General features: G+C 40.7%; 2 protein-coding genes and 1 pseudogene across 14 annotated transcripts; 2 read left to right on the top strand and 1 right to left on the bottom strand.

Annotated features, from left to right (window-relative positions):
- The first annotated feature begins 1,109 nt into the window (after positions 1-1,109).
- Synj1 (synaptojanin 1) lies at positions 1,110-96,050 on the top strand. Of its 12 annotated transcripts, none has more exons than XM_045149342.1 (33): positions 1,170-1,222; positions 2,235-2,380; positions 23,317-23,403; positions 25,863-26,130; positions 28,006-28,231; positions 29,273-29,356; positions 33,286-33,347; positions 35,654-35,750; positions 36,826-36,995; positions 38,421-38,502; positions 43,042-43,194; positions 45,887-46,043; positions 48,220-48,243; positions 51,578-51,769; positions 53,159-53,243; positions 54,692-54,832; positions 55,101-55,293; positions 55,966-56,124; positions 57,723-57,879; positions 58,414-58,531; positions 58,631-58,846; positions 62,734-62,812; positions 68,559-68,721; positions 74,729-74,938; positions 75,655-75,798; positions 76,393-76,431; positions 79,001-79,048; positions 80,334-80,372; positions 80,512-80,582; positions 85,410-85,518; positions 85,758-85,975; positions 91,336-91,359; positions 93,067-93,200. In XM_045149342.1, the coding sequence occupies exons 2-32, from the start codon at positions 2,257-2,259 to the stop codon at positions 91,354-91,356; spliced, it is 3,936 nt and encodes a 1,311-aa protein (XP_045005277.1). In that variant the 5' UTR covers positions 1,170-1,222; positions 2,235-2,256; the 3' UTR covers positions 91,357-91,359; positions 93,067-93,200. The 12 variants fall into 12 exon arrangements, with proteins under 12 accessions (XP_045005267.1, XP_045005277.1, XP_045005276.1 ...); XM_045149341.1 differs by having other exon boundaries at positions 45,878-46,043; positions 91,339-91,359; XM_045149340.1 differs by having other exon boundaries at positions 45,878-46,043.
- Positions 96,051-97,605: 1,555 nt separating this feature from the next.
- LOC123461191 lies at positions 97,606-97,705 on the bottom strand (annotated as a pseudogene).
- Positions 97,706-102,450: 4,745 nt separating this feature from the next.
- Cfap298 (cilia and flagella associated protein 298) lies at positions 102,451-112,702 on the top strand. Of its 2 annotated transcripts, XM_004654441.2 has the most exons (7): positions 102,451-102,706; positions 105,396-105,563; positions 108,448-108,515; positions 110,392-110,550; positions 111,314-111,445; positions 112,087-112,182; positions 112,417-112,702. In XM_004654441.2, exons 1-7 carry the CDS (start codon positions 102,568-102,570, stop codon positions 112,525-112,527), a joined length of 873 nt encoding a protein of 290 aa, XP_004654498.2. In that variant the 5' UTR covers positions 102,451-102,567; the 3' UTR covers positions 112,528-112,702. The 2 variants fall into 2 exon arrangements, with proteins under 2 accessions (XP_004654498.2, XP_045005899.1); XM_045149964.1 differs by lacking the exons at positions 102,451-102,706; positions 108,448-108,515 and having other exon boundaries at positions 105,486-105,563.
- Positions 112,703-115,678: the final 2,976 nt, after the last annotated feature.

Here is a 115,678-nt window from a genome sequence, read left to right as displayed (position 1 = left end):
TAGTAGATAAATGGGTTGTTATTAGCTTAATACCGAGGCTAGTGTAGCCACAAGAAAATGTAAGTTTTTCTAAGGAGACTATAGAGAACAAGTCTTAGAAAATCCACGCAAATTTCTCCTTGATTTGGAGATCGATCTTTTCTACCGTTTGTTTCTGCTTTAGCATCCCGAAACCAGCCAGGGTGGGTTTAGTTCTCTAAAATGGAGAAATATTAAATCACATGGTAGCTTGAAAGGGAAATGGTTCTATGCCACACGCCCAACTTAAATTGTGCTTTTACTGCAAAAAATAAAAGTAACAAGGAAGGGGGAAGATGTTTTAAAAAAAAAAAAAAGCAACGCCAAGTGGAAAACTTCGGATTGTTGAGGCTTTAATTCCTTGCTGCCTTGTCGGCCTCCTCTTTCTTGCTTCTCATACGTTAATCCTATTAAGTGGCAACAGAACAGTCTTGTGGGAGACAAGTCACAGCCTGATGTGTTGACAAATGGGGATGAAATCCGACCAAAGGCGGTTCGATGCCAATTTTAATAAGCGTCCCACGGTCGCCTGGAGCCACTCGTCGTTCAGTGACAGCCATGTTTTGGAGGCGATGTCCCCACTCTCCATCCACCCCTCACGCATACACGCCGTTGGGCTGTCTTTCCTGGCATCTCCCGCGAGCTCCCGGAAGAACAGAATTCGTCTCCTCTTCCCTTCCTTTCCTCAGCTACCTGCCCGGGGCGCCGCGAGCGCGGCTCGCGGGAAGACACCATGGACAGCTCTCCAGGCGCCACCGGAGCCCTCCCCATCCCCACCCCGTCGCCCGTCTGGCCGGCGGAGGCGGCAGGAGGGGGTGGTCCTGCAGCCCAGCTTGAGCACGAATCAGGCACTTTCCCTCCCCGGAGCCTACGCGAGGACACCGGGATCCTCCGTCTCCCGGCATCCCCGGCGGCGGGACCCGTTGCGGGTCCAGGGTGGGGGCGGAGGACCGCGCGGCGCCGGCGAGCGCGAGAGCCGGAGGTCGCCGCGGACAGGTGCGAGACCGCAGGAAGGGCGCGAGGGGCGTGGCCTCTACAAGCCCCGCCCACACACCGTAAGCCCCGCCCTTTCCGCCCCCGGCCTGGGCGCAATGCGGAAGACTTGGGCCTGCTGGAGCGGAAGTGACGCTTCCGGCGGCTGTGGCGGCGGCGGCGGCGGCGGCTGCGGCTGCGGGAGAAGGAGGAGGAGGAGTCGGAGGAAGAGGTGAGCCAGCTGGCGGCGGCGGCGGCGGCGGCGGCCAGGGGTGAGGAGAGCGTGCAGCGGCCGCTGGCCAGACCCACGGGCTAGCTTGGGCACACTCTTCCCCCGACGTGGTGTCCGCCGCAGCGGCCGCGTCGGCGTGAGCGGTGAGGGGTGCCGGGGCCAGGGGGAGGCTGCGGTGACAGCGGCTGTCAGCGGGCGGGAAAGGCACCCCGGCCGTGTGTGAGCTGCGGCCACCTCTCCCGGCGCATCATGGTGGCGTCGGGCTGCCCGGAGCCTCGCTGCCCTCCCTTCCTCCCCCCCTCCCCTCCCCCGGGAAGGAAGGAGCCGCGGTCCCCGGCGCCCCGCTGCCCGGGGACACCCTCCTCCTCCCGCGCCAACCGCGCTCGGATCCGTGCGCCGAGTCGTGACTTCCCCGGGGACGCGGGCGGCCGCACGCGAGGACCGGGCTCCGCTGGCCGCCCTGCCAGCCCGGCGGTGACCTGGGTCGCCTCCCCTCGCCCTTCTCCGGCGGGGTGCCGTAGATAATCCTCTCCCTCCTCCGGCCCCCCTAAGGAGCTTTGAACCTGTCTTGTTAACCTTGCTTTTTCCGCCCAAGGATCAGCCCGAAGTTTCCCAGTGGGTTCCCTTACCAACATAGTGACAAATCTCGAAGCAGGAAACCCATAAACAAACCCTGGCCGAAAATATGCTCTACATTTTTCTTTTTTCCTGTGGGTAAACATAAATTAAACGGGAAGCTCCTCTTAACCAATCTGGGGCTAACAGTGCTTTAAAGAAAAAAAAAAACCAACCTTGCCCTGCCTTGCTTTCAGAATTGGTCTCTCTCCCTTTTGCTTTTTTAGTAAAATTTAGTGATGACTTGTCTTTTGGAATAAACCATGCCCCCGGGCTCCTTTTTTTTTTTTTTTCCGCCCCCACCCCCATCAAAACCTGGCTGGGAGGGACTTCTGGATGCCTTACTGCAGAAGGAAACCCCGGCTTCATTTGCCTTGCTTTACTCTGCTTTTCACAGGGCTTCCTCGGAAGAAAGGAGAATGGCGTTCAGCAAAGGATTTCGGATCTACCACAAATTAGATCCCCCACCTTTCAGCCTCATAGTGGAAACCAGGCATAAGGAAGAATGTCTCATGTTCGAGTCCGGGGCGGTGGCGGTGCTCTGTAAGTCATGAGTTACAGCCCATTTGGTTATAAGATCCCTGTTTTGGTTTGTAACTCCCAGATTCAGCAGTTTTGCTTTATTTTTCGTTTGAAGAAAAAAACAAAACCTCACTCTAACAACCCTCTTAGTGAATTTTGTCTGGCAAGTTATGTTTTTTATTTCATTTTAATTAACTTTTCTTAAATTCTGGTAGAATTTTGTTGGCTTCAGGGAGGTCGAGGTTTTATTTTTCTTGTGTTCCCCTGCTGCTTCTGTCATTTTCTATAGAAATATTGTTGCAGTTTGTTATATCATTTATGCCTTGTGTGACATTTTGCTGTAATGCACAGAAAATTTGAGTTATAGCAGTGATGCTATCTAGTATTGGAGTATCTTACATTGAATCCTTATATTTCTACCCTCCCTTTCTTCCCTTTTTCCTTCCTTTGTTTGCTGGATGGAGGTCAAACCCAAGGCCTCAAGCATACTAGACAGGTGCTCTACCATGATGAGTTTCTCCAGCCAGTGCCTTTATATTTTATTCAGAGGATTGCATACAGCTTCTAGAACTTCTTGTGACATGTGTGATCGATTTCATATTATTTAAAAATTACTTTGATTTTAAAGAAAGGGATTCACTTACTGTACCACAAAAATATATATTGGTAAGCTTTGGGTCATATCATGACAGATGAATGAAAAGAAAAAGACTTAATTTGAACATTATGTTTCATTCTTAGTGTAAGATTGGGGCAGATAACCCTAGTTTGGGGAGGTTTCAAATAGGATAGTGTTTTTATGTTTTTACTTTATGTATTTGCAAGCAGAGAGAGACAGAGAATGGGCCCACCAGAACCTCTAGCTGCTGCAAACAAATCCCAGGTACATGAGCCACTTTGTGCATATAGCTTTTTGTGGTTACTGGTGAATTGAACTTAGGTCCTTAAGTTTTGCAGGCAAGAGCCTAGTTAACTGAGCCACCTCTTCAGCCTGGATAGTGCTTTTTGCAGGTTTTTTTTTTTGTTTTTTTTTCCTGTGATTAAGGTTTATTCTCTGTGATATTTTTGCACAGTTTATTTACTGATCATGTTTTATGAGTTAAAAATAATGTTTATAAAGCATGTTTATAGATCTAAGCTTAAATATTTTAAGTATTAAACTTTCTCCAATAGGAGCACAAGATCTGTGCCTATAAACTACTGATGTTGGGCTGGAGGGATGGCTTAGTGGTTAAGGCATTTGGCTGCAAAGCCAAAGGACCTAGGTTCCATTGCTCAGGACCCACATAAGTGAAATGCACAAGGTGAAACATATGTCTGGAGTTTGCTTGCAGCAGCTGAAGACCCTGGTGTGCCCATTCTTTCTCTTTCTCTTTTTTTTTTTTTTTTAAGTTTTTAATTTTTTTTAACATTTTCCATGATTATAAAAAAAAAAATCCCATGGTAATTCCCTCCCCTTTCTCTTTCTCTTTCTATCTGCCTCTTATTCTCTTTCAAATGAATAAAGCAAATAAACATTTTAAAACTACTAATGTTAAATAAAGTGTTTACCTAGATAAAACAATAAAATTTTTTCCTCTTGGAAAATGGTAGTGACATAAAAATCTTAAGCAAATAACAGTACAGGTGTATATATTTGGTGCATATAGTAACATGGTTTGAAGGGAGTAGATACCTTGTTTAAAAAAAGTCTAAATAATATTCATTATGAACTTAATTACTTCAGATTGTTTTCTCTGTTTTTAAGAAACTGAAGTTAAAAGGTGGGTGTGGTGGTACATGCTTTTAATACCAGCACTCGAGAGGTAGAAGTAGGGGAATTGCTGTGAGTTCAAGGCCAGCCTGAGACTACGGAGTGAATTCCATGATAGCCTGGGCTAGAGTGAGACCCTACCTCAAAAAAGAAAAGGAAAAAAAAGAAAAGAAAAGAAACAAAACTTTATTAGTCTACATAGCATATGTTCTCACAATATTTCTCGTATTAACAAATAGCTAAATAACAATATGAGGCTAGCAAGGTGGCTTAGTATGTAAAATGTTTCCAGCTGCTTATGTTTTGGTTGGTGTGATTTATTAATGTAGTCTAAACTACAGTAATTTTTTTATTGTGTTTACTCATAATGGGAAGTCATTTTATAGATATACTTTGCATTGCCTGTAGTTTTTAGCATTATTGCTATACATTCCTCCAAGGTTAGGAAGCCTAAGAATAACTTCTCTTCTAAAACTTCCAAGTCGTCTTTTTATAATGTCTTCATTAGAATGTCTTAATTGTGCATAGTATATTTGGTCACATTCTTCGTCCTTCCCTCCCACTAACCCCTTTCTCCCCCGTGTTTTCCTGTCTACTTTCATGTCCTTTTTACTTTTTTTTTTTTTTTTTTTTGTGACCCAGTGAGTCTCTTTACTGTTGTTTACAGGAGCATGGGCTCCTTTCCAGTACTACATTGCTGAAGAAAGTGTCTCTTACTTCCTCCTCAACCACTAACTATATAAATTCTCAAAGAGGGGTAAGGACCGAATGCCCTTTCCACTTCCATGTCTGGGGCTTGACAGGCCCAATCTTGTGCAGGTATTCAAAGCTACTGAGTACTGACGCGTACAACCACAAGGTCATGTCTGCAAGACATTGTTTCACCCTGTTCTCTCCCTTCTTCTGGCTTTTATGTTCTTTATGTCCCTTTCTTTTTTTTTTCGATGGTGTACCCTGAGCCTTGGGGGACATAATATAGATGCCCTGTTTGGGGTTAAACATTCAGTAGTATTCATTCTTAGCATTTTGACAAACTTGAGTCTTTCCAGCAGTCTTGTTATATGCCAAATGATGATTTAAAAGTCTTCAAAACATCCCCTCTAGCATTGTTATTCATTATCTTAACCCTAGCAGCACATTATAATCACTTGGGTATATTACTTTTCCTACTCCGGGTACAAAATACCTGACAAGAAGCAATTTAAGGGAGGAAAGGTTTATTTTAGCTTAAAGTTCAAGGTTTATAGTTCACCATGGCAGGGAAGACATGGATGGCATTAGGAGCATGAAGCAGCTGGTTACATTCTTTGTGCAGTGAGAAAACAGAGCAGTGTATGCTAATGCTCAGCTAGCCTTCTTTTGATCCAGTCTAGGACCCAAACCTGGAATGGTGCCACCCAGTTAACCTAATCTTGAAAATCCCTCACAGACATTCCTAGAGGCTAACCAATCTAGATAATTCCTCACTGGCATGCCTTATCCTGTCAAGCTGACAATTACAAGAAGGTTTACAAGTACTGGTACTGGGTTCCAGCCCCCAAGAAAGTCTGATAGAATGTAATGATAATTTCTGAGCAAAGGTTGTGTAAGCCTTTTTATGATAGATTATCAAACCACTTTCTTTGGCATATAGATTTTATATTAAATGCCTGCTAGTGCTGTGATTATCTGTTAGGAAGCTGATCAGTTTCTTGAAGCCCTTAGGCCGAATCAAAAACAAATCCTGTCATGGCATTTGCAGTAGTTTCCATATCACATGGAATTGTGTTTTGGTTTGTGTCTGTACAGTGTTCCTTGAAGAAAAGGCCTGTGTCTTAGTAATATTTGTATCCCTAATGCTGAGCACAGTATTTTACGCATGTTTGAAGGACAGACAGTTGTTAAATGAATGATATTAGGGGTTACTAACCTGGATTTAAAGTAGACAAACACGCAGTTATTGTCTGTTTGAAAATGAGGTATTTTTTTTCTTTCTTTTTTGCCATTGCTAGGGATTAAACCCAGGGATTCACCCATGCACACAAGCACTCTTATAACTGAGCTATATCCCCAGCCCAGTTTCCTTTTATTTTTAATTGATGTGTAATAATTGTGTGGGGTACAATGTGGTATTTCCATACATGTATACAATGAGTTAGGATCAAATCAAAGTAGTTAAGCTTATCCACAGCCTCAAACAGTTATTGTTTCTTTATTATGACATATTCAAAATTATTTTCTGCAGTCAGGATTATTCAGTAGAGCACCAGAACCTACTTCCTAAGTTTTAATCCCTTGACTAACCTCTCTGCCAGCCCTATATCAGTCCCATCCTCTTTAGCCTTTGGTATGTATTTCTCTATTATCTACATTCATGCGATTGATCTTTTTAGACTTCACACAGTGAGATCATGCAGCATTTGTCATTCTGTGCTTTGCTTGTTTCTCTTCCTAGAGTCTTCTCCAGGTCTGTCCATGTTGTTGAAAATGAGCGCCTGTCTTCTTTTGTGGAACAGTGGTATTCCATTATGTATTTATGTCATAGATTATCTTTCTTTCCTATAAAATTTATTTTTCTGCTTTAAAGAATTACATCAAGAATAGTGGTATGTGGGGGGAAAAGGATAGTTGTATGTGCCTGTAGTTTCATCTACTTGAGAAGCTGAAATGGGAGGATTACTTGAGCTTAGAAGTTCAAGACAAACCTGGGAAAATTAGGGAGATTCTGTGGGGTGGGTATATGCTTTTTTGTTGTTTATTTTTCCTTTTTTGAAATGCCAACTAAAATTATCTATGATTATTTATTCTACAAATATTACAAAAATTACTGTTTCTTAAATGGAAAATTACTCTTGATTTCTTCTGTTATTGTTATTTTTAAACTCCTTTGAAACATTCTTATCCTTAAGTAATAATTTATATATATTTTAGTGGTGTGCCCATTTTTTAAAATTATTAGTCCAGCAAATGTTCAGTTACACTGAAATGTAAGGTCTATGGAGCAGTGGTTCAGTGTAGTGGCTAGACTGTATGAATATAAGATATTCATATATATAAGAACAAGTGAGACAGTTGTCAGTAAATTAAAACAGTGTGTGGCTTTTTCTCAGAAATGATATTACTAAGAGATAAAAGGAGGGCTAGAGAGATGGCTTAGTGGTTAAGCGCTTGCCTGTGAAGCCTAAGGACCCCGGTTCAAGGCTCGATTCCCCAGGACCCATGTTAGCCAGATGCACAAGGGGGTGCACAAGTCTGGAATTCATTTGCAGTGGTTGGAGGCCCTGACGCGCCCATTCTCTCCCTCCCTCCCTCCCTCCCTCCCTCCCTCCCTCCCTCCCTCTCTCTCTCTCTCTCTCTCTCTCTGCCTCTTTCTCTTGTCTGTCACTCTCAAATAAATAAATAAATTAAAATAACAATAACAAAAAAGAGATAAAGGGAGATCTCGTCTTGGCTTTTTGTATGATTCAGTGTTCCTAGTACAAAAAAAAGAAAAGACCTTCATGGAAGGACAAGCTGTCAGATAGATGTACATGCTTTTTGCATTCACACCCAGCTTATGCGTCAGAATGTAAACCACTTCACAACTCTATCTTCAGAGGCAGATGAAGGAAAGAGAAGGTCAGTGTATGGGGACTGAAGGATGATTCCGAAAACACGAGTTTTGGTTCTCCTGACTAAAAGAGAGGGGATTTGGTTTAGTGGTGGAGTGCTAACCCTAGTATGTGTGAAGCCTTGAGTTCAGTTCCCAGCGTTGCAGAGCACCCTCAGAAGACTGGAGATGTAGCTCTGTTGGCGTTTACTTAGCCTGTGCTAAGCCAAACCCAGTGGGTACTATGGTGCATGCCTGTAATCACAGCACTAGGGAGGTAGAGGCAGGAGGATCAGACTCAGCTATGTAGTGAGTTTGAGAACATAAATGAGATCTTATCTCAAAAACAAAGAAGACCCCCACCAAGATAAGCAAAAATACATGAAAAACCCTAAGTTGAAAGCTGATGCTATGTACTGCTGACTCTTTGGGTGGGGGGCGGTATGCATGTATGTGTGCAGAGGCCAGAGGGTGTTGCCGGTCAGTCCTCTGTCCTCTCTTTCATCGAAGCAGGGTCTCTTATTGAACCTGGAAGCCATTGCATTTGAGTCAGACTTATCCAAACTCCAGTCCTGTCTCTGTACCTGTCAGCCCTGGGGTTACAGTCATGCAAGGCCATGCTGATCTTTTATGTGGGTATTGGGGGGCAAGCTCAGATAAAGGAAACTTAAAGTGCCTACAGAGGTTCCTTTTATCTTGGGCTGGAAGTGTACCCTCAAACAAACAAGCAGTTACACTGTTTGGGTCTACCAGTGAGTAAACAGAACCCTGAGCACAGCAAGTACTGTTCCAGTTGAGCCACCTCCTCACCTCGAAATTGCTAATGCTTAAAATTAAAGCTTTTGTTCCTCTTGATATAAAATGCTAGTATAGTATAAGATTAAATTGGCTTTTTCTTTTCTAGTGGCAAGATTTTCAGCCTCAGTAACATAATAAGTAGTCAATTCAGGACTCAACTCTTTATTGACACCAAAGCCTTGTCACTTAATTCTGGGTCTGGCTTTACTCCAGGATGTTTGTCTGATTTTCTTGGTCTACCTAATTTCTTGTGTTAAGTGATTATGATTCATAATGCTGAGTATATCCTGGAGCTCTTCATAGAATGTGAAATACCCAGTATAAGGGGGTAATGATAATAAAAGAAATTATTCTCATTTACTAGAATTTACTCTGCCAATCACAGTATTAAGCCAGAGGTTGTAAACTTCATTGTTTCATGGTGCCTTAGTGTCTCATTAAGTTTTTCACAGCACTCTTAGGCCATATGCAATAGCTGATAGTTCTGTTTATTAAATACTGAGATCCAAACATTAAAATAGTTAGCTTGTATGTTTGAGAAAGTATTTTACTCTAATCTAGGCTGTCCTTGAACTCATGGCAGTCATCATGCCCAGCCAGACAATAAATATGTAAGTTTCAGTAATTTTTGCTGGTGTTGAGGAAGATAAGACAAATTCATGAAAAATAACTTCTTTCCTTCATTAAAGAACCATGGTTACTTACTAGTGTTGAATACTGAATGGCTTTGCACACTTTGGACACTTTGGAATCGGGTGGAAGGCTTCTGCCCTCATTTCCTGTCCCACATTGATTTTTGAGTGGTATTTGCTTTTTACCACAGCAGCCATCAAGAGTCTCGCTTCATCAAAGCAATGCACTGTAGTCTTAGGTTAAAGCTAATAGTTTGGCTGGCATTCAACATATGGGAATCTCAGTGTTTTCTTCAACTTAAAACACCCTTGCATCTGTTCGCGGCTTTTCCCTGAGGACATCTTAGCAATACTGGTTAGGAAATGTGATAGCCATGTGCTTTATTTCAGTCATTTCTGTGGCTTACACTTTTCCCAAAGATTAAATTTGCCAATGACATGGTTCTGCTTTTTGATTTTTTTACTGTACTTATTTGTGCCATTGTAGAGGTGGTGGCTATTATTTTTGTGATTAGGTAATTAGCAAAAAGAAAAGCAAACTAATAGAAAAGTTTACAGTTAAAAGTGTTGGGCTTGGAGAGATGGCTTAGTGGTTAAGTGCTTGCCTATGAAGCCTAAGGATCCTGGTTTGAGGCTTAATTCCCCAGGACCCATGTAAGCCAGATCCACAAGGGGGGCGCATGCATCTGGAGTTCGTTTGCAGTGACTGCAGGCCCTGGGGTGCCCATTCTCCTCTCTCTGCCTGCCTCTTTCTCTGTCTGTCACTCTCAAATAAATAAACAAAAATAAAAATAAATTGTAAAAAATGAAAAGGGTTTGTAATGAGAGAATTATTAAACTTGTGTTTTTGCCTATAAACTATTAGCATATTAGCATGTTAAAGTATGATTTAACTTTGAAGTAAAGTCGTTAAGGACAAAGTTTGTGTGTTTTGTTTTTGGTTGAGCCAAATGTCAAAGTTGTAGAATTTTTGACAAGCTGTGTGCATAGTATTTTTTTATTTAAATTGACAAATACTATCAGTCAGCATGATTGATCTTTTGATGAGTTGCAGAATATCTCATTTAAAAAAAGCACAAGTTGAGGTAAGAAGTGAATTTATAGCTGACTTTTTTAAAGCACAAAATGATTCGATTTACATTTGTTATATTCCCTTATGCAGAGATTCTGAACATTCATTTTCTTTTTGTAAATAATTTTAGAATGGATATACTTAATAGAAAGTAAACTGTAACTTAAATAGCAACTCAAGAAAGAAAAAAAAAAGTCTTAGCTGTTCCAGTCTGAACCAATCGTAGGAAGGATCTAGGGACAACCAGTCGTTCCAAAGTGCATTTATATGATCTCAGCTCTGTCAGATATTCTGTGGTATATGAAATGAAAGTAGCCCAGAACTATCAACAGGATTTTTGCCTCTGACTATAATGGAATAGGAGGAGCTAAATTTTGCTCCCGCCTTAAAATAACAACAAAGTAAACAAAATATATAAAATAATTTTCAGAGCTGGATGTGGTAGCACACACCTTTGATCCCAGCACTCAGAAGGCAGAGGTAGGAGATTTCTATGAGTTCAAGGCCACCCTGAAACGACATAGTAATTTCCAGGTCAGCCTGGGCTAGAGTGAGACCCTACCTCAGAAAACCAAAAACTAAAATTGAAAAAAAAAAAAGTATAATGATTTTCAGACACAAAAATAAGGCTGCTCAAGATTCTGCTTTTTGTGAGAAGGAAAGCAAATGAGGTAGGTATTGCAATTGCCCCCTTACAGCCTGGAGAATTTCTAGGCCACAGCAGCAGAGGACAAACACAAAACATCCCCATGTCCTCTGAGGTGGGAAGACAGGAAGGAGTGAAAAAGGTATAATAGGCTAACAAAATTGGTTAGCCTTGTAGATAGAGTACCAAAATGGATATTGCTTTAAAAACTGCATACTTTGGGCTGGAGAGATGGCTTAGCGGTTAAGCGCTTGCCTGTGAAGCCTAAGGACCCTGGTTCGAGGCTCAATTCCCCAGGTCCCACGTTAGCCAGATGCACAAGGGGGCGCATGTGTCTGGAGTTCGCTTGCAGTGGCCGGAAGCCCTGGCGCGCCCATTCTCTCTCTCTCCCTCTATCTGTCTTTCGCTCTGTGTCTGTCACTCTCGAATAAATAAATAATGGACAAAAAATATTTTTTAAAAAAACTGCATACTTTGATTTACTTATTTGAATTTTAAATGTTATTAGTAAGGATTTGTTCTTTTAGTTTGTTTTAAGACAGGCTGCCTTGGGCTGGAGAGATGGCTTAGCAGTTAGGTGCTTGCCTGTGAAGCCTAAGGATCCCGGTTCGAGGCTCAACTCCCCAGGACCCACATTAGCCAGATGCACAAGGTGGTGCATGCATCTGGAGTTTGTTTGCAGTGGCTGGAGGCCCTGGCGTGCCCATTCTCTCTCTGTGTCTGCCTCTTTCTCTCTCTGTCTGTCACTCTCAAATAAATAAATAATAATAAGCAAAAAAAAAAAAAACAAAACACAAAGACAGGCTACCTTACACTGGAGCTCATGCTGGTATGGTCTGCTACTCACTGTATAGTTCTGGATGACCTCATTTATGGCAGATCTTCTTCCTCAGCCTCCTGAATACTGAGATTATAGACGTAAGCTACCACACCTGACTTATGTTTTATTGTTTGGTAGCTAAAATAGAGATAGACTGAGTCAGTGAAAAGAAAAATATATTACCAAATAATTAGTAATTATTGGTATTTCTGCATATTATTATACCCTAAGTAACTGTTCTTTATCATACTCATCTTCTGTAACTTTACATATGAAGTATGTTCAAATATAAAATAGCTCCTAGCAGTACATACTACAAGTGTTGTTTTATTCTGTTATTTTAGTACTGTAGTGTTGCTATAGCCATGAATGTCTTACTGAAATATAGATAAGTCTATTTTCATTTTCTGTGAGCTGTATGTGGGTTAGAGATAGGACGAATCAAATAATTAAGTAGATTTCCAGCTGGCTTTTCATTAGTGCTCATTATTGCTGTCCTTGCCACAATTGAAGACACGTCTTTAGCCTGTCTTGTTTAGTGGTTCTCTTGGGAATGTGGAAGAAAGTAGAGTTGTGAGGTTTGTAGTTGCTGCTACTACACAGTGTGGGATTGATACAGAGCTGAATAAAACAATTACATAGGATGTCACAGTTTGGACGCCAGCTTTTCTATACTGAGAGAATAGATTAGAACCCACACTATGAAAATTCACTTTCACTTGCTTTTAATTGAATTTGTTCCTGAACAACTTGCTATGGCTCTAAGAATGGCATGCTATTTGAATTAGGCAGATCATTGGCAAAAGAAGATAAAAATTGCTATAATTGTCTAAGTTTCTTAGTAACCCAAACTACTTGGTGGCTAAACAGTAAGGATTAGAATAGATACTAACTATTTTGGTGGTCATGTTGAGTACTTCAGACCTTGCTCCAGCTCCGGACTCAACTCCCTCATGTCATTGAGAATCCATGTAGTGACTACACCACATTGGCTGAACTTGTTCCAGTAAATCCACTGTCATCCTTGTCAGGGATCATGACAGTTGCCTTCTTAATAGTCTTCCTGCTTCTCCTTGGCTTGCCCCCCTTTGGTCTTTTAAAAATACTTTTTGATATTATTCTCCTGCTTTATCCTTTAGTGGTTGGCTGTTGGACTTAACACTTAAAAATGCTCATAATAAAATCAAGTCCTTGCCATCCTCTTCAGTTTTATACCAATTTTCTCTTGGTTTCTATGCTCTAGTGACATGGCCCGCTATATACCATATTCTTTATAGTTTCAGTCTTTGCGTATGTTGTTCCTTCTGATAAATTTTTACTTTTTATAATCAGCTTATCAGCACAGTAGAAAGATGTGAATTGTAAAAGTTCCTTTTACTAGTACAAGGTTGAGCAATAGAACATCTTTACTAGCTCTTCAGCAAATTCCCTTTTGCTCCTTCCCACTTATCTCCATCAGGGCCTGCAAAGATAATCATGGTTCTAGCTTACATCACAGATGTTTTATTTGTTTTTCACTTTAACAGAAATGATTCATTTAACATGTATTCTTTTGTGTTCAGTTTCTTTGACTCGGTGTTATATATGGGAGCATCCACAGCGTAGTACACCCTGCTGTTGTCACCATGCAGTATTCTGTTGTATAAATGGGTCTAGTATATGGCTATTCTCTTGACATGTGCTTTATTTCCAGTTTTTGCTATTGTGAAACCTCTAATATGGCTTTTGGAGTACATATACATATTTTGGTTGGGAATATACTTAGGAATGGACTCACTGAGTCATAGGATATGTGTATGCTGCCTAGAACATTTTTGTTTTGTTTAGTTTTCTCAAGGTAGGGTCTCACTCTAGCCCAGGCTGACCTGGAATTCTGTTGTCCCAAGCTGACTCACACTTACAGCAATCCTCCTACCTCTCTCTCCCAGGTGCTGGAATTAAATTTGTGTACAACCAGTGCCAGCTTGCCTAGAACATTTTTGTCTCCTCTCTTCCTTTGGCTAGTTTCTTATTTATTAACTGGGTTTCGGTGTAAAGGTCACACAGTGTCATTCTTACCCTACCTTGTGTCCTCCCCAGTAGACCTTAAATCAGGTCTTCCTGTTGCACCTAATAGAACTCCGTAATTGTTGGTTTCGTGGTACTAATGATTAAACCCAGGGCCATGTGCCTCTACCACTGAGTTCCATCCTCAGCACTTTTAATTTTGTTTTATCTTGAGGCATGATCTTGCTGATTTCCTACATGGGCTTTGAACTTTCCGTCTTCCTGCTTTAGTTTTCCACCAGCAAGTGCCCAGCTGTTTGCTATAAATTTAGTATTTGCTTGATTATATAACCTTCCTATTAGATTCCTAAGAAAGTTTCAGCAACCTCTAGAGCCTTGCCAGGGTCCTTGTAAGTAGGCATTCACTTAATACATGCCAAGTGAATAAAAATTTGTTTTGCCTGAAGTCTTGCTAAGATTGGGATGTATAGTTTATAAAAGAACAGTAATTGGATAGTTTAATGTCTTTCATCTGGAGGTTTTAATTTTTTAATTATATAAGAAAAATATTTCCCTTCTAAAATAAATATATGCATGATGAAATGGAATGAGGCTTTCCTGCTAGCCAGTTACATGATCTTGGGTGAATAACTTAATCGCTAGTCTTTTTCTTCTGAAAATGAGAAGCTTGGACTACATGATCTCTAGCATCCTCTGCATTGGAGGTTCTATACCAAAGTGCTGTTTGCTTGCAAATAAGCTGACCACAAATTGCCATGCATGCAACCACAGGCAAATTGTGATTCTAGGAACAGCATTCTAATTTGCAATCTTGCCCCACCCTTTTCTTTTTCTCTCTCTCAAAACAGAATCTTGATATACAGCCCAGTATGAGCTATGTGGCTTGGAACTTCCTGTGTAGCCCAGGCTGGCCTCTGCCTTATAGTCCTCCTGCTTCAAACTCCAAAATGCTGAACTGCAGGCACACACTATCACATCCTTTACTGGCTAATGACAGTGTGTACCTTGGTCTTCTGGGTCCATTAGGAAAACACAATCTAATCTCAGGTTGGAAGGTTTTGAGCAGCAGCAGAATGTGGACATTGGATGGTAGGGACTTCACTTAGTGGCTTTAGTGTGAATTCATATAACTCATCAGAAGTTAGGGAAACTTTAATTTAGGGAAAATTTAAATTTAATCCTTAAAATGCCTTTCAAGTTAAATACAGGAAACATTTAAGTCATCTGTTGGTATTTGGTAGTACATCAATTTTGTTACTTCTGTTTTTAGATGGTAGATATGAGATTTGTGTAAAAACTGTTCTGTTTAATAACCTTTTCTTGAGGTTAAGACTCATTAAATAAAAATGGGCATATATGATTGGTTTTATCTGAATTTATGTACTCTGATTTTTACTGCCTCATTATTTGCCTTAAAATTCTAATTTGAAAGCCAAGTGTGATGGTACACACCTTTAATCCAAGCACTCAGGAGGCTGAGATAGGAGGATCATTGTGAGTTCAAGGCCAGCCTGAGACTACATAGTGAATTCCAGGTGAGTGTGGGCTAGAGTCAGACCCTACCTTGAAAAGTCAAAAAAAAAAAAAAAAAATCTCATTTGAGAATAGAGGGCAGGCATAACAACAGCAGTGTTTAGTGATGCCAGTCATGTCATGTGGAGTAAGGAAGCCACTGTGGGGGGGGGGGGGAAGAGGTGTGTCCTTGTCCTGTATGTGATAGAGAGCCTTTGAAATGTTCAATTTTGATAGAGAACAATATATTTATACTCCCAGAGGGTTTCTCTTGTTTTGGGGTATTTGCTTGGTCCTTTTATTTTGAGCAGGGTCTAGCTTAGGCTGACCTGGAACTCACTGTGTAGTCTCAAACTCATAGCAATCCTCCTGCCTCAGCCACCTGAATGCTGCGAGTATAAGTGTGTGCCACCACAGCTGGCTTGTTACTTTTTTTTTTTTAATTTTTTTTGTTCATTATTTATTTATTTGAGAGTGACAGAGAGAGAAAGAGACAGAGAGAGAGAGAGGTTGAGAACGGGTACGCCAGGGCTTCCAGCCACTGCAGATGAATTCCAGATGTGTGCGCCCCCTTGTACATCTGGCTAGTGTGGGTCCTGGGGAACTGAGCCTTGAACCGGGGTCCTTAGGCTTCACAGGCAAGCGCTTAACTGCTAAGCCATCTCTCCAGCCCTACTTTGTTTTTTGACACAAGGTCTTGCTGTGTAGTTCTGACTGGCCTGCAACTCCTGTTAGCTCAGGCTGGTCTTCAACTCACAGCACTCTTGCTTCTACTCTCTGAATGCTGGTTTTAGTGGCATGAGCCACCATACTTGGCATTTAAAACAGTTTTTATGTGTATTTGTGTGTGGTGTGTAGGCACATGTATGGGTGAGCATGCTACATGTTTGTGCATGTGTGTGGCTACTAGAAGTCAACATTAGCATCTTCCTCAGTTGCTTCCCACCTTGTTTGTTATGACTAGGTCTCACTGAACCCAGAGCTCACTGATTTAGCTAGTCAAGCTAGCCATCTGGTACCAAGGATCTACATCTTTCTCCAACTCCCCAAGTGCTGGTTTTAAAGGTGTACACTGCCATATGTGGCATTTACATGGGTGCTGATAATCCAAACTCAGGCCCTTACTCTTTAGTAACAAGCACTTTACCAACTAATAGCCCACTAATTTTAATTTTTTTATGTTGCTGTATGTTTTCTGTATTCTCTATGATGCTCCTCTTCCTCTTTCTCATGAGTACTGGAATTAAAGGCTTGTGCTACCACGCCCAGCTGTTTTCTGTATTCTATAGGTAGACCATCTCTATAGCACCTAGTTTTGCTAACTTTCTGTAGTTCAAATAAAAACAGCTACAGAGCCGGGCGTGGTGGTGCATGCCTTTAATCCCAGCACTTGGGAGGCAGAGGTAGGAGGATTGCCGTGAGTTCAAGACCACCGTGAGACTCCATAGTGAATTCCAGGTCAGCCTGGACTAGAGTGAGACCCTACCTCAAAAAAAATAAAGAGAGAGAGAGCTAGCTACAGGTTAGGCCTACATTTAGCCAACAGTTTGTTCAGATCAGAGAACTTGGAAAATATGTAAAGCCAAAATAATGAATGAGTTATCTGAATTAAGTTGTAGGATATTACTACCACATGGGTTCCGTCCATGTATTTTAATGTTTTTCTTAACTTCCATTGTAGAATTGCCACACCCTTTCCTTTCCCTATTTGTTTGTTTTATATTTGCTCTTTGGTGAATATTTGGAAAGAGAAGCTATGAGACCATTCTAACAGTTGTAGTGCTTACTGCTTACAAGCTACACAAGTCCAAATGTGTGTGGAACTTTAGTTTATGCCCTTGGTTTAGGGCAGTTGGAGGAAAGTACTTACCTGATCTTTTTGAATTATAGTAGCTTCTGCCTGTCTTATTGACTAGCCAGAGTTATGTCATCTTCTCTCCTTTCTGAATTTATCAACTATGCTAAAGAATATTGTTAGAATAAAATTTTGGTAACATTTTTATTTGGAGAAGTAGCAAATATAAATCATTATAGAGAGCATATGTGATTACAAGATATCTGTTATCAGGTATATTCATGGACATTTATATCTTTTTACCTTAATCAGTTTTTTAAATGCTGCCCTTTTCTTCGTTATTTTGAAATAAATTTTAGACATAAATATTTCAGCATGAATTTCTCAAAGATAACGGCTGTTTTTTTTTTTTTTGTTTTTTTTTTGGTTTTTCAAGGTAGGGTCTCACTCTGGACCAGGCTGACCTGGAACTCACTATGTAGTCTCAGGGTGGCCTCGAACTCATGACGATCCTCCTACCTCTGCCTCCCAAGTGTTGGGTTTATATGCGTGCGCCAAACGGCTGGTTTATGTTGTTGGCATTTCTGAGACAAAGTCCCTCTAGTCTTAAACTTTCCATGATCCTCCAGCCTCTACTTCCCAAGGGTTTGAATTGCAGACATGCGTCTTCATGTCCTCATCATCACGACATCGGAAAGTTAACAATAGTTTTAAAATAAATATGTACTCAATGTTCAGTCGCCCTAGGAACTCATAAATACTTCATAAGAATAAATGTTTATGACACATATCTTGTTTAAGTTCTATTCTGTGCCCTTATTTCTGTTACATGTTCTCTAGCAATAGAATTAGAAGACTTTTCAGAAGATGAGTGCTAAAAATATAAGGTTGTTTGGTTGTTTGTTTGATTTGAGGTAGGGTCTCGCTCTAGCCCAGGCTGAGCTATATAGTCTCTGGGTGGCCTCAAATTGAAGGTGATCCTCCTACTTTTGCCTCCCAGTGCTGGGATTAAAGGTGTGCGCCACCATGCCCAGCCTAATTTAGGAGCATATGTAAAATATAGATATAAAAGCAATAAAATAAAATACAGCTTGAGTTATGACTGATGCTTAAGATAATGTTCTTCGGAAATACATATAGTCACGATTAAAGACTAAGAAATATTGAACACCTGGACGGAAAATAGAGCTGCATATGAAGTGTGAAGGTGTCGATCTCTTTAAAATAAGCATCATAGAATTTAGGTACTATTTCTCCTGGGTATGATAGCAGTCACGCAGTAGAAGCTGAGACTCCTCTTAGCGTATGTGTTTAAACACTTGAGTTTCAGAGGCACAGGTTTCTTTCTTTACCTTGGCTGAACTACTGAAATCTTGATCGGCTCACAGTTACTCCTAAAACAATGGCTGTCTTGGACATTCATACCTATTTGGGGTTTAGAAATCAGTGACTTGTAAAAAGAAAGGCTTGTTTTTCTTAGCATCTTGTTTGTTTAGTAATCACCATGAATAGGAGGGTTTAAAAATACTGACTTCTTCACAAAAGACAATTTATTCCTCCCATTGAAAGCACAATGGATACCATGAAAGATTGCACCAGAGGAAAGTGGCCTCAATTTTACCTCCTGAACTTTGATTTCCTCTCATTCTTTCAGTTTGTTTCCTCTGAGCTCTAATCATACCCGGCTAGTTCACAAACTCTGCTAGTTTAAACTTTGTTTGGCGGTCATTTCACAATTCTGTGTACCACATCCCCACCTTCTTAGTCCACCCTCTCTTACCTTGCTTGAACACACTTGAAAATTCCTAGACCTCAGTAGCAGGAATTATTAAGTAGGGACTTTACTAATGAGGGCATTGGAATTATTTATTGGAAGGTAAGCTTTGTAAAATATGTTATTTTAACTTTGCTTGTTTTTTGTTTTTTTTTTTTTTGAGGTAGGGTCTCACTGTAGCCCAGGCTGATCTGGAATTTACTATATAGTCTCAGGGTGGCCTCGAACTCACGGTGATCCTCCTACCTCTGCCTCCAGAGGGCTAGGATTAAAGGTGTGCGCCACCACACCTGGCTTAAAATATGTTGTTTTAAAGTTAGCAAATCATGTTCTTTTGTGCCATAAGCTCTCAGTTTGTGGTTTGCATTGCCTATTAAGTGGATGGCTAATGTATAGCTGCAGTATTCAGTGTCTGCTGGGTGGTGTCATGCCAAGGTATGACGAAATGTAGCCCAGCTTCTACTATGGTTGGTATACAAGTGACTTCAGTATAAAATCAGAGAGAGATTTATTTTCAGCCAGAGTGCTTCAGACAAAACTCCAGAAAGTAGCATTTTGTTTAGATTTAAAGGATAGTAATATCCTTTTTTTTTAAAAAGCAACACAAAGATGACTAAAGATTATTCCAGATGGAAAGAACACTGTGAGCAGAAGAGAAGAAAATGTACAACAAGTAGACAACAAATTATTCGTTTGGGCTGAAGCACAATGTGCAAGAGAAAATTAGTAAGGGAAAAAGATGAGGCAGGATTGCATATTTACATAGTATAGGCTTTTTTATTTTAGAGTCTTTTTAGATTCTCAAGTTACTTTCTGGAATGGAATTGTCAGAGAAGTCGGATAATGATTAGGTTTATCCTTAAAAAAATTGTCTGTTAGGGGGGTGTGGATGGATGTACCAAGGCCTATTGACACTGAAGATAAATGCCAGAAAGCTTATTCACATATCTTCTATTTTGTATATTTAGAGTCTCATAAAATAAAGAAATACATTCTGTATTTACAAAAAGTCTGGAGGCTAGGGAAATGGCTCAGTGGTTAAAGGCACTTGCTTGCAAAACCTTCTGGTCTGGGTTCAGTTCTCCAGTACCTACATAAAGCCAGATGCACAAACTGGCACTGGCCTTGGGTTGGATGTTCATTTGTAGCAGCACCCTGGGGTGCCTATTCTCTCCCTCTCTCTTTCTCCTTTTTCTTTCTCTCTGTTCTCTCTTAAATAAATGAAAATATGTTTATTTTTTTTTCAGGTGGGGGGTCTCACTCTAGCCCATACTGACCTGGAATTCACTATGTAGACTCAGGGTGGCCTTGAAGTCACAGCGATCCTCCTACCTCTGCCTCCCGAGTGCTGGGATTAGAAGCATGTGCCACTAGGCTCAACTAATAAAGATATTTAAAAAAAAAATTTAAGTACTGATGTGGGGCTGGACGGAAGGCTTAGCAGTTAAGGCATTTGCCTGTGAAGCCAAAGGACACAAGTTCAATTCCCCAGGACCCATGTAAGCCAGATGTACAAGTTGGTACAAGCATCTGGAGCTTGTTTGTGACAGTTGAAGGCCCTGGTACACCCATTCTATCTGTGTATTGTCTTTCTCACTCTCAAATAAATAAAATAAAAAACATTTTTTAACAAAAGTATAACTGTGGTGTCTCATACCTGTAATCATAGTATTCAGTTGGCTGAGGCAGGAGAATTATGAGTTTGAGGCTAGCATGGGCTATGGGACTTTGCCTCTAGGCAAATACATAATAAATTAATAGATAGAAAGCAGGACATGATGGCACATGCCTGTAATCCCCAAACTTGGGAGGTTGGAGCAGGAGGATGGTGAGTTTAGAGTCAGTCTGGGCTAAATGTGGAATTCTGTCTCTAGGGGGTGAGAAAATGTATGGTGAGAAAATAATAATGGTATTTTTAGGATTTATGTTATTAATTCCTTTTAGAAATAAATGTTTCTTAAGCATAAAAAAATATAATGCAAACAACTTTTTTTTCTGAATAATTTGAAAGTAGGTTGCTGACATGGTGCTGTGTCATTCCCAAATTCTTCTTATATATTTCCTAGAAAATCATTTTTCATAACTGTGATATAGCCATCATAAAATTAATACTAATTATTACTAATTCCCACTTCATTCAAGTTATGTCAGTTATCCCAACAGTGTCTTTTATAATGCAAATACGCAGTTTAGATTTGTGCATTTTGTTTAATCGTCCTGCTTGATCTTAAATCTGGAAACATTCTGTAGTCTTCGACACTTAGGGCTTGCAGAAGTCTGAAGATGAAGGGCTAGTTCAGCTATGTCTGTTAAAATGTCACTCATTTTGGGCCATGTAGTGGCTCTCAGGCTTTTGTCATCCCACCTTTAGTACAGATATTATTGACGTGGTGCTGTGATTTTTCCAGTAAGGTGACTTGGATTTAAATGGTCTCAGTACTGTTGGTGTTCACTGAGAGTAATGTGATGGTCTACCAGACATGGTACAGACTTTTCCTCCATTATAATTAAGTGTTTTGAGGTACTTTTAGACACTTTCCTTGTTGAACTACCAGCTCATGAACCTATTCAGGGAATAGTAACACACTGTTACTTATTCATGCTTATATTATCCTAGATTTTTTTTTCTTTAAATGCTTTCTTGAGCATTAAGATTATAGGCAGGTCACTACACTCACCTGACATTTATGTGGGTGCTGGAGATCCTGCTTTGTCCCCTGAGCCTTTTCTCCAATCCAGCTTCTCTCTTGTTAGCTGCTGATATTTAACCCAGTGATGTTGCTGACATGATATACTGACTGAACATATCAGAGAATGTGACATTATTAGCTATTTGAATGAATCATCTAGTCTTAGCCTCTGCTGCCAACGAGCCAGGTACAGGATGCAGAGAAGGTGGCATACAAGTAGGTGGTCTTAAGAGGTGAGCATACTCAGAAGTAGCTGATTTCTAGAACTCTGGACAAGAGCTTTAAGGCAAAGGAAGAAGTTCCTGATGCTTTGTTTCAAAATGGGCCATGGCATCTTAACAACGTGTTTTCATTTACACATGTGTGTGTGTGTGTGTGTGTGTATATGTATGTATGTATGTATATAGTTTTTAAAATTTTTCTAACGTAGGGTCTCACTTTAGCCCAGGCTGACCTAGATTTCAGTATGTGATCTCATGGTGGCCTGGAACTCACAATGATAGTCTTACCTCTGCCTCTCTAATGCTGGGATTAAAATGTGCCACCATCCCAACTGATTAAAAAACATATTAGAGCCAGGCGTGGTGGCGCATGCCTTTAATCCCAGCACTCGGGAGGCAGAGGTAGGAGGATCGCCATGAGTTCAAGGCCACCCTGAGACTACAGAGTTAATTCCAGGTCAGCCTGGACCAGAGTGAGACCCTACTTCGAAAAACAAAACAAAACAAAACAAAAATATATATATATATTAGAGTGTTTAGAGTGTTTATATGAATGCACTAGGGCTTCTTGTTGCTGCAAACAAACTCCAGATGCATGTGCCACTTTGTGCATTGTTTACATGGAGTTCTGGGGACTCAAACCTGGCCCGACAGGCTTTGGAAGCAAAATCCTCCTCTGCTACGCCAGCCCTCCAGCCTCGTTTACATGGTCTTCTAATGCAGAACATATGAGTTTTGCCAAAGATTGTGTGATCCTATATTGTAGATAAATGTGGTGAGGGAAAAGGGAAAAGTGAACAGGATAAGAAGTAAATAAAAAGTGAACTAGTGAGCCAAGAAGCAAATTGAGGATGAAGTAAGGAGTAGGAGAAAGAGAGCAGTGGTGAGAGAGAGAAGCTGGGAAAGTCAAGGAAGGAATAAGGAGAGGACCACACCTTTCAAATTGTATCCTTCAAAAGGGTTTATATGAAATTTCTCATTGGAATACCAGATGTGACTTACATCTGTGGTTCTTTGCTACATTTTTTGTTGTTTTTGTTTTTTGTTTTTCAAGGTAGGATCTTGCTGTAGCCTAGGCTGACCTGGAATTCACTATGTAGTCTCAGGGTAGCCTTGAACTCACAGCAATCCTCCTACCTCTGCCTCCCGCGTGCTGTGATTAAAGGCATGTGCCACCATGCCTGGCTTCTTTGCTACATTTTTTAATGTGTATTTGCTCAAGTGTTAGGAGGAAGATTTTCCTTTAAAGTTTCATACGTACTTTTTGCTGTTGCTATTTTTGTCTTTCAGTGGAATAACCATAGCAAACTGCCCTAGGGAAATTATTCTGCAAATTATACTCATTATAAGGATCGAAGACTTCCCCATTTCTGTACTAAACTTTGCCTGTAGCTCACATCTCATAAATGTTTTGTCAGCTTTCTATGTTCATGCACTATTCTAAGTGTCAAGGATAAAATGAGGAAGGATACAGTTCAGAGCAGTGAGAGGAGATGGGTTACTAGATTGTGCTGTAATTATTTAACTCTTTGGGGAGAATACTCATGTTACTAGTTTTAGTCTTAAGAATCTTCATATTTAGAAATTTCAGCTGAAATTCTGGTTTTATAGCTAAATAGAATCTGATGTTTCCAGTCTGTTTCAGTCTAAAACTTTGCTTTCTTTACAGCATCTGCAGAAAAAGAAGCAATTAAAGGCACGTACACCAAAGTATTGGATGCCTATGGACTCTTAGGGGTTTTAAGATTAAATCTTGGTAAGTTTGTTATTTGGCATAATTAGTCCACTTTTTCTTTTCTGTTTTTATAATTCTAAAGATTTGAGAGAGCCATGTACATACATATCATTTCAGACTCCCTCTTTAAGCTTTTTTTTTTTTTTTGGTTTTTCAAGGTAGGGTCTCATTCTAGCCCAGGCTGACCTGGAATTCACTATGTAGTCTCAGGGTGGCCTTGAACTCACAGTGATCCTCCTACCTCTGCCTCCCGAGTGCTGGGATTAAAGGTGTGCGCCACCACACCTGGCTGTCTTTAAGCTTTTAAGTATGGCATATCTTTAATTTAAACATGCCTTGGGCTCATATTTTTTGGTAATGGTTATTACCAAAGAAAAGGCATGCAACATTTCCAAAGCTCTTGCGATTTTTAAGTTCAAGAGACAATGTCCTATTCAACTGCATTAACAGATATGAGCATTATGGCCTTTCCTCACTTCATTCAGTGCATCTAGGAAAAGGTGCCCTCATGTTCTGGAACCACTCCTGAGTTTCCTGGTTTCTAGTGGAAGAAGCATCTGGTTTAGATTCAGAAGACATCCGCCTGAGCCTATGTCTGACACTTCGTGTTACCATGTACTTTAGAGTAACCTTTGTGACGTACCAGTTCATATATTAAGGGTATATGACTAGACGTGTGAACTAGACTGGTACCCTACCCTGTTCTGTTACTAGTGTGTGTAGAAAGTGAGCTTGTATTCTCATGCATACCTAATGCATGGTTTCTCTCTTTGATAAAGTCTAGCTGTGAAATAAAAAAAATAAAAAAAAAGAATAAGCCTAAAGGGTGAATTTAATGATGTGGTTTGTGGCTTTCCATCCCTGTATGGGAACCTTTTCTTGCCGAGCTGCCGGCAGTCCATGGAGTCCGCCTTGAGCAGCACTGCTCTGTCAGTGGACATTTGTCATCTGTTATGGATCTGTCATGTGCAGAGACCCCTGGATGCCTTAGTAAGGTTGTCTTAAGTAATTCTGATAAATACTTCTAATTTTAGATTTTTTTCTTTAATCCCTTTTTATAAGGGATTGCATTACAAATTGGTCAAGTTAGCATGCTTAAATGAGTCTGTCTTATAAGGGATTCAAGATTCAGGGCCCCTTAGTTAGCTATGAAGGAGCCTGTGTTTGAAGCATACTATTGCTGACTCCAAGCTCATACTACTTTCATAGGACTTTTGCTGAAATTATATGTACAAATGTCTTTGAGCTGGGCATGGTGTTGCGTGCCTATAATCCCACTGTTCAGGAGGTAAAGTCAGGAGGATTAATTTGAGACCAGCCTGAGCCACATAGTGAGTCTGGGTCCCTCACTCCACATGCCAAACAACAACCACCACAAAGGCCTATGGAAATTCTGTGAACCAAATTACTTTATAAATTTTTACCTGAGACTTTACCCCTATCTCATCACTTTAGCTCACATTTGTATGCTGTTTATTTTTTAAAACATTACCATTTACAAAGAACTTCAACATTCATTATCTTTTTAGTTTTTACATTCATTATCTTACTTTAGTTTCCTATTATAAGAGAAAGTAATGAAGGCAACACAATTTTTGATACTTTTTTTTGTTGTTGTTTTTCATTCCTTGATCTCTTTTTGTTGTTTTAGTGTCCATGCCTTTGTTTGTAAGTCCCCTTTCTTCCCTTTCCTTGTCGTCCTTTTCCTCCCTTCTTGTCTTTCCTTGTCTAACCTTCCCTTGTCTTTCCATGCTTTCCCTTCACTTGCTCTCTATTCCTCTGTCATACTTTCCCTTGTCTTTCCTTCTTGGTAAATTTTTATGATCTCAGGATGGTATAGGAATAATTTTATAAATACGGCTTTATCTTACCACTGTTGCAATGCTTATTACACTAAATGTATTTAAGTAAGCATGCATTTTATTCCCAAATTAACGTCATTCTACTTGTGAGTTTAAACATGCCTTTGGTAAGTTGAAAATTGTTACAGTGGTCAGGCATGGTGGTACACATCTGTAATCCCAGCACTTGGCAGGCTAAGGCAGGAGGATTGGGAGGTTAAAGCTGGCCTGGGCAGCATAGCAAGACTTTGTTTCAAGCAAGTAAACAAACAAAGAAAAGAAAAAATCAGAGCATCAGATCTAGAATGTGAAAACACAGGACTGGAGAGATGGCTTAGCGGTTAAGCGCTTGCCTGTGAAGCCTAAGGACCCCGGTTCGAGGCTCGATTCCCCAGGTCCCACGTTAGCCAGATGCACAAGGGGGCGCACGCGTCTGGAGTTCGTTTGCAGAGGCTGGAAGCCCTGGCGTGCCCATTCTCTCTCTTTCCCTCTATCTGTCTTTCTCTTTGTGTCTGTCGCTCTCAAATAAATAAATAAATAATTTAAAAAAATGTGAAAACACAGAAGAAAATAAGAAGAAACTTTAAATAGCTTGGAACTATTAGAATATCTTATTCAATAATTCTTTGTTTTTTGCAGGTGATACCATGTTACATTACCTGGTCCTAGTCACTGGATGTATGTCTGTTGGAAAAATTCAAGAATCTGAAGTTTTCCGAGTTACCTCCACTGAGTTTATATCACTTCGAATTGATGCTTCAGATGAGGACCGCATTTCAGAAGTACGCAAAGTTTTGAATTCAGGAAACTTTTATTTTGCATGGTCTGCATCTGGAGTGAGTTTAGATCTGAGTCTTAATGCACATCGTAGCATGCAAGAACACACAACTGATAATAGATTTTTCTGGTGAGTCTGTGTTATACTTTCCCTTACTAATCATGTGCTGTGGGGTAGCTGAGTGATGTGGGTGTCATATGCTCAGCAGTTGCTGTTTCCGGAGATGAGAAGAGATGCACATTGCTGATCACATGCTCCCCTCTCGCTACTCCGGGGTCCTCAGCAGAGCTTGGCAGATTGCTCCTGTCAATTTGGTGAAGCTGGCATGTGACATAAAACTCATTTGCTCTTCCTGATCTGGACTGACTGACTTTTAGAAATGTGCTTAAACTATTTAAATTTAAGAATTATTTCTAATGAAATGGTATTATCCATTTATTGCTCATAGTTTTGAGATCTTGTTTCTGGCATTATCGTTCTGAGCCAACATTTCTTTATTATTTTATTATTTTTAATTTTAAGAGTATAAGTAGGTGATCCCTTTTTCCTTTCTTTACAGAGTGGTGGGGGTTGCTGGGAATTGAATGTAGGACCTTGTGCATGCTAGGTAGATGAGGTCCTCTCCCCTGAGCAAGGGTGGGGTCAGCCTGGTAGGGCTTCAGTTTTCCATTGATGTTTAGTCATAGTGACTCTAAACATTTTTGTCTTTTATCTCTTTCTTTTTAAAAAATATTTTACTTATTTGGTTAGTTGAGAGAGAGAGAGAGAAAGAAAGAGGCAGATAAAGATAGATAGATCGATAGATCGATAGATCGATAGATAGGTAGATAGAAAGAAAGAAGGAAAGAAAGAAAGAAAGAAAGAAAGAAAGAGAGAGAGGGTGCACCAGGGCCTCTAAGCACTGCAAATGAAATCCAGACACATGCAACACTTTGTGCTTCTGGTTTCACGTGTGTACTAGGGAATCAAACCTGGACCAGCAGGTTTTGCAAGCAAACAATTTTAACCATAGTCTGAGCCATATCTCTAGATCAAGAGCTTTTTAAAAAAATTATTTGTTTGTTTATTTATTTGAAGAGAGTGAAAGAGACAGAGAGAGAATGGGTGTGCCAGGGACCCCAGGCACTGCAAATGAACTCCAGACGCATGTGCCACCTTGTGCATCTGGCTTATGTGGGTCCTAAGGAATTGAACTTGGGCCCTTTGGCTCTGCAGGCAAGCACTTTAACCTATCTCTCCATCCCAGCTTTTATTTTTAAATTTTATTTTACTTTTTTTATTTGAGAGAGAGAGGCAGATGGAGAGAGAAAGAGAATGAGCACAACAGGGGAATACAAACCTGGGTCCTTAGACTCTGCAGACAGCATCTTAACCACAAAGTCATCTCTTCAGCTCTTATATCTTTCTTAATTATTTGACTGCTGTGTATTTATTTGTTGAAAACATTTTTCTCTGCAAACGTTTGTAAACGAAGTGCCATCTGTTACCTGCAATACTACAGTATCTGGATGAGCCTGAGTGAACAACTTACCTAATACGAGTGAGGCTCTAGGTTCTATTTCCAGAATTAATTGGTCAGGAAAAGTATTTGCAGAGATAGAAGTCCCTATGACTACACTGTCTTAATTGGTCATTGCTACACATGCCTGGCTATTTGAATAACTTAAAATACAGCCTTATAAAAATCAAATCTTAAATATTTTTAAAGTGCTATGTATATATGTAATCCTGTTTGGAATAAGTTAGGTTTTAAAAATGTAACAGAAATGGGGCACAGATACTAAAATCACAAAAATACAATTGTTTGATACCAACTCTAGATCACATGACCAAGGATCTCCACTTAATTTTATAACCTTATATTTAGCATAGTAAGTGTAAATGAGTTGCCTTATTTGGGAGGTGTTTTAATGATAAATTAATGGTCTTGGAGCACAGTTTTAAAATTTATACATTGTTGTTTTATACCCAAAAACCTAATGCAGTTCTTTCTTTTCCCCTTAGGAATCAGTCTTTGCATTTGCATCTTAAGCACTATGGTGTGAATTGTGATGACTGGTTGTTACGCCTCATGTGTGGGGGAGTAGAGATCAGAACAATTTATGCTGCTCATAAACAGGCAAAGGCCTGCCTTATTTCAAGACTAAGCTGTGAAAGAGCTGGGACCAGATTTAACGTCCGGGGAACAAATGATGATGGTCATGTTGCCAACTTTGTAGAAACAGAACAGGTATCTCATATTTAATACTAGCATAACAGATTTTTGCTTGACTTGGAACACATTTTGGCATCTATAATGCCCCCTTACAATGTCTTTGGCTATTGATTTGTCCTAAGAAAGTCTTCCCTAAGAGACTTCATTTAGGTACGGCTCTCCATGTAGGTAAAAGGATAGTAAATGATTAATGTGACATAGTACTGTTCATTTGATACTGAATTTCAAATTTTTATTTATAGAGTTAAGCAACTCTAAATTGTATTTTATGTGAAATTAGACCCAGTTTTTAAAAAACTTTTTCTTTTTATTGATTTGAGAGCGACAGAGAGAGAGAGAGAATGGGCATGCCAGGGCCACCAGCCCCTGCAAACAAACTCAGATGCGTGCGCCCCCTTGTGCATCTGGCTAACATGTGTCCTGGGGAAACGAGCCTCAAACTGGGGTCCTTAGGCTTCACAGGCAAGCGCTTAACCGCTAAGCCACCTCTCCAGCCCTAAACCCAATTTTTAATTGTAGATATGTGTACTACCTAAAAATTTTTAAATTATGATATTTTAGCTATGAGAGTATATAATTGTAAAAATTCAGTAATAACCCAGCTCAGATCTTCAAATTAGGTTTTAAGAAATATAAAATCTGCCGGGTGTGGTGGCGCACGCCTTTAATCCCAGCACTTGGGAGGCAGAGGTAGGAGGATCGCCATGAGTTCGAGGCCACCCTGAGACTGCATAGTAAATTCCAGGTCAGCCTGAGCTGGAGTGAGACCCTACCTTGAAAAAAAAAGAAAAAAGAAATATAAAATCTAAGAAAGCACGTTAAATGAAATTATGGTATGTGTATAAAATATTGAAATTTAAAAAAGAGTTTTTTTAAAGCTATGATTTTTGTGCTTACATTATTACTTGAGTGTTTTATTTTGAATATTGCAATTAAAATGTTCAATTTACATACGAGAGACAGGTCATAATATATGACTGCTGTGCAACAGACTTTTGAGACTTTGCTTTTCTAGTAAAGTGGTGGCACATGTTTTCTTTGGAATTTCTCTTGCAGGTTGTATACTTAGACGACTGTGTTTCTTCCTTCATACAAATTCGAGGATCTGTTCCATTGTTCTGGGAGCAACCAGGGTTGCAGGTATGTGTTTGACATTGGTTTTTATTTTTTCCTTTGAAACTTCATATTCTCAGGCTCAGGAGGTGGCCCAGTGGGTCAAGAGCTTGCTGTGTAACCATCAGGACCTGAGCTTGGATTTCTAGCACCAACATAAAACTTGCAGGCACTGGGCCCTCCATAGGCAGCACTGGGGAGGGAGACAAGGAGGGCTCTGGGAGTCTGCTAAGCTAGCCAGTGTAGCCAAATGGTTAGTTAGGTGGGCTCTGTCTCTAAAACAGGGTAGAAAGCGATTGCAGAAGACATCCAGTGTTGACCTTTGGCCTTCATGAACTCTCACATGTATGAATACTTATGTATGTGTGCACACACATGCAGACCATCACGCATATGCAAACAAGGAAAATATATTTTCTAAATTTTCAAAATTGTTCTTTAATCCATTGATCATTGTATTCTATAATGTAAAATTTCTAGATTAACAAATGAGGGTCTAAGAAGAGTTATATTTTACATTTTTTTTTCAAGGTAGCGTCCTGCTCTAACCCAGGCTGACCTGGAATTCACTGTGTAGTCTCAGGGTGGTCTTGAACTTATAGCAATCCTCCTACTTGTGCTTCACCAGTGCCCAGCTATAATTTACATATTTTAATGCTTTTCAAAATGTGTGTTAAGTCAGTTTTGTGTTACCATAATGGAATACAGATGAGGCATCATTATAAAGAAAAGAGGCTTATTTGGGCTCTAATTCTGGTGACTAAAAGATTGCCCAAGACTGGACAATCCCATAGGTTTAGCCTCTAGTGCGGGAATAATGTTGGACATATTACAGTGAGAGTGTGGAACGAAAGCATCACATTGTGAAACAGAAAGCCAGAGATTCCAGTGTCAGGCTCAGGTTTGTATAACCACCAGAAAACCAGCATTCTCTACTGAGGGCAGCTCTCCCAATCATTTGATGACTTCCCATAAGGTCCTACCTCTGGTTTTTCAAGGTAGAGTCTCACTCTAGCTCAGACTGACCTGTAATTCACTATGTAGTTTCAGGGTAGACTCTAACTCATGGCAGTCTTTGCTTCCTGAGTGTTGGGATCAAAAGTGTGCGTCACCATGTCTGGCTTAACTGTATTTTTTATATAAGTGCCTAATCTTTATAAAATGTATTAAATATACAAGGTTATAGTAGTGTATTGTACCCAGTAGTGTAATATTTTATTTTTATTGAGAAGCCTTAGGCCTTAAAGTATAAATCATATTCATTTAGGCTTCTGAGTATGCATAATCAGATATGTACTCAGCCTATGATATTGAGAAAAGGGACAGAATCTTCCTTTTAAGTTTACTGCTGGATCTCACATTCTAGGTATCTACATATCACTTGAATTTTTTCAGTGACTCAGTTTATTCAAGACAGGTCAAGAATTAACATTAACTTGTAGTGCTTTGCTAAAATTCTCCAGTTCTTGTTAAGACTAGCCTGACTGCTTATGGGTTTATCTTAGGCATATAGAGTAGCTTAAGTAGTAACATCTTTTTCTGACTCTTAAAAAGAATTGCACCTCAATCTTGGTTCTCTTAAGCTTTTGATGATCACTGATGGATACTTGAAGTATTTGTGGTAAAGAAATGACTTAAGTCCTATTTGATGGTAGAAGAACACTTTTGTTTGGAGTTAGAGTAGCGTAAGGTTCTGGTAGTCTTTTTCTGAGCCCTATGTTATACTGCTTTTTTTACTCTGAAGTTCAGAATTACAGTGTTGCATTATTTAAAGTTGGCTTCTGAGTTGTTAAACTAAGGGTACTACTTAGATTGAAATTTCTTCTTCTTCTCTTATATGCTTCAGCCTTACTACACAGAATCTAGCTGGCTAATGTCACATAATTATGGGCTGCAAAGTACAGTTTTTGAGGTAGTCCAAGAATCCTGCTGAATCATCGCTGAGCCTATCTGATGTTGACTTGGGTTGGGCTAAGGGGTTAGTCAGTGTCTTTTTTTTTTAATATTTAAATTTTTATTAACATTTTCCATGATTATAAAAAAAATATATCCCATGGTAATTCCCTCCCTCCCCCCTGACACTTTCCCCTTTGAAATTCCATTCTCCATCATATTACCTCCCCATCTCAATAGTCAGTGTCTTTTATGATTACTTAGCTTACTAGTTTTTAAATCTAGCCTTCTTTTGACTAAAAATGGATTGGTTTTAGTTTTAATTGTGTTTTCTTGAGACAAGTTCTTGCTCTGTAGCTCTGGCTAGCCTGATACTCACTATGTAGTCCACATTGGCCTTGAACTCATGGCAGTTCTCCTGCCTCAACCTCCGGAGCGTTAGGATTTACAGGTGTGTGCCTTGGTGCCCAGCTAATGGACTCTTTTCATGAGTATGTTTAATACCAAAGCATTCCCCCCACATTCTGAAAGAGTAGTTAAAAGGGATAAAAACGTGTAATTGATTTTTAAAAAACTAGAAAAATAGATAATAGATATTTTAAAACAACTGTATCAAGGATTAATTATTCAGTAGAAGGCATTCTGACTCAGGTGGTTGTAAATGGTTATTACATGTCTTATGTATTCTCGGGACTAGAATTTTTTAGGGGATCCTGTTTGTTGAGACAGGGTCTTGCTATGTAGCACAGGCTGGCCTTGAGCTTGCAGTCCTCCTGTGTTTACCTCCCAAGTGCTAGGATTACATCTATGCAACATCATGCCTGGCTTATTTAAGGAAATCCTTGAAGTTCATGTTACCTAGTAAGATGCTACACTTCAGAAGTCATGGACAGAATCCTTGACTTGCTTCTTTGTGATTAATCCCCACTGTGGTTATTTCATCAAAAGATTAAAGGAATCACCTGGAGTGATTTTAAGATGAAGACTAAATTAACTAAATCCCTGGGAATAGGATCAGGAATTTATATTTTAAACCAAGTTCCCTCCCACTCAAGGCCAAAAAACTCTGTTGTGCAAGGTCTTGTTCTAACTAATGGTCTAAAATCAGTAAGGTGGCCCTGTGACATTGAGCCCCAGTATTTTCCTAGGTATTGAAACTGTCCATTTTGTTTTATTCCCACTCATTTCAGTTAAGGTTTTTACAATTTCTTCTGGGCTTGAAGATGCTCAGATTTCTAACTGGTCTCATTACTTGACATCCTGCTTCCTGATGGCTTTCGGACAGTTGTTTCCACTTTTATGTAATATACTAGGTTTGCCAGAAGTAGCTGGGGCTGATATCCCCATAATCATGTTACTCTGCTGTGGTGGTTTGACTCAGGTATTACCCATAAACTTAGGTGTTTGGAATGCTGAGTTCCCAGCTGATGGATAATCGGGAATAAACACCTCCTGGAGGCAGTGTATTGTTGGGGTGGACTTATACGTATTATAACCAGTTTCCCCATGCCAGTGTTTGGCATACTTTCCTGTTCCTGTTGTCTACCTTATGTGGGCCAGGGGTTGATGGTCCACCCTCTGCTCATGTCGTCATTTTTCCTGCTATCATGGAGCTTCCCCTCAAGTCTGTAAGCCAAAATAAATGCCTTTTTCCCCACAAGTTGCTCTTGGTCAAGTGTTTTCTGGCAGCAATGTGAACCTGACTACAACATCTACATAGTCACCTTCATGCATTGCTATTTTCTAACAGGAGTCCTCTACTTCCACAGTTAAAATGCATTATCCTTCATCTTCTTGAGTGGATTATAGTCACTTGCCCACAGTTGTCATTCCATTTATTACTTGAATTTCTTTAGTGTCAGCTGCTTTGTACTGGGTACTATGTATGAGAGATTCAAAGAGTGGAGGGCACTTCACACGGAATTGGCAGTCTGCTGGGGGCTAAGGCCTTTATGAAACTGATGTCAGTATGGATTCCTTTGAGGCATTATACAATTGTTATGAGGTGCTGCACAAGTAAGAATGGTTTGTAGGTATAATCAAATTTATTTGCCTTTTCCAAGGTGGGATCTCATCGTGTCCGTATGTCAAGGGGATTTGAAGCCAATGCACCTGCTTTTGACAGGTAAAACTGAATCCTGTTGTATAATGATGTGGATTTTGGTGTTGCTGAGCAATGAGACTGATTATATTTGTTGATTCACTTTAGCCTTTCTTAGCTCTAAGTAAAATTTGTTCTAGCTCTTAGTTCAGTTGGAAGACCTTGATGCCTGGTGCTAGACCATGGGGGGGGGGTGTCATAGTGCTAGAAGTGTGTTCATAATCTCTTGACACTAAGTTCTCCTGAGCACTGAGTTCAGTACGGCAGGTAATAACCCCATGCTACTGAGCACGGAACTGTCACCAGTACCAATTCAGATATGCTGTAAGGACCACATGCATTCTGGATTTCAAAGACTTGCTGCAAAAAAGGGGAAGGGACTGGAGGGATGCTTAGTGGTTAAGGTGCTTGCCTGCAAAGCCAAAGGACCTAGGTTTGATCCCCCAGAAACCATGTTAGCCAGATGCACAATGTGGCACATGCATCTGGAGTTCCTTTGCAGTGGCTAGAGGTCCTGGCGCGCCCATTCATTCATTCATTCTCTCTCTCTCCCCACCTTTTTCTCTGTCAAATAAATTTTTCTGTAAAAAAGGAAGAACATTTAAAAAATCTAAAATATTCTTTATTGTTTAAATGTTGAAATTATGTTTTGGATGTAAGCCTGATAAAAAGTATTTAATTTTCTGCTTTTTACTTTTTTAAAGGTATCTTGAAAAATTACAAATGATGCTTATGTTGTGTTTCCTTTGTATGGCATTGCTTTATACAGTAATCCCTTTCTCCTTGTAGAACACACTTCAGACATCCCTTACTGGATGGATGCCGCAATACAAGTATATGCTGTAATATATATTTACACACACAGGTTTTTTTGTTTTTGTTTTTGTTTTTTTGAGATGGGGTTTTATGTAGCCCTTGGCAACCTGCCTTCACCTTACAAGTGCTGCATCACCACAGGTGTGCATCACCACACTCCTCTTATAGAATGGTTTTGCTTAAGCATATATAGCTGTGTTAAAGTTTGTTTGTTTGGCTTTGGTTTTTTAAGGTAGATTCTAGCTCTAGCCCAGGCTGACCTGGAATTCACTATGTGGTCTCAGGGTGGCCTCAAACTCACAGTGATCCTCCTATCTCTGCCTTCCATGTGCTGGAGTTAATGGCATGCGCCACCATGCCTGGCTTGGTTTTTATTTAATTTTTTTGAGTCAGGGTCTCACTCTGGCCTAGGCTGACCTGGAATTCACTATGTAATGTTAAGGTGGCCTTGAACTTACAGGGACCCACCTACCTCTGCCTCCTGAATGCTGGGATTAAAGGTGTGCACCACCATGCCTGGTTTATGTTGAGGATTTTATAAATTAGACACATGAAGAGAGTAGCAAGAAGAACTAACAACAAATAAGAATTTCAACAGAACTTAGATGAATGTGGCCTCTGTCAAAAGAATCAAGACAAATGTTAGTGTTTTGGGATGATGATTGATCTCAGGTAACTGAGACTGTGAAAGTGAAACCGTAGATAAGGCGAGAACTACACAATAGCCTCTATGAATGTTGGAAACTAGAGGGAGAGGAAAAATGACTCTAGCTTACTTTTCAAAGGCTGGAACTAGTAAGAAGGCTCTTCGGAACACTCCTGGAGTGTATGAGGGCCTTAAATGGGACTGCAGCTCTGCCCCCTCCACTCTTGCTGCCTTGCAGCCTTCCAAGCAGATGACCTGTGCTTTGCTGTGTCTGGTGTCAGCCTCAGAGTAGAAAGCTAGAGCTGAGTTACTCCAGAGCTTCAGTCTGGGTGGGAAGTCTTGGTATCCCTAAGCCAGAAAGACAATTGTATTAACAGAATTTTAAGTTCAGATGTTTGAGATCGTGTAGAATGGATTGCATGCAACTTGACCAATTCTATGAGTTTAAAATACTGCCAACTATGTTTAAAAACGAAATCTTGCTGGGCATGGTGGCGCATGCCTTTAATTCCAGCACTTGGGAGGCAGAAGTAGGAGGATCGTTGTAGTTCAAGGCCTCCCTGAGACTACATACTGAGTTCTAGATCAGCCTGAGCTAGAGCGAGACTCTACCTTGAAAAAAAAAATAGATGAATTCCTAGCCAGGCATGGTTGATGCATGCCTTTAATCCTAGCACTCAGGAAGCAGAGGTAGGAGGATTGCTGTGAGTTTGAGGCCAGCCTGGGTCTGTAGAGTAAGTTCCAGGTCAACCTGGGCTGCAGTGAAACCTTATCTCAAAAAAAAAAAAAAAAAAAAGCTTATTTACAGAAAAAAAAATGAGGCTTATCTTTGACATACTTACTTTTGTTTCCTATCTTTTGTTGACAGGCATTTTAGAACACTTAAGGATTTATATGGTAAACAGATCATAGTAAATTTGCTTGGATCTAAGGAAGGTGAACATATGCTAAGTAAGGCTTTCCAGGTGAGTATAGTTGTTTCATCATCTTTTCTGGCCCATGATCATCTAGATTGACACTAAAAAAACACATAAAATAATCAGATCCTTCCAGGAAGTGAATTCCATTTAAGGAAAGGTTGTGCACTTGGTGGAACCTTGAACTCTGTGAGGCTCTCAAGAACCAGTGTAAGCTGGAGCTGCTACAGTTACAATGATGGAGAGCTTCAGGGCAGTTTACATCGTTGACATCTTGTAGAGACAGAAAACTCCCCTCCCTTCCCCAACTGTTCTCTCATCATAGGGAAATATGAGGCCATTTCCCGCTTCATTGCCTTGCCTGCTTCCTGGCAGCCACAGTGGGTGTCTCACGCCTATGCACTAGTCAGCAGTGCCATTTTTGTACATGGAAGACCATTCCTTCCTGTACTAATGAGTCAGAATCAGGACTTTCAAGTAAGAAGAACCAAAGGAAAGCCCAACTTCTAAAGAAAAAGGGCATTAATAAATATTTACTCCACCAATGATAGGTAGATGAGAATAAATTACGGTGTTATGTAACAGGTGTTCTAAAATTCATTCTCATTTTAAATATAAGAATAACCTAATAACTTAGCTTTTCTTAGCCTTGTAAAATAAATATTGTTCATGTACAGATTATGCTTTTGGGAGTGACATTTTATTGGTAGACTTTAAATATATATGTATATATTGAATGAAAGCATAAAAAAGGAATCTTTGATACACTTTGTTAAAAAATCAGATGCCTTATCTTGGGATTCTTTAGTAGATTTAAATAGTTATGAGATATGTGCTACAAAAATAAAATGCTGGTAATTAGAAACTTTCATTTTCTAAGTAAAAGTAAAATACTAGGTTCCTCTGGTGCTAAATTAAATCACTGTCTCTCAGAGGTACTATATAAGGCTTTAGAGAATAAATATTATATATCAACAAATAATTTTTCATTTTACTGGTGGGTGGGTTTAGTGAAATTTCAATTGACTATGCTGAGGTTGTAATTTACTTGTATTTGCATTCATAATGCTGTTGATCTCATGTTTAATTGACATTTATTTGAATAATTGCTTTTTACTTTCAGAGTCATCTGAAAGCTTCTGAGCATGCTTCTGATATCCACATGGTGAATTTTGACTACCATCAGATGGTTAAAGGAGGAAAGGCAGAAAAACTGCATAGTATTCTTAAACCTCAAGTCCAGAAGTTTTTAGATTATGGATTTTTTTATTTCAATGGAAATGAAGTTCAAAGGTTCATATTTCTATTTCTCTCCCTCTCTCTCTCTCTATCTCTGTGTGTGTGTGTGTGTGTGTGTGTGTGAGAGAGAGAGAGAGAGAGAGAGAGAGAGAGAGAGTGTGTTTGTTCATATGTGTGGGTGTACGTGTTATACATGGAATGCAGATGCATGTGGAGGCCAGAGGTTGATGTTGGTATCTTCCTCAGTTGCTGTCCACCTTAAATTTTTGAGACAAGTCTGTTGTTGAACCTGGAGCTTACCAATTTGTTGATGCTAGTTATCCAGCAAACCCTAGGAATCCTCCTGCCTCAGCCTCTGCCTCCCTAGAGAAGTGATTACAGGTTAATGCTGTAGTGCCAGGCCTTTATCTGGGTGCTGGTGATCCCAACTCAGGACCTCATGCTTCAACTGAGCCATTTCCCTAGACCTTTCTCTGTTCTTTAAATTGGAACTTTACTGTAACTTAATAATCATTCTTAACATTGAATTTTTAAATTAAATTTTTTTTTTTTTAATTAGAGAAAGAGGAGGAGAGAGAGAGAATGGGCACTCTAGGGCCTCTAGCCAATATAAACAAATTCCTGACACACGTGTCTCTGTATACATCTAGCTTACATAGGGACTGGGGAATTGAATTCTAGCACAAATACTTCCTAGCTATGTGCCACGGAGCCTGAATTTTCTCTAAAGTAAATGGGCAGAGGAATAGTTCCCATCTCTACAAAGTGGTTGTTGATATAAATAAAGGCTAAGTAGATGCTGATTCCACAGTATGTTCTGAAGAATGTAACTCATTGTTCTTACTGTTGAATTCCACAGAAAGATAAACAAGCTTAAATCATGTGTAAAAACAACAATTTGTAGGAGGCATAGGTAGAAGGACCACTGTGAGTTCAAGGCCACACTAAGACTACATAGTGAATTTTATATCAGCCTGGGCTAGAGCAAAACCCTACTTCAAAAAAAAAAATAAATAACATAACAATTTAAAATTATAAACAACAACATAAAAATATTTAAATGTTCAGGCTGGAGACAAGACTTAGCAGTTAAGACATTTGCCTGCAAGGCCTAAGGACTCAGGTTTGATTCCCCTGGACCCATGTAAGCCAGATGCGCAAGGCAGCACATGCATCTGGAGTTTGTTTGCAGGAGATGGAGGCCCTTGTGTGTCCATATTCATCCCCCCTCTCAAGTAAGTAAATTTAAAAATATTAAAATTTTTTTTTAATGTTAACAGGTGTAGAATCTAGGTAGTGGGTGTTGTGGGATATTGACGTTACAGTTTTTCATCATTATATGCCTGAAAATTGTGCTGATACAAAGCTGGAAGGAGAAAGCAGTGTAACACTTTAGACATCTCAGTTATTTATTGTCAGTTTATCTTTGCTTTACTTTCATTGCAAACTAGCCTTGTAATTTTACTGAAATTGTTACAGGTGCCAGAGTGGTACAGTTCGAACAAACTGCTTGGATTGTCTTGATCGAACAAATAGTGTGCAGGCATTCCTTGGCTTAGAGGTAAAAAAAAAAAAAAAAAAGTTTCTGCTTTTTACCATGTGCATTCTGGGGTACTTACATAAAATTGCTCTTTCTCATTAGTTACTTTTCAGAAAACAATGAAGTTATGCCTCATTAAAGGCATTCTTTTCTTCGTGACTCCCCCCTCTCCCCACAAATCTCTTTTTTTTTAATTTAATTTTATTTTTTATTAGCATCTCCCATGATTATAAAAAAAATCCCATGGTAATTCCCCCCCCCACTTTTCCCTTTGAAATTCCATTCTCCATCATATTACCTCCCCATCTCAATCATTGTACTTACATATATACAATATCAACCTATTAAGCACCCTCCTCCCTTCCTTTGTCTTCCCTTTATATCTATCTCCTTTTTAACTTACTTGCCTCTGCTACTAAGTATTTTCCTTCTCATGCAGAAGCCCAATCATCTATAGCTAGGATCCACATATGAGAGAGAACATGTGGCACTTGGCTTTCTGGGCCTGGGTTACCTCGCTTAGTATAATCCTTTCCAGGTCCATCCATTTTTCTGCAAATTTCATAACTTCATTTTTCTTTACCGCTGAGTAGAACTCCATTGTATAAATGTGCCACATCTTCATTATCCACTCATCAGTTGAGGGACATCTAGGCTGGTTCCATTTCCCAGCTATTGTAAATTGAGCAGCAATAAACATGGTTGAGCACGTACTTGTAAGGAAATGAGATGATTCCTTCGGATATATGCCTAGGAGTGCTATAGCTGGGTCATATGGTAGATCAATCTTTAGCTGTTTTAGGAACCTCCACACTGATTTCCACAATGGCTGGACCAGATTGCATTCCCACCAGCAGTGTAGAAGGGTTCCTCTTCACAAATCTTCACAAATTTTGATTTATATTTCTTCCACCTGCATTTCATATTCTCTCTGAAGGTAGTTGTCTGTCTTTCCATATTCTATTGTTCCTTAACACTCCCTTTTAAAGAACTGGCATTTTGCCATACATGGTGGCACATTTGGGAGGCAGTAATAGGAGGTGGCTGTGAATTCAAGGCCAGCCTGGGACTACAGAGCAAGTTCTGAGTCACTGTGGGCTAGGGTGAGATCCTACCTCAAACAAACCAGCTATTTTATACTATCCTAATAATTGTATCATTTGCTTGTCTTTTGAAAAAAACATATATATTTGTCCCTTATTTTCTATGATGTTTTCTAAGATTTTATTTTAGCATGGGAAGGGTCAATTTTTATATTTGTAATCCTATACAATTATATACTTGACAGTTTGTAGCTCAGTTCAGTTTGGAATTTTAAAGTTGATCCCTGCAAGAAAACAAATGAATCAGATGAAAATGCTATAGTTAGGGTTGGAGGGATAGCTTAGTGGTTAAGGTATTTGCCTGCAAAACCAAAGGACCCAGGTTCCATTCCCCAGGACCCACATTAGCCAGATGCACACGCGGGCGCACACATCTGGAGTTTGTTTGCAACAGCTGGAAGCCTTGGTGTGCCCATTCTCTTTTTCTCCCTCTCCCTCTTTCAAATAAATAAAATATTTTTTAAAAATTTTAAGTGCTATAGGTAGGCTGAAAAATATCCTTTAAGGTCTTTCAAAGCTTTGCAATTTATCATTTTTCCATCCAATTCAGTCTACTGTAGACATAGTTTCAACTATTAGACAAGCTGTGTGAGCACGCTGAGCTTTCCTGAGCCTTCCCTATTAGAAGTGGGGGTGGTAAGGCTGTGGTGGGACTTGAGTTTCTCCTGTAAGGACCTAGAGTGGTTCTCAAGTACTGCGCAACAGTACTAGGAAGTAACTCTTCTGTTTTCTTCTTCTTCAGTTAATGGTTTAAATTTGGTCAATAATTAATTACTTTACAACTCAAAAGTGAAAGCACGATTTGTAAAACTTTTTGCTGCAAAATGTATTTCTTTTAAAAAAATGTATTTGAGAGAGAGAAGGAAGCAGACAGATAATGAGTGAGTATGGTCATACCAGACACTCTTGCCACTGCAAGCAAACTCCAGACAAATGTGCCACTTAGTGTGTCTGGCTGTCTGTGGGTCCTGGGAAATCCATCCCCAGGCTGTCAGGCTACTGTTTTGATTATGTTAATTTGAGAGAGGAAGCGGGGGTTGGGGGTGGATGCGAGGTAGAAGGAGAGAGAGAGAGCATGGGTGTGCCAGGGCCTCCAGCTGCTGCATACGAACTCCAGATGTGTGCACCACCCTGTGCATCTGGCTTATGTGGGTCCTGGGGAATTTAAACCTGGCTTCTTTGGCTTTGCAGGCAAGTGTCTTAACTGCTAAGCCATTTCTCAGCCCATGTTTTGACTTTTGTTGAATCTGTCACTAGGGTTTATCATTATAATTTATTTTAAATTACAACATGAAAAGTGAAAAAAAAAGGATACATTGTCCTAAATATAGATGGAGTTTATTGCATGGTTCAGATTTGTTTAGAGTTCATGTTTTAAGTGTTTGAATACATTTAAATGGATTCTGCATAACTTTCTTGAAATTCTTCAACTCCAGGTTGAAAGTTTATCAGGTGCTAGTAGCCTGTCTCAGCTGACTGTCCACTATTGGTAGTTAGATGTAAGAACATTCTCTGATGTAGCACTTGATTGACCTGTTGCAATATTTACTGCTGAGTTAGGCAATAACAAACTAGTAGTTAGGTAAAATCAGTTTTTCTCATTTTCTTGAAAGAGAGAAAGACTTAAACAATAAAAGAGGTCCCAAGGGCTTATTTGTGTTCTTCCTGTGGACAAAGAATAGTCCTGTTGTAAGTCACTCATAGTAAAATGAATCTATAGAAGGGTGGTTTTTTTTTTAATGTTTTTTTTTAAATTTATTTATTTGAGAGCGACAGACACAGAGAGAAAGACAGAGAGAGGGAGAGAGAGAGAATGGGCGCGCCAGGGCTTCCAGCCTCTGCAAACGAACTCCAGACGCGTGCGCCCCCTTGTGCATCTGGCTAACGTGGGACCTGGGGAACCGAGCCTCGAACCGGGGTTCTTAGGCTTCACAGGCAAGCGCTTAACCGCTAAGCCATCTCTCCAGCCCAGAAGGGTGTTTTATAATATTTTAGTTTTGACTCTTCTGTAATTATGGGAATCACCATACCTACCAGACATAATTGAAACATGGGAAAGGGTTAAGTGAAACTGCAAGACAGGTAAATGTTGCATTTCAAGCAAGAGAAGCAGACTGGGTCAGTACTTCACATTGCCTTGATGCTACCAGAACTCACAAAGATTGGTAACTTTTCTGAACACTTCTTTTGCCATCTAGGATGGAGGAGTTGTGGCAGCACATTTCCTGGAAGTCCCTGCATGTAGGCACCCCACAGTGCTTTTATATACATTATCAACATAGATTTTATACATAAAAAGCTGTCATGAACAAGAGCAGTTCTCCTTTTCCCATAATTAGTTCCCTAAACTTAAAAAATCAAATCCAAAAATTAAATTGATTTCCATATATGCAGACATATGTTTTCCTCTGTTCTACTGTTAATTCAGCTTAGTCTTTCTGGTGAGCAAGGTAAACTAATCTTATTATGGAGACACCTTAGGATTTAATTTTTTAAATATTTTTATTTCTTTATTTGCAAGCAGAGAGAGAGAGAGAGAGCGAGAGAGAGAGAGAGAGAGAGAGAGAGGGAATGGATGTACCAGGGTCTCCAGCTGCTCAAACTCAAGATGCATGTGCCACTGTGCATCTGGCTTTATGTGGGTACTGGAAAGTCAAACCCAAGTCATTAGACTTTTCAGTCAGGCATCTTAACCACTGAGCCATCTCTCTAGCATAGGATTTAATTATTTTATTTATCCAAAACAAAGAATATTAAGTTACCTATAAATTTCATGTATGTGGTATTTACTTTAAAAATTGAAGCCAGGGGCTGGAGAAATGGCTTAGCAGTTAAGCACTTGCCTATGGAGCCTAAGGACCCCAGTTCAAGGCCTGATTCCCCAGGACCCCCGTTAGCCAGATGCACAAGAGGGCACATGCATCTGGAGTTTGTTTGCAGTGGCTGGAGGCCCTGGCGTGCCCATTCTCTCTCTATCTGCCTCTTTCTGTCTCTGTTGCTCCCAAATAAATAAATAAAAATAAACAAAAAAAAAAACACCTAAAAAAACATTGAAGCCGGGCATGGTGGCACACTCCTTTAATCCCAGCACTTGGGAGGCAGAGGTAGGAGAATCACCATGAGTTCAAGGCCACCCTGAGAATACAGAGTGAATTCCAGGTCAGCCTGGGCTAGAGTGAGACTCTACCTCGTACCTCGAAAAACCAAAAATAATAATAATAATAAGTAACGGCTAACAGCACAACCCAGTAGTATTAGTGATTTCAGAGTCCAGTCCTCCTACTATCTTATAACTATGCATTCTAGGTTTAATTTGGATAATTCTTAAAAGTCATATTACTGTGTTTTTATAAAATGTTACGGGGTGTTATAAAATAAAAAGTTTATATTTAAAAAGTCATGTTATAATTAATATAGTACTATGCTTATTTTTTAAAATTCCCATTTGCTATTTTAGATGCTAGCTAAACAGCTGGAAGCACTTGGCTTAGCTGAAAAACCTCAGTTGGTGACTCGCTTTCAAGAAGTCTTTCGATCCATGTGGTCGGTGAACGGTGATTCAATCAGTAAGATATATGCTGGAACTGGAGCTCTGGAAGGGAAGGCCAAGGTAGATTCAGATCTGTCCTAACCATAATGCAGATCACTTCAAAATAGTGGTCTGTGTTTTTTTTTTTTAATTAATATATTCCTAAAGTTAATAGATATCTTTTAGAATTCTATTTTATCAGGCTTTAGTGTCTCTCTGATGCATCTTCGTACTGTGGTAGTTACTCATGATTAAATGCAACAAAGATATTTCCTTAACCTTAGGATTAAGTATGTATTTAGAGGTAATCCACAAGGACTATATATGTATTAGTATTTTGTTTGGTTTCCTGGTGTGTACCTCTTTTACTTTTTAGGTTGTTTATATTGATTATGAATAAGTTTTTTTTTCAAGCCATAATCCTATAGTGTCCTGTGTCATTTGTCTCTACCCTCTGCACTTCATACGGTGCCTCCTGTTTAGGAGGCTTGTGACAAATACTGGATAGACAAACAGTCCCACACCCACTTATGTAGTAGCTACTATGAATCCAGTGTTGCTTGGACTTGTGGTGGTACACACCGGTAGGATATTGTTGAAGAGGTGGAGGCCGGAGAATCAGGAGTTCAAGGCCAGCCAGAACTTGTTAAATTTTTATTTAAAATAGAGGCTATCAAAATAAGCCAAAAAGAAGTGTGAGATAGGATTTAATGATAACTCTTTTGAGTCTCATCATTACTTTTTAATTGCTTGTATTATCTTTAGACTGTCTTTTCCTCTAGTATTGGTCCTGTAAGATTTTAGAACTATTTTGGGGATATTTTTTATATTATATATTCACATATTATTTAACCTTATAAGGAACTCTGACTTTACTTGTATTTATTCCTAACCTCTACAGTTCCTCAACTTATTTCAGGAGTAGAACGGAGAACATTCAGCAGGGTTTAGGGGTGCATCCCTGTGATTGCAGCACTCAGGAGGCTGAGGTAGAGGATTGTCATTAGATAAAGGCCAGACTGGGCTATATAGTGAGTGCCAGGCCTGCCAGAGCTGCACAGCAAGATCCTGTCTCCAAAAGAAAGAACAAAGAATGGAGAGAGGGAGGGAGAACACTAACCTTTTTAATAATTTCATCTACTTTCTTCAGTATAGCTCCTGCAGCTCTGTGATGAGCATTCTTCATTTCCAAGTCATCTTTTATTTCCAAATCTCCCTCCTCTTCTGTATCTCATAAAATGCCATGCCTCTGTCAAAGGTATTGGCTTCACCTGCGGAGTGCCTTTTGTTCAGCTCTTAGAAATAACTCATATTCATTTTTTATAATCCTTAACTCCTAAATGCTGCCTGCTTTTGAAAACCTGAAGTTGCTAAACTTTGATTTATTCTTCTTAAATAGCACATAATTCTTGTAATTAAAATATGATTCTCCAACTAGCCCTTAAACTGTTCTTTTATATTCTTCTGCCTTTTTGTTTCTGCTGCGACTAAGACAATATATGTACAGAGGTTACATATATTCTCCGTGGTCTTTTATCTTTAACATAATATGTAGATAAGAAATCTTTATATTCTAGCCTGTGTTGAGCTAAAATCTAACATTTAAACTACTCTTTCTTTTCCTTTCTCTGGGTTCCTTTTGATTAATTTCCTGATAATATGAATGGTGAGTGTTTTTTAAATAACATCATTTTATATGTTATATGAAAAATAATTATTTTAATGCCATATTAAATATAGTGGCATTCATGTAACAACATTTAAGAAAATTGGTTATTATGAAATGAAGTCTCTAGTTACTATTACTTCTCAACAAATTCACCTATTCCAAACTAATTTTTTGGAGTTTCTTGACAGTCAAGATCTGTAAGATCAGAATAAGTATTCTTTGATAATGAATGTGTCTAAGTGAAATATATGTTCATCCAATCAACTCTTCTCACAATAGTAATAGGTTTTTTTATGATTTATATTTGTATAAGCAAAAAATGAGAAGTATACAGGCTCAAGTTTACATACAATATTTATAAGCTGTAATTATGTATTGCTTCTTAAACTAGACCTTCAGTTTTAAGCTTTGTTTGATTTTTACTAGCTATCTGAGAACAGTTCAGTTTTTATGCCATCAAAATAATTTGAAAGTTCACTATATCATCCATCATCCTGCTTCTCCCCAACACCCCATTCCAAGTTTAATAGTTATGAAATATAAAGAAATTTACTTATTTTAAATAAGTACATTTAAAGTTTTTCTTTATAATAAACAATTTTAGACATTTACTGCTCTTGATATCATTACCAGATACAGCTGTGGCCCTTAACCTTTTCATTTCTTTGTGCCAAATGGTATCCAAAAGAAAAAGGAAAGAGTGACATCTTAAGGCCTTTAAGTAATACGTTTAAATATAATGATTAGGACTGGCAAGATAGCTTAGCAGTTAAGGCACTTGAATGCAAAGCCTGAGGACCCAGGTTCAACTCCCTAGTACCCATGTAAGCCAGAAGCACAGGTGGTACATGAGTCTGGAGTTCATTTGCAGTGGCTAGAGGCCCTGGTGTGCCCATTCTCTCCCTCTCTATTTGTGTCTCTCTGTCTCTCTCATACCAATAAATAAAATATTTTTTTAAAAAATAATAAAAATATAATGGTTAGGACCTTTTTATACTAAAAGTCTATAATAACCAATTTAAAATTGCAGAATATTTACTGAGTAAAATAAACACTCTTTAGAATGAAAGCCCATGTTTCTTTCTCCCTCAACAGGCTGGAAAGTTAAAAGATGGTGCTCGTTCTGTTACCAGAACAATTCAAAATAACTTCTTTGACAGCTCCAAGCAAGAAGCAATTGATGTTTTGCTACTGGGAAATACTCTAAATAGTGATTTAGCTGACAAAGCTCGAGCCCTTTTAACTACTGGAAGCTTACGTGGTATGTGTACTTTATATTTAATTTATCTTACTTAGTTACAGGCCTAAACAGCCCAATAAATAAATGTGAACTTACTTATATGTATAATTTTATATTGTTGTTGAGTCAGATAATTATTGAAGGACTTTCTCTGCAGATGATTTTTTTTTTTAATTGCATTCTTCAAAGGAAGTTTGTGTCTTAAAAAGTGTTTAGACCACTGGTGGTATTTAGCCATAAACTGGTTTATTTTATGCTGTAGATTATGGGTACTTACTTCTAGAGGTTGTGATTGAAGAGGTAAATAGCCTATTTAATGCTACTTTTATATAAGGCTGGATTTCATAGGCTATTCAGCTAGTACTCTTAGAACACTCAATCTAATTAAATATAAAATGCTTGCTTGTGAAATCCATGCCTATATTGGTTTTTTTTTATCATCACCCCAAATGTTTCTGTAACTTGGACCTAACTTTTGATTGTTCTATAATTAAGCATTAAATAAAATTAATTTAAAACTTAAAGTAGTACTTATTAGTGGCCACTAACTGCTCCTACCCAGTTTAACATTTGACTTTAAATATATAGCTTTCAAGATAGCTTTTTTTCATATCTCTTTTATTAAACTCAAAGGAATTGTCAGTAAGCACATAAAAATAGTACCGTAGGAAAACTCAGCATTCATTGAATTTTATAGATTGGATCCTTTTCTAGCTTTATTGATGTATAATTGATGAATTATATTAGATTTCCTTAGTTTCATTTTTTTCCCATTATAACTATAGCACCATGAACCTTTTTTATTTTTCTGTTAGCCCCAAACCAAACTTTCCAGTGCTCCCTGTTCAAATAGCTTCACGTAACATCTTTTTGGGTAATTGCTTGGTTATATAAGTGATTGTACACTGAGAATCTACTTGATCGCAGCTGCTCGGGAATCTAGAATGAGGCTGGGGGGCTGGGACTTACTCAGATCTTAGCTACTACTTTTGACTTCAGGATTTCTCCCTGACTTCCAAAAGTAGAGACTGACTGACTTCTATTTTGTCACCTCTTTCCACCTGTGCCTACTTTGATGTGGAGGTATTAATAAGCAACAATTGAAAGTAAGTGTGTGAAGGAAAAGAGAAGCAAAGAACCCAAGTAATTCCCAAACTTAAACATCAGCTCTTTAGTTTCTTGCACATCATACTATGTGTAAAGTATGCCTTTGAAACAGTCTGTTCTGCTGTACTGCTTGTTTGAGAATTTGTTCCAACATAGTTGACAGATTAGGGAGTGACTGAGCATAATGCCAATTTTGCATGAGCTTATGCTTTGTTTTTGCTGACAAACAACATTAGGTAAATGCAGAAGATACCCAACAGACACGGAATTGGGAAAAATACACAAGATGTGTGTATCCTTATGCACACACCTTGGTTATTTTCCCTTCTCCAATTTACCATGTATTTTGAGCCATTCCCACTCACATTTGATAATTCAACTTCCCATCCACTTTCTGATAACCCTTCTGCCATTCTTCACAGTATTATTCTGATGAAATTTCCACAAGCCAGCTTCCTAATTTTTTTTCCAAGATGGTGCGTTATGTATGTTTATGCATTTCCTAACCATTTAACATACATTGTTTTTATTAGGTTCCCATCTTTGTTGTGTCACTGTTGAAGTTTTTGAGTTTTTTATTTTTCCCATAAGCCCCTATATCTGTGAGAATTTGAACAATTTTCCATACTTGCAGTTAAGTTTTTAGAACACATGTGTCTTGTTAGGCCTTAACTTATGGTACTTAGCAACTGGTGAGTACCTGAAAGACATACTAAAAGGTGTATATTAGGTCAGTAGTTTCCATATCTTCAGTGTCCTTCAGCCTCTTGAATTTTCCTATCCGCATTCCCATACACACATGTACATGCACACACACACGCATGCACACACACACGCACACACGCAGCTGGAAGAGCAGAGTCATCAGCCTGTGAAGCATCATTGAATCATTGCAGGATTCCTTTAGATGCAGGGATTGTATCCATTTTTGCCATTTAATGTCTCTGTCCTCCACCACCAGAAGAAAGTCAAGCTGTTAGTCTGAAAGAGTGAGGCCATTTAAAAATGTTTTTATCAGAACACTCTAGATTTTAACTGTGCCTTGTTGCTTTACTAATGATTCTTTGTTTTCTTCTTGATGCATCCATAGTTTCTGAACAGACATTACAGTCAGGTACAGTACAGAAAATCAATTTATGAATAAAAGCAACGTTTTCTTTACTTTTCTAAAGCTAATATTGTTCACAAATAGATGTAATTTTGTCCTCAGATTCTTACAGGATTAATTGCTAATTTGTATGAATGTGAATAAAAAGTTTATGCTTGTAATAATTAAGTACTTTACTCAGAAAGAAATATTCAATGTTCTTCAACTTCCTGTATCCCAAGCTAAATTCTAATTAAAGATCATTCAGCTAGGTTAAATTTAATTTTTATGTTCCTTTAAACAAACATTATTCATGTTATACCTTACTCTTACTACTATAGGACAAAAAGCCCAGATGTAACTGTTTTCAGTTAACATCAGAGTACTATCTGTATTATTTATGACTACTCAAGTGTCTTGCACACACGTGTGTGAAAAGGCTTATCTTATCTCTTATGTTGCAAATGACATATTTTCTCTAACAACAGACATGCCCTAATATAAGATCTGAAGTCTTTTCATTTGAAACAGTATCAGTATTGTTAATCATAAGTTGTATATATTAGACATAATGGTTATTACTGTTTGCTGCCTCATTCTTTGAACAAGGCTATGGTCTTTAAAGATGGATCTATAGCAAACAGAACAAAAGCAAAATTCTTGCCAGAAACTGCTGAAAATTGTATCTTTAATTTGCTTTGCCTCATTATTGCTGTGAATCTTTTGAGAAGCCATTGATTATTTTTATGAGAAGGGAGGGGAGGAAGCACCTGGCTATGTGTTTTGGGTTATATAATGAGTACTATTTTCTGAAGTGATAAGGTATTTAGGAAAGGGCATCTGTTGTTTGAGCAGACTCATTTGTTTTAGCACATTAGGATGCCAACCTGTAAAGAATGAACTGTTTACCTTCTTATTCCATTTATAGGCTGATTTGATTTTATTAATTCAAACAACATGGCATCCTGGTTTTCATCCTGGTGTTATTGCCCTGCTGAATATTTTAACCTGTATATTTACAAAATTTATATCATGACACTGAGTGGATTTTATTAAAAGCTATTTTCACTTACTATAATAAGGGCAATGACTTTAATTATGAAAACCAGTGATAAGCCATAATAATAAATGGTAATTTTTATTAGGTATAGTCAGCTTCAGTCAGCCATACCAATGAGCCAGAAGAGGTGAACTGATTTTATTAGCAATCAGTCACCTCTAAAAATCATCAGAAAGAGGTATAGAATCTGCATATCTGCTCAAGGGAGATAGGCAGCATCCAAATCAGCAGCTCTTTTAGGAGTCCCAGAGTTACAACTATAAATTTAACACCATTCCTCTCTCAATTCCTCACAAGCTGGTCTCGGATATCAAAATAATAAATAATATAGTAAGATATTATCTGGTAAAAGTTTTGATTTTCTTTTTTTTCATCAGTACACTTAAGTATGTGGGGTGCACTTAAGTACAGATTCTCTGTTAAGGTTCTATCAGCTTTTAAGTGCCAAGAATTTAATCAAAATAAAGTATGATTTAGAAGGGAGGAATATACTAAGTGGTAAAATGCCACAGAGAGACATGATTCAGAATGTGTTAAATATTCATTTAACAATTCCGTGTTGAACACTTATTTGTACCAGACATTCTTTGTGTTGGAGATATTGAGTAAACAAAGGAGACTCACATTTATGTTCTCATGCACAGATGCAGTTGCAGATATATAAATAACATGCAAGTTGAGTGTCCCTCATCTAAAATGTCTGGAATTCAGATTTCAGAGGTTTTTGGATTTGGGAATATTAACAGATTTTTCCAGTTGAGCATCCCTAACCTGGCAGTGAAATATTTCATGTGTTTCAAAAACCTTAAACGGGCTGGGCATGGTGGTGCACTTCTTTAATCCCAGCACTCAGGAGGCAGAGGTAGGAGGATTGCCGTGAGTTCGAGGCCACCCTGAGACTCCATAGTGAATTCCAGGTCAGCCTGAGCTAGAGTGAGACCCTACCTTGAAAAACCAAACAAACAAACAAAAAACATAAACTTGGATTGGGGAAATGGCTTAGCAGTTAAGGTGTTTGCCTGCAAAGCCTAAGGAACTCAATTTGATTCCCCAGGACCCACATAAGCCAGATGCACAAGGAGGTGCATGCATCTGGAGTTTGTTTACAGTGGCTAGAGGCCCTGGGCATGCCCATTCTCTTTCTGTCTGCCTCTTCTCTCTCAAATGAATAAATTAAATATTTAAAAAAAAACCCTAAACTTAACTGCACATTGTGCTGACACTAAAAACATTTTGGATTTCAGGTTTTCAGAGTAGAAATACTAAGCCTGTAAGTAGTTTGTAAGTATGGTAGATGCTATACAGAAAGTAAGCAAAGACAGAGTACTGTAGGTTTGTAGCAGAGCACAATTTTAAATAAGGCGATAGGAGAAAGCCTTACTGAAAAGTACAGACCTAGGAGGTGAGGAAAGAGTGCTGCAGATGATCGGAACAGCCCCTAGAAACAAACTCCCTGTGCTTGGAGCAGGCTGGGAGGCCAGTGGCGCAGCAGTGAGGAGAGAAGGGTGGAAGTTGATGGCCAAGAAATAAGATACACAGTTTTGTCCCTTCAGGCCATTCTTATGGACTTCAGCTTCTGCTCTGAGTGAGATAGGAGACATTCAGTGGTGATTTCATTGTCAGATGTGTCATTATCTTCCTTCCTATGCAGTTTTGTAGGGTGTCATGACTCATCAAGCCACCTGTCAATAGTGAGAATCATAAATGTAAATATCCTTAAATTTGTTTTTTTGGAGAGAATTAAAATTTATGTTTTTATCAGCCTCTTAATAAAAGTTGTATGAAAGCTGGGTGTGGTGACACACACCTTTAATCTCAGCACTGTGAAGCAGAGGTAGGAAGATCCCTGTGAGTTTGAGGCCAACCCGAGACTAGAGTAAGTTCCAGGTCAGCCTGGGCTGGAGCGGAAGCCTACCTCGAAAAGGAGCAACAACAGCAAAAAGTTGTGTGAAAGTCGGTTTCCATTTTCCTAAACATGTACTGTTCTTAGGTTTTAGACTTTATAAATCAATGTACCATTAAAACAGAACTATTTTTTTCTGCATGTTTTATGTGACTGCCATAATTTTGTGATAGTTTTTCATATATATATTGACCATTTAATTTCATTGATTTATTTTAACATGTTGGTTAATTGGCTCAGGCTGGCCTTTGCATTCGAGGCTGATCTTTTCTTGTGCCTATGCATGTATCTTGTGTGTGCTTTTGAAAACTTATTTTCCAGACGTCATGTTTTAGAAAAATCAATGTCTATAAATTCTTTAAGGCAACTAAAATTCCGTTCTATCTTATTTTTGACAGCATCTTCAAAAGTACTAAAGAACATGTGTGAGAACTTCTACAAATATTCAAAACCCAAGAAAATTCGAGTATGTGTGGGAACATGGAATGTGAATGGTGGGAAGCAGTTTCGCAGTATAGCTTTTAAGAATCAAACACTCACTGACTGGCTTCTTGACGCGCCCAAGTTAGCTGGCATCCAGGAGTTTCAAGGTTGGCTTTTGAATATTTGGGCTTTATTAAAATCTAGACTGCAGTGTGAGGCAACTCACAGTTTATACTACTTTACCAAAGAACTTGGGGTTCTTTTATCAGTTTAATCATAGATCACATCTATTAAGATCCTCATTTTCTTTTTCATAAAAATGGTGGAGCTGGGTATGGTGGTACTTTTAAGTATTTTAAAAATAATTTTATTTATTTGCAAGAGAGGTAGAGGGTGAGCAAGCATGAGTGTACCAGAGCCTTTTGCTGCTGTGAATGAACTCCAAACACATTCACTGCATTGTGCATCCTGCTTTACATGGATATTGGGGAATTGAACCCTGGGCCCACAGGCTTTGTAAGCAAACACCTTTAACTACTGAGCCATTTCCCCCAATACTTTAGCCTTTTAAATGAATATGAACCAAGATTATTTTATAACTAATAATTTGAATTTTATTATTTGTCTAGTATATCCCATTCCCCATGGTGAGTCTTAAGCAGTCTTGTAAAATTTACTCTTTTGTTAGTACTTTATAACTTAATGGTACTGGTTTATTCTTATAAAAACTTGGTGGTCATTCTGTTTGTATACTCTACTACCAGGCTTTCATAGCAGAACTTTAAAATGTTAACCTGAGGATATTTTCATTATGCTGTTGGTTAGAATTAAAACTTAAGACCTTGCTCTCTTTAAAAATTGACTTAGAGCCAGGCGTGGTGGCACACGCCTTTAATCCCAGCACTCGGGAGGCAGAGGTAGGAGGATCACTGTGAGTTCGAGGCCACCCTGAGACTCCATTGTGAATTCCAGGTCAGCCTGGACTAGAGTGAGACCCTACCTCGAAAAAAAAAAAATTGACCTAAATTCCTTTTTAAAATAGTATACATTTAGGGATGGAGAGATGGCTTGGTGGTTTAGGCACTTGCCTATACAGCCTAAGGACCTAGGTTCGATTCTCCAGGTCCCACGTAAGCCAGATACACAAGGTGTCACATGTGTCTGGAGTTCCTTTGCAGTGACTAGAGGCCCTGTCATGCATATTCTCTCTCTCTCTTTCTCTCATAAATAAGTAAAAATAAAAATATTTAAAAAGAGAAAAAATAGTTTATATTTAATAATATATCAATTACTAATATACATTCAGGTGATATATAGAGAAAATATCATGAGATATATTTTTTCTTTTTCAGTTATTTTTTAAAATATTCACATCTTAGTTTTTTCCAAGCAGGAAGTAACTTAAAGTAATACTATCACTCATGAGTTTTGACTTTCAATTTGAATTTGGTTAAGATCAAGACACGTCGATTTGTATATGATTTGGTATTGCCTTGTATGAAGTGAGATTGCTACTATGGCTACACTTAAAGGTATTTCTTAATGCTTAATTATAGATAAGAGAAGTAAACCAACGGATATATTTGCAATTGGTTTTGAAGAGATGGTTGAGTTGAATGCTGGAAACATTGTGAATGCAAGGTAAGTCATCCAGGTAACAACACCAGAAAATTTTCCTGTTGAGGGACAAAGAGAACAGGTAACCAAACTGTAGTTACAAGCAATCATAGTGATGAGTCATTACTATTAAAAACACAGGTTTTTTTTTTGTAATATTTCCAAAGCAGAAACTTACTGAGAAGGGTGGCATTGTTTTATCGCTTTCCAAATTTCCTTCTTGTCCGAGTTAAGACAGTTGGATTCTTAGATATGCATCACTATGCTTCATTGTATTGTTTTGGGTAAAATGCATGGAAAAAAAGGTGGCTATAGAGATGGCTTAGTGGGCAAGGCACTTGCCTTCAAAACCTAATGATCCAGATTCAATTCCCTAGTACCCATGTAAAGCCATGTACAAAATGGCAATGCATCTGGAGTTCCTATGCAATGGCTGGAGTCCTTGGCACACCCACTCTCTCTCTGAGTCTGTCTCTCTGCTTGAAAATAAATAAAAATATTTAAAAATAGGGAAGAAATCATCTAAATCCATAACTTATAAAAAGAAATATATTAATAACTTTTTCAGAAAATTTCTTCTCTAATACTAACAAAAAAAATCAATAAATGCTTGTGTTTTAAGGGTTAGTTGGAAATGCAATCAAAAATGTTGTCAGTGAGCTTTTTGTGTTTGATTTGTACTAAAATCTATTCGTGTTTTGCCTTAGAATGATTGTGTGACATTATCTATTGATCATTTAGAAAAGTTCCCTGAGATATGTAAATCCCTTGGTACATCTTGTTAAATTTCTTTTGGTTGATATTTTCACTGATTATTTCACCAGAAAAGTCTTTAAATATTGGGAAACTATAAAGATCAATAGCTGATATAAGGCTTTTAAAAATTCTATTTTTTTCTTGAAAGTTCAAGTTGTTTTTTGTTTGTTTGTTTGTTTATTTTTCCGAGGTAGGGTGTCACTGTGGTCCAGGCTGACCTGGAATTAACTTATGTAGTCTCAGGGTGGCCTCAAATTCTCAGTGATCCTCCTACCTCTGCCTCCCAAGTGCTAGGATTAAAATTCAAGTTTTATAATTAGAAACAAATACTTTTGAATATTTTCCTTCAGGTGACAGGATTGGTTGAAAACCTACCTGCCAAACAATTTAAGTCTGAATGACCATACTGTTATTAGTTCTTTCAAAGAAAAATTGTATCTATGAAAAAGTGCCAGTTAGCATACAACTCAGAGTATTAGGTGCTTTTCTTGGAAGTAATCTTACTTCATTGTATAGCAAAAATAGGCACAATATTCACACTTCATACCATTTAGTTAGCTCTATTTCCTTGGTAAAGGAGTTGTAGATTCGATTTTGAAATGCTACATTATTTTAGTGAAATTGGGAGTTTTTTTCCCAATAGACTGCATCAAGGTTTTTTGCATCTTAGGAAGTTTCAATAGCTAATGAAGAGTCCCTTCTTAATATTTTGGTAGCACAACAAACCAGAAGCTGTGGGCAGTGGAGCTTCAGAAGACAATCTCCAGAGACAACAAGTATGTGCTGCTGGCCTCGGAGCAGCTGGTGGGCGTCTGCCTGTTCGTTTTTATCAGACCGCAGCATGCTCCTTTTATCAGGTCAGTGACAGCACTCCAGGGGCCAAATTCTACCATGACATCACAAAAAGAGTCCCAGATAAAGCCAGAGAAGTGTTCAGAGAAACACTTGCCCTTAGTTCTTGATGTAAACTGTAGATTTGATTCAGGGATCACTAATCATTTCACTGAATATTTGATTGGGTTTCCCTCAGAGTACTGTATGATATATAGTCACGTGCTTATGTAATGAGCAGAGCTAACTTGCTGTGCCCATGAGCTGCTGAACGTCATGTCTTGCATTTTAAAGGGATGTTGCGGTTGATACTGTGAAGACTGGGATGGGAGGAGCGACTGGAAACAAGGGTGCCGTGGCCATTCGCATGCTCTTCCACACCACCAGCCTCTGCTTTGTCTGTAGCCACTTTGCTGCAGGGCAATCACAAGTCAAAGAAAGAAATGAGGATTTTGTAGAAATAGCACGAAAATTGAGTTTTCCCATGGTAAGCTGCTGCTTGTTCTTTTTTTAAATACATATATTTCATTAATTTATTTATTTGGGAGACAGAAAGAGGCAGACAGAGGGAATGACAATGGCTTTGCCAGGCTTCCTGCCACTGCAAACGAACTCCAGATGCATGCGCCATGTAGTGCTTTGGCTTTACATGGGTATTGGGGAATCAGACCCAGGCCATCGGGCTTTGTAAGCAAGTACCTTGAACTACTGAGGCATCTCTCCAGCCCAGCATGTTCTTACAGATATTTGTTTTGTTTGTTTGCTCTTGGTTTTGGAAGCAAGGTCTCACTCTGGCACAAGCTGTCTTGAACTCACAGCAATCCTTCTATCTTTGCCTCCCTAGTGCTAAGATTAAAGGTGTGTACTACCATGCCTGGCTAAAGGTAAACCTTATTTACCCCAAATTTTATGTCAGAATTTTTGAAAATTGAAATGATCCTCTTAGAAACATCAGCAGTAGTCCTGCTTCATGCATTGTCACTATTGGGTTCCAGGAACAAAGCTTTGGTGGAGGCAAGTGTATGTGAGACCAAAACAAAACAAAACGCGTGCACGCGCACACACACACACACACACACACACACACACACACAATAATGTAAGACATTTTTAAAATATTGACTTTTCAGAATTTCAAGTGCTATGTCATTGCTTTCAGGGAAGGATGTTGTTCTCCCATGATTATGTATTTTGGTGTGGTGACTTCAACTATCGAATTGATCTCCCAAATGAAGAAGTTAAAGAGCTCATAAGACAGCAAAATTGGGATTCTCTTATAGCAGGAGATCAACTTATCAACCAGAAAAATGCTGGACAGGTAAATATATACTTGAGAATACACTTTTGTTAAGAAGGATATTTTTGAAAATGAAACATAATTACTTTCTATGATCAGTTGCTTTTTCTTTTTCTTGGCCCCTATTTATATTTACATAACTATCTGTAGATAAGCATACAGAATTACTTTTTCTGAAACAATGAGTGAGAAGGAGAAAGGAAAGTCCATTGTTTTTCCCATTAAGAAAAATATATTAATGAGTCTATAAGATACATTTTCAAATAGAAGAATGTAGTATTGGGAACAATAATAATTTGTAGCTTCAATTTAAGTAGAAGCTACTGAAGGCCTGTTGGTATAATGTCTGGAATTATCAGACTTAAATTCTTATGCTGTTGCAGTCCGGTTCGCATTGCTGGTAGAAATCACCCAACCAAGAGCAGCTTCTGGGAAAAAGAGGTTTATTTGGCTTACAGGCTCGAGGGGAAGCTCCACGATGGCAGGGGGAAACGATGGCATGAGCAGAGGGTGGACATCACCCCCTGGCCAACAGAAGATGGACCACAGCAACAGGAGGGTGTGCCAAACACTGGGATGGGGAAACTGGCTATAAAGCCCATAAGCCCGCCCCCAACAATACACTCCCTCCAGGAGCCATTAATTCCCAAATATCCATCAGCTGGGAACCTAGCATTCAGAACACCTAAGTTTATGGGGGACCCCTGAATCAAACCACCACATATGCCTTGAAAATAGGACATCAGACCAGATGATTCACAAAATCCCACATAGTTATAAATGTCTTTTTTATAGGTGGGATATTTACCTTACTTGTGCTTTCTCTTGTTTGTTTATATTTTCCTGAAGTGTGTGTAATGTGGTGTGTGTGCAGTGGTCTATGTAGTGAATGTATGCGTATGTGCCCTTGCAGTGGCCCATGATCTTGCCTGCATGCCGTGGATGGAGCAGAACATTGGCCATCCCCGCTCTATCACTCTTCCACCCATTCTTACTTGAGCCACAAGTTCTTACCAGTGCTGGAGCTCGCTGCTCCTTTTGCAGGATTAGGGTTACAGGCTCAGGTAGCCATGCTCAGATGTCTGTGTAGGATCCGGAGATTTGAGTTCAGGTGGTTTCAGGCCCACTTAAGCATCCAGGTTTGTGTAAGAAATGCACTTAACTGCTGAGTCATCTCTCCAGCCCTTATCCATGTTTTTTTTAAAAAATATTTTTTAAAATATATTTTATTTATTTATGTATTTGAGGAAGAGAGAGAGAGAATGGGCACGCCAGGGCCTCCAGCCACTGCAAACAAACTCCAGATGCATGCACCCCCTTGTGCATCTGGCTTACGTGGGTCCTGGAGAATCAAACTGGGATCCTTTGTTTTTGCAGGCAAATGCCGTAACTGCTAAGCCATCTCTGTAGCCCTTATCCATGTTTTTAGTTTATTTAACTGAAGGTCAAACAAGTGATGTAAAAAAGATCATGTCCTGCATGTTTTCCTTTAAGCTTTATGCAGTTGCATTATAAGTGTTCCTAGATAAAATTTTGTCTGATAATATCTAGTGTATTAAAAGGTAAAAAGCTTACATTTATGCCTTTTTCTAATAACTTAATTTTTATGTTTATTTTAGATTTTTAGAGGATTTTTAGAGGGAAAAGTAACATTTGCTCCAACCTATAAATATGACTTGTTTTCTGACGACTATGACACCAGTGAGAAGTGCCGCACTCCTGCATGGACAGACCGTGTTCTCTGGAGAAGGAGGAAGTGGCCTTTTGATAGATCAGGTTGGAAATAGACTTCTTCATTGAGATAAGTTAATAATAATTTTATGAGGAAAATGGCATTGCTATAAATATCAAGGAAGAAGACAAATGTTTTCTAAAACAAATATAAGACATGCTTTTAAAGTAGTAATTTTTAAACCTGTGTTCTTTTCAGTGATGTAGTTTCATGTAAAGTGAAGGGAAGAAACATTTTGTAAAGTTTTCAATTAAAGGCTAACTCAAGTTTTTTTAATAACTAAAGTAGCTTGTATATATTTTTGAATTATACTTTATGTGTTCAATTATTTATAAGCATTGTTTGATCCAAGGTCTTAAGTAATCTTAGAAATAAGGCAACATTTTAATTCTTCTAAGTAAAGAATAAAATAACTTGACCAAAAACCTTTCTAATTTAAAGATACCTAGACTGCCTGCCCCTTAAGTATGTCTGGCATTGTAGCCTCCAATGGCTAAAGCTAATGAAAGGAAGGAGGAGCTATTATGTTCATAGCTGCTCATATGGCTTCTCTCATGTGTTCTTTCTTCTTACTGTAGCTGATGATTTAGACCTTCTAAATGCTAGTTTTCAAGATGAAAGCAAAATCCTGTATACATGGACTCCTGGTACTTTGCTGCACTATGGGAGAGCAGAACTGAAGACGTCTGACCACAGGTTGAAACAGTCTCAGCTTTTCTAGTGATGCTAGAAGTTAGTTGAAATAAATCCTCCTCAAAACATCTCTAATCTATCTCTCTTCATTTATGCCTTAAGGCCTGTTGTTGCCCTGATTGATATAGATATATTTGAAGTGGAAGCCGAAGAGAGGCAAAGCATTTATAAGGAAGTAATTGCAGTCCAGGGTCCACCAGATGGCACAGTATTAGTCTCAATCAAAAGCTCTGTCCAAGAAAATAATTTTTTTGATGATGCCTTGATTGATGAGCTCCTGCAGCAGTTTGCACATTTTGGTGAAGTTATTCTCATAAGGTGAGTAAAACACTTGGCATTTTGGGCAACACCAAAAGCAGTTCATAACTCATAAGCAGTAGTATCCGTATTTTAAATTACTTAATTTGGTGGTCAAATGTATAAGTACTCTAATTCCAAGATAAAGAAGAATCATACTTTAGATTTTATCCGAAAAGCTTATGGATGTTTAAACTGCATTCTGTACGTAGAAAAGTTAAAATAAATAATGCAACTTTTATATGAACTGTAAGGACAAAAGTATGGGCAAATTCAAGGACAGCCTGCACAACATTCCACAATGGAGTATATAACAAAGCCCTATATGAAAATGGACTTCAGATTGATCATGTTTTTTTGTTGTTTGTTTTCTTTTGTTGTAATTAATTTATTTGCAAGCAGAGAGAGAGAAGAGAGGCAGACAGAGAGTGAATGGACACGCCAGGGTCTCCAGTCACTGCAGACAAACTCCAGATGTATGTGCCCCTTGTGCATCTGACTTACATGGGTCCTGTAGAATAGAACCTGGGTCCTTTGGCGTCACAGGCAAACACCTTAACCACTAAGCCATCTCTCTTTCCAGCCCCATGTATTTGTTTTAATGAGAAAGAAAAGTGGGGTACATACCTATTATCCTAGCACTCCAGAGAGAGACTGGGATGATTCCAAGTTCAAGGCCAGCCTGGGTTACATAAAGAGAGACTGAAATAACTAAATAACCCAGAGGGGCTTCTTTACCCAGTTTAAGAGATTTGGTGTTTGCAGTAACTGTAAAGATATTTAATATGCAGCCAACAGAGATGTTATGAATACTAGGGAGTCATCCATCCCAGTTTTGACTTCCATTTTGAGCTAACCCTCTGCTTTTGCAGAACCAGATGGTTTTTGTTTGTTTTTAGAAGTGATCTCTTCTACAGCCAGTGATTTTGAGAGACTGGCCATGCCTAATTCCTTTGTGCTATTAATTTGCTGTTTTAAAGTCTGTTTTAGAGATGTTTGGTGGGTAATCTGTATTTTAGGTCCTTCAGAGAACAGAGAACTTGAAGACACGAGCTTTGCTCATGATTTAGTTAGGAAAATCAGTGCAATGGCTCCCCAGATCCTACATGGCCCAGTCCACAGAATTAAGATGGTGTGCTTTCTGTAGAGTGAAAATCAGACCTAAGACATATCAGGTCCTTTCAGAGAGTAAAAGACCAACTGGAAAGGAAATTACATTTAGACTTCCTCATGTCATTTAATAGTGATGTATCCTAAATTTTCAAAAAAAAAGAAAGAAAGAGAGAAAGAAATAAAGAAAATGGGCAAAACAAGCAAAAAGATGGTTCAGCAGTTAAGGCACTTGTCTGTGAAGCCTAAGGACCCATGTTTTATTCTCCAGTACCCACATAAGCCAGATACCCAAGGTGGCACATGTGTCTGGAGTTCATTTGCAATGGCTAGAGACCCTGGCATGCCCATTCTTTCTCTATCTGCCTCTTTCTCTCTCTCAAATAAATACATTAATTTTTTTTTTCTAAAAAATTACACTGTGGAATCTGCTAACTTTACAGATGGCAGTGAGCTTTGCCAAGTACAGAAATGCCAGACCACTGGAAACATGTGTGGACTGTGAGTGGGCAGCAAAATCAGAGGAGTGTTTTCAAGAGCAAATATAATAAACTGCATTGAGTTAGAAAGGCTCTAAGTTGTATAAGGAAGAAGAGAATGGTGTCTTTCTGACACACTGAGTTTTTTGTAGCTCAAAGTTAAAAAGCTTTCCTCATAATGCTATCATCATTACAAAAAGTGTTGGTTAGAAAATAAGGCATTTGCCTGAGCCAGAGTGAGACCCTACCTTGAAAAAAAAAGAAAGAAAGAAAAGAAAAGAAAAGAAAAGAAAAGAAAAGAAAAGAAAAGAAAAGGCGTTTGAGCTGGAGGGATGGCTTAGCAGTTAAGGTGCTTACCTACAAAGTCAAAGGACCCAGGGTCAATGCCCCAGGACCCACATAAGCCAGATAAACAAGGTGGTACATGCATCTGGAATTCTTTTGCAGTGGCTGGAGGCCCTGGCATGAGCATTTTCTCTCTCCTTGTTGGTCTCTCTCTCTCAAATAAATAAATAAATGATTTTTTTTAAAAGAAAATAAGGCATTTGTTGGGTATGATGGTGCACATCTTTAATCCCAGCACTTGGGAGGCTGAGGTAGGAGGATACCTTGAGTTCAAGGCCACCCTGAAACTACAGAGTGAATGCTAATTAGCCTGGGCTAGAGAAAGGGCCTACCTTGGAAAATCAAAATAAATAAATAAATATAAGGTATTACTGTAGTATAAATTCCTGTAGTGTCTCAACAATTAGATTCTGGTTACTATACCCAGCTGATGGTATGGCTGATAACAGCCAAGTTGGTAAGGAAAAGCAGACAAAGTCAGAAAGGGGTGGGTATAGTGGCATAGTTAACATAGTTGAACTAGCCTAGAGCAAATAATGCTGGGAGTTGAGGACACTGATCTGACCCATGTCAGCCATATGGGACTTTGGATGGCCAACTATTTGTTGCTGTTTAGGAATGAGTGATGTTCCTGTATATTTCAAATAATAGCATCTTGTAACTTAATAAGTTCATGCCTAAGAAACTGAGTCACTTACCCAAGTCATGTGTGGAGTTATATAAAAATTGCCCCAGACCCTTGATTTCAGCTGACAGTAGTAGTTGAACACTTCTGTTTTGGCTTTTCTCCCACAACCCATCTGTAGCAGACAGCTTCAGATTTGCTGAGATGAACTTCCAGACCAGGCACAGTTATGGAGGAAGGGATATTTATTGAATCTTACAGATCCAGGGGAAGTTCCATAAATGGCAGAAGCAGCTGGCCTGCTTTCACAGGTCCAAGCAGAGAGAAAGAGAAACACAAGCCAAAAGCCACACAGCACTGCACTCTTCAGGAACTCCAGCTAGGCACACTTTGCCTATCTTTAGATTGAAATCTGAAACCTACCACCACACCTTAAGATCACCCAGTGACATTGCCTCCAGCCAGGTGGCTACAGATGCAAACTACAAACAATAAAGAACTGAATATATTGGGGACCATCTATTCTATTCAAACTACCATACCATCCTTTTGAATGCTAGCTTGAGAGAGAAAAGTTTTCTTTATACAATTGGGATAGTTGAGCTCACAAAATTGTTTCTATAAATAAAGAAATGTCATTTTATTCTTTTATGCATAATACCACATTACATAACTAGTGACCATACTCTTTGAGGTTAATATAATATCTTCTGTTTTTTCCCTGTGGGAGTTTATTTCAGAAGTATAAACTTAGAATCATAACAAAAGCCCCCTGAAGAACCTACTTGAAGGCTCCAGCCTAAGGCATTGTGGCCAATTGCAGTAGGCAGGCAGGTGGGTTTCCTCTCACTGGCCTTCCCTACTGCCTTCTGAGTCAAAAGGGAGTGTCCTTCAGGGAAGTCATTGGGTGAGTGACAGTACATAGGGCTGGACTGTGAAGACAGGAGACTTGGCTCCCAGGACTGTAACATACTCTCCTTTAGAGTCACTTTGAACAAGACCGTTCCTCCTGGCTATTCTTAGCATAAAGTTGAAAGAATGAGGGGTGGGAATGCTCTCCTGCTAACCACCAGCCTGGTAGTCTGTCTCCTTTCCTGTTCACTACCCAGGCCCAGTAGCCATGGGTAGTTATGCAAAAGTCGTTGAGTATTAGCCGGGTGTGGTGGTGCACGCCTTTAATCCCAACACTCTGGAGGCAGAGGTAGGAGGATCACCATGAGTTCGAGGCCACCCTGAGACTCCATAATGAATTCCAGGTCAGCCTGAGCTAGAGTGAGACCCTACCTTGAAAAACTGAAGGAAAAAAAAGTCATTGAGTTTTTATTTTACTACTTTTCTCTTTCTTAAAGATTCGTAGAAGATAAAATGTGGGTTACATTCTTGGAGGGAAGCTCTGCCTTGAATGTTCTGAGCCTTAATGGTAAAGAGGTAAGGTTGGTTTTTCTGATTCTAAACCATTTTTAAGTTGAAAATTATATTTTTATAGGAATTTACCAAAATTATGTCCATGTATTTTCAGTAAAGGAAGATACAGACCTTGTGATCTTCTTAAGGAATTGTTTAATGCTTTTTTTTTTGAGCCAAACCCAACAGACCTTTTTTTTTTTTTTCATACAAGGGAGCTGCGGGGGGTGGGGGGTGGACAGAATTGGCACACCAGGGCAGTAGAACTCGTGCTTGTGCACTGCTGCAGTCAGGGTCGCATTGCTGGTAGAAATCACCCAGCCAAGAGCAGCTTGTAGGAAAGAAGTTTATTTTGGTTTATAGCTGGGGGAAACAATGGCATGAGCAGAAGGTGGACATCACCCCCTGGCCCACATAAGGTGGACAATAGCAACAGGAGAGTGTGCCAAACACTGACTTGGGGAAACTGGCTATAACACCCTTAAGCCTGTCCCAACAATAGACTGCCTCCAGGAAGCATTAATTCCCATATCTCCATCAGCTGGGAACCTATATTCAGAACATCTAAGTTTATGGGGGACACCTGAATCAACCCACCACAGCGACCTTGCGTCACTGTGTATCTGGCTTACATGGGACCTGGAGAGTTGAACATGAGTCCTTAGACTTTTCAGGCAAGCACCTTAATTGTTAAGCCATTTCTCCAGCCCTTGTTTAGTATTTTTATTTAGTTTTCTGCCTACCCTTGGTCTACTTATTATTCCCTCCTTAGACATACTAACCAATGACAGAAACTAAAAAGAAAACATTTTTACTGCCAAGTTTGATTTCTCTTATTTTATCATTCATAATGTTTTAAATTTTTAATTAAAGGTAGATATTCTTGCTCATCCACATAGTTGAGAAAATTTCTATTACATGAAGAAAATATTTATAAGTAAACAAATGGAAAAGGTGCTTATTTTTCATAGGGACTTATTTTGTCAACTTGGTTTGTGGTACCAAATTATCATTTTCAAGCATAGATAAAACATTTTTAGGGCTGGAGGGATGGCTTAGTGGTTAAGGCTTTTGCCTGCAAAGTCAAAGGACTCAGGTTCAATTATCCAGGGTCCATGCTATCCAGATGCACAAGGGGACACACACTTATGGAGTTCGTTTGCAGTGGCTTGATATCCTAGCATGCCCATTCTCTCTCTCTTGCTCTCTATTTTTCTCTCTTTCCCTCTTTCTCTGTCAAATAAACATAAAACATTTCCAATATGTAATAAATCTATCCCGTTAAGACCTTTTAAAAGAGGCAAATAGAGAGATAGAACACACCAGGGCCTCTAGCTACTCCAAATGAACTCCAGATGCATATGCATCTAGCATGCATGGGTACTGTGCAATCAAACCTGGGTTCTTAGGCTTCACAGGCTTCACAGGTATGTGCCAGAACTACTAAGTCATCACTCCAGCCCTGAAGCCTTTTAAAAAGTTTTTTAAGTAATGGAGATACTCCTAGCCTATAATTTGAAATGTCATTGATGGAGGAACTTTACATGGGTCATGTGAAATGGTTTTATTTCTATGATGTGCTGCATCACTTTTTTGGATCTTTCTAAATTGTCCTAGGTCAGGAGGAGATAGACTGCATTCTCCCTCATTTCTCCACAGTGAGCAGCTTCTAAGGGTTTCCTGAGCTCCCTCCTCTGTCACATCTTTTAGGTTCCTTAGAGAGATGTGTATGTGTGTGTGCTTTTTTTTTTGTTTGTTTGTTTTTTGAGATAGCATCTCAGGCTGTTCTAGAATTCACTCTGTAGTCTCAAGGTGGCCTTGAACTCACAGATCCTCCTATCTCTGCCTCCTGAGTGCTGGTGTATGCTGTATTAAAGGTGTATGCCACCATGCCCAGCTCATTTGTGTTCTTTTGAAATAGATTTTGTCTGTTTCCCTGGATGTAATACAGAAAAGTTAAAAAAAAAAAAGACAGTTCATCATTCTGCCATTTTTAATTTCTTTAAATGTTGTCTGACTATACATGTATTAGTGTAATAGATTTAAGTGTATACATTAACACAAATGGAATCTGCACATATATACATGGAGTACAAATACATGTAAGGTCATGTTATGACCTGTAAATGAATATATCTTGTTTAATAACCTCATAAGTTTTATCATGTGGATTAATGTATACCTTATTTCAACAAACTCTTACTAATAGACATCTAGATTATTTCCAGTTTTTACCTTGGGTTATACTTGTAATTTTATAGGTTTATGCTATTATTTCTTAAGATTAAATCATTAGGTCAAAGAATACAAACATAATAATATTTTGATACCTCTATAATTGTCATTCAGAAAGGTTTTATACCTGCCTGGCTTGGTGGTACATGCCTGTTAACCTAGCACTTTGGAAGTAGAGGCAGGAGGAATAGGAGTTCAGGGTCATCCTTGGTGACATAGTGAGTTTTTTTGAGGCCAGACTTAGGCCACATGAGACCTGACTCAAAAAAATGAAAACAAAATAAGATAAAACACCAGGTTATATGTACCCAGGATTATCTTTATGTAACATTCTAATTGATGGTAGGTGGTTTTTGCTTTGACAAATGGAAAAACTAGAAGGATAACATTTCCATTTTAAAATCTTATGTACTAGAAGTTGTTTATTTTTGAGTTTTGGGTTATAAGTCACTTGTACTCTGTGCTCAGTAGTTAGTTAGTTTCTTCAGCCCTGTTTGGTTGTTTTTCGCTTGTTGGAGCAGTGCTGGAGAGTGACCTCAGGCCCTGGGCATACTAGGCAGATGTTCTGCCACTGAGTTTCATCCTCAGCTCCAGCCCACTTTTCCTTTAGGATATTCTTGAAACTTCCTTTATGTTAAAGATATTAAATCCATGTGGTATGTGGCTGCACATATTTTCCTAATTTGTCTAGTCACCATGTTTTCTCCTAACTCTATGAAAATTACTGATTTTGGAGATAAGGCCTCTTGGTATAGCTTCAACCTTTCTTCCTGCCTCCCTCCACTTATTTACTAGAAGTTGTGTGTTTTTGAGATACTGTAGGCCTGCGGTACCACAGCCAGCTTCTGCTCTTTAAGTTTCATTCTAAGTTTGCTCTCTTAGAAAGCCCTTCTTCATTGTATGGGATTTTAAGTATTAAAGAATGGCTCTCAATTCCACATTCTTGAAAGCTCTTGGGTTTTTATTTGGTCTTTCCTTTGCAGCTTAGTTTGCCTTATTTTATTTTTTCCTCTTTCTCATTCTTTCCCTCACCCTCCAATCTAATTTTTTTAAACTTTATTTTTATTTATTTATTTGAGAGAGAGAGAGAGACAGGGAGAGGGAAAGAGAGAATGGGCATGCCAGGGCCTCCAGCCACTGCTAATGAACTCCAGATGCATGTGCCCCCTTGTGCATCTGGTTTACGTGGGTCCTGGGGAATTGAACCAAGGTCCTTTGGCTTTGCAGGCAAATGCCTTAACCACTAAGACATCTCTCCAGCCCTCCAATCTGATTTTCTATGCCAGTCCTAGAAAGGATTCACTTGCTTTCTTAAAAGATTTCCAAAATTCTGTAAAAATTATATTTGAGGGAAGTATAAGATAATAATTGACCCTTTTTTAAAAGTGACACTTTTCCAAACCTCTAGTTTGTTGCATTTATTAAAATTACTATTTCAGCCAGATGTGGTGGCACAGTCCTTTATCCTAGCACTTGGAAGGCCAAAGTAGGAGGATTTCTTGAGTTCAAGGCCAGTCTGAAAGTACAGAGTGAATTGCAGGTCACCCTGGGCTAGAGTCAGACCCTACCTTGAAAAAAAATATCATTATTTCAGTCCTAAATTTTTCACTATCAAAAAGAATTGTCCCATTTCAGAGGAGATTCAGTAAATGGAGGATGGTGATATATGGCTGAGGCAGGAGGATCACCATGAATTCCAGGGCTGCCTGAACTAAGTAGTAAGATTTGTCTTAGAAAAACAAAAGAGGACTGGAGAGATGATTTAGCAGTTAAAGGCACTTGCATGCAAAGCCTGATGGCCTGGGTACAGTTCCCCAGTACCCAAAATAATGAGTATTTATTATAATCTTTCATGATTAGAAAGGAATTTTGTTGACATTTGTTGGCATTAGGAGGAGGATCGCCATGAGTTTGAGGCCACCCTGAGACTACATAGTGAATTCCAGGTCAGTCTGGGCTAGAGTGAGACCTTACCTTGAAACCCCCCCTCCCAGAAAAAACAAAAAAGAAACCAATGATCTGTAAAGTATGTAGCTAAGGATAAATTGAGCTGATGTGAATCCTTGAATTGATAAGCAAGTAAAGACTTACTGACTTGACTAAGGACTGACTGCAGAGCCCAGTGTGGATACTCGGTTACTGTGAGCACAGCCGTGCAGCCCGGTTGGCATCTGTGGCCTCTGCACTGCCAGGCTCTGTGTCAGTCGCACTTGGAGCTGGATGATCGGTACCTGCACATGCAGCGGCGCCAGCTGTCAGCATGTTGACCAGAGCAGCACGATGCATTTGTGAAAACCAAAAATGTTTAGTCCTGTTCCCATTAAAAAACTTTTCCAACAAAAGTTAACACTTTATGCCAAAGGTGGGCTGGAGAGATGGCTTAGTGGTTAAGGCGTTGACTGCAAAGCCAGAGGACCAAGGTTCAATTCCCCAGGACCCAAATAAACCAGATGCGCAAGGTGACGCCCTGGTGCACCCATTCTCTCTCCTCCCCTCCTCTCCTCCCTCTTTCTTTATCTTTTTCAAATAAATAAAGTATTTTTAAAACTATGCAAAAGAGGGCTGGAGAGATGGCTTAGCGGTTAAGCGCTTGCCTGTGAAGCCTAAGGACCCTGGTTCGAGGCTCGGTTCCCCAGGTCCCACGTTAGCCAGATGCACAAGGGGGCACACGCGTCTGGAGTTCGTTTGCAGAGGCTGGAAGCCCTGGCGCACCCATTCTCTCTCTCTCCCTCTATCTGTCTTTCTCTCTGTGTCTGTCGCTCTCAAATAAATAAATAAAAAATTTAAAAAAAAATTATAAAAACTATGCAAAAGAGCTTACAACTTAGAAAGTAACTTTGTATTCAAATACAGTCTCTCTGTTTTTTACTAGGGAATCCTAGGTCTACGGCAGATTTTTACAAGAATTTTTTTCTTAAATACAGCAGGACACAGAATAACTTGCTTATACTGATGGTGGTTTGATAAAATCATATTTTCATCTGAAAGTTACTTGATTTTACAGGAAAGGTAACAGTTATTCTGGTTGCAGAATGGTACATATGTGTGGAAGAGTCTAAACCATCTTCAGCTCTTACCATATGCTTCTGACATTTGGAGTGTTGAAACTGTAGGTTAGCGTACAGCAACTGACAGCAGAGCTGCCCTCAGGACCATCATGCCAAGTAAGGAGGGACCAAATAGAGAGGAAATATATTTTAAAGATTTTCTGTGTTCTGTAGAAAAAAAAGGTATTTAATCTGTAGATCAAACCAAAGGAAGCATGAAATTGTGTGTCAAAGTTGTTGCTGAGTTTATATCTGCCCAAGAAAAGATTCTGGCTCTGGTAAAGGCAACTTGAGTATGTGCAGTCTATCAAGACTTTCTTTTAGCATCACAGGTGTTGAAAAGTAGAATGGGGAACCATCCCATGTTAAAATTTTAACTAATGCTGACAAGACTAAACTGTTCATACCTTTGTGTAGTATAACAGAGATGCCCTTCTTTTCTAAAATAGCTTATGATAAGTTTTTGTTTTATATCTTTTACTCACTAGTTATTAAATCGGACTATAAGTATTACTTTAAAAAGTCCAGACTGGATCAAAAATTTGGAAGAAGAAATGAGCTTAGAGAAAATTAGTGTCACCTTGCCTTCATCAGCAAGTTCCACCCTCCTTGGTGAAGATGCAGAGGTGACAGCAGATTTCGACATGGAAGGTTTGTTCACTGAACACATTGATCCTGTAGTGTAAAAGACATCTCCTTCCCATTACTAAAGTTCTTTACTGGTTTTTTTTCCGTGCAGGTGTGGTATGTATATGTGTTTGTATATGTGCTGGCATGTATATGCAGGTGCATGCATGCTTGTGTGTGTGTAAGCCAGAGAACATCCTCAGGTGTTATCTTCAGGCACACTGTCCACCTCTTTGTGAGACAGGTCCTCTGATTGGCCTGGAGTTCACAAATTAGGCTAGACTGGTATTTCTGTGTCAAACACCTGACCAGAAGCAGCTCATGGGAGGAAAGGATTGACTTCAACTTAGAATTTTGAGGGAAATTTTCATCAAGGTGGGAAAACATGGCAGAGCAGACAGCTGGCTCACATCCTGTCAGTGTGGAAGAGTGAACTACCTGTAACCAGTGGGGCTGAACTTATAAATCTCAAGGCTTGCCTCGACAACACATCTCCTCCAGCAATCTTTACCTTCCAGAGGCTCTACAGCTTTCCCACATTGCCACCAGCTGAAGACCAAGTATTCAAAACACATGACACTTTGTTCATATCACCACAATAACTAGCTAGTGAGCTCCAGGGATCCACCTGTCTCTGCCTCCTCAGCACCGTGTTATAGTCATAAGCTACTATGCCTGTCGTTTACATAGATCCTGGGATCAAACTCAAGTTCTGATGCTTTCAAAACAATCACTTCACCAAATGAGCTATCTCCCCAATCTATCACTAAACTAGTATCCTAGTTTATTTTTCTCCTTGAGACACATAAGTATTAATTAGGATTCATTTTTATAGTACTATGTTTATTTTGCTTAGACTTTATATTTTCTATTCTGCCATGTAAATATTAGTACCTTTGCAAGTGTTTGTATTCTTGTGAGATAAAAAGCACAACTTGGCAATTTTTGTGCTGTTTGGTGCCAACATTTATAGTTAAATAGAAGTTCCAAGTGATTATTCTGAAAGCAGAAATAAATCCATAATAATTACTATAAGAGAATATGTTTCAAAGTAATCTAGAAAGATTCAAAGTGTCTAGAGCCACATTTGTTTGAAACATGGTCATTTGAAGTTTAGAATTTGGGACAAGTTATATGGATACCACACTTTCCTTAACCTGATTTAAAAATGCATTTCCATGGGATATATTTTATAATCATGGAAAATGTTAATAAAAATTAAAAAAAAGAATAAAAGGAACATCTCATAAAAAAAATAAAAATAAAAATGCATTTACTTTCTAACACTACTCACTATATCATGCTAGCATTTTTTTTTTTCATTAAAATGCAAACCTTAGTGGCTGGAATGTAACTGTGTGGTAGGGATGATTGAGTATAAAACGGTCTCTATAGCTTCAAATGTTTGTGATTAAGCACCTGTCTTAGTCCCCTGCTGGTGGGACACTTGGGAGGTGAAGCCTTGCTAGAAGGAGGTATGTTGCTAGGGGCAGACCTTGGGATTTATTAGTTCAGCCCATTATGTATCAAAGCTAGCTTGCTCAGACTGCTCTCACTCTGCTGCTGATATATGATGGATATGAGCCAGTTGCCATGCTTACTCCCCATGTTGAAGCTTCTCTTCAAAACTGTCAGTCTGCAATAAATCCTTTGCTCCCATAAGCTGTTTCTGGTCAGACGTTTTGTCCCATCAACAAGCGGATAACTACTACAGAGGTAGGGCACATACTTAAGTGTGTACAAGGCCCTGGGTTCAATATCCAGCACCTACCCAAAATTGATACCTTAGTTTGTAAGAATAGCAGTGTGGCTTATTATGTTGCTATTATTAGGTATAACTAGCTTCCACATTCTTTGGTTATTTACTTGGTCTACATATATGTATTTAGGACCTTTATGTACCAGGAATTTATTTTGGTTCATGGTGTCAGAAGGTTCAGTACCTGGTCACTTAGCCCCGTGCATTTGAGTAGAACATTATGGTGGATGCAGCATGTAATGGTAGCTGATAATTCGTTTAGTGGGCAGGAAACAGAAAAGGGGGGTGTACAGGAAAAGGCCAGGGCAAGATATAAGCCCCAGAAACAAGCCCTTAGTGACCTTCCTACAACAAGGTGACACTACTTTTCACCACCTTCTATAATGCCATTGTATTATAAATCTGCCAAGGGATTAATTTATTTCTTATGTCAGACCTAATTGTCTCCAGATACTCTCTCAGACACATCCAGAGGTTTGCTTTGCTGATAGCTTAGGTGTTTCTTGAGTCAAGTTGAAAAAAGGTTGACAATTAACACTAATTAGGTGCTGGGACTTCAATAACTATGTAAAACTCTTGTGTCACTGGATGTTTTACACAAGTATGCAGGTAATTGCAATAAAAGAGCATCATTTTGATCATGGATGGCAGGAGAACTCCCCAGTGTGGATCTGAGGAGGACTTGGGCAAGTTTTCCCAGAGGAATTGAAATTTAAGTTGAGAATCTGAAGACAAAATTGAATCAGACTGTAAGAGGGAGGAAGCACCTGTGGCAGGGCGAGCGCCTGGTTGGTTACACAGGTGTGTTTAGGACAGAGAAAACGGAGGAGGAGAAACAGGAGAAAAAGGATGGAAGATAGAGTTTGTTTTGGACATGTTGGTTTGAGATGACTGAGTTTAAGTGGTTTGAATGTCTGCTGTTGGCTATGTAGTTCTGGAGCTCTGGAGAGAGCTCTGGACTCACAAAATGGATCCACTAGTAAGTGAAATCATAGACAATTACTTATTTAGCCCATAGAATTATATAGAGGCATGAGAGAATGAAATCAATATTGAGAAACAAAATGCAGGTCTAGGCAGAAGGCTCCTTGTGAGAGGAAAATAAAAAGTAACTAAATATGTTTAAAATGCTAGAGAAATTTATGGTCAGGAAAAAAGTATAGCCAGGAAGGAGTGGTCCAGAGCATCTTATACCTCAGAAAGATGAGGAGAGAAGAGAACAGAAACATTGTAATTTAGTAAGAGCTGTTTGGTGACCTTTCTAAAAGTAACTTTGGGGGCTGGAGAGATTGCTTAGCAGTTAAGTGCTTGCTTGTGAAGCCCAAGGACCCCAGTTCGAGGCTCAATTCTCCAGGACCCATGTTAGCCAGATGCACAAGGGGGCATACATGTCTGGAGTTCGTTTGCAGAGGCTGGAAGCCCTGGCCCGCCCATTCTCTCTCTCTCTATCTGCCTCTTCCTCTCTCTTGTCTGTCGCTGTCAAATAAATAAATAAAAATAAACAAAAAATTTTTTTAAAATAAAATAAAAGTAACTTTGGTGGTGATGAAGCCCAGTAGGTGGAGAATGTCTGTAGACAGCTGTTTAAGGTTTGGCTAAGATTGAGGGAAAAGAGAAAAGGACAGGTGCCTCATGAAGAGATTGGGAATGCAAAAACCTACTTTTCAATGGGAAAGCCTGAGAATGAACAGTGCTGATGGAAAGGTACTAGGAGGTAGGAGAAGGCTGTATTGAGGAAGGGAATGACAGAATAATAGAAGTTACTGAGAAAAGTGGGTTTTGTAGCATGCCATTCATTATCCCTGAGTATCAATTGTGATGAGACTGCAGCCTACAGGCAGTTTTGGGAGGAATAGGTCCCATCTTAAGACTCGTTCAGTATGAAGTGTAAGTTATTGAAGTCATCTATAGACGTGGGGTGATCCCAATATCAGGATAGTTGAAAAGCTTTGAGGTAAAGCTTCTGACCAGAAAGGAATAAGCAACCAGGAAATCAGTGACTAGTGACTTTGGGAGCCCAGAAGAGATTAAAATCTACAAATTTAACTTGACTCTAACCATCAAAATGGTGGAGTTTGTTCAGCAGCAACACTCAGCTGGCCAGCTACAGTAAGTGGTGGAATTGAAGCAGGACGTAAGTTCGTCAAGTATGGGCAACAGGAGAATCATGAAGTAGAGGAATGGCTGAGTAAAAAGCCCTATAGCCTGAAGCTAGACACAGGAGATCCCATATTAGATAGGTGTTAAAATGAGAGGGATAAAGCCCTCGGAGGCCAGAGAGTTAGCTCAGTTAGTAAAGTGCTTGCACATGAGGACATGCGTGATTCCCCAGAAACCACGTGAACAAGCTGAGTGTGGTAGTATGTGTTTATATAGTTAATTATTTTTTCATGGTTGGGACAAAAAAAAAAACAAAAAAAACACCTGACCAAAGACAGCTTAGGAAAGGAGTTGATTTCAGCTCATAATTCTAGAGGATGGAGACCATCACAGGAGAGAAAGCATGGCAGGACCAGGAAACATGTCCTATCGTGACAACAGCAAGGAGGAAGTAAAAAGACCAATGAATGCTGGTGCTCAGCTAACTTTCTCTTTTATTCCGTCCAGGGTCTCAGCCAATTAGGGTGGGTCCTAATCTAGAAAATCTTAACAAAGATGGCAAGAACTTTGCCTCTAACAGAGATACCAAGAGATTCATTTCTATGATGTTTCTAAACCCTGTGAAATTGATAACAGAGTTGTAACCCCAGAACTGCGGAGGTAGAAACAGGCAGATATATGGGCTCGCTGCCTAGGCAGTCTAGCCTAATTCACAAGCTCCAGACTAGTGAGAAACTCTGTCTCTAAAAAGAGTGGTCACGTTCCTGAGGAATGGCACTTGAGGTGGTCCTCTGGTCACACATCCCACACATGTGCAGCCAGGCACACAGATGTTAAAAGGAAGAGGAACATAAGGACTGGTAGGAGGTGACCAGCACGAAGTGCTCCAGGTGAGACTCTCAGGCAGTACAGTTTGAGAGTGTGCTGCCTGCAGTAGAGGCAGGAGCAGGGCATGTAAGTCACTCAGTGGATTGTCCATGATGACTGAAATGCACAGATGGGCGATAGGACCCGCTTAGGCCTGTGCTCCTGCTTAGTCCTTAGTGGACATGCGACGTGACCGGAAGGGTGGTAGTTGAAGATGTCTGAAGAAGGTGGGGCAGGTGGTATTGTACAAATTTATTTTTTTAATTTATTTTTATTTCTTTGGCAGAGGGTGGGGGAGGCAAAGAATGGACACGCCAAGGCATCCAGCTGCTGCAAAAAAAACTCCAGATGCATATGCCACCTTATGCATCTGGGTTACATGGGTCCTGAGGAATCAAACTTGGGTCCTTTGGCTTTGCAGGCAAGCGCCTTAACTGCTAAGTCAGCTCTCCATCCCGTATCATAGAAACTTCTAATGGCATAGCACTAGAGAAATAGGACTTGGACTTCTTATTCAGGGAGGGACGTTAACTGTTCTGATGGGGAATCCTGTTGCACAGGGCACACTGAACCCACTTACTAGCCCTAAGGTAAGTGAAGCTGAGAGCTCATGGGAGAAAGTTCAGTTTTAGATTTTTTTTTTTTATGTGAGAAGCAGAGAGAGAGAGAGAGAGAGAGAGAGAGACAGAAAATGAGAATGGGCGTGCCAGTGCTTCCAGCCACTGCAAACGAACTCCAGACGCGTGCTCCACCTTGTGCATGTGCCTTGTATGGGTCCTGGGGAATTGAACATGGGTCCTTTGGCTTTGCAGGCAAGCACCTTAACCACTAAGCAGTCCCCCCAGCCCAAGAGTTCAGCTTTTAAAAGGTGGTCTATATTGGGTGGCAAAGCTTGAAGTAGAAGATTTCTGATGAGTGTATAGCTGTCCAAAAGTTTGTCTATGTAAAGCTGGACCTAGATTGGGTAGTTAGTGTGGGCATTTCCACAGAGCCCAAGGGCACAGGCTTGGAAAGAACAGTGTCAGCCTCTAGTCTGCCCCCACTGCACCAGCTGCTCAGGGAATAAGTTGTTAGTGCCACCCCAAGCACTGGTACTGTAATGCAGTAGATGTTATTACATCTTCTCTAAGAACGTTTGTATTGATTCTGATTTGGACACTTGGCAAGTCTTTTACTCATGTCTGCTTGCTTATTATATGTGTGTTGTGTCGGCAGTGATTTAATGTTGAACTTGTACATTTTAGCAGCCCTAAAAATAATCTGAGTTCAGATGGCGGCATCTTCAGTGTGTCTGCCTTTCCTTAGGCGACGTCGATGACTACGGCGCTGACGTGGAGGAGCTCCTTCCTCAGCACCTGCAGCCGTCCTCAAGTTCTGGCCTTGGCACGTCTCCAGGTTCTTCTCCCCGGACCAGCCCCTGCCAGTCACCTACAATATCAGAGGGTCCTGTACCTTCCCTTCCCGTCAGACCCAGCCGAGCACCATCAAGAACTCCAGGGCCCCCAAGTTCTCAGAGTGCGTGTTTTACTTGAAAGCTTTGTTTGACTTTCTCTAGCCACTGTGTTTGACTTTGGAGGACCATTATTGTTTAGTTTTTGAGCCCATGTACTGACTGTCCTGCTCACAAAAGAGGAGGCATTGTTCTCCTGTTAGTGGGGCAGAGTGTTGTGGGGTTTTTTTTTGGGGGGGAGGCAGAGGGATGAGTAGGTAGGGTCACCCTCTAGCCCAGGCTGACCTAGAACTCACTCTGTAGCTCAGCCTGGCCTCAAACTTAGAAAATCCTCCTACTTCAGCCTCCTGAGTGATGAGATTAAAGGCCTGCACCACCACACCCAACTTAGATGAGAGTGTTTATAGCTCCTTCTTCTGTGTGGTTAGGCTTGTCTCTTTCTGTTGTATGGTAAGTTTCCCTAGCTAGTGGACTTTTCTTTCTCTTCTCTTTGCCTGCCAGCAGGTTGTACTGACTCAACTTTGTGCCTTCTTAATAAAGCCATTTAATAAATCAGCTTTCAGGACTTGAGCCTAGAGGAGAAGTCGACATAGAGGTAGCACCATTGCAGCCATGGTTGCAGGGAGAGCGCAGTGGTACACTGCTGTTTTATACTTAATATGTATACTACTTCTCTAGTGGACCAATTGCTTAAAATAGCAAAATAGAACACTGTACATATATGTGTCGTATGTTCTTTCCAGCCAGCATGAAGTTGCTCTTTCCTATGCAACTTTCTTAGGTTCTCCTGTTGACGCTCAGCCAGCCACACAGCTGCAGCAGAAAGATTCATCTCAGACCTTAGAGCCCAAGAGGCCGCCCCCTCCCCGCCCAGTTGCTCCTCCTGCACGTCCTGCCCCACCACAGAGGCCACCTCCACCTTCAGGTAACCAGCCACTCGTACCATGTCTGCTGTATTTTAAATGCTCCTCTACCTTATTATGTTTCATGTTTTCATGTAGCAAGCATCAGGATTTTAATTGTTGTGTTGTTTTTAAAAAAATCATTGTTTCTACTCAGCTTTTCTCAAAAGAACGTGGTAGGAACTACAGGACAAATAAGATGTGTCTGCCTAATACATTAAGCATGTCAGTAGCAGAGATGCTTATTTGAATTTTGCTAATTTGATGTAATGGTCATGTTACATATTTATAGTTGAAAGTAGGTTTACTTTCTTTTTAAAAAGTCCTCATTTGACCCCTATAAAAATCATTAAAATTCACTAATTTCTATAAAATATATTAATAGGACTAAAGAGCATATACATTTTAATGTTAAATAAAGTTCTTTGAATGTTCCTTCTAAACATGTTGGTCAGATTGTAGGAGCATATGCATTGAATAATAGCTTTTTAATAGTCTCTACTTATATATAATTCCTATGTGATATTTGACATCATGACGACTATAGCAGATCTTGACATTTCAACTCTGTTTGATGTCATTTCTTTTCTGCTGCACATTGCCTTATGAACTATAAGGGGCTAGGAGTCCTGCACCTGCTAGAAAAGAATTTGGAGGTAACCATTTACATTTGCTAACATATATGAATGCTCATTGCTGATATTTTGAATTTTGACCTCTATAAATGACAGACATTTTAGGCATATTGGTAAAAGTCAAAATGAATGACATTTATGCTCCAAGTTTAAAAGAGCTTCAAACTTCTTCTAGATTCCTGCTAAATAATGAGGCTTCTACTTCCAAGATAGACATGGTGGAACTACTTCGCAAAATCGAATATGCTTTTTTAAATTTATTTACTTATTGAAGACAGAGAGAGAGAGAGAGAGAATGGGCATGCCAGGGCCTCCAGCCACTGCAAACAAACTCCAGACACATGTGCTACTTTGTGCATCTGGCTTACGTGGGACCTGGAGAATCGACCCTGGATCCTCAGGCTTCACAGGCATGCACCTTAACCGCTAAGCCATCTCTCCAGCTGAATATACTTGTTTTGAAAAAAATACATTTGATTTGGTTGTAAAGATTTCATTTTGTCAGGTTACCGTGGTCACAGATTCAGGCTCAGTGGATACAGAACATTTCCCGAGTGTATGGTTAGTGAATGCAGTACATTCTTTCTCTAGTGGGGGCACTTTGTGTATTAGAAGGGTTCCTAGGAGTGTGCCTTAAGCGGAAAATAACTATGTGAACTTTACCTTCACTTTGCCTTTTGCCTCATTTGCTTATGCAAGACCTATTATTTCTTCTTTCAACAGGGAAAATTTTTTTAATGGACTCCTTTGTTTAAAATGTAATGTTTTGGTTTTCATAAAATCGTATCAGATCTAGGAATGTAACAGTGTGGTATTGTGCTTGTCTGACCAGATTCAGTGCCCAGTACTAAGGGGGTGGGGCAGTAAAAATGCACAAGTCTCAGTTTGAAGGAGTCAGTTGATGAGAGCCTTTAATCTAAACCTCAATAAAAGATGAGGAAGAAAAAAAGATGAGGAGGGGCCTGGAAAAATGGCTCAGTGGTTAAGGTAACCTGGTTTGATTCTCCAGTACCTACATAAAACCAGATGCACAAAGTGGTGCATGCATTGGAGTTTGTTTGCAGTGGCTAGATGCCCTGGCACACCCATTCTCCTTCTACCCATCTCTCTCTTTACAAGTAAATAAATAAAATATTTTTTAAAGAAAGACAAGGTCAAAAAACAAAAAAGAAGAAGAAGAAGCCGGGTGTGGTGGTGCACACCTTTAAGCCCAGCCCTTGGGAGGCAGAGGTAGAAGGGTCGCCATGAGTCCGAGGCCACCTGAGACTACATATGACTTCCAGGTCAGCCTATCTCAAAAAAAAAAAAAAAAAAGCAAACAAAAAAGAACAAGGAAGATGTCCCAGTTCTTCAGAAGAGCTTGTACAAATCCAGCACTAACATTCCTGAGGACAACTGGCCATCCACAGTAGGTGTTTCTGTTCTAGCTACCTAATCATGTTATTGACCAAGTAAGGGTCAGTTACTACAGACAGACACTGCTTTTGTGTAGATTTCTATGACCTTATATAAGCATAGCTAAATTATTTGAGCACTATGGCTTCCACAAATGCATAGGTGATAATTTTTCCATTGACTTGTAGAAAACCTTATCATTTCAGATTCTTGCTTTTATTTATATTTTCATGATAAATTTTACTTATTTTCTGCTTTAATTAGGAACAAAAATTGGTAGAAAATTAGTATTAAAATTTAATAGTGGCCAGGCTTGGTAGCACACACTGTTAGTCCCAGCACTCAGGAGGCAGAGGTAGCAGGATTTTTGAGTTTGAAGCCAGCCTGGGGCTACAGAGTTCCAGGTCAGTCTGGCCAAGAGTGAGACCCTACCTTTAAACAAACAAAAAATGTAATTGTGAAAAGATGTATTATATTAACAGTCTAGTATCTTATGTAAAATTGTTTTAATTTTAAAAATGCACCGGGCATGGTGGCACACACCTTTAGTCCCAGTACTTGGGAGACAGATGGAGAAGGATTGCCGTGAGTTCAAGGCCACCATGAGAGTACATAGTGAATTCAAGGTCAGCCTGGACTAGAGCAAAGTCCTGCCTCAGGAACAACAACAAAAAAAGCTTTCTTCATACTTCATTTGTAGGTACTAACAACATATTTTATTCCATAGCCAAAAATCTTTTAAGACAGTAACCATGGAAAAAATAATAATACTCCAATTTTTAATGTAATACATCAAAAACTCACTCTAAGAGATCAAAGTAATTTCTAAAATCTCAAAATGAAGTTGAAATTTATGGCTTTTTCGCTTTTTGACTGTCAAGTAATGGAGCTTGTATTAGTAACTTTTTTCTAAATGTAAGGAATGAGATGATTATAAAACAAAGACATGCATTAAACATTTACCACTTCCTACTGTTAGAAATCTTATATATGAAAAGGAAGTTGTTTTCCCACTTCTTTTAGATTGGAGGGAACTTTGGGTTCAGCATCTAAAATTACTTTGGTTTGTATTGATATCTTCAGAGCCACTTAAAGCAATGAAAGCGCCCTTGTAGAGAAATAACTATGTGCTTGCCTTCCTCCTGTGCTGTGGGCTCCGAGCAATATGTATAGCTTTTGTTCTTTCTCTGAAAAGGTACTGGAGCCCCTCCCAGTCCTGGGGTAGTTAGGAGAGAGATGGAAGGTAATAACATTTTGCATTATAGAAATGGTCCTCACTTTATTTCTAAATGTCAGCTCCTCCAGTGTTTAAACACATACTAAATCTTTTCATAGTAAATGTCCCCTCCTCCTCTTTACATATACTTTGTATTTTTTTTCATTCTGTGTTGTGTGTGGAGTTTCTAATGGTTGTTCATTTAATTTCCTTGAGATTCCTGTGTTGTTTATGCTGTTTCATATATATAGTTCATTCATACATAGGTTGTGAAATTACTGTTTAAAGAATGCCTTCATTTTTCTCCAGAATAAGTCACATGTTAAGAAATATTCTTGATTAATGTGAAGTTTTAAAAGCTAGTAACTATACTTAAGGTCATGAATATAGTATTTGTAAGCCAGATGTGATAGCGCACACCTTTAATCCCAGCACTGGGGAGGCAGAGGTAGGAGGATCACCATGAGTTCAAGCTCACCCTGAGACTCCATAGTGAATTCCAGGTCAGACTGGGCTAGAGTGAGACCCTACCTCAAACAAAACAAAACAAAACAAAAAGAATATATAGTATTTGTGTTTGATTTTAGATAACATCAGTGTTTCTAACTATTTTGACACTGGACTATAACATTTGTTTAAAAAAATTAAAACTATAGATCATTTGTTAAAGTTCCAGTTATTTAATGGCCTGATACCTTTCATGAAACAATGTTACTTGAATTTCTTTCCAAAATGATGTTTGATAGTTCATCTACTCCTTTGTCCCCAAGTAGTTTTCATTTTCTTAAGCTTTGTTCCTAATGATACAATAATACACTGCCTTCCTTAAGGCAAATATTTGATAAGTATGTATATACCCATCTTCTGTTTTGATCCTGGTATTCTGTTATAGAATCCAGAAGATCTTACCATAATTTTCTCCACAATAATGCCTGTAGGGTAAAGACCTAAAATGGTGTTACTAGGAGCTATTTAGGAACTTGAAAAATACAGCCCTGCATGTGGCTCAGGAGCCATTTATCTGCCAAGCTCTAAGGGCCAGCTGACCAAATGTTGTCAGGGTTCCTAGAGAGAGCTCTGTGATGACTATCACCCCATGAATGAGGAATCAGGCTAAGAGTTAAATTTGTCTCCCATAAATCAGGTCTCTCTAGTATTCTAATTTTTTGTTTTTATCTGAAGCTAAATACTTGTTTGGACACATCTCATGCCCTCACTTCTGCTAGTAATGGAACAGAACAGATAATTGATGCTATGCATTATTTGTTTTATTGTTTACTTACAACTAATTTTTTCCCTTCCTGCTTCAAAGCACCCAAAAGCCCTGGGACAACACGGAAAGATAATATAGGTAAAAACACTTGAATGTAGTTACTTACCTTTAAAAGTGCACCATGAAATAGACACTTGAATGAAAGTAAATGGTTTGCTTCTTTTAATTCTTCTGCTTTCCTTATAATTAAATACCCAATGTGGTAACATTTTTGCAGGACGCAATCAGCCTTCTCCTCAAGCAGGATTTGCAGGTCCAGGGCCAGCTGGACACAGTGCAGCCAGACCGGTCAGTAACACCGAGCCTAGGAGCCAGTGGGCATGTTGGTTCTGGGTTTCAGTTTGCCTCTGATCTATTTGCTACCTTGGAGAAGCCCTGAGACCCTTTATAGCTTCAGTTTTTTCAACTCTTACATGAAGGAATTGATCATCTCTAACATTTAACATATCCTTCAAATAAACCTATTTGGATAAAAGTAACATATAATTATTGTTGTTAAATAATATCTTAATGTCTCAGAATATGTGGGGGTAGCTATTTAGCATGTTATCTAGCAATCCTTTAATAAGAAGGGTTTTAATTAGCATCAAAATTATAATAGCATATAAAACTGGTTCTGAAGATATTGAAAATAGGAAATCAGATGGCTTATAAGATTCCTCAAGAACCCATGTCTTTCTGTATATTTATCACATGTTATATTATATGCATAATTTTCCACTTATGTAAATAAAATTTTCAATGATTTATAACAGGCAGTGAAAAAAAAAAGAGGAAATGCAACCCAGTAATCATTCAGGCTAGTCTAGCATTGATCAGTATCTGAAGAGTAAGAAAATCAAGGTTGTGGGACCCTTAGAGATTCATTCTCATAAAAATCGTAATATTTTGTGTTTTGTAACTTTCTACTTAAGTTGAAGGCACCTTTCCATTTACTCAACTATGTTCAAATTAAAATGTCTTTAGAATATACCTAAACATAGCTATTCCTAATTCTGTGTGACACATATATGCAACATCATGTGCTTGGAGGTCAGAGGACAACTGTTGGGTGTCCATCTTTACCTTCAATGCCCTTTGGGTCAGGATCTGCTGTCCACCACTGCTTTTGTCAGGATAACTGGTCCCCACGCTTACTGTGTCTGCCCACTTCTCACCTGTAGGCATGGCTGGTGTTAAAAATGCTTGTCTTCAGCTGGGCTCACGCCTTTAATCCCAGCACTTGGGAGGCAGTGGTAGGAGGATCGCCGTGAGTTCAAGGCCACCCTGAGACTACATAGTTAATTCCAGGTCAGCCTGGACCAGAGTGAGACCCTACCTCGAGGAAAAAAAAAAAAGCTTGTATGGCATTTCCTTATCCACTGAACCGTCTCCCCAGCCCCTCTCACTCTCTTGTCAAGAATGGGAAAACTGGGCTGGAGAGATGGCTTAGCGGTTAAGCGCTTGCCTGTGAAGCCTAAGGACCCCGGTTCGAGGCTCAGTTCCCCAGGTCCCACGTTAGCCAAATGCACAAGGGGGCGCACGCATCTGGAGTTCATTTGCAAAGGCTGGAAGCCCTGGTGCGCCCATTCTCTCTCTCTCCCTCTATCTGTCTTTCTCTCTGTGTCTGTCGCTCTCAAATAAATTAAAAAAAAAAAAAGAATGGGAAAACTGGGGCTAGAGAGATAGCTTAGCAGTTAAGGTGCTTGCCTCCAAACTCAAGGGACCCAGGGTCAACAGGACCCACATAAGCCAGATGCACAAAGTGGTGTTTGCATCTGGAGTTTGTTTACAAAGGCTGATGAGGCCCTGGCATTCCCATATTCATTCATTCATATTCTCTCTCTCTCTCTTTCTCCCTCAAATAAATAAAATAAAATAAAATAAGTGGGAAAGCTGCCATGTATTGATTCTACTACACTTCCCACAGAACTTTTCTTTGTGTACTGTAAGAATAGAAAAGCCAGGAATTTTGTGAGGTTAGAAGTTCATGTTAACACCAAACATAATGACTTATACATGTTATACTAGCATTTGGTATGATGTTAATGTACAAAGGTTACTGTGAGTTCAAGGCCACCTTGGTCTACTTAGTGTATGTCAGACCAGCCTGGGGCTACAGTATCTCAGAAAACAAACAAACCAAAAAAAAAAAAAAAAAAGTCACATTAACTTTGGCTTCAAACAAGTATTATGGGCTGGAAGCCTTCAGCAAGCCCATGAAAATAGGAAACATTTTTTTATCACTGTCTCTTCTGAAATGTTCAGTTTGGAAGATTGAGTTGGTCATTCAAGAGTTTTATTTTCATGTTTAAAAAAATACAAGCCAGTGGCTAGAGACATGGCTTAGCTGTTAAGGTGCTTGCCTGTAAAGCCAAAGGACCCAGGTTCAAATCCCCAGTACCCATGTAAAGCCAGATGCACAATGATGCATGCGTCTGAAGTTTGTAGTGGCTAGAGGCCCTGGTGTGCCCATTCTCTCTTGAGTAAATAAATAAAATATTTTTTAAAGATTCTAAAAACTAAGACTATGTAAGCTAGGCATGGTGGCACACAACTTTAATTCCAGCATTCAGGAGGCAGAGGTAGGAGGATCACTATGAGTTCAAGGCCAGCCTGGGACTACAGAGTAAGTTCCAGGTCAACTTTGGCTAGAGTGCGACCCTACCTCCAAAAAAGAAAAATTTTGAGCTGGAGAGATGGTATAGTGGTTAAGGTGCTTGCCTGAAAAGACTAAAGACCCAGGTTTAATTCCTCAATAACCCAGATACACAAGGTGGTGCATCTAGAGTTCGTTTGCAGTGGCTTGAGGCCCTGGCAAGCCCATTCTCTTTCTCTCTCCTTCCCTCCCTGCCTCTCTCTCTTTTTTCTTTCTTCTCTCTTTCTTTCTCTCACACACAAAATAAATATTTTTAAAATTTTTACCTGGCATGGTACACGCCTTTAATCCCAGCACTCGGGAGGCAGAGGTAGGAGGATCGCCATGAGTTCAAGGCCACCCTGACACTGCATAGCGAATTCCAGGTCGGCCTGAGCTAGAGTGAGACCCCCACCTCAAAATTACACATAGGCACAAAGGTTGTTCTGAGGTCCTTAATTTGTCAATCATGTATGTCTGCACCTGCTCCTGTCTCTTTCTGAGGCAGTGTTGCACATACATGATCAAGGTCCCTGGCTCTGCACACAGCTAACCAGATTTGAGTTTAGACCTGGTGCTATTTCTGTGTAGGGCCTTCTTTAAGGCATAGGCATTTCTTCATTTTAATTTAAAATATGAATGATTAGGTTGGAGAAATGGCTCAGCCATTAGAAACTTTTGCTTGCAAAGCCTGGAGGCCTAAGTTCAAACTCCAGCACTCAACTAAAGCCAGATGCACAAAGTATCATGTGCATCTGCAGTTTGCTTGCAGTGGCAGGAGGCCCTGGTGTGTACATCACTCTGTCTGCCTCTTTCTGTCTCTCTCAAAAAAAAATTTTTTTAATAAAATATGAATGATAAAATTGTATGAGGATGGCTGGAGAAATGGCTTAGCAGTTAAGCGCTTGCCTGTGAAGCCTAAAGACCCCAGTTCAAGGCTTGATTCCCCAAGACCCACATTACCCAGATGCACAAGGGGGCGCACGTATCTGGAGTTCATTTGCAGTGGCTGGAGGACCTGGCGCACCCATTCTCTCTTTCTCTCTCTCTCTCTCTCTCTCTCTGTATGTTGCTCTCAAATAAAAAAAATAAACAAAAAACTTTAAAAATATTGTATGAGGACATTTTGAAGGTTAAATAAAAATACCTATATGGTGTCTAACAATGACTGACACACAATAAACTCTCAAAAATAAAAAAAGAAGGCTGGAGAGATGGTTTAGCGGTTAAGCGCTTGCCTGTGAAGCCTAAGGACCCTGTTTCAAGGCTCGACTCCCCAGGACCCACATTAGCCAGATGCACAAGGGGCCGCACATGTCTGGAGTTCATTAGCAGTGGCTGGAAGCCCTGGCGTGCCCATGCTCTCTCTCTCTTCTCTTCTCTTCTCTTCTCTTCTCTTCTCTTCTCTTCTCTTCTCTTCTCTTCTCTTCTCTTCTCTCTCTCTGCTTGCAAATAAATTAATTTTAAAAAATAAAATAAAAAAAGGAAAATTTTAGAGCCAGGTGTGGTGGTGCACGTCTTTAATCCCAGCACTCAAGAAGCAAAGGAAGGAAGGTTATCAAGAGTTTGAGGCCATCCTGAAACTACATTGTGAATTCCAGGTCAGTCTGAGCTAGAGTGAGACCCTTCCTCGAAAAACCAATATAAAAAGAAAACAGGAAGATTTTAGACTATGTCACTGTTTAACTACAAATTAAAATGACAGGATGGGGCTGGAGAGGTGGCTTAGCGGTTTAGGTGCTTTCCTGCAAGGCCTATGGACCCATGTCCAATCTCTCTCCAGATCCCACGTAAGCCAGATACACAAAAGTGAGGCAAGTGCAAGGTTGCACATGCCCACTAGGTGGCACAAGTGTCTAGAGTTCAATTGCAGTAGCTGAGGCCCTGGCACACCACTTCTTATATTCTCTTGTTTTTGCTCTTGTCTAAAAAATGGGGGATGGGGAGATGGAGTTTGGTGGGCTGGTGAAATGGCTTAGCGGTTAAGGCATTTGCCTATGAAGCCTAAGGACCCCAGTTTGAGGTTCGATTCCCCAGGACTCACATAAGCCAGATGCATAAGGGGGTGCATGTGCCTGGTTCCTTTGCAGTGGCTGAAGGTCATGGCATGCCCATTCTCTTCTTTCTATCTGCCACTGTCTCTGTCTCTCGCAAATAAATGAATAAATAAATAACATGCAATTTTAAAAAAAGATGGAGTTTAGAAAGATCGCTTACTAAAGACATTTGTTTCTGTTCATTTCCCCAGTACCCACGTAAAGCCAAATGCACAAAGTGACAAACGCATCTCAAGTTGGTGTATAGTGACAGGGGCCCTAGCTTACCCGTTCTTTCCCACTCCCCTCCACTCTGTGTGTGTGCTTCTCAAATAAGTAGTTTTTCTTTAAATGACAAGATAAAAAAGCACCAGAAAGCAAAATAAATAAGGTTCAAAGCAAATGTTTTCCCAGAATCTTCCTGTTGAAAATGAATATCTCACGTGTATTTCCCATCTGTAGACAATTCCACCACGTGCGGGAGTGATCAGTGCTCCCCAGAGCCAGGCTCGGGCATCTGCTGGAAGGCTAACTCCTGAAAGCCAAAGCAAACCCCCAGAGGCATCGAAAGGTAGGCACTGTTAGAAATAAGTGCCAGTGCTGCTCTGTGTCTTCTCTTTCGCTTCCTTTTCCCTTCTATCATTCCACCTTTTCAAAAGACCCAACTTCTTCAGACAGGAATATTTCTTTCCTCCTTATGCTACTAGAAATGAGGCTATTTGTTAGGGGAAAAAGAAAGAAAAACAACAAAAGACAGAAAAGCCTTGGTTTTCTGGAGCACAGCTAACATGTTAACCATTGGTGTTTTAGGTTCAGCTACCCTTCCGGAACCACTGAAGCCTCAGACTGCTTTTCCTCTGCAGCCTTCCCTGCCCCCGCCTGCTCAGAAGTTGCAGGAGCCTCTTGTCCCCACAGCAGCACCTATGCCTCCATCTGGCCCCCAGCCAAATTTGGAAACCCCCCCACAGCCCCCACCTCGGAGCAGGTCATCCCACAGCTTGCCTTCAGAATCTTCACCACAGCTGCAAGTAAGTGTCACCTCTGCACCAAGTGTCTCTGAAGTACATGCAGTGCAGACTTAGAACACGTTCATTTTCATTACTAGCTTTTATATGAAACTTTTCTCTTGCCATTATTAATAACACTTTGAAATATGACTTTAATAAATATCGTTTGATACTTCAAATTAATCACATAATAAGTAGTGCACACTTTGGCTATTTGGAGATTTTGAGGTGATTTAAAGTTTTTTTTTTTTAATGTGTTGCTTATATTAAAAATCCTGAGGGGCTAGAGGGATGGGTCAGTGGTTAAAGGCACTTGCTGGCAAAGCCTTATGGTCAGGGTTCAATTTCTCAGTATCCTTGTTAAACCTTGTAAAACACAAAGTGGTACATGTGTCTGGAATTCTTATGCAGTGGAAGGAGGTCTTGGCATGCCTATTTATTCCCTATCTCTCTCTCTCTCTGCCTCTTTATCTTTCAAATAAATAAATTTTTAAAAATTCTCATAGCATACTCCTAATTATATGGTTCTTTTGGATATTGTCAAATGGTTTCTTATGTCAATTTCTGAGTTTAAAATTCATTCTTGGGCTAGAGAATTGGCTTAGCAGTTTAGGCACTTGCCTGTGAAGCCTAAGGACCCAAGTTTGATTCCTCACATAAGCCAGATGCATAAGGTGGTGCATGCATCTGGAATTCATTTGCAGTGGCGAGAGGCTCTCACCCATCCATTCTCTCTGTGTATGTCTGCCTCCTTCCCTCTTTTTCAAATAAAAAAATAAAATACTTTTTAAAAGAATTACGCATAAAACTTTACAAGTTAAACACAGGTTATCTGTGCTTTCACACGTTTAGAAAAAAAATAAATGCATTCTTTAGGTAATTAATTAGTGAAGTGAACAATAATAATTTAGTGTTCTTATTGCTCAGAATAATAAGTTAGTTTGGAGAGTGGTAGATCAGTGAGTGGCCATAGACACTGCCATAGAGGTTACTTTCCTATAAACATGAGATAATTCCTCTGTTTTTCTTGATGCAAGCTTAAGTTCTTTTCTGTGTTGAGCTGGTACTGTGGTCCATGAGGTTGCAGTCATTACAAAAGCAGTTCAGGAGGTTTGGGCTTGCTGCAGTAGGTCATTCACTAAAGAAACACAAAACATCAGTCCCACCATTAGTGTCTCACAGAAAATAGGGCCATTGCCTTGGCAAGTTGAAGTCATAAGATCATGGAGACTCTTGTTCTCTGCATTATAAATACTGCTGATATAATTGTTTTAAACAGGGATAACTATCTAAATTGTTCTTTTAAAATTATTTTTATTTATTTGACCAAGAAAGAGGGGGAGAGAATGGGTATGGCAGGACCTCCAGCCACTGCAAACAAACTCCAGACGCATGCGTCCCCTTGTGCATCTGGCTAATATGGGTCCTGGGGAATCGAACCTAGGTCCTTTGGCTTCACAGGCAAACGCCTTAACCACTAAGCCATCCCTCCAGCCCTTAACTGGTTTTTAATTAAGTGCTGTGTTTTTGGTTTACATTAAATAAAATTGGTAACATGAAATTTAATCAGTATATTTGTTATCTCACTGTTAACAAGTTCTTTACATGAACATGTCATCAAAGCCCAAGAAATGTATGAAGTTTTAAAAGTCTACTATTAAGCTGGGTACGGTGATGGACACCTTTAATCCCAGCACTCGGGAGGCAGAGGTAGGAGGATTACCATGAGTTCAAGGCCAGCCTGCGAGTACATAGTAAATTCCAGGTCAGCCTGGGCTAGAATGAGACCATACCTTGGGGGGTGGGGGTGGAGTCTACTATTAAACTTTGGAAAGACTCAAAGTATAAAAATATTACATGTCCCTTGAATGTACTTTAGAAGCAATAGTTTGCATTTGTTTTTATAGACACATGGGTATGTTTGGCTAGTTGGCAGGCTGTTTCTAAGATGTTTCTGTATGTCCAAAAGCAGATGCCAAACTAAGAGTGTTAACTTGAATGCTGTTAGCAGTTGACACTCACTATGCTGTTGGTCACATTTGTGAAACCTAAAGGATTTGTGAAAAATATAAAATGTTCTTTACAGCTGATTAATAGAATAATTTTAAACACTGATGGTGCTGAAGATATATAATAATGGTAAAGGTCTTCAAGGAATAAGGCCTTTTACCTTATTTCTTTTCTCTTTGCTACTTACTTTAAGTGAGTCATGAATGTTTTCTTATTTTCTTCTGATATGTACTAATGTATTTCTAAAAACTGTAACTGGAGGCAAAAGACTTTCAAACTATCCACCTTGAGCTGTCAATTACTGTTTTAAGCTATCTTTTTCATAGTAGACATGCCAGTTAATTCTTCCTGCTCTGTCATGGCTTATATAGCCATAGACCAATATGGTAACAGAGACAGTGCTGTACTCTAAAACTTCATTAAGAAGCACTGCCCAGAAAGGCTGCAGGCTCAGTACAGAGTACCTTCTGACACATGCAATCATTGTCAAACATGATCTTCTCAGACCATTTTCCATTGATTTAATTTCTGGTTTTCATAGTAGTGAGCTTAGTAATTCCATGACCAACAGCACATGCTTTGTGTGGCCTGGTAGACAATATTCTTGAATCTTGCTCAACAAAATTAACAGATTTTCCTTTCCTTAGTCATCCAGAATTGGCATACAACTTCTCCAAACACTGTTTACATAAACACTTTTCCTTTCTAGATGGTAGAGGTAGAGGTCTCATTTACATCTGGAATGTCTTATGAAGGAGTAACTCTTGTTTCCTCCAGGGAATGTACACGTGCTGGGTGTTAAGAAGGATGGGACTTGAATACACTTTCCTTTACTTCTGTACCTTAGGAATATTGAGCCACAAGAATAATGCTACTAAGAAAATAATAGGCTGGAGAGATGGCTCAGTGGCTAAAGGCACTAGCTTGCAAAGCCTGACTACCTGGGAACAATTCCCTAGTACCCATGTAAACCAGATACACAAAGTGGCACATGCGTTTGAGGGCAGAAAACCCTGGAGTTCCCTTTTTCTCTCCTGCCCTTTCTCTCTCTCTTTCTCTCTGAAATAAATTAATAAATGCATATTTTAAAAAGAAAATAATAGGGCTGAGGAGATGGCTCAGTAGTTGAAGGTACTTGCTTGCATTGCCCTCCGACCCATGTTTGATTTCCCATATAAAGCCAGGTGCAAAAAGTGGCACATGAATCTGGAGTTTGTTGCAGCAGCAAGAGGCCCTGGTGTGCCCATTTTCTTTTTCTCTCCCTGCTCACAACTAAACTTTAAAATTTTTTAAATAAATAATACAAATTTTGAAAATTCTCTGAAGTAGATATAATTTGAAAAATACATAAAATTTTTAAATAGAACATGGTGAAATTTTAAAATATGACAAGGTTAATATTTTAGTAATGACATGAAATTGTTTTAGAATTGAACATTTTGTAATTGTTGCAAATCTTTATTGAATCGTGTCCCTGATCTCCAATTTACCTAAAACAAAAATATGCATGGACCAGCTTTCTTAATGTTGACTAAAGATGTGTACAAAAGATTTGTTTTTGTTTGTTTTTTCGAGGTAGGGTTTTACTGTAGCCCAGGCTGACCTGAACTCACTAAGTAGTCTCAGGGTGGCCTCAAACTCATGGTGACCCTCCTACCTCTACCTCCCAAGTGCTGGGATTAAAGGCGTGTGCCACCACGCCCAGCTAAAAGATGATTCTATAATTTGTCACATATCCTCTACAAAGCTTACCTTAAAGCCTCACTACTGGATCACAGTCATATGGTTATGAAGTAAACTGCAGAAGTAAAGAAAGGAAACTGAAAGTGCATGGACCTAACTGCCGGGCTGGTGTGTAGGTCAGCTGGGGGGAAGCACGCAAGATCCACTTCATATGGGCAAAATTGCCTGTTTCTATTCTCCTGGGCTATGTCAGAGCTGACACGCATGATTGAAACCTTCCACGGATGGTGACTTTAATTCACGAGCATCATATTAAAGTAAGGACCAAGATTGTAGCTCAGAGTAGTCTTTGCCAAAATGCCCAACTCTCCACATTCATCTCTAGTACTGCCAAAAAAGAAAAAAAAAAAAAAATCTCATGTTCGGTAGGCAATTTGTAATACATTTAGGGATGGCATGTATAGATTGCCAATTTTCTATACTATTTACAAATAAGCTTTTGGATTTAAAAGGTTTGCCTCACATTGCCAAATTATAGGAAGATGGTGCTTTTAAATAACAAAAATTAGTCTCTTGCATTGTTGTGCCGCCCAACTTAATATTAAGTTTCAAGATGAATTACTGATAGTGTCATCCTCCAGGCATGTGTTCAGAGTGTGCATAGAGAAGAAGGGGCAGGGATGAGGCTGTGTAGTACTGTCTGTGCTCAGGAGGTCATTGATCCCATCATAGGTGCCCCAACCTCATGAGCTCTTCTAACCCTTACAGTTTCCTCAAGGTTCTACATCCAAATATGCTCACATTAATGTCTGCAGTTTTTGGTTTTTGTTGCTGTTTTTATTTTGGAGACAATCTCACTCTGTAGCCCAAGATGGCCTGGTACTTGTTATGTAGCCCAGGCTGGTCTCAAGCGTGAGCAGTTCTTTTACCTGAGACTCCCAAGTGCTGAAATTACAGGCATGCACCACCACAGCTGTATAGGTGATATTTATTTATTTTTGAGGTATTTGGAAAGTAAGCATGCAGCCCACAACAGACTACTTAAAATATTTTGGGACTCTTAAAGCCTTTTTGTAATAACAGAACTGTGAACTCGTTAGTAATCATACTCAGAATCGAAGTTTATATCCAAAGTCAACAAAATTACAAAGGAATCTGAATATTTTTGGTTGGTTTTTTTTTTTTTTTTTTTTTACTAGTTTTCAAAGCAGGATCTCACTCCTGTCCAGGCTCATTCTGTAGTACAGGCTGGCCTCAAACTCATGGTGATGCCCCACCTTAGCCTATCAAGTGCTGGGATTACAGCTGTGAGCTATCATACCTTTGTATCCTAGGCTAGCCTCCAATTCTCTTTGTAGCCAAGGATGACCTTGAGCTTCTCTTCCTCCCGCCTTTGCCTCCTGCATGCTGGGATTACAAGTATGTGTTACCCAGCTGATGTGGTATTAGGGATCCAACCTAAGTCTTTGTACATGTTAGGAAAGCATTAGCATTCTACCAGTTGAGCTACCTCCCAGTCCAAAATTGACTTTTTAACTTACACTACAACCTGCAAGTATTGCTGCTCTTGGATTCCATTTGTAGCATAAAACTAAAAGTATTTTGATAACTGAAATATTAGGGTTGCTGACTATTCTCGAAATGTTCTCCTAACTCTTTCCTTTGATGTCTGTGTTCCCTCTTTCAAGCAGGAGCAACCATCAGGGTAACAGGTATCTGTCTATCTACCAATCTTACATGTGCTTTCATCTGTCTTCTTAGCAGATTAGATGTATGCATCTTTTGGTTCATACATCTGAAGTTTCACCCATTTTTAAGACCACTTATCCTCATTAATAAATTGTATTACCATTCCATGAAGCCTGCTTTTTCTTAGTATTTTGGATTTTTAAGTTGTTCTTGCTATTGCTTTACCATTTATTTCTTTTTTATGAACATTAACAAAACTAAAAGTGTATCTTCAAAAAGGTAAGCTTCAGGTTAGGTATATGAAAGCCTATTTGGCAAACACAAATTGGCTTTTCCTTTTTAACAGTGGCATAATTACATAAACACAAAATTCAGTGCATTTTAAGCTTTCTTTTAGGGATTTTTTTTTCAGATAGTTTCAGTAGCAAGATTATTTTTGGTAAGAAAGAATTGGTGCTTTAGGTGAAAATTAAAATTATAAGATTATTTAAAGCATCTTCCAACACCTTTCTCTCTTAAAATAATGCTAATTTTAATATTATAGCAAATTTACAAATCTTGATTAGATACAAATTAATTCTAATGTGGTGGATGGTCGTGTGGTTGTCATTGAAATTTCAACTTTGACTGGAAAGCAAAGTCCTGCTGAGTCCTATGGCTGGGCCCCACCCCAACCAGCCACTTTTTGAACTAGGCACAAAGTGATTTAGGAAAGAGGACATTTTTTATGGCCATAAACTTAAACACTCATACTGGTATCGGGTCATGGCAGTACCATCCAAAATCTGGCTTCATTTTGATTTTAGAATTACTATATCACATAGAAAGTGGAATTTCCTTCTTAAGTTACTATTTAGTTATTTATTATAAATAGTATTTCTATTTTGTATGATGACAATGAGGATGGTTAATTAAGGAAAGTTGTCACATTATCCACAAGAGTTTATTATAAAAAGAAAATTTAATTCAAAAGGCAAAAGAACCTTTTGAAAGCTAACTTTTCCAAATAGGAAAGAAAAGATACCATCTACAGCTTATAATTGCAAAAATATTAATAAGTTAGTTTTGATTCATACAATTACATTTCTACAATAACAGTTTCAAATTTTGTTTTGAAGCAGGGTCTCTCTCTAGCCCAGGCTGACTTGGAATTCACTATGTAGTATCAGGGTGGCCTCGAACTCAAGGCACTCCTCTTTCCTCTGCCTCTCAAGTGCTGGGATTAAAGGCATGTGACACCATGCCCGGCTGAAGAAAAATTATATATATATATATGTATATATATATGTATGTATAATATAAATATATATATATATTTAAAACAGTGAAAATATCCTCATAGAAGGGTGTTGGAAGTTTATAGTACAGAATTAGCAAAAGCTCTTAGCTTATGTGTTTAACTTTCTGTTAAAATTTAAGAGAACTGAGAAAGAAAAAATTTGTTCATTTTATGAAATTCTTTTCCTACTATTTCAACATTGCATGGATAAAAAAAGTTCCATCAAATATTGGGGGGGATTTAATAAAAATGATTTATTTAGTTAGAAATTCCTAACAAGATTTTTGCTATTTCATCCTATTTGTTAAACATCACAGTAACAAACTACATAGTTAGTTTTCATTTCTTAATATGTATTGTTGCCTAAGAAAAGGAAGAATAATTGAGAAAGGAAAGAAAGCAGGCATTAATGAATGTAAACAGATTGTTCAGTGTTCTTGTTCTTCTACAGGTAAAAACAAATGGAGTCTCTGGTTTCAAACAAGAGCCATCATTAAAGAGTGACCCATTTGAAGATCTCTCACTTAATCTGCTTGCTGTTTCAAAGGCTCCGCTACCTGTTCAGACACCGCCCATTCTAGCCCCAGACCCAAAGAGGCTAATTCAGTTGCCTTCTGCAACACAGAGTAATGTTAATAATACTTTGAGTTCTGCAAGTTGCATGCCAACCATGCCTCCAATTCCAGCGCGGAGTAAATCACAGGAAAGTATGAGAAGTTCTCCAAATCCATTTCTTACTAGCTTGGCCAGCACAAACCCTTTTACTGACAGGACTCCTGCTCCTGGAAACCCATTCAGAGCCCAGCCCCAAGAATCAGAGGCAACTTCTTGGTTTTCCAAAGAAGAGCCTGCTTGTAACAGTCCTTTTCCTCCTCTCATGCCCCTTGGTCAGCACACAAGCAAGCCTTCATGTTTGCTCGATGGTTTTAAGGACAGTTTGGATGTGCAGGGACAGTCTACCGTAAAAACAAGCAACCCTAAAGGATGGGTAACCTTTGACGAAGAAGAGGACTTTTCTGTGAAAGGAAAGTCCAAATCGGCTTGTCTAGACTTCCCAGGTGATGAGCCAGGTCCACTGGACGAGGACTGGAATAAGGGCGCACGCGTGTCTTTCTGTGTGTTACCGTCTAGAAGACCCCCTCCACCTCCTGCCCCCCTCCTCCCGCCCAGCACTGGCACTTCTCCAGCAGATCCTTTCACAACCTTGACGTCTAAGTCATCTCTCACACTGGACTTTACAGAAAGATAATGTTATATGACAAGAAAGAAGGTTTTATTGTTTTGGGTTTTTTGTTGTTGTTGTTTGTTTGTTTTGGCAGGGTAGAGCCAAACAAGCTGGGCATTAGTTACTCAATATGTGCAATAAGTGATTGTTAAATGCACTGATACCTTCATGAAGTACCAATATTTGATGTGTACAAAGTTGGAATATGTGTATATTGGAAATAAGAAAATATCTTTCTCATTTTAACTGGAGTTTGGGCGTCTTTTACTTCAGATGAATAGGAGACAGCAGTAGCCATTTAAAAAAAGTGCTTAAAACTATTTTAGAAAATAGACCTTACTTGGAAATTCCTTATCAGTCTTTGAAAACTCACAAAAACTCTCACAACTTTCAGCTGTCATTACTGCCAGCCCTTTTGTACTGTTGACAACTGGTGTTCATGAGTATTTACCAAAGAGCTGCCAGCATCATGGTGAAACAGTTTTGAAAAGTATTGCTTTAACAAAAAGGGGTATATATAGATACACACACACGTACACATTTACAGAACTTAAGTTCATAAAACTTAAGTCCTAGGATATAAGTCTGATCAGAATTCACCTAAAAATTCTTATGCTCCATGTTTCAATGTCATTTCCAAAACGACGGCTGCTGGTCATACTTCAGATGTTTCATTCTTATACCCCAAAGTAGACTGGTCCTATTACAGACCCTGTTTGCTACTGTCCCACACCCTACTCCTTCCAGGTTGCTCCTCCACGTGCTTTTCTCTTGGAGGCAGGTTCCCACTTGATGACAGTGTATTTTGTGGCAGGTCTTGTGGACAGATTCACTGGCCCTCTCAGAACTGTACTGGCCTTACGTTAGGGAAGGCGCATACCACTGAATTCAGTGGGAGAGAGTAGAGCTAAATGTAATGTCTCTCTGGACACTAAGGTTTGTGTTGCCCTCCACCCCCTCTCCCCCACACGTCTGTATGCTGCTATTACTCTGGAACTTTGCTGTTAGCAGGGAAAGCAGCTGTCCGAGTGCTTTGAATTAGGAGCACACCCAGTGTGTGTACCGTCCCACTTAGGCTATTACACAACCATCTATGATGCTGCTTTAATGTTTTAGAGGCTATACCTCAAATTAGCTATGGATTTTGTCTCCTGCACTGCCAGTATGCTAGTGATCCTGCTCTTAATTTTGTGAAGTATACAGAATTTTTACAGAACATAGTGTTTTGATATCATTAAATATCAATCAGAAAACTCCTTGAGCAACTTGCGTTGTCAGTTTAAGTTAAAATCATCTTTACCCACTAAAACTTAATGTTCCTTTTCTATAAAAAGAGTTATGTGTGTGCACCTAGACGCCTGTGTCCATGCGTGACCGTTAAGGATGTGCATCGGGAGACGTACAGAAGTCCGTGGCTGACAGCGGTCACCGCACGTGCAAAAGCACAGCATACTGCGCTGCACTTCCAACATGAAGCCAACCTCTTAGGACAAAGCACTTTTTAAAAATGCTCAAATGTTATCAAAGTACTATCTTTATAAAAGCAATCCTCTGGGAACAGCCAGGATTTGCTATTAGAAATAACTCCTGTGAGTTTTATATTGTGCTTTTTAGGAGTTCTGATCATTTCAGCAGTAGTATATTTTAAGCAGCAGTATTACTATAAGCAGTGTGCTTCAGAATGTGAATTAACTTGTTGAAATTTGTGGCTTTAACATCTGTGTGATTAGTGTATATGGTATTTGCTGTTCATTAGCAAAATAATTCATTGTTAGGTAAACTTCAGTAGTGCAACTTGCAATTCTGTGAGCAGTGTTTCCTGTTGGGTATAAACTACTACCTGAACTACACATATCAGCTGCAGCTCAGTCTTGGTCAGGGAAAGTATGTTTGACAAGATGCTGGAAATGCACAAAGTTAAAGGAAGTTTCAAGGTATGCTGCAAGTAACTAGCCATTATTCTGTGTATTAAGTATTTACCAGTTCTGTTGAAACAGAGCAGAAATTAGACACTACGAATCTCCTTGTGGATTTTTGTTCACTATAGTAGATTGCTGTTTATATGTATGTAAGAATTTTATTGCTTATGTGGCATACAATATTTATAAGTATCCTTATAGAAGTACAGTATTAAAGTCAGTGGAATACATTCTGTACATACCCTGTGAAATGTGCTGTCTGTCATATGAAATAAATATATCTGTCTTTACTGTGTAGACTACTTCACTTAAAAGGGAAGAATTTTTCTTAGCCATCTGCTTTGTACTTTACATGTGCAGATTTAATGGTATTTGGGGAAAATGGCTTAGCTCTTTTTTTTTTTTTCCATTGGCAAATGACATAAAAGGATTCATTAGTACATTTTCATCCCTGGGTATCAAATGGTTTGCTTATTTGCTTCTCACGCTGGTCCCCTTCCTCCACCAAATAGTCCGCCTTCTCTCTTTTTTTTTACTGGCATATAGATTATACATGATAGTGGGTTTCATTATGACGTCTTCATATTTGCATTGCATGTGCTTTGATCATATTCACCCCCATCACCCTCTCTCATCCCTGACCCGTGGGTCCCCGTTGCCCCAGTAGTCGTTGCCCCACTTTGCCTTTTGCCAGGGAGATGGGGGGACTGGCAGCCAAATGAGATGGGTTAGTGCTCCTTACAGTAGAATGGGCAGCTTGTCTGTAGCTACACCAATGAAGAAAATCACTGTGTCCTCAAAGTGCTCAAGAGCCTCACGTGCCTCCCCCTTCCATGATGAAGTGTTGAGAGGCCATCCCAACTGCCATGTTATGAGGACAGTGCCCCACCTTTTCCTCTGGCTCGTTCCCTGAGCCTTGAGGCTAGTATAGATAAGCCATTTAGGGTTGAGCATGCTGCAGTCACTTAACCCCAACACTGTCTAGTTACAAATCTCTGTAGTAACTGCCACCCTCATTCTTTCAGCTTTTTGTCTTTCTCCTCTTTACCTTTTCTTACTCCCTCCCTGTTCACTGTCTTCTGTTATAACATATATATGTTTTAAGTTCTACATGAGAGAGAACACATGATATTTGCCCCATCTAAATCTAGTTTATTTCAGTACATGTGATGATCTCGATTGGATCCATTTCCCTATAGATGATGACATCATATCCTTTATCAATCTTGGTGGCTATCTAGGCTGATTCCTTATCTTAGTTACTGTAAGTATCTGTGGTGTGCTGCCTTATTTAGATTCCTATGGGGGTAATACCCAACAGTAAAATAGCTAGGTCATAGGGTAGATCTATTTTTAGTTTTTTGAGGAACCCCCATCCTGATGTCCTCAGTCGCTGTACCATTTTATATCCCCACCAGCGATGTACAAGGGCTGCTTTTTCTCTTGTATCCTCACCAGTATTTATCATAATTTCTTTTAAGGTTATAACCATAGCAGAGGATTGGGTTAAAGGTCCATTACACCTCCACTGTGTCCTCTGCTAGTACATTTTTTAAACTTTTTATTTAAGGCTCAAAAATACCTTTTTGCATATTGGCTTCTTGGTTTTTACTTTTTAATTTTTAATCCCATTTTTTACCTTTTCCTTAAAAATACTGAACACTGGGCTGGAGAGATGGCTTATCAGTTAAGGCACTTGCCTGCAAAGCCAAAGGACCAGTTTGATTCCCAAGGACCCACATAAGCCAGATGCACAAAGTGGCCCATGTGTCTGGAGTTCGTTTGCAGCAGCTGTAGGTCCTGGCATGCCATTATCTTTCTCTTCCCCCTCCCTCCCTTCCTCTCAAATAAAATTGAACACTTCATGAATTTACATGTCATCCTTGCTCTGGGGCCATGATAATCTCTATCATTCCAATTTTAGTATATGTTCTGCCAAAGGGAACACTGTTTTAATGGTAACCACTTTGACTAGGCTGTGATGGAATCTCAATGTACTTTTGAAATTTGTTTTATTTGCATGTGTATGGGTACACCAGGGCCTTTTGCAACTGCAAATGAACAAACCCCAAACACTTTCAGCACTTTTTGCCTCTGGCTTACATGGGTAGCTTGGGAATTGAACCATGGTGCAGGCTTTGCAAGTAAGTGCCTTTAAGGATGCTGTTCCATCTCTCCAGCCCTTCAGTGTACTTTTTATTTGCATTGTCATAATAGGTACCGATGTTGGATATTTTTTCATATATTGGCCTTTTACTAACTCAACAATCTCTGTGGTGGTTTAACTGTAAAATACCTGCCATAGCTTTATGCATTGATGATTAAACCTCTGTTGTAGTGTGAATCAGATGTGCTCCATAAACTTGTGTGTTCTAAATGTCTGGTCCCCATTTGGTGGTAACTTGGAAAGTAGAGCCTTGTTGGAGGTCTGTTTCTGGGGGCAAGCTTAGGGGGGTTATAGTCAGCTCTCACTTTCCAGAGTTCAGCTCACTCTCCTGCTACTGTTTTCCACCTGCTGTTGGCAAGGAGCTGATGTACAGCCTCTGCTCATACCATCATGAAACTTCCCCTCAAGCCAAAATAAAACTTTTCCTTCTATCAGCTGCTTTTGGTTGGGCATTTTATCCCAGCACCAAGAAGGTAAGTACAACAATAAATTGGTACCAAAGGAATAAGGTCATTACTGCTATAAACCTGACCATGGCTTTTGGCCTTTTGGAACTGATCAGTGGCAGAAATGTGGAAGGATTTGAAACCTTGGCCCTAGAGATGCTTTGAAGTGCTGAGGGCAGTTTGATGGAAGATTCTGGTCAGAGTTGAAAGACCTGAATGCAGAAAAAACTGAACTATGAGGCTTTCATTTCTCCAGACAGTGGTTAAGAGTAAGGGATTTTCAGAAATAACTACTCATTATTAAGCTTATGCAAGGGCTGGAGAGATGGCTTAGTGGTTAAATGCTTACCTGCAAAGCCAAAGGACCCTGGTTTGATTCCCTAGTACCCATGTAAAGCCAGGTGTACAAGGGGTGTCTGGAATTTGTTGCAATGGCTAGAGGCCTCGCACATCCATTCTTTCTCTCTACCTCTCTCATAAATATTTTCAAAAGAAGTTTATGCAAGTTGGGTGTCATGATGCACAAGTGTAATCCCAAGCATTGAGGAAGTGGAAACAGGAAAATCAGGAGTTCAAGGCCAGTTCTAGCTGCATGGCATTCATGAGACCAGCATAGACTATATGAAACCATGTTTCAAAAAAACCCAAAAGATGTCATGTACACGGTACCACATGCTATGTACTAACCTCTTGGGATTGACTTTTTGGATATAAGGTGTGAATAGTTTTCTCCTTGTTATTGCTAAGTACAATCCAGTGGTAGGGACATACTGCAGTCCATTTAATCATTCACCCCCTGAAAGATGTCTGGAATGTTTCCAGTTACAGGCTATTACAAATAAAACTGTCAATGTAAGTTTGCATGTCTGTGCGTTGAATATGCAGGAATGCAATCGTTTGGTCATCTAGTGGTAGCCTCCTTCAATCTTTTTCAAAACTACTGATAGGAGACACAAACTGGCTGGGCAGTTTAGGAGTGAGGGACCCAAAATAAATAGTTTTCTTTTGGCTAAGTGCAGAAATTGTCCTTAGGCCTATAGGAGAAAATGTAGTTCATTACACTTTATTACAGGTCAGAAATGTCAAAAGAATCTGGCCTTTCCTTATCTGGCCCCTTGTAGAGTCAGTCCTTTCACTCCCTCCCTAGAGAATTCCAAAATTCCTGACCCTAGGATCCAGCATCAGGAGTAAACTGGCTAAACCAGGCTCATAAAAATCTATAAACCTGGTCTTCCTCATGTAGCCACTTCCCATCAAAATACCCAGAACTGGGGCTGGTGAGGTGGCTTAGCAGTAAAGGCACTGGCCTGCAAAGCCAAAGGAGCCAGGTCAGGTTCCCCAGGACCCACATAAGCCAGATGCACAAGGGGGCGCACACATCTGGAATTCATTTGTGGCTGGAGGCCCTGGCATACCCATTCTTTTTTGCTCCTCTCTTCTCCCTTCTCTCTCTCTAATAAAAATTTAAAGAAATGTTCAGGGCTAGAGATAGCTCAGTGGTTAAGGCACTTAAAGGAAAAGCCAGTGGAACCAGGTTCAATCCCCCAGTACCCATGTAAGCCAGATGCAGTAGGTAGTGCACGTGTCTGGTGTTCATTTGCAGCGGCTGGAGGCCCTGGCCTGCCCATACTCTCTGTTTCTGTGTGTCTCATTAAATAGATGGTAGATGATAGGTAGGTAGGTAGGTAGGTAGATAATTTTTAAAACCCCAGAACTGAGTTTCTATCTGGGCTTCTCAAACCCCCTCTTGCCTCTGTAGGCAAGAAGAGCTCCACCTTGCTTCCTTCTCATGTTCTAGGCTTAAGCGCCTCTCCTCCTGAAGTTGTTTTTTCAAGGTAGGGTTTCACTCTAACCCAGGCTGACCTGGAATTCACTATGTAGTCTCAGGGTGGCCTTGAACTCATGGTGATCCTCCTACCTCTGCCTCCCAAGTGCTGGGATTAAAGGCATGTACCAGCCACTGTCCTGAAGTTTTAAGCTATAATAAAATCTTTCTGAACTTTATCCTCAAGTCTGTGGATTTCATTCTTCAAATTCATAAGGAACCAGCATCACCCCAAATTAACTGGTGCATTGGCATACAAGAAACCCCCAAGTCCCCATATCACTACCAAGTTGCTGTCCTAAGTGCCTGCCCATTTACATGCCTATCAACACGTATGAGTAAGCCTTTGTCTGCACCCTTGTCAGTTCATGTGTACTTTAAAGTTGACCTTTGAAATTTGAAAAGTTCTTTCCTTTTTTAAATTATCTTTTATTTATTATAGGTGAGAGAGAGCGGGGGAGGGGGCACCAGGGTCTCTAACCACTGCACACTACACATGTGCCACTGTAAAGAGCGCAAAATGTTATATTTCTCTACATTTCTTTATACCTAGCCTAGAGAAACATGAAAGTCAGGAGGCTCTGTTGATGGCAGACAAACAGAAGGCTCTGCTAATAGGTAAACAAAAGGCTTTGCTGGGATGAATAGCATTTTCTGGGGCCTGCATTGTTGAACAAACTCCTTAAAATGAGGGGGACTCCTGGTCATAGGCCTACCTCACAACCCAGGTGGCGCTGCCAGTACCTGACCAACAGACCTATTTACAAGTTCTGTTTTCTACTTTTATGGCTGTAACTGTCACATGTAAATTATAATTTATGGCTTAATTACCATCCTGTTTCTTTATTATAAAAACTAACAGTCTGAACAGTTCAGAGCTTTTCACTCAGAATTTGGAGCATACCAGACTATCCTTTTTTTCCCTTTTCTATATTTTTTACCTAACAAAACTTTACCTCACATTCCGTGAGTCAATGGTCTTACTAGTGCGACACCGGACCCCATAACACCACCATGTGCATCCAGCTTGCATGGGATGTGGAGAATCGAACCTGGGTCCTTAGGCTGGAGAGATGGCTTAGTAGTTCTTTCCTTATTATATAGATTTTGAACCCTGCTAGTGGAGGTTGCTCACACATGGGGGAATCTAATAACTCACTACAGCATTCTCTCTGGAAGAGGGTAAGTTTACTCTAGATTTTCATGGAGAGATCTAGTAAGATGACCTCATCACAACAAAACTGTCCTGGTTTTATGACTATTTGAATTTGCCTTTGCTATTGTTGCTTCTTTGACAGCTAACTGTAAACACCGAGGGGGGGGAGGGGAGGAGTCGTGGTGATTGGACATGCTACTGTGCTCCTTAATCGACGACTGACCGGAATATTTTAGGGGACAGCGGGCCTCTTAAGTGTCCCTAAACATGCGAATCCGAGGCAGCAGAAGTAAGTGCGGGCCATCGCCCTGGCCCAGGCTGCTGAGAACTAAATACCTATGCGGCCGCGGAGCTCGCCGGCTTGAAATTCCCAAAGAGAGGGCTTAGCAGTTAAGGCGCTTGCCTGCAAAGCCAAAGGACCCAGGTTCGATTCTCCAGGACCCACGTTAGCCAGATGCACAAGGTGGAGCATGCGTCTGGAGTTCGTTTGCAATGGCTGGAGGCCCTGGCACGAGGCACTCATCCTCTCTCCCTCTTCCTCTCTCTCAAATAAATAAATATAATAAAATTTTTTAAAATTCCCACTGAGTGCCGCGGAGGAGGCACTTCCGGAAGCAGAGCGTGCCTACGGCGGAAACGCCTGGGTTTACAGAGGCTGCGGCCTAGCAACGACTTAGCAACCCCCCACCCTTAGCCGGCTTATCTCCTGGTCTAGCACCTCGGGTCCACACAACCACAAGAGCCGCTGAGCTTGTGTTTGAGTTTCCGGGGCAACAGCTACTTCCGGCAGCGGGACTCACTCCGGGGCAGCAGCTACTTCCGGCAGCGGGACTCCGGGGCAACTACTTCCGGCAGCGGCCCTCCGCGAACACCCGGCCGGGTCGCTCTCCGACGACGGCGCGGCCCGTGGCTCGGGCCAGCAGCTGCTGGGGGGAGAAGGGATCGCGAGTGTTGGAGCACTGCAAGCTCCCCACCCGTCAGGCTTGAGCTAGCGGCTCCTCAGGCTTTGTGTTTCACCGTTGCTTCTGGCAACAGCCACTTCCGGGGGCGAGGTCCGCTCTTTTTCCCCTCCCTCCCCGGCCCGCGGGGGCGCGCGAGCCCGAGGTTCCGCCTGTCGGCAGCGGTTAGCGGGTCGCCCCCCAGTTGGCCTCCAGGCCTCGTATCACCGTCCCTTGCGGGCCCGACGCCGCGGCGGGGGGACCCTCGGGGACGCCATGGTTCTCCTGCATGTGAAGAGAGGCGACGAGAGCCAGTTCCTGCTGCAGACGCTCGGGAGCGCCGAGCTGGAGGAGCTCACGGTGCGGGTGACCCGGGTCTACAACGGGCGGCTCAAGGTGCAGCGGCTCTGCTCAGGTGAGGCCCCCCCGCCAGGCTTGCGGAAACGGGGTGATCCTGCCTGACGTTGTACGAGGCTCTCGGGCAGGCCGGGGGCAAGGATTTTCAGTAGCTGGTGGGAGGGAGGAGGATGGATGGAGTGCCAAGGATTTAGAAAAAAAGAAAAAAAAAATGAAATGCGGAGGGCGTGGGGACTGGAGAGATGGCCCAGCGGTTAAGGCGTTTGCCTGCGAAGCCTAAGGACCCAGGTTCTATCCCCCAGGACCCACGTAAGCCAGCTGCACAAGGGGGCGCATGCGTCTGGAGTTTGTTTGCAGTGGCTGGAGGTCCTGGTGCGCCCGTTCTCTTATTTGCCTCTCTCGTTAATAAATAAAATTTTAAACGTTTAATAAAGAAAAAAGACCTTCAACCGGAGAAACCAGTGTGAGTCTCTGGAGCCAGGATTTTGGGGTGCTAATAACAGAGTGGACAGTGGACTTAGTCAAAAGGAGGGAACCGGGCTGGAGGGATGACTTAGCGGTTAAGGCGTTTGCTTGCAAAATCAGAGGACCCAGGTTCGATTCCCCAGGTCCCACGTTAGCCAGATGCACAAGGGGGTTCATGTGCCTGGAGTTCGTTTGCAGTGGCTGGAGGCCCTGGCGCGCCCATATTTCTCTCTCTCACTCTCTCTCTCCCCCCTCTTTCTCTGTCAAAGAAATAAATAAAGATTTTTTTTTTTTTTTTAAAGGAGGGAACCGAAAGATCCGGCTGGTGTCGTGGAATTACATATGTGGGGTTGAATGATAGCTAGGGGTGGGTGGATGGATGGGTTGACAAAAGGTGAAAGCCCTGTTTTTAGACTTGGCAAAGAGTTTTCCGCCGTGAATCCGTGGCTTTGGGAAAGTTCTTCATAAGTAGAAAGATGTGTTGTTTTCTGTCTCCTTGGAAACAGGGCCCCTCCCCTGTTAACAGTTGGTCATCAGTCACACTCTGAATCACCGAAAGTGGAATGGAAATCTCGCCTCCATCCCTGTTTGTGCTGTCCAGTCTGCGTCCACTAGCCACGTGTAATTATTGAGCATTTGAAATGTGGCTAATGTAACCAAGGAACTGAGCTTTTCCTTTTATTCTATTTAAGTTACTATGACTTTAAAACCCCACGTTAGTTACTTCCTTAGAACACGTAGCGCCACTCAGTATTTCTGCTGCAGGTGTGTTCTACGGGTTGAGTGATTCACTAGCTCTTTACATAGGTGACAACTGTGTAAAACAAGTTCATATGTCTATTAAAGCAGTAAATTATTTTTGCACCATGGAGGCCTTCCTAAGGGACATGGTCCGCTCATGGAGCACACATATTTTCTGAATTAAATGTAACTGCTTCTTCCAACACAGGCTCAAGATTAAATGTCACTTTATTATTTTTTTAATTTTTATTAGCATTTTCCATGATTATAAAAAAATACCCAATGGTAGTTCCCTCCCTCCCCTCCCACACTTTCCCCTTTGAAATTCCATTCTCCATCATAGTACCTCCCCATTAAATGTCACTTTAAAATCACAGTGTTTGAGGAGAAAAGGAACTCAGTGATGTCTTTAACATTGTAAGTGAGAGCCATGCCGGTGAACTGAGAACCCACTGGTACATTGTACAGTTGTAATTGTGCACTGGGACTCGGCGGGTGCTGGTGTTCAGCCTTAGACAAGGTTCAGGCCAGTCCTTTGTCCTACCAAGTGTTCAGTCTAGAAGAATGAAGAAGCAGTAAGCGACCCATTCAGTTACACCATTTTCTTCCATAGTACTGTTAGGGGTTTTGTGGTGTCTTCCCAGCGCTATGGGACCCTCTAGTCCATGTGCCTCCCTCACAGGCAGGGAAGAAGAGCCGCAAGAAGGGAGAGAGGAAGGCAGGCAATATTGCCAGGTTTAAATGTAGACTGGTCGAGGGGGTTGGGAGGAGGTAAATACATATAAAATAGGACGAAGCCATGCATTTAAATAGTGACTATAGCAGCAGAAAACCAAGGCCATATACACTGTCTTAGAGTTACTGTCTTACAGTTGAGGGGTATACATTGCCTTAAATGCTCCCCATTTATCTAAATCATTTCTAATAGTTCATACAAAGTTTTCTCTTATTTATTTATTTATTTGACGGGGGGGGGAGAGAGAGAGAATGGGTGCACCAGGGCCTCCAGCCACTGCAAACAAACTCCAGACGCGTGTACCCCCTTGTTCGGCTGGCTAAAGTGGGTCCTGGGGAATCGAACCTGGGTCTTTTGGCTTTGCAGGCAAACACCTTAACCACTAAGCCATCCTTCCAGTCCCAATGTTTTCTTTATACGTGGGATGTCAACAAGCTTCAGAAGACAGCTGTAAGTTGAGGAAGATGGGGAGGTTAACAGACTGCCTTGAATGCCTCACAAGGTGATGTTGAGGTCGTGGGTGTTTATTCTATAACTCCTGAGTTCCAGGCAGAGTAGACTCAGCAGCCAGACCTCCTGCGATGGAGGGATGGTTTCTGAATCTCTCAGCTTTCACTCCCTGAAGACGAACTGTGGTTTTGTCTATGATCAGGGGCAGGTCTGGCACATAGCTAGTGGTATGTGTTAAATAAAATACTGAGCCAACTGGGCCAGACCCGACTCCCTGTCAGGACTGTTGCATTCCTGTGAAGTCTAGGTGTTGTGATTGTGAGGCAATACTGTCTGACTTTCCCTTGTATTTTAGAAATGGAAGAACTGGCGGAACATGGCATATTTCTCCCTCCTAACATGCAAGGACTGACCGAGGAGCAGATCGAGGAGCTGAAGTTACGGGATGAATGGGGAGAAAAATGCATACCTAGTGGAGGCTCAGTTTTTAAAAAGGATGAGATTGGACGAAGGAATGGCCACGGTAACCCAGCCTCTCTTTCCTGTGTGTGTGCCTGCGTGTGCCAGTAAGCACGAAGACGCTCTTTTCGTTACAAAATGCAGCCTCATCATTTCTGAACAAACTTAGGAAAGACTGCATTGTGAAATTTCTTGTGGTAAAACTAATCACCTGGATGGATGAGAGGGATGAGGAGCCTGTGCCTGCTTGCTCTTGTCAAGCAGCCCCTGCCTCATAAGCACATTAGATGGGTACAGAGTTGCTGTTTGTGTAGGTACCGATGGATGAGCGCTAGTAGTTTCAAGCAGCCCCATCTGATCATTTTTAGCATCTTGTCCTTAACGGATTGGAAGCTCATTGGTGTTAATATTTGCATATTTGGGGGTTGATTTCAAAGTGCTGAGTGGGAAAAGGGCATTCATGTCAGCACTTAACTCAGGGGCCTGCCTTCGGTGCGCTGAGGAAGTCACCCTGTCACTAGATGGCTGTTTGTGAGGATTCAGAAAGGAAAAGGGTCCTTTCCTAGCTTGTCCTTTTTTATTTATTTATAATTTTTTTGCCTGTTTTTTTTAAATTTTTATTAGCATTTTCCGTGATTATAAAAAAATCCTGTGTTAATCCCCCCCCCACTTTCTCCTTTGAAATTCCATTCTCCATCATATTGCTTGTCCCTTTTTAAATTTTAAAACTCCATTTTATTGTAGGCCCATTCATGCTCTCCCTTAGCCTGCCAAGTGCTAGAATTATGTGTGTATGTGCTACCACACCCAGCTTTAAAAACTACATATAAAAAACTATAACTGAACATTTACCAAACACCTGAGTATCTACTATGTGCCTAAAACATTGTTAAGACCAGAAGAAATATAAACCAGTATTTTATATAGCCTGTATGAGATGTATGTATGTATGTATGTATGTATGTATGTGTTAGTTACTTTTCTTGTTGCTATGGCCCAATACCTGACAAGAAGCAATTTAGAGGAGGGATGGATGTGGAGGGAATACAGTCCAGCATGGTGGAGAAGGCAGTGTGGCCGCAGCACGAAGCAGCTGGTCACGTTCAGTCTGTAGTCAGAGAGCAGAGAGAGGCGAAGGCCAGTGTTCGTCTTACTCTGGTCTTTTCTTCAGGACCGCAGCCCATGGAATGGAGCTGCCCACAGCTAGAGTAGGTCCTCCCACTTCAAACCAACCTGATGTAGAACCTCCTTCACACACTTGCCCAGAGACTTGTCTCCTAGGTGAGTCTAGATCCAGTTAAGTTTGACACTTGAGAGTTACTGCCGCAGTATATATAGAGAGTAATGTGAATTCCTATGATTATTTTTTTCTTTTTTTGGTTTTTGGAGGTAGGGTCTCATGCTAGCTTATGCTAACCAAGAATTCACTATGTAGTCTCAGGGTGGCCTTGAACTCACAACAATCCTCCTACCTCTGCCTCTCAAGTGCTGGGATTAAAGGTGTGCGCCACCACGTCTGGCTGTTATTTCCTTTTAATTTTAACCTGGGAAATGCCCAGTTGTCTTCCACATACATCTTTTTATAGCTAATCTCATTGTTGATCTGGAGAGATTCTTTGTTTTTTTGAAGGAATTACATCAGTAAGAAAAAACATTCTCTTCGAACAAGTTGGTTAGTTTATTTTTCATCTTTAAGTCAGTATGTTCTTTTATGACATGTATGTGCCTAGTGTGTACAGTGTGATATGTGTGTTATGTATACATGTGTTTGTACAGAGGCACATGCCCTAGGTGCACAGAGGACAACATTGGGTCTGCAGAGTCTCACTGAACCCAGGCTGCCCTTCTCCTCAGACTAACCAAGAAACCTCTGCAGTTTTCCTATCTGGGCTCCCTGTAAGACTGGGGTTACAGGCATACATGGCCCCAGCATCTTTTTACATAGGTTCTGGAAATCTAACCCAGATGGTCTCAAGCCCTCATGCTTGTATGGCAAGCACTTTTAGATGTGAGCCTTCTCCACAGTCCCAGTATGTTCTTAAATTAGCCATTTCTTTTCTAGAACATTTTTTTATTTCTAATATTCTCATTGTCTAGTTAATACTTTTACTTATTAAAAACATATGATTTGGACCTGTCTCATGTTCCCTAGATTTGGGGATTTAGTGTCCATTGTGTTTGCTTTTAAACTTGCAAGTTATACTTTCCCCCTTCTTGACTAAGGATTAACAAACTTATGGACCATGTACAAAATTCAGCCAGGTTTTGGACAAATGAAGTTTTGCCGGGCACACATGTAATCCCAGTACACAGGAGGATTGGATGTTCCAGTCCAGCCTGGCTACATAGGAAGAGCCTGTACACATACATATATACACATACATACATGCATGCATGCATGCATACATACATACATACATGATTTTATTGGCATGTAGCTGCCACGTCATTTATCTGCATCTGCTTTTGTAGCTGTGGTGGCAAGTTGAGTATCTGCTCTGTAGCCTGAGAAACCTAAAATAGTTTCATTATCTGACTCCTTGCAGAGCACATTTGATGCCTGTCTATCCAGTGACGTTTACTGCTGGCTTTTGTAGCCTTTGCCCAGTTGCATAAAGAATGCTGAGCCGGGCGTGGTGGTGCACGCCTTTAATCCCAGCACTCGGGAGGCAGAGGTAGGAGGATCGCTGTGAGTTCGAGGCCACCCTGAGACTACATAGAGAATTCCAGGTCAGCTTGAGCTAATGAGACCCTACCTCGAAAAAAAAAAAAAGAATGCTGAGGCCTCCACAGCCAGACTTCTATATCCCTCCTGTAGATCCTGGACTTGCACACTCATTTAATACATTCCCTGGCTCAGACAGAAGGGCTTAAGAGAGTTCAGAGGAGTTTGAAGGAGGCTCTGCATTTGATGTTGTCTCTTTCCTCTTCTGTTTTATTTCTTATAGCCCCGAATGCAAAAATGCAGCAGGTTTTAAAGAAGACTGTAGAAGAAGCCAAAGCAATAATCTCTCAGGTCAGCTTCTGAACGGGATGCTCCAAGGCTCCTCCCCTGCCCTTTGCTCTCCTCCTCCCTTGCTCCCACTCTCCCTCTCCCTCTCTCACTCATTTTCCCTATCTGGGCCTTCCAGTGACAAAGGAAGCAAGCATGTTTGGGGCGGGCCCTAGATTTCCCTTTTTACAACTGTGACAGTTGTTCAAAATCCCCCCAGTTCCTCTCAGGCAAACAGTCCGTGATGGCTCCTGTAACTGCCGGCTCGCGTGCAGCACACGTGAACTGATGCCTGCTGACTTGAGTTCTTTTACCATTTATTTATTTATTTATTTATTTATTTATTTATTTATTTGAGAGCGACAGACACAGAGAGAAAGACAGATAGAGGGAGAGAGAGAGAATGGGCGCGCCAGGGCTTCCAGTCTCTGCAAACGAACTCCAGACGCGTGCGCCCCCTTGTGCATCTGGCTAACGTGGGACCTGGGGAACCGAGCCTTGAACCAGGGTCCTTAGGCTTCACAGGCAAGTGCTTAACCGCTAAGCCATCTCTCCAGCCCTTCTTTTACCTTTTTGAACGTACATTCCAAGTAGGGGAAATTTGACTACCGTGGTCATAAAGTAGCCCTCTAGGTACATGGTTGACATTGTATGTGTTTACTATGAAGTGGTTTTTAGAATTGTCTTCGGTGTTTATATAAAAACTTTCATGGGATGAAGAGCATGACTAATTCCAGAGCTAGGAAAATAACGTGCACCTGGAGGAAGAGCGGTCAAGGATGTTTAGACAGTTGGTGTTTTTGCTAGTCACGGTGACTTGAGTGTTACCACCCATATCTGCAAGTCTTTTTGGCATAATGGCATTTTCTTCCACTCCTCCCAACTAACTCCGAAAAAACTTTTTTCTAAACATTTCCCAAACTCTTTTAAGATTTTACCTAATGTTTTTTTAAGAATACTTTTATTTATTTACTGGTTTTTTGTTTTTTTGTTTTTTTTTTTTTTTTGAGACTTGTTCTATAACCTTGGTTGACCCGGCACTCAACTACGTAGCCTAAAACCATGCTTTGAATTCACAGTGACCTTCTGGAATAGCTTGCCTCGTTTCCATCCTTTGTATCCAAGATACATATGGCCAAAGTACGTTCCTCCTCGTCCCGTCACCCCAGCACATCTCGGGACATGGGAAGTAACAGTGTCCCAGCATTGTTCTGCCCCATCTGTCCACGTGGCGGTCTGTCCTACCCTGCACGCCCCTCCTTCCCCTTGCCAGTATGCTTACCACAGTCCCTTGTTCTCAGCCCCTTCTCCCTCGGCATTTTATATTCTGTCCAAGGCATTTCCATCCCTTTGCAGATCCCTCCTCCACAAGACTGCTGTTCTCTGTCCCAACTTGGAAACAATTTCCAGCCCACACTTAAAACTCAGCTTTTCTACACTGAGTTCATTGTTTTCCTCATCCTCCTCCCTCTGAACTCTACACCTCAGAAGAAGCAACTCCTATGGGTGTTTCTGCTTCCATTCACAGAACCAGCAGCGTCGTGGTCCTATACAGGTCATACTCGATGTCACTTTGAGCCCGTCTGTGCCCCTGCTTGTCCTGAAGCAGACTGCCCCATCTCTACCGTTCCCGCCCCTTGGGTCTCGGGCCGCATGGAGCTGCCATCTTGCCCATCTGTGCCACTAGCTTTGGGTGTGTGCCGTGAGCTTCTCTCTGGCGCTGCTCACTGTCAGCTCCTTGCACAGCCGTGGTGTGCTGGGCTGGGTCCTGAAGTAGACCACAGTCTCTGGAGCAAGAACTGTGTGACTCTTTTTGGTTGTGCCACTGTGTCTGGCAAAGGTCTTCTATGAAAGCTTAGTGAGTTCATAAAACCAATCATGTTGCCTCATCCACTTTCAGAAACAAGTGGAAGCCGGTATCTGTGTTACTATGGAGATGGTGAAAGATGCCCTGGACCAGCTTCGAGGTGCAGTGATGATTGTCTATCCCATGGGGTTGCCACCATACGATCCCATCCGGATGGAATTTGAAAATAAAGAAGAGCTATCAGGAACTCAGGTATGCGGCCCTTGGACACCCTAGAGAGGATTTGCATCCCCCCAAAGCTTTAGTGTTGATGCTCTGAGGCCATGGCTTGTTTGGCATGTTTTCTGTCTGTGCTTTGCCACGCTTCAGAGCTGAGCTGTGAGATTGGCCAGGACCCTGGGACAGTGCTCCTCAGTGCCCGCAGCTAGGGAAGGAGAGGAAGTTTGCCAGCTGCCCACTAGAAGTGACCACACATTCCTGTCTACTTTAGCTGCTGAGAAGCAAGAAGCCCAATCAATTCATGCTGCTTTCTGAGAAGCCCAGACAGATTGGTCCTTTCCCTGGAGTTTTGTATGCCCTGCTCTCTTACGTTCCATTTTGCTCTGATTTTTCCACTCATTCCTATCCTTGTAGACAGCGTATGTTCCACTAAGTCGCCTTGAGTGAGCAGAGTGTGCAGCGGCCGGCAGCCCCCCACTGCCTTTGTGCAAACCCAGCAGGGTCCCTGTGTTCTCCATGGAGCGCAGAGGGACCTTGCACGGTGACTCAGTGTCCATGACATGCGCTGCTCCCACTCCCCAGAGCTGGAAGTCCATTCTCCGGGTACGAGCTGAAAGTTAACAGGGGCCATGCTGAAGACAGCAAAGACTGAGTGAGGTGGGATCTGGGGAGCGCAGGACTCTAGACTGTCCCTGCCTGGAGCTCTGCCAAGCCGGCTCTGGGCGCTGGCATGGGACACGCCTGTGGTCATTCCCAACACTTAAAGCCGTCTCTGTGGCTGGGTGGTTGTCTCCAGGCAGGTCTCAGTGTCATTCAAGAATCAGAGGCACAGCTGTGGTGGGCAGCCAAGCAGCTGAGAAGAACCAAGAAGCTTGCAGACTATGTGGGGAAAAATGAAAAAACCAAAATTATTGTCAAGCTTCAGCAAGTAAGTGTTTTTCTTAACATTTGTGTCGGTATCGCTTACCTTCAGGTTGATGGGAATTGACAGAAGATATGAATGATTTAAACTACATGTGTGAATACTTTTAACCCTGTTGGCTCCAGTTTAAGGTTAAAAAAAAAATCCTCTCCGCATGCCAACAAAACCTGGAAGAAAATACGGCTTAATTGGCAACATCTGGTGTTTGTTTTAACTCATGGGGAGTGGAGGCTTGTCCTACGTTAATTTCAACCTGAGCAACAGGACTGTGATTGAATGAAGTTGCTCTTTAATGAAAAAATACAGCTGTGCCCCGAAACGAGGGCTTCCCAAGCTGCCAGTGCCCTGCACATGGGGAGAAGGGTCGTGGGTGTCATGTGGCGCCACCCACCTGCAAGGTGCCTTGGTTTTGTGCGCTCTTACGTCCTTACTGTATAATCTGAGCGTTCCCCTATCCCCCCTGGGCTCAGTGTGGCCTCCTTGGGAATGGCTGTTGATGGCCCCTCCGTTTCCATCCACTGGAAGTCCCATGACACTCACTTTGGGTCACCATGTTGGCAGAGGCAGTTGTAAAGCATCCGCTGTTCCTCGCCGGATCGTCCCTGAAAGCACAGCGCTGTGGCCCACGCTTGCTCTTGTCTTTGCAGAGGGGCCAGGGGCCGCCGGCGCGCGAGCCCATCATCAGCAACGAGGAGCACAAGCAGCTGATGCTGTTCTACCACCGCCGGCAGGAGGAGCTCAAGGTAGCTGTCGGGAGGTGGGCAGTTGGGCAGGTGGGCAGCAGAGCTGGTGCCCAGCCTGCATCCTGCACCGCACCCAGGGGCCGGGGCGTCCAGAGCTCTCACGTCGCCCGTGCTGTTGCCCAGCTTTCAGCTCCGAAGGGGTCGGCTGCGGGAGGGGGGCGATGTTCTTCCTTCAGTCTGTGGGCAACACCCTTTCCTGAAACGCCGTCCTGAGTAAGGCGTATTTATTTCCAGAAACTGGAAGAGAATGATGACGACTCCTGTTTAAATTCTCCGTGGGCAGACAACACTGCTTTGAAAAGACATTTTCATGGGGTAAAGGACATCAAGTGGAGACCCAGGTGAAGCTGGTTGGCAAAGCCGCCAGACGGCAAAGTGAAGTCACACAAAGGACTCGCCACCTGCTATCAAAGATGCTGAAATTTGTATTTTCCTAGTTTTAGTCTTAATTTTTCAAAAAAAAGTTATTCGAGATTTTAGAACTTACTAAATATGTTCACAAAATAAAATGTGTAAATTATTCCTGGTTCAGGTCAACTAACTGGGATCTCAGAATTTTCTCTGATAGAGTACCAAAGCCATAGCAGATGTAATTGTGACCTTTTTTTTTTTTTTTTTTTTCTTCCTCATGTCTTTGTCTCATATTCTCACAGCTGATGTTTGGGAGGGAATCTGAAAGTACCACTTCTTCACCGCGAGGGAGCAACTTCCACCTCCCACACGGAACTTGGCTGTCAGCGGCCACTAGAGGCCGCCAGCCACCGCCTGCGCTGGCTCCCACCTCTGAGCCCTGCAGTCGACCTGCTGCGAGGTCTCCGTAGTTACGTTCTGACCCTGGCGCAGGGTGGCTGTCTCTGGGGCTGACCAGGCTGACCCCAGGCTCAGCATCCTGCTTTCCCTGTGCCAAGGTTTAACCCCCACTCCTGGGGCAGGTGGTGCTGGCTTTGGCAGCTGCCATTAACTGAGCATCTGCAGGAGGCGCTGGCTCATTTGTCATCCTTTGCCTTGCTTTTTTTTTTTTTTTTTTTTTGGTTTTTGGAGGTAGGGTCTCACTCTAGCCCAGGCTGACCTGGAATTCACTATGGAGTCTCAGGGTGGCCTCGAACTCACGGCGATCCTCCTACCTCTGCCTCCTGAGTGCTGGGATTAAAGGCGTGCGCCACCACACCCAGCTTCATCCTTTGCTTTTTAAATTTCATAACCCCATAAATCACTCAAACCCTATAAACCCAGACCTTCAGCCCATGAAGTACCTCTTGGCCACCGACAGCAAAATGCACTTGCGCTTGACCTTGGCTTCCAGGATGCCATCCCCTAGTTAGAGGAAACCGCATGCTCCCTGTTATAAAGGAAGTACAAGGACAGTCCCTGCCTGGACTTCCTGTGCCACTGCCCGTCCTGCCTGAGTGCTGAGCTCCCCATCAGGGCCACAACAGGGGCTGTGGAGCCAGTACAGGTGGCCTGTGAACAGACTGCACTCGCTCAAAGACCACCTTTCCTGGAGCCAGCATCCTACCCCTAGGCCCTTATTGGGGCTGGCCTCTTGCCCCTCTACTTGTCTCCATGGTCAAAGAGTACATTAGGTCATGGCAGCAAGATTTGTCTAATGTCTCCACCTCGAGGAGGGCTAGCAGAGGCTATCAGAGTGAGCCCCACGCTGTGTAGCTTCTCATAGAGCCTTCGACCTCCTCCCCTCCCCTTCCCTCCGCTGCCCAGCCTCACCAAGCTGCTCTGGTTGCTGCTGCGAGGTATAAGGACTTAGATGCCTCCAGAATTTTACCGAGGTGGAATGTAGCTGGCTGTGCTTCATGGCCATGCCTTCTTTTATGGTTGATTATCAAATGGTATAAGCCCAAATTTCCATCTTTTTGTTTTGTTTTGTTTTTAGTTTTTCAAGGTAAGGTCTCTGACCTGGAATTCACTGTGCCGTCTCAGGATGGCCTCAAACTCTCAGCGATCCTCCTACCTCTGCCTCCCCATTACTGGGATTAAAGGCGTGCACCACCATGCCCGGCTTCCAAATTTGCCTCTTTTTTTCCTCTTTTGCTTTTGAGTGTCCCTTAAAATGTTTTTGGGCTTGGGTGACAGTACCACAAGGACTTTTGATTTTCGGCAGCATTCTGTCTTTGCCAGCATTTAGTTCCAGTGCGTAAGACTCATCCTCAGAACTGCATGACAGAGACGAGGCAAGGGACCACAGCAGATCCTCTGACAAGCCGCTGTTGTCCCATCTCCGGGAGTTTGTATTGACTCCCTGGGACATGGGTGCTCTCAGTGGCCTTGGCAAGTGACGGCAGAGCAGAGCTTACCAACCAGAGACTCACAACTCACTTCTCGTGGGGGAGGGGGGATTAGTAGATACAAGATGACCAGCATCACACTGCCCGCTGTGGGACACTTCATACAAGGACAAGTCCTCTGTTGCCAGTCTCTGCCTTACTCCACCCCTTACTCCCACCCCAGGCTCAAGGACAGCCGCTCACTGGAGGGTCAGGACTCTCAAAGTTATCCATAAAGAAAGGGAGGCAGGCCGGCCCTGGGGCCCACTCTGGGCCCACGGCACTGTGTGTGAGTTCAGTTCACATCCACCCTCTCACTCATCCAAGGTCCTGTGGGTGGCTAGTGAAGGTAGAGCCTCAGGACTTCCCCAGCAGACCCTACTTAGAACATGCCAGAACTTCTCTTGTCCCTCTCTTGAATCCTGTCCATCTTTGGATCATTACAAAAGTAAACCAAGTGGCTGTTATGTGGATGGTTCCCAACTGGGTCTGTGGTTCGGATCTTTGGCATAACTTATCCTGTCATTTGGTTATTTCTTAGAGAGCAGGAATGCCGCTGACAACATCGGACACCCTAAAATAGCTTCAACAGCACCCACCCAGCAGTCTCTGTTGAAGCCTCTTGTCCCTTGGTTCCTGTGCTGCAATGAATGTGTATTTGAGCTTAAAACCAAGTGTCACATGCTTGAGGCACTGTAACCCTGAGAGGAGTCTCAACCCTGCTGAATTCCTACCCAAAGCCTCAGCAATCACCCCTTCAGAGAGGGGATGCTAGGCCAGCGCGCTCCTCTCTTCACAGCACCCTCGGGAGTCACCACTCCGCGTTGCTGAGAGTTCAAAGAGAGGTGTGGGTGTCCAGAAAAAATTCCTGACAGACGTAACAATGGCCGTTGGCACCCCTCGAGGTCCTGGCAGCCAAGCACGCTGCGTTGCCTTACCATTTCATTTTCACGATGGCCGAATTCCGAAGAAACCACTGTTGCCACTTCACAAGTTAGAAAACCAAAGGCCAGAAGGTTCAACTGCCCAGCACTGATTTGTGGTTCCCAGTAGAATTTTAATAAAGCTAGGCACAGGGCCACATCACTAAAAAACACTGTTCCTAGTATTCCTTACATCAGCTGACACCACCACTTTGTTTTATGAAGAAACCAAGTGCGGAGGTAACATCTCTAGTGTCTTGTTTTGAGACAAGGGTCTCGTGTAGGCCAGGCTGG

This window comes from Jaculus jaculus, chromosome 5 (assembly GCF_020740685.1).
Source record: "Jaculus jaculus isolate mJacJac1 chromosome 5, mJacJac1.mat.Y.cur, whole genome shotgun sequence".
Taxonomy (NCBI): Eukaryota; Metazoa; Chordata; class Mammalia; order Rodentia; family Dipodidae; genus Jaculus; species Jaculus jaculus.
The sequence above is the reverse complement of the archived record's forward strand: the minus strand, read 5'-3'. Positions and strand labels throughout refer to the sequence as shown.

Coding starts and splice junctions, on each gene's coding strand:
- Synj1 (XM_045149332.1), top strand. CDS start 1,110: ATGCGGAAGACTTGGGCCTGCTGGAGCGGAAGTGACGCTTCCGGCGGC. Junction 29,357..33,285: donor GGGAGCAACCAGGGTTGCAG/GTATGTGTTTGA, acceptor GCCTTTTCCAAG/GTGGGATCTCATCGTGTCCG. Junction 74,939..75,654: donor AGGGCCCCCAAGTTCTCAGA/GTGCGTGTTTTA, acceptor CAACTTTCTTAG/GTTCTCCTGTTGACGCTCAG.
- Cfap298 (XM_004654441.2), top strand. CDS start 102,568: ATGGTTCTCCTGCATGTGAAGAGAGGCGACGAGAGCCAGTTCCTGCTG. Junction 110,551..111,313: donor AAGAGCTATCAGGAACTCAG/GTATGCGGCCCT, acceptor GGTTGTCTCCAG/GCAGGTCTCAGTGTCATTCA. Junction 112,183..112,416: donor GCCGGCAGGAGGAGCTCAAG/GTAGCTGTCGGG, acceptor ATTTATTTCCAG/AAACTGGAAGAGAATGATGA.